Below are 144,179 nucleotides of genomic sequence, written 5' to 3'. Positions count from 1 at the left end.
GGCCAGCTGATAATGCCAAGCTGGCCCTAACCCCTTTATTACCCAGTGAGCCACCGCACCAGGGCCCTGGATGAGTTGGGTACAGCGCCAGAAGATGGCGCTTCTATGAACGCGCCATTTTTCGGGGTGGCTGCGGACTGCAATTTGCAGCGGGGGGGACCCAGAAAGCTTGGGCCTCCCTGCGCTGCAGATTCCAGTCCCCAGCTGCCTAGTTGTACCTGGCTGGACACAAAAATAGGGCGAAGCCCCACGTATTTTTTTTTTAAATTATTTCATGAAATTCATGAGATAATTAAGAAAAAAAGGGCTTCCCTATATTGTTGTGTCCAACCAGGTACAAATAGGCAGCTGGTGGTTGGGGGCAGCCCGTTCCTGCCTGCTGTACCTGGCTGGACACAAATATAGTGCGAAGCCCCACGTCAATTTTTTTTTAAATTATTTCATGAAACTAGATGGTGGCCCGATTCTAACGCATCGGGTATTCTAGAATATGTATGCGGCAGACCCGGCGCAATCAGCAGAGCGGTGTTTAAATTTGGCGCCAAAATCGCTGACTGGTCGCGGCCAGCAACCGCGACCAATCAGCAAAGCGGTGTTGAAATTTGGCGACTATATCGCTGATTGGTCACGGCCGGCGGTTGCGACTAATCAGCAGAGCGGGGTTTAAATTTTGCGCCAATAATGCTGATTGGTCGCGGTCGCGACCAATCAGCAAAGCGGTGTTTAAATTTTGCGCCAATAATGCTGATTGGTTGCGGTTGCGACCAATCAGCAAAGCGGTGTTTAAATTTGGCGCCAGAACGGTGATTGGTCACGACCGCAACCATTCAGCAGGGCGGTGTTTAAATTTGGCGGCAACAATGTTGATTAGTCGCGGCCGGCGGTCGCGACCAATCAGCAGAGCGGGGTTTAAATTTGGCGCCAATAATGCTGATTGGTCGCAATCGCCGGCTGCGACCAATCAGCAGAGCGGTGTTTCAATTTGGCGCCAAAATCGCTGATTGGTCGCGGCCGGCAACCGTGACCCATCAGCAGAGCGGGGTTTAAATTTGGCGCCAATACTGCTGATTGGTCGCGGCCGGCAACCGTGACCAATCAGCCGAGCAGGGTTTAAATTTGGCGCCAATACTGCTGATTGGTTGCGGACGGCGACCGCGATCCATCAGCAGAGCGGTGTTTAAATTTGGCGCCAATAATGCTGATTAGTCGCGGCCGGCATCAGCGACCAATTAGCAGGGCGGGGTTTAAATTTGGCGCCAATCTCGCTGATTGGTCGCGGCTGGAGTCCGCGACCAATCAGCAGAGCGTTGTTTAAATTTGGCGCCAATCTCACTGATTGGTCGCGGCCGCTATTTAAATGTGTCGCCCAAATCGGTGATTGGTCGCGGGCAGTTTCCGCGACCAATCAGCAGAGCGGTGTTTAACTTTAGCGCCAAGATCACTGATTGGTCGCGTGCGGAGAGCGCGACCAATCAGCGAATCGTATTGGTGAGGACCGGGGAGCGCCGCTGCCTGGTCGGATACTTCCGCTGCGAGAAGCCGGGAGATGAGCGACTGCTCGCAGCAGATGTATCCCGACCCGCAGCTCCGCTCCCCGGTCCTCCCTTGACACCCTAGCCGCTGATCTCCCCACAGTATCCGCATGGTGTTACAAAGATCCGGACATTTGTGTTAAAAATCGCTGATTGGTCGCTGGCGCTGCCCGCGATCAATCACCGATTTGGGCGCCAAATTTAAATATCGGCCGCAACCAATCACCGATCTTGGCTCCACATTTAAACACCGCTGTGCTGATTGGTCGCCGACGCTGGGCGCGACCAATCACCGATTTTGGCGCCACATTTAAATAGCGTCCGCGACCAATCAGTACAGCGGTGTTTAAATGTGGAGCCAAGATGGGTGATTGGTCGCGGCCGATATTTAAATTTGGCGCCCAAATCGGTGATTGGTCGCGGGCAGCGCCAGCGACCAATCAGCGATTTTTAACACAAATGTCCAGACCTTTGTAACACCATGCGGATACTGTGGGGACATCAGCGGCTAGGGTGTGAAGGGAGGACCGGGGAGCGGCGCTGCGGGTCGGGATACTTCTGCTCCGAGCGCCCGCTCATGTCCCGGGTTCTCGCAGCGGAAGTATCCGCACAGGCAGCGCCGCTGACATCCATGCGGCTAGGGCGTGAAGGGAGGACCGGGGAGCGGCGCTGACATCCAATTGGTCGCGGCCGCTATTTAAATGTGCCGCACAAATCGGTGATTGGTCGCCGTCTTGACCGCGACCAATCACTGATCTTGCCGCCAAAGTTAAACACTACTGTGCTGATTGGTCGCGGACGCTGCCCGCGACCAATCACCGATTTGTGCGCCAAATTTAAATATCAGCCTCATGCACGTCACTGACAGCGTGGGAAAATTCTCCTGCACTCAGCGCTTCAGCGTGAGAATTCTCCCACGCTGTCAGTGACGTGCATGAGGTGAGCCGAGCTCATTGGACATGAACTCGGCTCATCTTTATGCCGTCACAGCCAGACACTGAGGAGCGCAAGCAAGCCTGCGCTTCTCAGTGTCTGCGGGATGACAGGCTGGATGGCAGCGTTTTGCTGCGGTCCAGCCTGTCATCTCGATGTAGCAGAGCTGAAGCTGTCGTGGGAACCATGGAAAGGTAAGGATGATGTTGGTTTATTATTTTACTTTTATTGCAGGAGATCGTTGACTTCAGCTGGAATGGGCGTGATGGTAAGTATGGTTTAATTTAGAACAATAAAGAATTGTGTGTTTATTTCAATTAAAGGACTTTATTCTGGGTGTTTGTGTTTTCTTTTAACTTTGACTATGTGGTTAGTAATGGGGGTGTCTTATAGACGCCTCTCCATTACTAACCTGGGCTTGATGTCAGCTGGCATTATAAGCTGACATCAACCCCAGCCCTATTACCCCACTGCCACCGCTACAGGGCAGTGGGAAGAGCGAGGCTAAGTGCCAGATTTGGCACATCCTACGGATGCGCCATTTCTGGGACAGCTGACGGCTGGTGTTTCTAGCCTGGGAGGGGGCCAATATTCATGGCACCCTTCCTGGGCTATTAATATCAGCCCCCAGCTGTCTGCTTAGCCTTTGCTAGCTATTTAAATAGAGGGGACCCCACGTCATTTTTTGGGGGGGTCCCCCATTTTAATAGCTAGCAAAGGCTAGGTATTCAGCTGGGGGCTGATATTAGTAGCCTGGGAAGCTCCGTGGGTATTACCCCCTTCCCAGGCTTCAAACATCTGCCCCAGCCGTCTGCTTAACCTCCACTAGAGACTAAAATTACGGGGAACCCCACGCCAATTTTTTTTTTAATAAATCCTTTATTTTAACACTAAATGACAAGTACAGTGATCAACACTATCACTGTACTTCATATATATGTGACTGACATGTTTCTATCTATCTAATCTATGTGTGATGCTCTATCTTTCTGTTCTAAATTGTCGGGTACCGAGGCTGAATTGCCGGCCGGCTTTTTTAAAGAGACGGTGCATGAAAACACTATTATTTTTTTAAATAAATCCTTTACACTAAATGACAAGTACAGTAACCAACACTATCACTGTACTTATTATATATGTGATTGGCATGTTTATATCTATCTATGTGTGATGCTCTATTCTTTCTGTTATAAATTGTCGGGTACCGCTGCTGAATTGCCGGCCGGCTTTTTTAAAGAGACGGTGCACGAAAACACTATTATTTTTTTTAATAAATCCTTTACACTAAATGACAAGTACAGTAAGCAACACTGTCACTGTGCTTCTTATATGTGTGACTGACATGTTTCTATCTATCTAATCTATGTGTGATGCTCTATTCCTTCTTGTCTAAATTGTCTTCTGAGCAGTTTGTCAGCTTTTGGACACCTTTGAAGGTGTTTTCTATGTGTTTCTATGTGTTTTTGTTTGCCTGCCATTGGTTTTAACGGTGTTCGACGGTGTTCTAAGGTGTTCGACGAACAGTTCGACGAACAGTTCCTCGAACATCCCGGTGTTCGACGAACCGAACCCGAACACTACGGGGGTGGCTCAACACTAATCTTAGTTATACAGGCCGGGGGAAACGACCTAGGTCATCACAAGAGCGCATAACTAATGGCAATAATGAAACTAGACACTGAGCGCTTCAGAGAATTTTTCACAAAACTAACTATAGTATGGTCAGAGATTGTGCCGATAGCGGTATGGCAATGTGCGCGAGACATCACGGCCATCGAACGGACAAGGCGGGTAATAAATATTTGGATGGCAAAATTTAGAAGAGACAGAGGCGGTGTAGTGATACAACACCGACAACTGGAAGGAGATAAAGCAGGCCTCATACGGCCCGACGGTGTTCACTTAATGGATATTGGACTGGACATATTCCTGTCAGGACTCCAGGACGGAATGGAACAAGCGTTAAGAGTGATGGATGGGGGTCAGAGTCCTGCCTACGAGTACGCAGGATCCTCCGTGGCCTGGAAATAGAAAGGACATGTTGGAGAGTTACACTTGTTGGCCAACTTGCCGGTGTGGAGACCCAGGGCATGCTGCAACAAGCTGAATTATTTTAGAAATAAAATGTCTTTCTAATGGAATGAGTATAAAGAGTTAATAAAGCTGTGACCGATCCTCACCCATCCAGTTGTAAGAGTTACATTATTGTATTGTCAAGGAAAGGGGGGCGGTAGGGGGGCTGAGTGTCTGGGTTTGGTTGGGGGTCCCCACAGTCTGCCTAAGCTAGATGCATTTAAAAATTCTTATTAGATACACAGGCGGTGCAGCTTGCTTCGCAGCTGGGCTACTACACCCAAAGTATTGCCTAGGCTAGATGCAGTTAAAAATTCTACGCTGACTAGCAGACACTGAAGCTTTGGAGCAGACCTCTGAGTAAACAGCTCTTCAGACTCAACCATCTGTGTTACCCCTAGCCATAGTGTATGTAGTTTCTTACAGTTAAAAGGGGGGGGAGCGACCCAACCCACCTGGAATTGACGATGCCAACGTCACTTAAAACACAGCAAGGGAACTCCAAAAAGAGTCTCCATTTTTTCCAAAAATTGTGGCACAGACACCACTTAAGTGGCATCAATTGCCCCAGAGTTGCTTAAAACGGTTGGTGAGGTGATTTTACCAAATCCTCAAGCTTTTAGTCTCCCCTGGATGACACAGGGGTAGAAAAGTCCTTGCGGATCCATGATTTGTTCATGTTTATGAACGTGAGTCTGTCTACATTCTCAGTGGACAGCCGCGTGCGCTTATCTGTCAGCACACCACCAGCAGCGCTGAACACACGTTCAGAGAGAACGCTGGCTGCAGGGCATGACAAGATCTCCAAGGCGTGAGTGGCGAGCTCCGGCCATTTTTCCAGATTGGAAGCCCAAAATGAGCAAGGGTCCAGTGACACAGTCATAGCTTCGATGTTCACTTGGAGATACTCCTGTACCATCCTCTCTAGGCGTTGACTATGTGTCAGACTTCTTGTCTCCTGTGGCCTTGCAAAGGATGGTCTAAAAAAGTGGTGAAACGATTCCACAAAATTGCTGTTACCAGCAGATACTGTGTTACTGTTAAGGTTTGAGTGATGAAGACTCGACAGTCCCACGGTTTGCATGTTAGAACTGTGAGGTTCACTACGTGCACCACTGGTGTTTTGTGGAAAAGCACATGTAAGATTCTGCAACAGCGCCTGCAGATACTCCTGCATGCGTGAATCCCTTTCTATGGCAGGAATTATTTCGGCAAATTTACTTTTGTACCGGGGATCTAAGAGTGTGGCAACCCAATAGTCGGGATTACTTCGAATTCTGACAATCCGAGGGTCATGTTGCAGGTAGTGCAGCAAGAAGGCACTCATGTGTCTTGCGCATCCAGGAGGACCAAGTCCTTGTTGTGTTGGTAGCGAGGTAAGAATCATGATTCCTTCCTCTGCCCTCTCCCCCCAACCTCGCACAACAGAAATGTGATCAAGGTCTTCCTCATCTGATGAGTCTTACATGCCATCGCCAGTTCGTCCTCCACTTCTTCCTCGGCTCCTGCACCTTCCTCAACAGTTTGGCTGCTACCATGCGCCCTGGTTAATCCCTCTCCCCCACCCTCCCATGCCTGCCGCCTTGGTTCTGCCGACCGTCTGGACCTTGGAGATGTTATCCCTTCCGCATACGACTCCTCCTCTACTTCCTCCACCTCCTCTTGTCCCACCACCTGACTCTGAATTCTGTTTAACGTGTGCTCCAGCATGTAAATCACAAGAATAGTCATGCTAATAATGGCATCGTCGACAGCACTAAACATCTTCGTCGCCATTTCAAAACTGTGCAGAAGGGTGTGTGGCGCCCCTGAGGGTTCAGTCGCCACAGAGGTACTGCATCTCACCAAAAGGTGTGGTATCTTACCCTCAGGTAAGGAAGGAGTATGGCTCGGGACCCTAACACCTGCATCCAACACATACCCGCAGTGGGGGTAGGGCGAGATTGCTCCTAAGGGAGAGCACAGTCCCAGGTCCCTAGCTGGTGGGAGGGTCCTATGTAGAGGGTGTGGGTGGAGAAAGCAGCTTAGGGGAGCACATGACAGGGAGAGTATAAATAGGAAGCCATCTTATAAAGAGCAAGCCAGTCAGAGGAGGAGAAGTGACAGGAGCAGAGGCTCTGCATGAGCTCTGCTCCAGAGGCGGGCCTAGCCTTGGAGGCCCAGGACTGAAGGAGAGAAGAGAGGAGTGGGAGCAGGAAGGCTCCAGGAGCCGAAGAGACCCTAGGGGTACGGGCCGTGCAGAAGGCCACCCGTACGCCTGCTGCTACCAGGAGGTAGAGGGGTCAGGCCAGATAAGGGGAACCGGTCCCTCAACTAGCGGAGAAACAGCAAGGCTCAACTAGAAACCGGAGGCTGCAGCATTTCATGTACTGCAGGCCAAAGTCCACACCAGTCTCACTAAGAAGATAGCCACATAGGACCCAGGGGACGGAACACACGTCGCCCGCCAAGGCCCGAGGATACCGGATAGAAGTGTCACTGGGTGTGAGGTGCAGGGAGAAGGCCAGAGAAAGGACACACAGAAGGGGGTCCTGCTAAGTACTCCGGAGCTATCTGGGGGTGGACTGATCCCCTCACTGAGTACGCACAGCACGATGGGGGAGATTGCTCTGGTACCTGTAATCTGGACTGCAACAACTGTGAGTAAAGATCTTGGGACTGCATCACACGGACTCTGTGTTCATTACTGACTCCCTGCACTACAACCACCATCATCCACCCACACGGCCCTGAAGCTACACTCTTCCTGTGGGGAGTAATAATACCATTGCTGCAAAACCACCAGCTTCAGAGGACTGTTCCGCAGCGGCGGCCCCTTTGGTCGCACTCCACAGGTGGCGTAGTCGGACATTATAAAACCCATATATACAAATTACCCTTGGATTGACCGCCCTGGGTCATGGACCGGGTCGCTACCACAGTGACTACAACCCCCAGCGTCTACCGGCCCGGCTCTGGGTACCCCACGGCCCAGGGGGCGCGTCAACTTCATAGGTCCCTGATCTGAGACCACTCCTGCAGCGTGATTTGCCCCACCTCTGGATCTCGTTGGCCCAGGCTATATGTCAGAACGTATTGCACCAGGGCTTGTCAGTGCTGCCACAGTCGCTGCAACATGTGCAGAGTTGAATTTCACCGTGTCGGCACATCGCATTTCAGCCGGTGAACTGGCAGGCCCAACGACTTCTGTAGAGATGTAAGTCGCTGAGCTGTGGGATGCGAACGGCGGAAGTGAGCACACAGCGACCGTGACCTCAGCAGAAGGCCATCTAGTCCGGGATAGTGGGCTAAAAATTGCTGGACAACCAGGTTCAACACGTGAGCCATACAAGGCATGTGTGTGACATTGCCCTGGCGAAGGCCCGCACCCAGGTTTGCAGCATTGTCGCACACGGCCTTCCCTGGTTGCAGGTCCAGTGAAGACAACCATTCATGAAACTGGGCCTCAGCTGTGTGACTCACATTTCCCAGACATTTCAAAGTAAACACCGCCTGATGCCGTTGAGCCCTGCTGCTAGCATAGTAAGGAGGTGTGCAGGATTCCTTCTGCGCAGTTAGAAAGCGGGTGGCATTACCAGACAGGCTTTGGGTGCCGGTGGAGGACCGAGAGGAGGTTGAGGAGGCAGAAGCAGTGGAGGAACTTCTAGATAAAGAGGATTGACGTACAACTCGTGGGGATGGCAAGACTTGGACAGCAGCCCCTTGTCCTGCTGTCACCATAGTTACCCAGTGCCCAGTCAGCGACATGTAACGCCCCTGTCCATGCCTACTCGCCCAAGTGTCTGTGGTGAAATGCACCCTGTCACACACAGAGTTTCTCAAAGAAGCGGTGATGTTGTGTGCGACATGCTGGTGGAGCGCAGGCACACCTTTCTTTGAGAAGTAGTGCCAACTGGGCATCTGGTACTGGGGCACTGCGACGGACATAAGGTCTCGAAAATCCTCTGTGTCCACCAGGCGGAAAGGCAGCATTTCTGTAGCCAACAGCTTGCAGATGGTGAAATTCAACCTCTTAGCTTTGTCATGGCTAGGAGGAAATGGTCTTTTACTTGTCCACATCTGAGAGACCGAGGGCTGGCTGTTGTGCTTAGACGGGGTTGAGTAGGGTGTCCCCGGCAAACTTGCCGGTCTGTGAGGAAGATGCAGGGTGGAAAAGTTAGGTTGCCTTGATCCAAAGGTGGTGCTCTCGATGTCGGAGAGCGCTCAACACCAGCTGGTGTTTCCACTTCCAATTGAAATGATGACCTGCCAATCACACTGGCTGTTGCGGGTAAAAAGGTGGCAGGTCTGCGTCCAAAAACATGTGTGACTGCTGTTCCCCCAGTCACAGAGGATGAAGAGGCCGCGGATGCACAAGATGGGGCAGACGGTGGTTGGCACGGCCCGCTAGGCCGCATTGTAGCACAGTGAGCTTCCCACTGCAACTTATGCTTCATATCCATGTGACGGTTCATGCATGAAGTACTCAAACTATGGATTTTTTGGCCTCTACTTAGCTTTTAGTGACAAATATTACAGATAACATGAGTTGGGTCATCCTTATCGATCTGAAAAAATACCCAGGCTATGCAAGGCTTAGAGCCCATGCGACCTGAAGAGCCACTACAACTTGTGGTCAGAGGCAGAGTTGTGGTTGAGGATGCAGTTGTTGACGTGCTTCCAGTACTCCGTCTCTGTCCAGGAAGGCGCAACCTAACCTCGTCGTCAATAGTATCTGTGACGCCCAGCTGCGCTTGGTATCACAGATCCTAGAAGAGTGCATTGATGGAATCCTCCACAAGAGGCCCCCATAAACATTCACACATCTCCACCTTCCACCTCAGACCAGCAGAGGGAGCCCGTTAGGGATATAAATAGGGAAGGTGGAGCTAGGCAGTTAAGTTCCTCTGAAGAGTTCCTGCAGTAGAGAAGCCTAAGAGAGGTCAGTCTGCAGTGGAGCTCAGTCTAGTCTAGAGAACTCAGTTAATAGTTCAGCAGTGGAGCACGAGGCTCCTGTTAGCTAGATTCAGGGAGCCCAGTTAGAGCTTAAGGTGTGCCGGCGCCATAAGATCGGTGAAGCGCGGCAAGTTGCCGTTAGTGTGTATAGCCTATTGAGGGCCCGAGTAGGCCGAAGGCGAGAGGAGAGTTAGTACATAGGGGGCAGAGGAGCTTAACCAGCTCACCCCGAAGCATTTACCGGACACCGGATCCGAGCTTACCAGGATCTCTATGACCCAGTAAGGCATAACTGGAATCCCTGGAGAACTACAAGTCCCAGGATCGCTAAGGTGCTGATACGTAACAGAGCCAGGAGACGCTTAGGCCCCGCATACTGGGAGCGTGAACTCCAAGACAAGGCCCTACCACAAGGTCAGCCAGCGCAGGACAGAGACAAAGTTAGGCCTAGCTCCAGGCAATTCAGAAACTTACTACGCAGAGGCAAGAAACAGGAGGCTCTACACCCGCTCATTGGGGAGGATCCTGATATGCACCCTTCACCCTACAGTGCTCCGGGATGTGCCTGAATTTCCACCAGTTAAAGGTACTGAAGTGACTACCGTGTCCGTTCCCGTTCTTGCTCTGACCCAGCTGGGTCTCGCCTGTCCTGCATTCCCCCTGCATACGCTTTTCTGAGGCCTAGCTCCACCTGTGGGGAGCTATACCATCGAGCTGCCTTATCACCGGCCTCAGTGAACTACTGCAGCGCTGGTGCTTCTCACCAGATACCACAGGTGGCGTCACAAACTCTTATAAAATTAACAATTATCCACCCTTTTAAAGAGTGACCCCAGGGTACGGGCCCGGGAGCCGACCACAGCGACATCCCAAAGGCCAGGCAAAGACCCGGGTACCGAGTCATCCCCATCCCCTGGGCTAGTCACATCCTCCTCCACCTCCTCTGCTGACCTCATCGACTGGCTGACTGTGGGTTGACAGTAAGTGGGATCTCCAACCTCGTCATCATCACCCTGTGTGTTCTCACACCCGTCGTCCTCAGAGCCAACCTCTTCCTGCCCTGACCGAAAAGTCAAGTTGTCGCTCCAATCAGGTATTTGAGTCTCATCATCATCTTCATCATTGTCTCTGACTCGCCCCCTGGGCCGTGTGGGGAACCCGGAACCGGGCCTTTGGTGGGATGCTGGGGGTTGTAGTCACCGTGGCGATGACCCGGTCCCGTGGCTCAGGGTGGTCAAACCAGTGGCAGTCTATTGATATGGTTTTCATTATTTTCAAATGTCCGACTACGCCACCCGTGGATTGCGGTCAGGATGAACCGCCGCTGCAGGGCAGACCACTGGGGCTGATGTTGGTGAGCAGCACAGGGATGGTATAACTCCCCACGGGAAGAGTGTAGCCTCAGGGCAGTGTAGGTGAATGATGGGGGTGATGGTGTGCGGGAATAATAACTCAGAGTCTCTGTAATGCAGTCCAGGATCTTTATTCACCGTTCGTTACTCCACGTTACTCCGGCCGGCTGTAACTTCCCGCGTCGCACCATGTTCACCAGGTGAGGGGGCTCGGCCAACTCTCAGATAATTTTGGAGCACTTCGCAGGACCCCCTTCTCGTGTCCTTCCTCTGGCCTGTCATACCCCACCAGTGACCACCCTTCTGTCCAGCTGCCTCGGGCCTTCTCTGGGTAAACTTCGGCGCCAGTTTCCCTGACCCTATGTGGTGCCTTCCTAGCGAGTGTAGCGAGGGGCTGCACCATATAAAATGTCACAGCCTCCGGTTTCTAGTTAAGGGTAGTTCCCCGCCTCCACTAGTTTCGGAGACCGGTCTCCCCCTTGACCTGACCCCACTACTCAGGTAGATGGGGGCGTATTGTGGCTATCAGCCGGTCCACACCCCTGGGGTCCCTTCTCTCCTCTGTGTTCCTGGAGCCTCCTCCGCTCTTCTTCATCTCTTCTCCCCCACTCTCTCTCTCTCCTTTCAGTGCTGACTGGGTCTCACTGGCTAGACCCGAGTAAGGAGCAGAGCTCCACAGAGTCCTGCTCTGTCACATCTTCTCTCTGACTCTACTGAACCGACTTCTCTCTAAACTAAGATGGTGCCCACCTTTTGTACCTCCCTCTAGGTGTACCCAGGACTGCTTCCTCCCTGCTCCTGCACTACCGGGTTCCCCCTCTACTAGGTGTTCCCTCCCCCCTCTCCAGCCAGGGACAGGGACCGTCGTGCTCTACTTGGAGCATATCGGTCGCCCTGCCCCCCGGACATGTGGTGTAATGCATGCAGGTGTCGGGGTCCTGGTCCACACTCCATCCTTACCTGAGAGAGAGATATCGCACGTCTGGAAGAGATGCAATACCTCTGTAGCAACCGAACCCCCAGGGTGCTACATTCCCCCCACAGCACGTCAGTGGGCTGGAACAGAGTAAAAGACAGTTCAAAACATGCAAATTTTTAGAATGCATCCACATATAAGATTATAAAACATTATAACTCATCCCTTTATGGGAGGCAATTTTTCTTTTTAAAAGTTACGGTCATCATATAAAATTTTTCACTTTCAATATGACTTTCAGCATACAAATTTAAAACAGATTTTCAAGTAGAAAAACACAAAACTCTTTCAGCAGCATCACTACGACGGAGTCCTTCAGTAAGTTACAGCTCCTGCTGCGACCAGGTGTCCATTCTTAAGGTGCAAACTTTAGCAAAACTTTTAAACATGAGGGACCCGTTCGTAAACCCTCAACGAAGGCCCTGGGGTGGCTACAGAGCGTTGCTGATCCAGCTGCCAGACCTCGTCTTCGGCCACCTCTAACGGGTTTTTGTTCTGAGGTCAGTTGTTGTAGTTTCTTATAAAACCAGTAGGGGGCACTTTAGGAAGTGCAACTATTTACAGAGTTGACCGCTCCCAGTCCTCAGTCGGATAGTTCCTAAAAAGTGGCTGCTCCCAGTCCTCAGCCGGATATAAACAAAGAGTTGGCTGCTCCCAGTCCTCAGCCGGCTATTCAAACAACATACAGGCAACAGTCAGGCAACAGTCAGGCAACAGTCCCCATCCGGGGTGAACTTTCTCTTCTTGTACCCTAACGGGCAACTATGTACAGTGTACTCACATTTCAATAGCGGTGTCCTCCGTGTGCACGCTCTTCCTCCTCGCCATACTCTTCAGACCCGTCCGGGTCCTCTGGGTAGCAGTGCTCCTGGTAATGTTCTTCCTCTACCCTCTGGACATTGAGGGCATACCACCCTTTTAGGCCTCGATGTCAGGTGTACGTTACCCGATCTCCCGGGAACAGCTCTCGTGTGTCCCTTTGGCAGATGGCCCTCCACATCCCTCCTGTCAACATAGAGGTCAGTGGCTGTGGTAGTCCCGGATAAACCCCCACCCTTTCTCCTGGTGGAACTTTACCACGGTCCCAGCTGCTTTAGGACCGCGTGCTGCTTGGGGGTTTCTACGAGTCTGTGTCTTTTCCTCTGCACTCCGGGCCTGCAGCTGCTCCCTCTTCTGGCGCCGAGCCCACTCCTCCTTTGCAAGCTGCTCACAGATCTCCCGCCTGCGAATTGTGGCCGCCCGTGTCTCCTGTGCAAACCCCATCGGATCCTCCCCGGACTGGTCCTATTCTATCTGGACCTCTTCCTCCGGGAGCTGGGAGATGGCGACTGGCTGTGGTACGGGCAGGAGTGGAGCAAGCGGGGCCTCGGCCTCTGCGGACAGGTCTTTCCGCCGACTGGGGTGAACCCATCCCTCCGGCACAGGGACCGGCTCTCCATCGGGTCCGGTGAGCTGGCTGTACAGGTCGGCCCCTAAGGGTGGTGGCTTCTGGACCAGGGGCGCACATGGTTCAGAGGCGCCTGCAGGTGTCAGGCCTTGCGACCGGGCCTGGTGCGAGCCGCTTCCGACCGCATCCGGGGCCAGGGGGCACGGCCTGGGGCTTGACTCGGCGACGGGACTCAAGGCTTGGGACCTGCGTGCCGGCGGTGGGAGCGGGGTAGGCGCAGCGACGCCTGGAACGTCTGGCTCCGCGACAGCGTCCAGAGGCAGGTTGGTGGCATTAGGGCTGGTGGCAGGGGTGCCCCCCTTACCTGCCTCCAGGACTGCGCTACTCTCAGCTTCCGGCCTCCGCTCCTCGTCCTCAGGGGCTGGCTCGCTGGTCGGTGCTGGCGGCGTCCCGTGCTGCTGGGCTGCGACCTGCCGGGCCATCTCTTCTCTCCATTCTTCTACAGCTCCTCGTTGCGCCTGGACCATCCTCCGGTCCAAATCCTCCAACACCGTCTGAAGGAACTCCGGGTCTCCTCCTGGGAGCTGCGCCATCAGCTCCTTGAGGCTGTACGGGGCCGCGATGGCCTGCAGCAAGCCACCCGTCAGGGTGCTGCAGTCGGTGCTGCTTGCCATCTCCGGGTGTGGTCTGTCGAGACTGATCCAAACCACACCCTGCTCCCCGGTTTTCTTCTTCCAGGGACAGGGACTGTCGTGCTCTACTTGGAGCATATCGGTCGCCCTGCCCCCCGGACATGTGGTGTAATGCATGCAGGTGTCGGGGTCCTGGTCCACACTCTATCCTTACCTGAGAGTGAGATATCGCACGTCTGGAAGAGATGCAATACCTCTGTAGCAACCGAACCCCCAGGGTGCTACATCTCCACCAACAGGAGTTACAGTTTGGGAACGAGGGTCTACATTATGCTCAGAACCTTCTTCATCTGGTCCTGGATCCGACTCAAAGATTCTGGGCATCAGAGCAGATCATTTCCTCGTCTGGATTAACAGAAGCTCTGGAGCAGACCTCCGTTTCCCAGGCTATAGTATGAGTAAACAGCTGTGCAGACTCAACCATCTGTGTTACCCCATACTCAGACGGGCAGCTGGAGACTTGGGAGCTGTGAGGAAGCAAGTGCGATTGGGGTGACACCTCTGAGGACTGGAGTATTTGTGATATTGAAGTTGAGGTGGAGGAGAGCCCACTTGAAGGAGGACTTGATATACGTTGAAGCACCTGCTGTTTTTGTGCCTCATCTGGAATTTGTAGCGATGGGCGTGTCCGTAAGAAAGGGATCGTATCACATTGTCCACGAAAAGAAGTAGACATCTTAGTTTGGCTGAAAGATGGTCTTTCTTCTGCAGATGTTCCCCCCCCCACCGGGGGGGGGGGGGCTCGACCCACCAGCGGACAGGCACCAGTATTGAGAGAGGGGGGCTGGCCGTCAGGGTCCACCGCAGCCCTGGCACAAACCTGGTGACACGGAGGTCGCACGGGCAGGAATGGACTGGCCGTGTCGGCTTCGCACTTTTTTGGTTTTAGAAGGGCATGACATGCCTATATCTGTGTCTCCCCCTCCTTTTACTCCTCCACCTCTTTTCTTTTCGCATGACTATATGTACTTGTCACTTTTCCATGTGTTAGTTGTGTCTTCTGAGCAGTTTGTCAGCTTTTGGACACCTTTGAAGTGTTTTCTATGTGTTTCTATGTGTTTTTGTTTGCCTGCCATTGGTTTTAACGGTGTTCGACGAACAGTTTGACGAACAGTTCGGCGAACATACGGGTGTTCGATGAACCGAACCGAACTCGAACACTACGGGGGTGGCTCAACACTAGTCTTTACTCACAGTTTTACACTCCAAGCCACTTCTGCAGGTAATGGCTGCCCACGTCGTGCTGTGCTCACCAGGTGAGGGGCTCGGCCAACTCCCAGGTATCTTTGGAATGCTTTTCAGGACCCCCTTCATGTGTCCTTTCTCTGGCCTGTCGTACCCCACAATTGACCACATTTCTGTCCGGCTGCCTCGGGCCTTGGCGGGCAAACGTATGTTCCGTTTCCCTGGGTCCTATGTGGTGCCTTCCTAACGAGTGTAGTGAGGGGCCGTGCACGTACAATGCCACGGCTTCCGGTTACTAGCTGAGGGTAGTTGCTCTCCTCCACTAGATGAGGGATCCGATTCCCTTTTCTTGGCCTGACCCCCCTACTCTGGTAGCGGCGGGCGTGCGGTGGTGGCTGGCCGGTCCGCACCCCTGGGGTCCCTTCAGTCTTCTCCTAGAGCTTCCTCCGTTCTTCTCCCTTCCTTCCTTCTCCTCCAGGCCCAGGCCTTAAGGCTTGGCCTGCCTGCGGAGCAGAGCCCATGCAGAGCCCCTGCTCGCAGCCTCCTTCTCTCTCTTCTCTCACTGACTGAACTCTAAGATTGTGCCCACCATATATACTCCTCTATACAGTGCACCCGGGATCTACTCTCCCCACCCACACACTACCGGGTTCCCCCTTCCTAGGTGTTCCCTCCCCCCACTCCAGCCAGGGACAGGGACAGTTGTGCTCACACCCGGGAGCATTGTCGCCCTGTCCCCCGGAAATGTGGTGTAGTGCATGTGGGTGTTAGGGTCCTGAGCCATACTCCATCCTTACCTGGAAGTGAGATATCACACCTCTGGGTGAGATGCAATACCTCTGTAGCGACCGAACCCTCGGGGCGTTAAATATATCCATGTGTGGGTGTGAAAAGATGCATGGGAATACTCCTCCCAAGAAAAGACACTGGATTTGAGTTTATGTTACTCTGCTATCATTCAGTGGTGTTGAGAAGTCTGGCCAAATCCAGCCCTTGTTCATTTTTATAAGAGTCAGCCTGTCAGCATTTTCAGTTGACAGGCGGATGAGCTTATCAGTTATAATTCCACCAGCGGCACTAAAAACCCGCTGTGATAACACACTAGCGGCAGGGCAGGCCAGGACCTCCAAGGCGTAGAGAGACAGTTCATTCCACGTATTCAGCTTGGATACCCAATAATTGTAAGGCACAGAGGAATTACGGAGCACGTTGGTACGGTCGGCAAGGTACTCCTTCAGCATCTTCCCTAACTTTGCACTCCTTGTGAGAGTACCCCACACCTCAAGGCCTGTGCGATGGGAGGGGCTGAGAAAATTCTCCCAGAACTTGGACAGTGTTCCCTTGCCTCTGCTGGATTGGAGTTGTCTCTCTCTCGCCTGTAGTCCTTGGTTGTCCAACGTACTGTGACCTCTGCGGCCAGCGTTTTCAGATGGGAATTTTTTATAATAGTTCCGCAACAAGGGCCTTCTGGTACTGCCTCATTTTTGTAGACCTGTCTGCCTCAGGAATAAGAGATATAAAGTTCTCCTTGTAGCGTGGGTCTAGAAGTGTCACCAACAAGTAATGACTGTCACCCAAAATTTTGAGAACGCGAGGGTCATGGAAAAGGCAGAGTAACATAAACTCAGCCATGCGTGCCAGACTGCTAACAGGCAAGACTTCCGTGTCCTCACCAAGAGGACGACTGACCATGCTCTTCACCTCCTCCTCTCTACTCTCAGGCCATCCACACTGAACAGACGGTATGACAGTTGTGCAGGTAGTACCGTCTAGAGTGCATGAAACTAGCTCCTGTTCTTCCTCCTCCTCTTCCTCATTGTCACCCAATCCACGTTGGGATGAAATGAGGCTGGGCTGTGTGTAATCACCCTGTATGGTTCCTTGCTCCATCTCATCGTGCCCGCCTGCAATGCATCCTCTTTTGATTGTGAGCAGAGAGCATTTCAGAAGACAGAGAAGCGGGATGGTGACGCTAATTATGGCATCATCGCCACTCACCATCTCGGTGGAGTCCTCAAAGTTTTGGAGGATGGTACATATGTCTGACATCCATGTCCACTCCTGAGGTCTTATGTGTGGAGTCTGATACAGACGAATTGGTTGATGCTGGTACTCAACAACTGCCCTCTTGTGCTCACAAATCCTTCCCAACATCTGCACTGTAGAGTTCCAATGTGTGGGGACATCACACACCAGTCTGTGAGCTGGAAGCTGCAAACGCTGCTGAAACACGGCAAGGGCGGCGGAAGCTCTAGGTGACTTTCTAAAATGGGCACACAGGCAGCATACTTTAACAAGAAGCTCCGGCAGCTCTGGTTAGGATTTGAGAAACCGCTGAACCACAAAGTGAAGCACATGGGCCAGGCATGGTACTTGTGTGAGCTTGCCTCACCTCAGAGCCACCACCGGGTTTCGGCCATTGTCACACACGACCATGCCTAGCTGTGGGCTCAGCGGTGTGAGCCACAGATCTGCCTGCTCTTTCAGAACTGTCCACAACTCTTCAGCATTGTGCGGTTTGTCACCTAAGCATATTAGCTTCAGCACAGCCTGGTGCCGCTTGGCCGAGGCAGTGCTGCAGTGCTTCCAGCTTGTGACTGATGTGGTCATTTCGGAGATGGAGGCTGAAGAGGAGGAGGAGGCTGAGGAGTATGAGGTGCAGGAGCTATAGACTGTGGGGGCAACCCTGATTGACCTAGGATCTGCAATCCTTGGCGTTGGGAGGACGTGTTCCGTCCCAAGGTCCGACTGGGTCCCAGCTTCCACTATGTTAACCCAATGTGCCGTCAGCGAGATGAACCGTCCCTGCCCACAAGCATTTGTCCTTGTTTCCATGGTTAGGTGGACTTTCCGGGTAACTGCGTTGTTGAGGGCATGGCTAATGTTTTGGGACATGTGCTTGTGTAATGCGGGGACGGCACAACGGGATAAATAGTGGTGGTTGGGGACCGAGTACCAAGGGACGGCCACTGCCATCAGATTGCGGAATGCTTCAGTCCCCTACAAGGCAACATTTTGAGCGCAAGCAGTCGTGAAATCTGGGAATTTAGTAGTGTGGCCTGTGGGGCGTTCGCTGCGTATTTGCGCTTGCGTTCCCAGGACTGGGGTATGGACAACTGAACGCTGCGCTGGGACAAGGACGTGGATGTGCTTCCTGATGCTGATACTTGAGAGTGTGCAAAGACAGGTGCAGGGCAGGAGGCATCTTCGCATGCACCATGGACAGGGGATTGGCTTGCATGCACAACAGTGAAAGAAGCAGTAGTGCCACCCGCAGACACTATTCCTGGACCCTGAGGTTCGGCCCACAAAGTCAGGTGCTTTGCTGCCATGTGCCTGATCATGCTGGTGGTGGTCAGGCTGGTAGTTTTGCCACCCTTGTTGATGCTGGCCTGGCAGGTGGTGTAAATGGCCTCTTTGGGGTTATCAGCAGAGTCTTTAAAAAACAACCAGACTCGGGAAGACCTAACAGTTGTACTGGCAACTTCCTTCGTGTTGGTGTTACAGGGAACAGTTGCCTGCCTTCTGTCTGCAGCCACCACACTGCTTCTTCCTGCTTGTTGGGGTGCTCTGCCTCCCTCCACCTGTGTGTTGCTGTCCTCGCTCTGCATGTCCTCCTGCCAAGTTGGGTCAGTTACTATATCATCCACCACCTCTTCTTCCACTTCCGCACCCTGGTCCTCCTCCTGACTTTCTGTCAATTGTGTCTCATCATCGTCCACCTCTTGTGACACTTTCCCACCGTTACCTTCGTGTGACCGTGGCTGCTCAAATATTTGGGCATCGCTACATGCGATCTCCTCTTGCCCCGCTTCAAGTGGACCGGGCGAGAGGTCCGAATCTATAAATGGAAAAGTGAACAGCTCTTCGGAGTGTCCAAGTGTGGGATCAGTTATCTCCGAGCACTCGGCATGGTGGGAAGAAGCTGGTTCAGGGTGAGAAATATGCAATCCAGACTCCCGGCTACTGAGACTTGACCGTGTGGAAGATAGGTTGGTGTGGGTGGTGGCTAAGTAACTGGAAGCATTATCCGCTATCCAACCAACAACCTTTTGACACTGCTCTGAGTTCAATTGTGGTGTGCTGCGGTCCCCTAGGAATTGGGACAGGAAGGTCAGGCGAGAAGATGTGGGTGTTTGTTGTGGCACAATTTCAGCTTGCCCACGGCCTCGGCCTCTGCATGCACCAGCACCATCAAGTCCAGTTCCTCGTCCCTTGCCACGTGCCTTGCCCATTTTAAATGGAGGACAATATCTTCCATGCTCACTATAAATGGCTGAATTTGCAGCGAACTTATATGTGATCCGTGTGACGGACAAACCACAGTTTTAAATAGCTGACCTGTAGGTAACTATTTTGAACAGCAAACTGGTGTCAATAGCTTCACTGACACACTGCAACAAAATTTCAATGGAGGCCAGAAATGGCAGTATTTTCAGCGCAATTATATGTGATCCGTGTGACGGACAAACCACAGTTTTAAATAGCTGGAATTTTAGCGCTGTAATATGGAAGAGACCTGGCTGTTTTCTGCAGTGCCAACAAGCAAATGACGCAAATAAACGTTGTTCTCTGGATTGCTTTTTAAGCAAATAATGAGGATTAAGATCCAAAAAAAAGTTATTCCTGGCCCCTGAGACCTGGGCCTATGTCTAGAAATGTCAAACACCAGCAGCAGCAAACAGAACTGGAATGGAGCCTCTTGCGCTATATGCACTGTAGTCTGCTATATACAGTGTCTGCCTATATACACTGCCTGCCTGATATCTCTGTAGATGGATTAGTTAGGGATGCCTACCCTACCATCCCTATATTGGTTCCACACCAATCGCCAAGCCGGAAACCTAATTCCTGTATATCCCTAGAGCTTGGCACTAGATAGGGAGGGGGATGGGTGAGCACTGGTCAGGCCCCACTATAAACTAAATACAACAAGGAAGATAAACAAAGGGAATAAACTTAGCTTGAGCAGACACCAGAGAAGAAACACCAACTGCCCTCCAAGGGCACCAGAGAAGAAGCCAGCCAACAGCTACTGCTCTGAGCATGCACAAAGGTACATAGAAGTATCACCGGCGAGTCCTTAGAGTAAACTGAGTGTTTTTAACTCCCAGGCAAGGATGTGTCAATCAGCAGCAGGAGGGAGGTCGCCGCTGGGTCCTAAGGAAGGATTAAGAAGGTGTCTGTAATGCCAATCGCAGTGACCTTCTACAGCCACATCCAGAACGACTGTCTATTACACCTGACACACCCGTGACAGCCAGTCATGAGAAATCTAAGGTAGAAGCCGTATGCAAATCAGGCAGGAGGAGTGTCAGTACAATTGAAGTGCGTCTTCCAAATGCACTGACACCCCCCCAGTGCACTTCCAGCCCAATTTGAACACGGTTTCTATCTTAGATTTCTCATTACTGTACAGAACCGGAATCATTTTTATTGAGGGACAAGCACCTATAAAGCCATATCAAAAAGTAAAAATGTGAGGACATTCCGTTTAAGTCTCCATCTGTTATGGATCGGGAGCCTGTATTTTGCAGATGTATAAAGACAATTTACGTAACCCTCTCCGGTGTAGTTGTTCTTTGCCCCTCCATATTTATGATACATTGAATCAACAGAATGAAACTTTGATCGCCCATAATAAAATTCATATCAGCCTTCTATCAAATGTACTATCAGTTCGCGGTCTATAGCACACCACGAGAATTAACTATTTCATATCTGGTGTCCACTCTTATACTCCAGCAGAAAAGAAAAAAATCCATGACTTCAACCTTGAAAATTACCAACATATACAACATTTCTCTAGCGATAACCTGCAAAGCATTTTGGGTATGAAGAGGTAATTGCATCGGCCATATGACTGTGTTAGTAGCTGTTCGGGGGTTCGGGGCTGATTGCATTGGTGACCCCTCTGGCAGTAAAGGGACAATAGCGTTTTACGTCCAGTCTCTGAGTCTCAGCACAATCTGCATAAGATTTTATTTGACCTTCAAGTTGCTGCCGGCTTGTGAATATAAAGATTGACCATGAAATATGGATTATATTTAACTTAACCCTATCGATGTAAGAGGATGGAAGTGGGTGCTTATTACCCTAAACATGTGGCAGTAATGTTGGTCCGGAAATTCCCCCACCAACAATGTGCATGTCTATTTTGTTCCTCCATGTTGGTGCTGACAGTGCCGCCCCTTTTGTTTCTTATGGTGTAGTTGTTGAGTTTTTATTGGACTTTTGTCACTTGTCTTTGCTTTGTTGGGTGGGAGCTTGATGTGTGGAGAGGACCCCTGGCCGGTGTTCCGAGGTAAAATCCACCGTGGGTAAATGAGTGATCCTAAGGAGGATACATGGGGATGTTGTTGATGCGCATTGTATATTGGTGCAGACAGGACACATGAGACACGTGGCCAATGCATTTAGCCTAATTCTTCCTCCACTCATGGTCAGTCATGAAAGGGGCATAACAAGTGCAAGATGCAAGACCAGAAAGAATCAACGAGTAGCACAGAGCAGAACCACCACCTTTGCTAGATTGCAGGAGGAAAGGAGACATTGGCAGTGGCGGTGGAGTGCAGCTTCCGAGGATGAGTTGGCTGCAGACCGGAGTGTGTAGATCTGGAGTGAGAGGTCGCCACCATAAGAAAGAGACCGCTTGTATACTGCATGTGCTGAGAGTGGGGTGTGACATCCATAAAAGGGAACCTGTCACCAGGTTTTTCCAAAATATAGTTCAGCCACCACCTTTACCGCCTCTTTTACAGCTTTCTATTATGCTGTATGTATGTCCCCAATCTCCTCTGCATAGCAAAAAGAATACCTTTTATTATACTCCCATACGGAACGGTCCGGTTCGATGTAAGTCTCTGGTCTTGATCCGGCACCTGCTCTCTCGTGGCAATCGCTGTCATCCTTCCCTGCTTCATGTGGATGACACATCCTGCGTAATCTGCACAGTGTCCTATCGTGCTCCTGCGCAGGCACACTTCTCTCTGCCCTGCCAAGGGCAGAACAAGTACTGTAGTGTGCCTGGTCCAGTTTTACTTTTGGGTTATCGGTGCTTTTTGGCCTTTTCTGGACCATGCAAACTACAATACTTTGCTCTGCCCTCAGCAGGCCAGAGGGAAGAGCGCCTGTGCAGGAGCATGATTGGGGGACACTGTGAGGATGACGAAGGATGAGTCATCCACATAAAGCAGGGAAGGAGGACGGTGATCGTAAGAAGAGAGGAGGCACCAGATCAAGACCAGAGATGCCAATCGGACCAGACCGCATCATATAGGGGGATAATAAAAGATCTTTTATGTCCCTCGCAGAGGGGATTGGAGACTTACATACAGCTTACTAGAATGATGTAAAAGAGGAGTTAAAGGTAGTGATGGCTGCACTTTATATTGGGAAAATCCTGGTGACCAGTTCCCTGTAAGTAGAGGTAGAGAACCTATGGAACCTGAGAAAAATGCAAGTAGTAAATCATGGAGAGGTCAAAGTCATACACCCAGAATGTCTGTTGAGGAACAACCAGAGAGCATTGTGGTACTGTCTCTACTCAGTCCGGTGGGGTGCTTGGCTGAGCAGCTTGTGCTGGCCTGTATAGCGGCTTGTTAAACCGTGCCAGAGAGTACGAACAGGTGACATGGAACCAGTGTGTTTGAAAGGCGTCATCAATTTCTTCAAACTAGAGGTCATAATTAATTACTCTGCAGCATTTCCCGGAACTCCCTGCAGCGCCTCCACAGGGAAAATGCAGCATTACACAGTGCTGGGTCCTCCAGAGATAAAGGTTCCGGAACATGGAAATCTCTTTATTTACTCATCTAATATTCAATTTTAGAGAACTTTTTAAACAATCTTTAAATACAAGAGGAAGTGCCATAAAGGGGAAACTAGAGGCACTGCCAACGATCTAGAGAAGAGCATTGTCTAGTCCCTATATTATATATATATATATATATATATATATATATATATATACACAGTATATACGGCAGGCAGGGTGGGCCACGGCTTACACCCTGCTTGCTGCATTTCCTGAATCCCGGCTCCTGCTCCTCACAGGTTCTCCTTAACATGAAAGAGATCTTGCATTTTCATTGCTCTACTAGAATTCTGCTTACCTGCACCCGCAACAGATGTCCTTGACAAAGACCGTTCCTGGTCAAAACGTTGGACAAGATCTGTTTTTGAGTCCTTGCGGGATCAAAATATATTTACACTGCAGCAAGACACACAGTCTCATTTCATTTTCTTTTGTGGTGCTGAGGTTCCAAACTCTACGAGTATATATGTACAGATGTAGCAACCTTGCCGGCTGCCGGACATCATTATTACTGCCGGGTGGTGTCTCCAATTTATTTTGAATAGGCAGCATGCCATAGTGCCGCTACTGAAATAAATACATATGTGCGTATATCTCGTTAGACTACAGCTTGGTCTTTACCCTTGATCACGTTGGCAGCCTCAGGAATATAAATTAGGATGGAAACATCCACCCCGCCTTCGGTCTTGAATTTATTGGAACTTTTTAGGATTAATGTGGCTTCATTTTGCCGAGGACATCCACAAGTTGTTTAATATTTCATTTCATGTAAATATAGCTATCAAATGACAACATCCTCGCAAATGGTCTCGGCTCAGTCCGTCGCTCACCGGGATATATGGAGCCGTTCAGACAGGAGGATATTGCTGCGAACTGCAAGTTCTCGAGGCAGGATGTAACGTTCACAAACACTGGCAGCTGGAAACATTAATCTCTCCGGTAAATGTTTCCAGGGTCAGTTCTGTGTCTGTTAGAAAATGAATTCATTTGTATACTTAATTTTAGGGCATTTTCTGTTTTTTTTGGGATAACATGGTGCATGTAACAAAAAGTAAGCTGAAGAAGCCATAGCATTTCTATGTAGCCCATATAGCAGACAGCGATCGCTGGAGGTGGTTGTGCTCATGCATGATCCCAGGATCGGTGGAGATCCCAGTGAACAGACCACTAATGATCATACATTTATCATCTATACATGTGCTGTATTTTGTGGGAAAAACGGTTTAAACAACTCTCAGAGCTCTGGGAATACTTATTTTGGGGAAAGGGAATCATGGAGGTGCAAACCACCCCCAATATACAGTATGACTTAATTTTTGCGCATATTCAATAAAATTGATGACAATCAATCTATGAATAAAACCAAAATATAAGTATTTGAGTAAAAAAAAGACAAAAAAGGGTAGTGGGGCACAATTAAAGTGACTCCTGTGAAAGCATGACAAAAAGCGGATGTATACCGATAATTCCCGACTTCCACAACCAGTCACAGGTCAAAAGACTGAAGAACAGGATGCTTCACTGGATCAAGTGACTATGCATAAATTTCATTTACCCATTCCTTGATTCGTCATTTTTTTTTTTTTTTAAGCCAGACAATCCCTTTAAATTATTACGAAAACGTATGAAAAGTTTGATAACCGTTTTAAAAAGTTCTACAAAAGTTTAAAATTGTATTTATTTCACACGAGATCTCCATCCCCCAGTCCGTGTGACATTCCACTGCAGTTTTCAACTTCAGTCAAATTCTTGAGAAGTGTTGAGCGAATTTGTTCGGCATTTCAAATTCGGGTTCGGGGTTCCGGCTTGTTCTCTCCAAAAAAAAAATCGGCTCTGCCCAATTTGAAATGCCGAACAAATTCTCTCAACACTATTTTTGAGGCTGCAGAAAAAGTTGAAAGTGGCATTTGACCTGCGAGATACTTGGGACCCATCGCCAATCAACCTGTTTAGGTTGCTGACGTCTGTCTGGAGATAGCGGATCCATGTATAGCACGAGTCTGCAAACCAACTCCACACATTCATTGTTAAGAAAAACTACTGGGAAACCTCAGCAAGGTCAAGGAACTGAGGATCAGATCACACAATCCCCTTTTCACAGAAGATTCCCCCCATCTATGAGATAAGGGTGTCCTACTTCATTCTATGGGTGACCAAAGTTCATCTGTCTTGTGGCCCCAACCCAAAGAAAACTAGGCATTACAAAATTCAAGCATACAGGTGCATCTCACTAAATTAGAATATCATCAAAAAGTTAATTTATTTCAGTTCTTCAATACAAAAAGTGAAACTCTTATATTATATAGAGTCATTACACACAGAGTGATCTATTTCAAGTGTTTATTTCTGTTAATGTTGATGATTATGGCTTACAGCCAATGAAAACCCAAAAGTCATTATATCAGTAAATTAGAAAAATTATCAAAAACACCTGTAAAGGCTTCCTAAGCATTTAAAAAGGTCCTTTAGTCTGTTTCAGTAGGCTCCACAATCATGGGAAAGACTGCTGACTTGACAGATGTGCAGAAGGCAGTCACTGACACACCAAGTAAATGCAAAGTAAATTTTGCATTTCATTTGGAAATCAAGGTCCCAGAGTCTGGAGGAAGAGTGGAGTGGCCACAATCCAAGCTGCTTGAGGTCTAGTGTGAAGTTTCCACAATCAGTGATGGTTTGGGGAGCCATGTCATCTGCTGGTGTAGGTCCACTGTGTTTTATCAAGACCAAAGTCAGAGCAGCCGTCTACCAGGACATTTTAGAGCACTTCATGCTTCCCTCTGCCGACAAGCTTTTTGGAGATGGAAATGTCATTCTCCAGCAGGACTTGGCACCTGTCCACACTGCCAAAAGTACCAATACCTGGTTTACACACAACAGTATCACAGTGCTTGATTGGCAGCAAACTCGCCTGACCTTAACCCCATAGAGAATCTATTATAGAGAATCTATGGGGTTTTGTCAAGAGGAAGATGAGACACCAGACCCAACAATGCAGACGAGCTGAAGGCTGCTATCAAAGCAACCTGGGCTTCCATAACACCTCAGCAGTGCCACAGGCTGATCGCCTCCATGCCACGCCACATTGATGCAGTAATTGATGCAAAAAGAGCCCAACCAGGTATTGAGGGCATTTACTGAACATACATTTCAGTAGGACAACATTTTGGAATTTAAAAACATTTTTCAAGCTGTTGTTATAAAGTATTCTAATTTACTGAGATAATGACTTTTGTGTTTTCATTGGCTGTAAGCCATAATCATCAACATTAAAGAAATAAACACTTGAACTAGATCACTCTGTGTGTAATGACTCTATATAATATAGGAGTTTCACTTTTGCATTGAAGAACTGAAATAAATTAACTTTTTGATGATATTCTTATTTAGTGAGATGCATCTGTATATAATATATATATATATATATATATATATATATACACACACACATATACATATATATATATATATACACATATATATATATATATATATATATATATATATAAACATTTACAGTTATATGGAAAAGTTTGGGCACCCCTATTAATCTTAAGCTTAATGTTTTATAAAAATTGGTGTTTTTGCAACAGCTATTTCAGTTTGATATATGTAATAACTGTTGGACACAGTAATGTTTCTGCCTTGAAATGAGGTTTATTGTACTAACAGAAAATGTGCAATCTGCATTCAAACAAAATTTGACAGGTGCATAAGTATGGGCACCCCACCAGAAAAGTGACATTAATATTTAGTAGATCCTCCTTTTGCAAAAATAACAGCCTCTAGTCGCTTCCTGTAGCTTTTAATGATTTCCTGGATCCTGGATGAAGGTATTTTTGACCATTCCTCTTTACAAAACAATTCCAGTTCAGTTAAGTTTGATGGTCGCCGAGCATGGACAGCCCTCTTCAAATGATCCCACAGATGTTCAATGATATTCAGGTCTGGGGACTGGGATGGCCATTCCAGAACATTGTAATTGTTCCTCTGCATGAATGCCTGAGTAGATTTGGAGCGGTGTTTTGGATCATTGTCTTGCTGAAAGATCCATCCCCTGCGTAACTTCAACTTTATCACTGATTCTTGAACATTATTGTCAAGAATCTGCTGATACTGAGTGGAATCCATGCGTCCCTCAACTTTAACAAGATTCCCGGTGCTGGCATTGGCCACACAGCCCCAAAGCATGATGGAACCTCCACCAAATTTTACTGTGGGTAGCAAGTGTTTTTCTTGGAATGCAGTGTTTTTTTGCCGCCATGCATAACGCCTTTTTGTATGACCAAACAACTCAATCTTGGTTTCATCAGTCCACAGGACCGTCTTCCAAAAAGAAATTGGCTTCTCCAAATGTGCTTTTGCATACCTCAGCCGACTCTGTTTGTGGCGTGCTTGCAGAAACGGCTTCTTTCGCATCACTCTCCCATACAGCTTCTCCTTGTGCAAAGTGCGTTGTATAGTTGACCGATGCACAGTGACACCATCTGCAGCAAGTTGATGCTGCAGCTCTCTGGAGGTGGTCTGAGGATTGTCCTTGACTGATCTCACCATTCTTCTTCTCTGCCTTTCTGATGTTTTTCTTGGCCTGCCACTTCTGGCCTTAACAAGAACTGTCCCTGTGTTCTTCCATTTCCTTACTATGTTCCTCACAGTGGAAACTGACAGGTTAAATCTCTGAGACAACTTTTTGTATCCTTCCCCTAAACAACTATGTTGAATAATCTTTGTTTTCAGATCATTTGACAGTTGTTTTGAGGAGTCCATGATGCAACTCTTCAGAGGAGATTCAAACAGGAAAACAACTTGCAAGTGGCCACTTTAAGTAGCTTTTCTCATGATTGCATTCACCTGGCTATGAAGTTCAAAGCTCAATGAGGTTACAAAACCAAAAAAAGTGCTTTAGTAAGTCAGTAAAAAGTAGGTAGGAGTATTTAAAGCAAGAAAATGATAAGGGTGCCCATACTTATGCACCTGTCAAATTTTGTTTGAATGCAGATTGCACATTTTCTGTTAGTACAATAAGCCTCATTTCAAGGCAGAATCATTACTGTGTCCAACAGTTATTACATATATCAAACTGAAATAGCTGTTGCAAAAACACCAATTTTAAGAAAACATTAAGCTTAAGATTAATAGGGGTGCCCAAACTTTTTCATATAACTGTATATGTACAGTGCCTACAAGTAGTATTCAACCCCCTGCAGATTTAGCTGGTTTGATAAGATGCAAATAAGTTAGAGCCTTCAAACTGCAAACGAGAGTAGGTTTTATGAACAGAAGCATAAATCTTACAAACCAAAAAGTTATGTTGCTCAGTTGAATTTTATTAAATTTTAAACATAAAAGTGTGGGTCAATTATTATACAACCCCTATGTTTAATATTTTGTGGAATAACCCTTGTTTGCAATTACAGCTAATAATCGTCTTTTATAAGACCTGATCAGGCCGGCACAGGTCTGTGGAGTTATCTTGGCCCACTCCTCCATGCAGATCTTCTCCAAGTTATCTAGTTTCTTTGGGTGTCTCATGTGGACTTTATTCTTCAGCTCCTTCCACAAGTTTTCAATTGGGTTAAGGTCAGGAGACTGACTAGGCCACTCCAACACCTTGACTTTTTCCCTATTGAACCAGGCCTTGGTTTTCTTGGCTGTGTGCTTTGGGTCGTTGTCTTGTTGGAAGATGAAATTACGACCCATCTTAAGATCCTTGATGGAGGAGCGGAGGTTCTTGGCCAAAATCTCCAGGTAGGCCGTGCTATCCATCTTCCCATGGATGCGGACCAGATGGCCAGGCCCCTTGGCAGAGAAACAGCCCCACAGCATGATGCTGCCACCACCATGCTTGATTGTAGGGATGGTATTCTTGGGGTCGTATGCAGTGCCATCCAGTCTCCAAACATCACGTGTGTGGTTGGCACCAAAGATCTCGATCTTGGTCTCATCAGACCATAGAACCTTGAACCAGTCTGTCTCAGAGTCCTCCAAGTGATCATGAGCAAACTGTAGACGAGCCTTGACATGACGCTTTGAAAGTAAAGGTACCTTACGGGCTCGTCTGGAACGGAGACCATTGCGGTGGAGTACGTTACTTATGATATTGACTGAAACCAATGTCCCCACTGCCATGAGATCTTCCCGGAGCTCCTTCCTTGTTGTCCTTGGGTTAGCCTTGACTCTTCGGACAAGCCTGGCCTCGGCACGGGAGGACACTTTCAAAGGCTGTCCTGGCCGTGGAAGGCTAACAGTAGTTCCATAAGCCTTCCACTTACGGATGATGCTCCCAACAGTGGAGACAGGTAGGCCCAACTCCTTGGAAAGGGTTTTGTACCCCTTGCCAGCCTTGTGACCCTCCACGATCTTGTCTCTGATGGCCTTGGAATGCTCCTTTGTCTTTCCCATGTTGACCATGTCTGAGTGCTGTTCACAAGTTTGGGGAGGGTCTTAAATAGTCAGAAAAGGCTGGCAAAAGAGATCTTTAATCCACACATGTGAAGCTCATTATTCTTGGTGCCTGAACAACTTCTTAATACTTTAGGGGGACCAAACAGAATTCTTGTGGTTTGAGGGGTTGAATAATAAATGACACTCTGAATTAACTTTTTACGTTTAAAAAAAAAAAAAAAAAAAAAATTGGCTGCAGAGCATTTCCCACTTCCAGGCTGATCTACAGTACAAATGTCACAATGCCAAGTTAATTCCGCATGTGTCAACCAGCTAAATCTGCAGGGGGTTGAATACTACTTGTAGGCACTGTATATATATATATATATATATATTTATATATATATATATAATAAAGCACTGCCACAAGTATCATATTGTGTGCAAATAATCATGAAATTATGGAAATTACATGTTGTTCGTGCTACGGTGAGCAGCCTACGTGGCCTAAATGTGCTACCATGGCTTGCAGAGTCTCTGGTCTTGTCTCCCACCAAGCACATCTGGGACGTCATTGGTCAGTGATTGCACAGGTAGTTGCCAGCAGAGGATCTTGATGATTTGCCCAAGTGCCACAGATCGTTCCTCAGGCAACCATTAATAAGCTCGCTGATAGCAGCCAAGGCTATAAGTGCGGGAATTTCTGGAGGTGTTATTTTAAGGAGTTACAGTGTGTGAAAATGTATTTGGGGGCTTAGTATTTGACGATATTGGGAGTTTGTCTTTGTAAAGGGAAATGTAAAAGTGAGAAGCCAAAAATATCCAGAGAGGAGTCGTACATGGAAGAAGCAATAATGATGGTCTGGGCCAAACAGAGAAGAAATTAAAGTAATCCAAGAAGATGTCACCTGAGATCCACTGGGTGTAAATGTTAGTTTTGCCTCTGTGTCTGATCAGTTTTGTATTCGCTCACAGGATCTACAGAGGGCTAACGGGTGAGACCACAACTCCCAGCACATCCACATCACCGCTCATACTCTTATATTACAATCTGCTTAGAAAGCAGATCTCTGAGCTTGGATCTGTGCATAGGCGGATTATAATGAGGGCAATCCGAGCTAAAGCGCGGGGCCCGAGGTCCCAGGGGGCTCATGAATTGCTCCCATTATAATGCACATTTTTTTCGGTCACAGGCCCAGCCACGCTGGCCGAAGGTTAGATGATCATGAATCATGCTGTGTCGCCCCGCCCTGCCAGTGCCACATGACGCTCCCATCTGGCCGTCGCAGCTGTCTATTCACTAGCACGGGTGTGCAGTTTAAATGCTGTTGGGACCGCCCTGCCTGACGTCATTTCAATTTCCCGCCAGTGCGACTGCAATTACAGAGCTGCCTGATGCAGCCAGCGTGTCTGTGAGTGGCTGGCTGCTGTTGGGACCGCCCTGCCTGACGTCATGTGGCAGGGCGGTCCCAACATCATTTAAATTTCCCGCCGGTGCGACTGCAATTACAGAGCTGCCTGATGCAGCCAGCGTGTCTGTGAGTGGCTGGCTGCTGTTGGGACCACCCTGCCTGACGTCATGTGGCAGGGCGGTCCCAACATCATTTAAATTTCCCGCCGGTGCGACTGCAATTACAGAGCTGCCTGATGCAGCCAGCGTGTCTGTGAGTGGCTGGCTGCTGTTGGGACCACCCTGCCTGACGTCATGTGGCAGGGCGGTCCCAACATCATTTAAATTTCCCGCCGGTGCGACTGCAATTACAGAGCTGCCTGATGCAGCCAGCGTGTCTGTGAGTGGCTGCTTTGAACTTTGGGACCGCCCTGCCACATGACTTCAAGCAGGGCGGTACCAAAGTTCAAAGCAGCCACTCACAGACACGCTGCATCACGCAGCCGCTCCCATCCGGCCAGCTGCTGATCCACCGGGGCGGGCAGTTTGAATGATGCTGGGACCGCCCTGCCACATGACGTCAGGCAGGGCCCAGCATACACAGGGGTGCGGGTCTATTTAAAAGTTCAAGAAATGGCTGACATGAGCCAGTGTCATTCTGCCCTGCAGCATCTGCAGAAGAGGAGCCGCCACCCACGGACAGTGACCCACAGTTTGTCTGCAGCCTGCCTGGTCTCCTGCTGAGCCCTGCTGCTTCAGTCTCAAAGTGTGTATTCTGTCTTAAAGTATGTTTTTTGTATATCAATGAATAATGGATGGTCCCCTGCAGTTTTATACAGAGTGCTTGCTGGCTGCCTTCTAGTGTTCCTGCCACTTGCCACAGACAAACATTAGCTGATATCATCGTCTGTCTCAGACAGTGTCTGTGGACTGTGGCAGTGGAACGGGGCGGGCAGCCAGCAGCACTTTGTATGAAAGGGCAGAGGATCATTGTCATTTTTAAAATTTGTACATAATGTTGGGGATGGGAGAGTAGTGGACTGAAACTATATAAAGACAAATGCCCCTGCACACTGTGTGCTACCTCCCCCCATCATCTTAGAAATTTTGCTTGCATCATGTATTTCATTATTTGTATAAATATACAAGCAAAATTTCCAAGGTGGAGGGGTATATAGTGTGCAGGGGCATTTGCCCCATGTAGTTTCAGTCCACTCCCATCCCCCACATTTTTTACACAATGAAAGGATCCTTGGTTAAAGTATTTTTTTTAACTGAAGGTAAATTTTAGATTAATGGCTGTTTTTTAGGTTAGTTTCACTCAGCAGCTATTTTTTTCAATAATAATGTTTCAGGTATATGCTGACCCCCGACCCGTCATGAGGGGGGGGGGGGGCACGCAGTCTCAACTGCCCAGGGCCCTGGCCATCCTTAATCCATCCCTGGATCTGTGTGAATGTGTATGAATGCGTGCAATATGCAAGCATGTCTACGTTGATGGCCGTGAGCTCCTTTATAAAACCCTCCCAGCACAGTCCTTATATTCCACAATAAAAATACAGACAACACACGATCACAACTCGTTATGAAACTTCTGTAAATCCTGCAACTCTTCACAATGACCACTAGGTGGCAGAGTAAGATAAGAAATTTGAGTTCTAAAGTCTAAAAGCAAGAAAATAAATTAAAATGCTGAAATAAAGAATGGAAACGGGAATCTAAACGCACAGAATCTGTAGAGAAATGGAGTAGAATCATTAGGCGCTTAGATTATTTATTATAAACTAAAAGTTAAATTATTTTTTGTTGGCTTGATTAGAATACATTTTCCTACTAAATTGCAAAAAGAACTTCGGCACTCCATACATGAATATATAAGAAATATTGTATCTAGACTAATGTCACTTTGAAAAATGAAGAAGGTTTTTTGCGCATAATTTGGCCAATTTATGTGTGCCCATCAACCACGACAAGGTCACCTTCGTATGATGGGAAACTACGCTACGCTACCACTGGATATGCCACTCTTGGGCTGTAAGCCTGTATGGACAATATGTCTCTGCTTGGGCTTTTAACCTACAATGTATGGGCTGGTAGAGCTAGTTAAAACCACCTGTGACTGAATGGGAGGGACACATGGTCAGAAAAAAGGCTGTCAAACTTCTAATAGTGTGAACACGTACCTGCTGCAATGCTCCAGGTTTTTTTCTTTTTACATTTTCCTACTAGATATGACTGACTGGTAAATATTGCAATTGTTTTTCACATCAGTATTAAAAAAAAACATATTTGCACTGTGGACATTCTCTAGGTCATCTTTTAATGTTGCAAAGTTTCTTTCTATTTCAGCGTTATTATTAATTATTATCACGAATGCTACATAATAGATCGCTCTATGTACAGTATACTGTATAGATGGCATCTTGCACAACTTTTGCTCTACCTGTAGATGGCGCTGTAACTTACTGGACTTTCAAGTTCCACCAAAAAAAAAAAAAAAAAAATGCCAGAAACTAAACACTAGAGTATTTTTATGACATTCGAGAAAAGTGGCTGATTTTTTTCTAAAAAATATCAACACTCTATTGCAGGGACTATTTATGGTTTTTCAATATCAGACATGGACAACAGGGAGGGATTAGAGATTATTGAATCACTAAATCAGTTTTGAGAAGATTTGCTCAATTCAGCCTTCAGCCTCCACCAGGGCTTTGATTTTGATTTGGCCTTACACAGGCACTTGGGGGTTGGGTAACGCAAATCATTGACATCAATGACCACATGAGACCAATCACTGCCTTCAGTGCTAGAACAAAGACCTGAGGAGCTACGGCACTATAAGGAATCAGGTGAGGGTCTAGGACAGGTGAACATAATCCATTTTATGTTAACTACAGCAAATAATTTGGCAAAATGGCAGTGGGATGGCCATTACAAGTCAAATCCTTAAAACCGCATGATGTAGGGGCAGAGACCCTGATTTCAGTGATGTATCATTTACTAGGATGCGTTTTGCCGTTTCAATTAAATCAGTATTTTATCAGCAGGAGATTATCACTACAGGACTAGGTGTCTTGTGCCTCCTAGTCCAACCCCGCCCCCAGCACTGATTGGCTGCTTTCTGTGTATATTGGCAGAAAGTTGCTAATCAGTGATGTGAGTGCGGTTATACAGGGCTCAGCATTCCGAGCTCTGCTAGATCTGCAGCAGAGAAAACAGGGATTATATCACAACTGCTGATAAGATTTAAAAAAAAAAAATCCTATTGTTGAGTGTCTACAGTTCGTATACAAACGTGTCTTCATGGTTACAGACTACAAATAAAGTCTATGAAGTCTAATCCTGGAATGTCTTGCTAGCCTACAGATAGCCCAAAAGGGTTGGGTCTAGTATCTGAACCGCATAATTTTTGCATAAGAGCTGTATACACAGAATGGTAGAACACTTATAATAAGGATTATATAGAAAGTAGCTTCATTTTTTTGTTAATGCAATGTTGGCTGCACACATTTGCACAATTTGTGCTGTACCATTGGCCACTGTATTGCTTTGCTGGGTCTTTCCATTATGTTTATATAATTATCTTTTATGGTTAAACTGTGACATTTTAGGTCCTAAAACATAAAATGTGTCACTATTTGAACAGTAACTGTCGTTTCAGGAGAACTTGCAGTAGAATGTCAACCTCTAGCTCCTCCCCCTTCTCCATAGAACTTCATGAGCACCAACTGTCATGTCTTATTTCAGTAGTTTGAAAATCTGTCTTCACCGAATACAGATTTTACCCATGAATGGACAGTGAAAGGTCAATCCAGTAGGAAAAAGAAGCAGATTACTCTGATAAAATATATTACACAGTTGCTTATTTTCACGTGCACTAAAAGAAAAATGAAAACGACGGCTACTCGAAGGTTTTTGCATCGGTAAAAGAGAAAATATCATTGAAAACACCAGAAGGAAGGGAACACGACTGTCACTTTTCCATTAACTCGAATGCACCATCTTCCCCAACCTTAAGCGAGATTACAATTATAATTTGCTGCTCTCCCCGTGGGCGGAAAGTTTTCCGCATTGTAAAGGTTAGCGGCATTAAACTTGGCAGCCCGGGTTATTTTCATATTTCACTAAACAAATCACATTCCCTGACAAAACGAGGAATAAAAAGTCGAATGTCTCACTTGCCGCCTGACACCGGTAAAAAGTGGCTCAACGGGAAGAAATATAGAAGTCTTGATCTACCCATAAATAAAGCTGTGGTGTAACGTGAGCGCCTTTTACAGGCCGGCTGCCCTTTCCATATACACGTAGCATCCTTGAAATATTAATGTGTCGACTGTGACATAATATAACGCTGTCCGGGAGGAACCTGGAATTTATAATGTATAGGGATTAGATTTTAATGCATGGCATGTTCATCGCTCTAACATCTTAAGGGGAAATGGTATTTTAAGTATTTGAAGGGAATAAGTCTTACTGCAGGTAGAAATAGTCTTTGAAATTAATAACATTTTTTTAGCAATGTAAACCAATAAAATATACTCGGTTGGGTAACCGTAATTGGGACTAAAAGTAAAGATTAAAACTAAATTTGTTACAAATTTCCCTAAGAATTCCACTTCACCAGAATCGGAATTCTTTGGGAATCAATTTAGAAAAATCCACTGGAAAAAATAAATAAATAAAAAGAATTATATTCATCAGTCTTAGGCTCGCCCCTCACTGGTCCCTGGCCCTCTGCTCATTTTGGATGAATCCTCATCTTCCAGCATTGACTATGCTTCATGCAGTCATATATGACGTGCGTTGTGGCCCATGTAATTGTGTGGTCCATTGGCGCGCATCACGCTCCACATGACCACCTGAAGATGATCAGGATACAAGACTGATTCGTAGCAAGTGGAAGACCGGGCTGGGAAGTTATATGTCTTGAGTTATATGCAATTGATACAAATTTTTTTTCTAGACCAAATCTAATGAATTTTGGGAGATTTGCTTATTTGTAGTCAAATTTCAAACTATTTTAAATAACTACAAATGAAACAACTCTATTGGCCAGAAATGAGAAAATTTCTGAAAGCGGCTGTCATCTGAATTGCCAACATGTAACACTTTACTGTAATATTGTAGTATAGAGGTTTGCCAGCAACCCACAGTTATCTGTAGGGAGTTATCTCTGATTAAATAACTTGTGTAGAGAAAGGATCTCTAAAGCAAGCAAAAAAAAAAAAAATCACTAAAAAATCTTAGATCCTTATGTTCAGCACTTTCTGAAGTTTTTTACTTGCAATATATTGTGGTGCAGCTTTCTTTTTTTACGAATAAAGTTCATAGAATGTTAGAGTTGGAGGGGACCTCCAGGGTCATCGTGTCCAACCCCCTTCTCAATGCTGGAGTCACTAAACCATCTCAGACAGATGTCTGTCCAGCCTCTGTTTGAAGACGTCCATTGAAGGAGAACTCACCACCTCTGGTGGCAGCCTGTTCCACTCATTGATCACCCTCACTGTCAAATAGTTTTTTCTAATATCTAATCTGTGTCTTCTCCCTTTCAGCTTCATTCCATTGCTTCTCGTGTTTCCATTTGCAAATGAGAATAAGGAAACTCCCTCTACATTGTGATAGCCCTTCAGATATTTGTATCCTGCTATTAAGTCTCCTCTCAGTCTTCTTTTTTGCAAGCTAAACATTCCCAGATCCTTTAACTGCTCCTCGTAGGACATAGTTTGCAGTCCGCTCACCATCCTGGTAGCTCTTCCCTGAACTTGCTCCAGTTATTATTGCCTGCTGTGGTACAAATAGATTGGAGCAGTAGCCCCTGTCCCAACAAGCCTACAAGCTAACATTTCACTCATCATTCCTTCCCTCTCACTTCTCCAATTATGTAGACTGCTTGCTTGAAGCAGTGCAGAGGCTGCTGTAATCCAAGGGCTTTAGCCAGAACATTTCCTTTACAAACACACAATTTGACAACTTGGTCAGGGTAAGACATTCATTTATTTTTCATCTATCTTAAAAAAAACCTTTTATAGATGAAGTAAGGCAAGTTAATAAATTTACACTGCCCTATACTGAAATTGATTGACTGTGCAGTCTGCAAGTGAATGAAGCGAACAACTAGCATACAGCACTGACTTTCTAGATTAAAGGTAACATTAAAATGTACTTAAATTTAGGTAGGATGGGTGTGTCAGGTGTGATAGTCATTCTGGATCCAACTGTAGAAGGTCATTGCGCTGGGCTCTGCAGGCACCTTCTTGATCTTTTCATCTCTGTAGTGAAGTGATATCCTTATCCCTCTAGGACCTAGCAGTGACCGCCACCTTCTGCTGTTAATTGACACACCCTTGCTGGATGTTTAAATACCTTCAGTCTTTCCAGAGAGTCGCCGGTGATAGCTGTATTTTCCTCTGTCCAGGCTTGAAGTACTAGTAGTCGGCTAGTGTCTTCTTGGAGTTCCCTTGGAGGATAGCTTGACAAGACACCAGAGAGATCACGTAAACTAAGTGTTTACCTTGCCTGTTTACCTGTTTGTCTTTAGTTGCAGTGGGGGCTGACTAGTGCTTACCCAGTCCCTTACCTATTCAGGGCCTATCACTAGGGGCAGTCAGGGATTAGGTTTTCCTGCTCAGCGATAGGTGTGGAATCTATTTTGGGACGTTAGGGGTGTCAGATCTGCCTAGGCATCTCCATTCCCCCTTTCCCTAGTGTTTGGGCTTCCTCCCCCTCTTTGCACTTAGTCCTTCCCTCACCTTGCGTGACAGCGTGAAAGCAAATTACTAAACATCCACATTTTGGCGGATTTTTGTAAAATTCGAGTAGAATTAATTTTCATTAAAATTTATTCTCTCATCTCCACTAATAGCTAGAAGACCAATATCAAGATTCCACCAAAAAAAAGTGCAAATTCTCAAAAATGTGTAGTTTCCAAGTAAATATCAAAGAGTTACCGCTTGATCATTACTCACGAAATGTTTACATTGTTTGCTTTTTTATGTCGTCATATAGATGTATTACCTTTATAGATAAATGTCAGGGTCATCGGAGTGATTCCGGGATTACTGCTCAACCAATAAGAAGATCTATGCCCTTCATTGTGACATGACAACCCCGCCTGCTCTCCGCTAGATACCGAGTAACTGAATCACTTTGCATCCCCCCTCCACCCTTTTTACAATTCATTTTGAATTACAAGATGCTTCACTTCATCCTGCCAATGATTGATAGCTATTCATAACTCATAAAACAGAAGCATGACAAATGTAGCACAGATATTAACCTACAGAGAGAAAACTATCCATACAATGTTGCAGAAATGCCATTAGTTGGATCCCAGCGGAACTGTCTATTAAGAATGAAACGTGATCATTTGCCATTGGGCATCAGCAAACTCTGCATGCGCAAAACTGCCCTGGGCCTCATCAGAGCCGGAAGTCTCGGCTCAGTGTGAGAGGCCCAAGGATTTCAGCATGAATGGCGGAGATCAGAAGATGTGACAAGGACCAGATGGGTCATGCTCCAAGAATCCAAGGCACCTTCCACAAAAATATTTTTATTGACACCAGTGTTCTGTCCCCACTTAAGGCGATTGAAGGTGCGCAGTAAAATTATGATGTGAGAAGTGTTACCTTCTTATCCTTGAAGCGAGGCAGACAGGACCAAGTGCGGCTCCAGGGGGATGGAGTCAAACGTAGACATAGAGAGATGAGTCAGCGGTGGTTTATTTGAACCATACCCGAAGACAGTGAGACGATACAGTGCAGATGATACAAGTAGCCAGTACTATAATAGTCTTGTGGGTGTTCACCCCTGGAGCCGCTACGGAGCTGCGGAAGCTGCTGCTGGTCAAAAGACTTTGCTTTCTGCAGCCCAAAGGGAAATGTGTACTTCTCACGCTGGTGGCTGGAGTAAAAAAGGATGCCAGGAAGTGAGGTAGTACACAGAGCTGCAGGACACTCCCATGTTCTAGAAAAAATGTAAAGGGAGGAGCGAGGGAGTGACACAAAGCTTCTGGTCAGCAGGTGGCAGCAGACAAGCATGAACAGGTGACAATGGAACAGTAGATTGAACTATATGAAAAAGATATTAAGGGAACAGCACACTCCCCGTCTGAAATTCACTTTGGGGATTTCACTACTAGAGTCTATAACTAAAACAACCTGTAAAGAAAAGGCATGTTAAAATGCAACGTTAAACAAGTCAAGTCCGTATCGAAGAAGAAGACTCAAAGGTTCGAGACTTGTACTGTTTATTCAGTAGGGATGCTCTCAACAGGCAACAACAGAACAAGTTCGTGGATGGGTCTTGTAAAAGTCTTTGCCTCGCCTTTCCTGACGACCTTCAATTCCACCTTCCGAAATAGTCCGCCAAGTATTGAACACGTTTCCAATGCTTCTGATAAATGTTTGCATGAGTAAAATCTCCATTAGGCAATATTGCGTTGTCGGTCTTTTGAGTGATAAGAATTGCGGGATATCTTGTCCATAAAGGTGACGATGTGCTCTCTCATTTTGGGCTTGTTGCTCATGGTACGCTGAAGGGAGTTAAATCAAGGCAGAACTTGTTCCCGATTGTTTGGGAGTCTTACCCTGGTAGCTCGGAAGGGTAATGGAGAAACCCAGTGGTTTGTTTAGTCTTTAGAGAACTCACAGTCCATTATTTTGATAAATTCTTTGTCCTCTACTGACAGGGCTACCTTGTCGTCATCCTTAGTTGCGTGGAAGACTGATCTTCCCAAGTTGCTGATACATAGAGAAGCAATGCCAGTTGTCTGTGTGGGGCCTGGAGACTTCTCTTTCACCCCATAATGATGAGGACATAGCTTGATAAAGGTAGTGCGTCCATCTCCACGCACGTAAGTCTTGAAGGAATTAATCTCTGAACGATTTGCACATACATTTCCTATGACTACCCATCCTAAGTCCAGTCTCTGGGCGTATGGTGCATAGTCAGGTCCATTACACTGTTGACGCACCTTGTGTACCCTTAGATTGTCTCTACCGAGCAAGAGCAGAACCTCGGCGTTGACATCCATAGGAGGAATAACACTGGCCAGGTGCCTTAGGTGTGGTTGGTGAAGTGCAGCTTCGGGAGTAGGAATCTTGTCCTTGTAATTAGGTATTTGGTCGCATTCAATAAGAGTTGGTAGGGGTATTTCGGTATCTCCATTGATAGGAGAAGCAATGAATCCCTGCGCTCTCTTGCCACTGGTCTCTATACGGCCTGAACAGGTAATTAAGGTGTAGGGTTCTGATGGACCTTTAATTCCAAAGGCTTCAAAGAACTTGGGTCCTGCTAAGGACCGGTTGCTTTGGTCGTCTATTATGGCATACATCTTCACTGCCTTTTCTGGAAGCCCTTCCGGATAAACCTTGATTAGACATATTCGGACACCATACTTCTCCCTTTGACCCTCACCACATACCCCAGAGCATGAGCATGAGACGGCTGTGGCAGTGTTAGACTGATTTTGGGGCTCCCCGCCATGACTTGGAGTGGGAACGATGGCGGAGACTGCAGTCGGTGAATCTCTGGCGAGCGGGGTTGGGTGCATAGCTGAGGTGTGTTCTTCGCTGTTACACTCCTCACACTTGATGACAGCTTCACAGTCTTTGGCCATATGCTCCACTGAAGCGCAGCATCTGAAACATACCCCAAGTTCGGTGAGGACTTTCTTGCGCTCCTGAAGGGCCTTGGACCTTTACCCTCTGCACTTGCTCAGTTAGTGTGGTTTCTTGTGAATGGGACACTCCTGATTGAAGGACTTGTCTCCTGATGATGCAGTGTACTGTGTACCGGTGGGTACTGCAGGTGATGGGAGATTAGTCTTTCTGACACTCACAGTGTTCTCAAAGTCTCTACGTTTCTGTATGACTCCTTCATACTTTGATGATGGTGTAGTTGAAGTTGCAGTGTTAAGCTGTAGGAAGTCGAGGGTGGGGTCGTTCCTCATCTGGGATTGCTCGTCGATGAACCTGCAGAAATTAATGAATGGGGGGGAAGGTGACGTCGTGCACTCTCTTGTACCTTGTGACTGACGTTGCCCACTTCTCCAGCAAACTGTACGGTAACTTGATCGCGATTGGGTTCACTCCATGTGCTGTATTCAGGTAACACAGGCCGGACAGACGAGGGTCTCTTTTGGCAAGCTCCAGCTCCATGAGCAAATCACTTAGGTCTTGAAGCTTGCGGACTTCCTTGAGGTTGATCTTTGGGACGTTCTGAAGTCTCTTGAATGGGGCCTTTTCTATTGCTTCTGCACTGCCAAAGGTGCGTTCCAGTCTTTGCCAGGCAGCAGTGAGACCTGCTCCTGCTTGTCCCACATAGACAGTTCTAAGGTTCTTGATACGGTTTGAAGAATCTGGAATCAACCATTTGATCATGAGGTCAAGCTCCTGTTCTGCGGTGAGACTGAGGTTGGCGATTGCAGCCTTGAAGGTTGCCTTCCAGGCCCTGTAGTTCTCTGCACAATCATCAAATTTTGAAAGACTGGTGTTGATTAGCTCTCTGCTCACCATAAACCTGGCAAACTCCGACATATCGGATTTCTCACTACTTGTTGCCACGACAAGTTGTGATGTTCCTTGGGCGTATGGGTTGCCTGGCGTGAAAGGTTGAGATGTTTCCGGGTAGAATGATGTTGCGGTAGGGTTGAGCTGTGGTTTAGCCTCTGTAGATTCTGATGACTGCTGCTCGAGCTGTGGAGGTGGATGAAGAAATGCTTGGTAGCCAGCTTGCTGTAGTGACTGCATTTGAGAAGGCACCTCCTGGTGACTGTCATTAACTTGCTCATGTGCTGTGGAAGGCCTTGGTGCTGCCAGTGGAGCCGACTTGCAGATCTCAGTGTTGTTGGCTTGGACAGTGATGCGGCCTGGGGTTGACTCGGGTAACTGGTTCAGCACATAGACGATCCGGTTGATCGCACCAGAGACTATTTCCTGTGGTGGAGAGCAAACTGGATCAGTGTAGCGTCGGCGTCCCTGCCTCCTGCTAGGCAGGGACGCTGTTCCCCTCACCTCTCTGCTCCGTGCCCAGCGGCTTCCTCCCGCTCTGCTTGCAGCGCCCGCTCTCCCCCGGTCACTGTGCTTAGGGCGCGCGCGCGCGCCCTCCCCCTCTCTTAAAGGGGCCGCGCGCGTCGCCCTAAGGAGTCCTCGGCCAATGGCCGGAGGATCCCTCCATATATAAGGCACCTCCTCCAAAATGGAGGTGCCCGAGCAATGTTGTTGCACTGTTCACTACTCTGCTTCAGCCCTCAGGTCCCGTTGCCTGTTACCTGCCTGTTACCTGCCTGTTGCCTGCCAGTTGCCTGCCAGTTTCCTGCCAGTTTGCTGCCTGATTCCTGCCTGTCATCCGCTTTCCTGCTTGCTAGCCTGAGGTCCGACGGTCTGCCTTCCGACACCTGTCAGTCTGTCTATGGACCAGCTTGCCCGCTCACCTGGGAGCGCTCATCTGCTACCTGCCTGTTAGCCTACCTGGAGGCTCCGCCGTCACGTGCCGTGACCACCTGCCAGTCCAGAGACTCTTGCCCGCTCACCTGGGAGCGCTCATCTGCTACCTGCCTGTTAGCCTACCTGGAGGCTCCGCCGTCACATGCTGTGACCACCTGCTTATCCTGAGACTCTCGCCTGCTCACCTGGGAGCACTCATCTGCCATCTGCCTGCTAGCCTACCTGGAGGCTCAGCCGTCACAGGTCGTACCTGCCCGTTTACCCAGAGACTGTCCCGGTCACTTGCTGTGACCTCCTGCCCGTTTACCCAGAGACTGTCCCGGTCACTTGCTGTGACCTCCTGCCCGTTTACCCAGAGACTGCCCCGGTCACTTGCCGTGACCTCCTGCCCGTTTACCCAGAGACTGCCCCGGTCACTTGCTGTGACCTCCTGCCCATTTACCCAGAGACTGTCCCGGTCACTTGCTGTGACCTCCTGCCCGTTTACCCAGAGACTGCCCCGGTCACTTGCCGTGACCTCCTGCCCGTTTACCCAGAGAATGTCCCGGTCACTTGCTGTGACCTCCTGCCCGTTTACCCAGAGACTGTCCCGGTCACTTGCCGTGACCTCCTGCCCGTTTACCCAGAGACTGTCCCGGTCACCTGCTGTGACTGCCTGCCTGTCTTCCCTGGTCGCCACCCGCTTCCTTACAAGGACCACCCCCTTGTATAAGTTGCTCAGAGGTTCCGCCTCCCAGACCCGTTACAATCAGGACATTGGCTCAACGCTTGCTCGAGTAGCTTCACTTCAGCTAACGCAACTTCCTCTTCCATCTTTGAATGAAGAACCTTTATCCGAGCCTCCGCTTCTGCCCTCTTATTCTCTGCTTCTACCCTCTTAGTCTCTGCTTCAGCTCTCTTGATCTCTGCTTCTGCTTCTCTTTCTGTGAAGGAACGTCTCACCTTGGATTGTTCTGCTCTTATGCAGGCCTCTAGAATTCTGTCACTCAAGGCTGAGCTTCTTGAGGATGATGCTCTTGATGACCGAGAGGAGTGTCTAGATGAGGTTGTTCTGTGAGATCTAGTTTCTTGCTGGTGAGAAATACGGTATTCTTCTTCATCTTTGACATTTTGTACCTTGGCGTCGCTTTCCCTGTATACCAATTCTGCCTTGCTCAGATCTGAAAGGGCTACGTCAAGATTGAAGCTTTTTAGAAAGGTAGTGTACCTTGTAAACAGCCTCTGGTATTTTTCTTGAGATGTGTTCAGTCGTTCAATGGCAGCTTGTAAGTTTGCAGTGTCGCCTGAAGAGGATTGAAGTTTTGACATGTGGCAAGAAACCCGTTCCCATAGTTCTTCAAGGTTGTCACATAGTTCGTCTTTTGTATTGCGATAGTTCTCAATAGCCTTTATTGTTGGTTTGACAGAGCGTCTTTGTCGAACAACTTGATCTGCTGGGAGCGTGGTTTCTGCTTCCTGCTCTTCATCGTGGACAGTATCGGGTTGTATTTGCTCTGTTTCAGCAGTGGGGAACTGTGCAAGGTCTTTTTCGGCCATTTTGGTTTAAGGTGTGCTGTCTTTTTAAGAAACTAAACTTTTGAATTGGGGTTTGGAAATCGCGGTGCAGCTTCATTAAGATGCCCTGATAAGATTCCTAAGGTGTTTTGTAGAGAAATGTGGGTTTTTGTTTGTTTTTCGGTCCCACGATCAACAGCAATGTATAATATGCTGCAAGTTTATAGCAGGGTATGGACGGAGGGAAACCTCTGGCAAGAATGTGAGGGCTTCCTCTTAGGCTTACCCAGGCAAGCGCTGTTGCTGGGCAGATTCCAGAATGAGGTGCTGGATTCTTAGGGAGTCAGTAGCCGGATAATGATCTTAAGGCACTGTTTTTGCTGGGCTTAAAGTAGTCTTTTGAGTGTTCTGTCCCCACTTAAGGCGATTGAAGGTGCGCAGTAAAATTATGATGTGAGAAGTGTTACCTTATCCTTGAAGCGAGGCAGACAGGACCAAGTGCGGCTCCAGGGGGATGGAGTCAAACGTAGACATAGAGAGATGAGTCAGCGGTGGTTTATTTGAACCATACCCGAAGACAGTGAGAGGATACAGTGCAGATGATACAAGTAGCCAGTACTGGAACAGTCTTGTGGGTGTTCACCCCTGGAACCGCTACTGAGCTGCGGAAGCTGCTGCTGGTCAAAAGACTTTGCTTTCTGCAGCCCAAAGGGGAATGTGTACTTCTCACGCTGGTGGCTGGGGTAAAAAAGGATGCCAGGAAGTGAGGTAGCACACAGAGCTGCAGGACACTCCCACGTTCTAGAAAAAATGTAAAGGGAGGAGCGAGGGAGTGACACAAAGCTTCTGGTCAGCAGGTGGCAGCAGACAAGCATGAACAGGTGACAATGGAAGAGTAGATTGAACTGTATGAAAAAGATATTAAGGGAACAGCACAACCAGTGTACGCTCAGCAAAGTTAGCAACATTTCGGCCACGCAGGGCCTTTGTCAAGCCGAGAAAAAAAAGTTCCCTACATGGCCGAAACGTTGCTAACTTTCCTGTATGAATGTTGGTGTCAATAAAAATATTTTTGTGGGAGGAAGATACCCGGGGCCTAGGATTCTTGGAGTATGTGCAATTTTTACGAACTGGTGAAGGTGTTGTACCAAGTCTGCATGGTGGTGCATGGGATACACCTTGTTTTGATGTAAGGACCAGATGGGTGATGGTGAAGAGCGGGTGGGCCGGAGAGGTGGGTCGAAAGGTAAGTAGAAGGATTTTTTTTAACCTTTTAATAGTTAATCTGCTGAATCTTTTTTCTGGATCCGCGTGTGTCACGGGTGTGTCAGGTGTGACTGACAGTCTTTCTGGACCCAGCTGTAGAAGGTCATTGTGCTTGGCTCCTTCTTGCTCTTTTCATCTCTGTAGTATAGTGATATCCTTCTCCCTCTAGAACTTAGCAGTGGTCTCTACCTTCTGCTGCTAATTGACACACCCTTGCTGGATGTTTAAATACCTTCAGTCTCTCCAGAAAGTAGCTGGTGATAGTTATATTTTCCTCTGTCCAGGCTTGAAGTACTAGTAGTCGGCTAGTGTCTTCTTGGAGTTCCCTTGGAGGATAGTTGGCATGATCACTCTGGTGTCTTCTCAAGTTACACATTTCCCTTATTGGTTTACCTCTTTTTCTTTAGTTGCAAAGGGGGCTAACTAGTGCTCACCCTGCCCCCTCCCTATCTAGGGCCTATCGCTAGGGGCACTCAGGGATTAGGTTTCCTGCTCGGCGATAGGTTCTGCACCTATTTAGGTGCACTTAGTCTTTCCCTTACCTTGCGTGACATTAGGCTTTAGAAAAATCAAATAATGAATATTGCCTTGGAAAATGGAACAACTGGATCCAAGCTGCAAGTCTCCTTCTCTGCTGTCAATATAGAGCCCATGAAGATTTGAGCTCAACTTGAGTGCTCTTGACTATACATATAGTATGACAGAAGGTAATGTGATCATCTGTCAAGTGATGGACTCAGCTTCACAAAAAAAACTCCATTGGACAATTGGCAGAATAGAATGTACACACAATAACAGAACCAAGTCTTTTTTAGTGGAGTAGCTCTGTAATGCAAGATTACTGTGCCAAACAAACATAACGCTGATATTCTCTAATGCGGGACCAACAGATAAATAATACCCTGGTTTTAGCTTAGTTCAAGGGATATATAATGTGTATGCATTAATTTAAAAGTAATCTGTCACCAACTTATGCTTCCCAATCAGAGGACATTATACAACAAGGACAGATACCCTGATTCAAGTACTGTTACGGGCTCACGTGCTGAGGTGTATTTTCTACTTCATAGATCAGGGTGAGCACCAAAAGAAAGTACATAAGTATGATGGGCAGCAGATGGGCAAGGACCTGAAGTACTAGATACAGTTCAGTTGATGTGCTGATTGTACAGGAATCGCAGAGATGTATATGTAACTTGCTTGCAGAAATTAAGTTACACACAAGGTTAGAGATGTAAAGGCTAACTGGTAACTTGCTTGCAGAGATGTTATTCATATGAATAACTGAGTAGCAAATGTGGATCATATCAAGATAGCAGAGATGCGCTTGTTAATATAACATGCCAACTCTGTCATGCTAATGAAATGACTGTTCATTCTGTCTGATTCTACATAGCAAAGCTGACATGCCAGTTGCAGAAAACGGCTACAAGATTTCATAATACAAACTGCACACATTATTAAATAGATCTCTTAGAAGTGATAAGGCTGATGTCATTTCTTTGATAATTCCGGTCAGAATGGCTGTGTAAGCCTGATATTAAAATGAGTATTTCAAGAGTCTGGGTAAGATCTCAGCAGCAGGGATGAGGACAACAAGGAGCTGTCAAGCAGGTCCAGGGGATGTAGATTTAGCAGCAGCAGGGAGGAGGGGCACTGAGGAGCTCTCAATCAGATTCCATGGATGGAAATTCAACAGCAGCAGGGAGGAGGACACTGAAGAGCTGTCAACCAGACTCAATGGACAGATTCAAAAGCAGCAGGGAGGACACTGAGGAGCTGTAATTCAGGCTTAATGGAAGGAGATTCAACAGCAACAGGGAGGAGGCACACTATAATTAATATTTTATGCAGTTGGTTTGAGGAGATTTGGTAAAAGAGCCACTTTAAAAAAAATGCAGTTTTTTAATTCAATTAAAAAAAAATAATATCATAACGATTACAAACGATAACTCACAAATGAATGGATTTCAACACATTAGGAACCAAAAGGAATACACATGGGCTAACATATTTTTGTAGCCATAGCTATCATATTAAATGTAAGAGTTGCAAAACCTAATAGCAGGAATGAGTTGTAAACTCCAGTGAGCAATATCAGCGCTCTTAGTTTAAACATCAGCAAGCCCTACATGACGGATGGCCTTCCCTCTGCCGGGGCCGAGGCTGAAGCTTTAATTTAAAACATTCACTGCAAAGCTGCCCAATGAAACAATCTGCGTTTGATTTACTACAAATAAGATGGCCAGAGCAATCTCTGTCCAAATTACATTTTAGGGCGACGAGAAGCCGTTTACATTACTGGAAGCCCAACAGCCGTCAGTGACAATACTGGCATACTTTTTATTCTAATGTATGGTGTCAGCTCGAGTATGTGGCCCATAGGATTGGGTAAATGTTTATCCATGAGTATGAACAAGAAGAAAATCTATCGCATACATAGAGCTAGCCTTTTCAATCACCTATTACAATTAAAATGCATTGGAATACCTGTTGCTTCCAATAAATTATTGCCCGTCAGTGAAAAGCTAAAGGGCCTATTAGGGACGGTTAGGTCTCTATCTGTCATGACAGCCCACCCAATACATCGTGCTGACCACCAGTAAGGTGAGAAAGCCATTAAATGAGCAATTCCTAGTAATAATTTTGCAGCCCCTGCCTCGTCAAACTGAGGGCTTACCCACCTTAGCTAGGTATGCAACGGATCATCCGGTGTGTTGTGATCTAGAATTGCAAAGAACATATTGGTCCAAGTGCCAAAACAATGGAAAACAGACTTTGCAATTTTTCCTTAGTGAATGCAAAGAGCAAGGGCAGCCACCTCTCCATTCCTGGTGGCACAAGATGGGGCCTGCTTCTCAAGAACGGTTGGAATCCAGCAGTGGTTCTGGCATCTACCAGACTCCTATGGCATATCTTGCAGAATTGCCAAATTAGAAATATCATTCTACTTTAAAACATTGTTTCCAACAATAAAAGTTAGCACTTGAGATGAGCGAATTTTTAAAAATTTGACTTGGGTTTGAATAGTCCGACTCTGTCCAAAAATTTTAATTGGAACCAAAATGTATTTGAGACATCTTTATTCACTTATTTTACTCATTTATATAGCGCCATTAATTCCACTGTGCTTTACAGACATAACGGGCACTGTCCCCACTGGGGTTCACAACCTACACTATCAGTATGTCTTTGGAGTGTGGGAAGAAACCGGAGAACCTGGAGGAAACCCACGCAAACACGGGGAGAACATACAAACTCCTTGTAGATGTTGTCCTTGGTGGGACATGAATTAAAAGTAGCCCGAAGAGATGTTTACCATACTCTGAGGTCATTCAAGAGTCCAAAAGAAAAATAGAGAACTTAGAAAGAGTTGAAAAAATAATAAAACATTATACTCACCTGTCCTGCCGCTGCATCTCCCCATCCGATCCTCTGATCTTCCTGTGCTGATTACATGGGGTATGGCGTACAGTACAGACCAAAAGTTTGGACACACCTTCTCATTTAAAGATTTTTCTGCATTTTCATGACTATGAAAATTGTACATTCACACTGAAGGCATCAAAACTATGAATTAACGCATGTGGAATTATATACTTAACAAAAAAGTGTGAAACAACTGAAAATATGTCTTATATTCTAGGGTTTTCAAAGTAGCCACCTTTTGCTTTGATGACTTCTTTGCACACTCTTGGCATTCTCTTGATGAGCTTCAAGGGGTAATCACCGGAAATGGTTTTCACTTCACAGGTGTGCCCTGTCAGGTTTAATAAGTGGGATTTCTTGCCTTATAAATAGGGTTGGGACCATCAGTTGTGTTGTGCAGAAGTCTGGTGGATACACAGCTGATAGTCCTACTGAATAGACTGTTAGAATTTGTATTATGGCAAGAAAAAAGCAGCTAAGTAAAGAAAAAAAAGTGGCCATCATTACTTTAAGAAATGAAGGTCAGTCAGTGCAAAAAATTGGGCAAACTTTGAAAGTGTCCCCAAGTGCAGTTGTAAAAACCATCAAGCGCTACAAAGAAACTGGCTCACATGAGGACCGCCCCAGGAAAGGAAGACCAAGAGTCACCTCTGCTTCTGAGGATAAGTTTATCCGAGTCACCAGCCTCAGAAATCGCAGGTTAACAGCAGCTCAGATTAGAGACCAGGTTAATGCCACACAGAGTTCTAGCAGCAGACACATCTCTACAACAACTGTTAAGAGGAGACTTTGTGCAGCAGGCCTTCATGGTAAAATAGCTGCTAGGAAACCACTGCTAAGGACAGGCAACAAGTAGAAGAGACTTGTTTGGGCTAAAGAACACAAGGAATGGACATTAGACCAGTGGAAATCTGTGCTTTGGTCTGAGGAGTCCAAATTCGAGATCTTTGGTTCCAACCACCGTGTCTTTGTGCGACGTAGAAAAGGTGAACAGATGGACTCTACATGCCTGGTTCCCACCGTGAAGCATGGAGGAGGAGGTGTGATGGTGTGGGAGTGCTTTGCTGGTGACACTGTTGGTGATTTATTCAAAATTGAAGGCATACCGAACCAGCATGGCTACCACAGCATCTTGCAGCGGCATGCTATTCCATCCGGTTTGCGTTTAGTTGGACCATCATTTATTTTTCAACAGGACAATGACTCCAAACACACCTCCAGGCTGTGTAAGGGCTATTTGACCAAGAAGGAGAGTGATGGAGTGCTACGCCAGATGACCTGGCCTCCACAGTCACCAGACCTGAACCCCATCGAGATGGTTTGGGGTGAGCTGGACCGCAGAGTGAAGGCAAAAAGGCCAACAAGTGCTAAGCATCTCTGGGAACTCCTTCAAGATTGTTGGAAGACCATTTCCGGTGACTACCTCTTGAAGCTCATCAAGAGAATACCAAGAGTGTGCAAAGCAGTCATCAAAGCAAAAGGTGGCTACTTTGAAGAACCTAGAATATAAGACATATTTTCAGTTGTTTCACACTTTCTTGTTAAGTATATAATTCCACATGTGTTAATTCATAGTTTTGATGCCTTCAGTGTGAATGTACAATTTTCATAGTCATGAAAATACAGAAAAATCTTTAAATGAGGTGTGTCCAAACTTTTGGTCTGTACTGTATATCAATGTACATGAAGTGCATCACGCCCCACATAGCTGTGTGAGGCTTAGTCGGCGTAGGAAGATCTAAAAAATGTAGATTGGAAGAACATCCATATGCTGAGGGATCAAAAGCAAAGACTAGAGGACCAACCAGTAAGGGAGCTGCGGTGGCAGGATAAGTGAGGGATGGGACCAGGATAAGTGAGTTTAACATTTTATTCTTTTTTTTTTATCCTTTCCCCACTCGCTGTTTTTTTTTTTATCATTTGGACTATGGAGAGACCTCTGAGTGTAATAAATGTCTCTTCAGGACACTTTTAATCCAAATCAAATCAATTTGGTTTGAATCAAATTTTTCGAGCTATTTGGAATATTCAAACCCAAATCAATTTTTCTTTCACTTTGTTCAACACTAGTGATAACATTTTAATCAATTTTTGGACCTCCAAAGATTCCAACTAGTGATGATCGAGCGTGCTCGTTGCTCGAGATTTACGAGCATGCTCGGGCGAGCACCTATTATCTTCAGTGTGCTCGAAGTTTATGTTTGAGTCACTCTGTGTGCATGATTTGCGACAGTTTGACAGCTTTAATACATGTGAGGAATGCCTGTTTTTTCAGCATTCCTCACAAGTATTAGAGCTGTCAAACAGTCGCAAATAATGTTCACGGAGCGATGAAAACTTAACCCCCGAGAACGCTGAAGATAATAGGTGCTCGCCCGAGCATGCTCGATCATCACTAATTCCAACAAAACGTAGTGAATCCGAATTTTTCGACTGTTTTGATTAGTTTAGAATCTATTCGCTCTTCCTTCTCTAGTTATTACTTATCCACAGGATAGTTGATGACTTTCTGATCGCTGGTGTCCGACTATTGATCCAAAGGCTTTGAAGTGCACAATACAGAGCATCCGCACCACCTTGGTTATTTCTGGCAATTCCATAGACCATGAGCAGACCATTTCAGAGTCTCGTCCTCGGTACCAGTGGAGGTCTTGTAGTAAAGTGCTAAATTTAAAAGTTGTGAAAATCCTTTTAAAAGGGAAAAATTAGAGCATGCTGGCAGTTGTAGTATCGCACTTCTAAAAAATAAACTGCTCCGATGATTATTATTTTTTTTTATATTAAAATCTAAATAAAACAATAAGAAGGGAAACATTTACCTCTGTTCTGTTCGATTTCACCATCTGGATGGGAAGAAAAAAAATCTCAAATGTTATCCCTAGGTAACCTAGACATTTGCATTAGAAATTTCAGTTTTGTTGGTGGAAAGTACGATGCAACAAACAATTACAGCTTATTACTGAACTGATTTCTGCTCCCAGAAACTATAATTATCCCTGCAGTTCTCAGCTGAATTTGTCTAAATCTGGCTATGATCGCAGAATAGTAACTGGGTGTGTGAACTGGTTAACGAAGATTTGTTACGAACACTTACGCTACCAGTTTATAAGATACAACCTCACACCAGGGTTTTTAAGGCTAATGTGCCCACGATGCAGAAATGCTGCATATTTTTTCCGCTTCTCCCTGGCAGGAAAAACGCATGCGGATTGTACATGCGGATTGTACATGCGGTTTTCCCGCCAGGTAGAAGCGTTTGTGAAGCGTCTTTGCATGCATTTCAACATATGGGTTATCACGCGCTTTTCCAAGCGATTTTAGCATCACTTGGAAAGTGCTTGACAACTTGGTCACACTATATAAATCCTTGCAACCGGCACGGATTTATAGTAGTGTGACCAAGTTAGTTAAAAAAATAAGAATGGTAAAAAATAAATTTTATACTTACCTTTCGATGTCCTCCCGGTGTTTTCTCCGCTCCGTCTGGTGTCTTACAGTGTTGTGAAGGATCTGCGGTGAAGTCACTGAGTCATGTGTCAGGTCACATGACTCAATGACGTCATGGCAGGTCCTTCACAACACCACGACCCATACAGCAGACCAGACGGAGGGGAGAAAACACCGGGAGGACATCAGAAGGTAAGTATAATCTTTATTTTTTATTTTAAATTCTTTTTGTAACAGTTTCTATGGTACTCGGGTCTGGAGGAGAGTCTCATCTTCTCCAAACCCGGGTACCATCCGCACATAGAAAAGCATAATATCCGCGTGTACAAATGTACTGACACGGATATTATGCGATTCAATGCAATTCCATGGCGGAAATTACGCTGCGTGTCCGCAAAATTAATGGACATGCTGCGGATTTATCCGCAATGATAATCTGCAGCGGAAATTTCCGCAGCATGTGCAGATTATCATTGGGGACCATGGGGCACGTATTACCAAGTGTTTAAGCGTTTTCACTGCGGAAATTCCGCGGCAAAAACGCTTGAAAAACGCATAGTGGGCACGCAGCCTAACTTGACTTTTTCTTTTTTCTGAGCAACTTATTAAAAAATTGTGGAGAGATATTTTTTACGAACACATTGGAAAACCATAATAAATCATTATGATGATCAGTGATATACACTGCACATACATTCACATGTATATACACACACACTGCACATACGGTACATACCAGCCCCTCATCTTCAGTTCCTCTATATTCCCGTAGTTAAAGGATCTTTGGTGTCATCATGGACACATGACAGTGATGTCACCAAAGGTCCTTAAGAAGTGTTAACTTCGGAATAGAAACACTGGGGGTCCCTAACACTACTTGATGTGTCTTTATATACAGGGCAATTATAGCTGTTAGGAGCTGTGTCGTTCTGTCATGGTCTACATTTGGGAGACTCCAATGGCGAGTCTATGGACCTTGCACCTCATTTAAAACATACACCAAGAGTTGAAGCTGTTCAGCGTTGCGGCCCAATCCTTTCATGTGAGTAATTGATGGAATTCTCAGCACCAATATTTACAACTTCTGCGTCTTCTTGGTAAGTTTTGTAGCAAGTTGGAATAGCAATGACTTTCTGCACACGCAGATGTTTTATAAGGGATTTGATGTTTATGCAGTAGCTTTTATCACAGGTAAATCATAATCATAGCCTATTCTCCTTGAAAGTCCAGGAGTCTCCAGCAAAATAGAAGACTCATCGACGTCACGACTCTTAAGAGTTGGCAAATCTTCCAGGCTTTGTAGAAGCCTCCATGAAGTCCTCAAAATGATCTCAAACAGTCTCTTTTATTGCTGGGACGCTGAATGAGAAGTGTCGCGGCTTGTTGGGAAAACGGGTGGGCTACGAAAATTAGCAGTGAACTTTGGCCTCCAAAATTCACCATGTCTCAAGTATATGTAATTCTATTTCATTTTATTTAAGGGTGAAACAATCTCTGTAAACTACATGAAACTTTTTGAATTAGATTTATTAAAATACAGTACAAAAATACAAAAGCTGTACCGTGAGTAACACGCTGGAGGGTCCAGTCTCGAATCTTCTGTGCAGTGCAAACTGTTCCCAAGAATGTAATTTTGTGGTAGGTGTCATTTGGTTTTCTTTTTATTCTCTGACATGACTGCTGTTTGGAAAACGCTGCCCCAACAATCGTAGGGATTCATACATAGACAGCTTATTTCAGTAACTAAGCCAAACCCCTTCTACGTTTATATACTGGCTATAGTAGATTAGGGGGCTGGCTTTCCTGATAAAATGAGCAGTCACCCAGCCCCACATACATTGAAGCATGTTGTCTTGTATTGGGCACAGGTCCAAAATCAACGCAACAGAGAGCCGGGATTGAGTGACTACTAGTGATGAGCGAGCATGCTCGTTTAACCCTTTAACAGAGCATGCTCGGGTGCTTACCGAGTATATTTGGTGTGCTCGTATATTATGTTCGAGTACCTGTGTTTGCATGATTTACCGCTATTAGAGAGCCTCAACACATGCAGGGATTGCCTGTTTGTTATGGAATCCTCACATGTGTTGAGGTGGTCTTACAACCGTAGATCATGCAGATGCAGGGCCTCGAACATAATATACGAGCACGCCGAAGATACTCGGTAAGCACCCAAGAATGCTCGGTTAAACGAGCACGCTCGTTCAACACTAGCGACTACCCAACGATGGGGCACCTGGCCAAATTACCATATTAGTAACATATATAATTTATGTAAAGCATATTTATCCATATTTTCCTTGTAAAACCCCATTAACAGGCCTGGCGTGATGTCACAACAAGGCTACAAATTAGAAGAGGCGCCATGGATGCCAGCAGGAAGGAGATTCACAAGGCTCCTCTCCGTGGTCACGGTCTACCTACATGTCTGCTGGACCAGGGCCCAATTGCTCATCTCCATCTATACCCAATATTTACATAAATACAATACCTTTATAGAGATTATCGATAGCTCCAAAATTTCAGTTTAAGCCTCTAAAAATCAGCGAGATCTACAAGCAACGGCTCTGATGGACCCCAAAACTATAACATTAAAATATTATACAATAAAAATGCAATGTAGACCCACTTGGTCAATAAGAACCCTATTATTACTTAGAGATATGTATGCGGATATACTGTGCATTACAGCGATGAGGTCCTTCTACCAATCGGTGGAAATCTTCAACCAACGCCCTTTTCAACCACTGAAAGGTAAACCTTCCCTTTAAGGCGATCAAATGTGGTATATGGCATAAAAGATCTCAAGACAAGTCATAATATCCAGCTTTGGTCAAATTAATTTCTATTAAAAAGAGGAAATCCAACATAATACTCTTTTGACAGGTCTTGGAGATGTTGACGTTATCACACTATTGATTTCATGAGTTTTGTGACAAGTTCCCAATGATGGAGCAAAGGAGTTAAAGGGCTTTACCGAGCACTACGGCCTATTTTACTTGGGTTATTTCCAAGCCTCTGGAAGAAGCTAGTGGGCAAAACGTGCGTCAGGTGAAGGGGACCGCGTCCTACCATGGATCATAGATTGGTTTTTGGTGCATCACCTGCCCGTCAGGTATATACACCATTTCCCCACTACTTCTCTACCATTTTGCTTTATAGGTTATTATGCACTATGTGTGGGATCTATATGTAGGGCCAGTATCTTACTCACTCTAGATCATACTTATCATATATTATACCATCGAGACCATTAACCATTTAAGCTGTTTATCTACGGGAAGTATTTAAAGGGGTATCTGATGTTTACCACATATGCTAAAATAGGCTATCAATTATATGTTGAGTATTAATTTCTGGCCTTTATAATTTTGACCCATTGATAGTAGTCTGTCCCCTTACTGAGCACTCTGTTTTTTATTTGTTTTTAGCTCCTTCTTTGCATTGTTTTTATTGATTGATTAATAAAAATTACTATTTTATACTCATGGATCCCTTCTTCACTCTGTATCCATAATTGCAGGCAGAGATTTGTGGATTATGATAAAAGATCTCAAGACAAGTCATAATATACAGCTTTGGTCAAAAGAATTTCTATTAAAAAGAGGAAATCCACCATAATACTTCTTTCGACAGGTCTTGGAGATGTTGACGTTATCACACTATTGATTTCATGAGTTTTGTGACAGGTTCCCAGTGATGGAGCAAAGGAGTTCAAGGTCTTTACCGAGCACTACGGGCCTATTTTACTTGGGTTATTTCGACTGATGGCATAATCCAAGCTGTCCCTGGGACACGTCAGAAGTCATTAAGACGACTTTACCCTAACAATTACTACTCAAGGAACTTATGCAGTACACAGAAAAGTAAAGACAGAAGCAAGGCGAAAATAGATAGAAAGTTTACATTCATAGCTGCAAAAATCAGAGTATAGCTTGGTAACCTTGTTTAGAAACGTATGGACCTTTTCTTTATATACATGTTCCATGTTTTCCCATAGATGATAATGGTCTTCTTAAGCCTGAAGGTGCTTGACAAGGATCTAAAGCGAGAAAGCTCCCGAGCACGCGCCGCCTGTTAACACCGTGCCTGAGCTGTGCGTCTCCCTTTACTTCACATAAGCTTCTTGGAGTGCTGCGACTTCCTATATGCATTTGGGTCTGCAGCATTTCTGTACATGTTCCTGTAGATTTTCTCCATGTTTTCCTCAAATATAATCCTATAATTCTTTCCTTTGTATGCAGATGCTTTGTTGCACCAGAATTTCCTATTGTCCAAAGGGACGGACTTCTCCTGCGGGAATGAGAGGCTGTGGATGAAAGATGGAAGAAGGATTACTCACGTTACTTGTGTTCCATAAAATAATCGTGAAAGATATAAATACATCTTCGCTCATTTTAAAGGATATTCCTACAAATACAAATGTTGTTCACTATGAGTAAATTACGTTCATTAATGAAAATGTTTAGCTTGTTAGCAATTACTTCCAAAAGTACTCTGGGGATGTTTGTTTTTCACCTCGATACAAGAACAGCTCTGCAACCACAAGAGCAATGGGATCTGCTATGTTTCTGTAGTAGATCACTCTGTACAGTAACTGAGCGCATGTGCTGTGGGATCTGCTATGTTTCTGTAGTAGATCACTCTGTACAGTAACTGAGCGCATGTGCTGTGGGATCCGCTATGCGTCTCTATCCGATGCAGTAAGTGAGCGCATGTGCTGTGGGATCCGCTATGTGTCTCTATCCGGTGCAGTAACTGAGCGCATGTTCTGTGGGATCCGCTATGCGTCTCTATCCGGTGCAGTAACTGAGCATGTTCTGTGGGATCCGCTATGTGTCTCTATCCGGTGCAGTAACTGAGCGCATGTGCTGTGGGATCCGCTATGTGTCTCTATCCAATGCAGTAAGTGAGCGCATGAACTGTGGGATAAGCTATGCATCTCTATCCAGTGCAGTAACGGAGCGCATGTTCTGTGGGATCCGCTATGCATCTCTATCCAGTGCAGTAACTGAGCCTAGGTTCTGTGGGATCCGCTATGCGTCTCTATCCGATGCAGTAACTGAGCGCATGTTCTGTGGGATCCGCTATGCGTCTCTATCCGATGCAGTAACTGAGCGCATGTGATGTGGGATCCACTATGCGTCTCTATCCGATGCAGTAACTGAGCACATGTGCTGTGGGATCCGCTATGCTTCTCTATCCAGTGCACTAACTGAGCGCATGTGCTGTGGGATCTGCTATGCGTCTCTATCCGATGCAGTAACTGAGCACATGTGCCGTGGGATCCGCTATACGTCTCTATCCAGTGCACTAACTGAGCGTATGTGCTGTGGGATCTGCTATGCTTTTCTATGCTGTGCAGTAACTGAGCGTATGTGCTGTGGGATCCGCTATGCATCTCTATCCAGTGCACTAACTGAGCGTATGTGCTGTGGGATCCGCTATGCGTCTCTATCCAGTGCACTAACTGAGCGTATGTGCTGTGGGATCCGCTATGCTGCTGTAGCAAATGTCTCTCTTTGTAGTAGCTCCGCACATGTGGGGTTTTATGTGAAATTATGTCCAATTTGCCATTTTTTTCTCATTTTTTGTTTTTTTTTCTATTGTTCCAATACACACAAAGGAAACAAACATGTGTATAACAAAACATGTGTAATTGCAATATTTTTTTGGGAGAAATACTTCATTTTCTGGAACAATTTCAAGGGTGCCAACACCTTATACAGGGTGAAACTGATAGAATCAAAGTTCACGCCAATCCTGGCCGTTGCATTAGTGTGTCAAATGCATGTCACACCCGCTGCGGATGTCCAGCCCTCATGTACATTTATGTGGCGATGCATAAACTATCAAGCTGTCATTGGGGGAAGTGGTTTTTAAGCAATAGACATCCTCTGTAAATGATATCATGCAGGCTACACGAAACCTATTTAAATACTATATCTGAAAAAAAAATAAAAAACATGAATGGTCTTCGGAAGCGGAGGATGTCTGCTGGGGACCTTTTCCAAGTTTCCTCGAAGTTCTGCCTGCAGGCAAATAATCTCTGCAGCTTTGCACTGAGCGCAGCTCTGCAGCATCCAACCTTCCGGTAATAAAATACATTTTTAGTACCAGTGGATTTAATTAAAAGGAGTTGGTACCTAAATAGACTGTACAAGCGGGAACGGCTCTCCGAGGACTGTTAATGTACTGTCCCATTACACAAAAAGTGTGCCCACGGGCGGACTGACTAGATAAAGAAAGAACGTAGAAGCGCTCCTGCTCAGTCTCACGGCGTACATTTGGCTGGGGGCGAGGAACAGAGAGGGTTAATGCTAGGTCTGCGAGTTAAATCGAGAGATGCAATTAATAAATGATTGAGAAAAGAGAAAATGAAAAAAATCTAATGTAATATGAAGAAAGAGACCATGGAGTAAGGGTCACTGTCCATAAAAGGGGGTCCGGCATTTAAAGGGAATCTGTCAGCAAGATCAACGCCCGCATTGCATTTTTGGGCATGAAGGTTTTTGAAATGTAAATCCATCGACATCTTTATATGTTGCTGCATTCCCAAGTGATCAGAAAGAATGCAAATGAGGTTTTAAGTGCTCTGAGCATGAGAGAGCACTTAAAGAGCCTCTGCCTCCCGATGTTGTTTCCTTGCCCAGCAACGGGCCCTCGTCACTGTCTTGAGTGACGTCAGGCAAAAGAAAATCAGACGATGAGCTATCAAGCAAGCTAAAGAGGCTGGTGCTGGGTGGAGAGACAACCTAGGCAGGGAGTGGATTGGAAAGTGCTATGTCACACCCAGAGCACTTAACATTTAATTTGCATATGAATTAAAACTCTGATTTCTCAGGAATGCAGCAACAGATAGAAGATAAAAAGGTGTCGATGCATTTACATTGCAAAGATCTGCATGCCCATACATGCTGTTGGGAGGGGGGTGATCTTACTGCCAAATTCCCTTCTAGTAAAAAAAATATATATATATATTAAACTTAAATAAAAGCAAAAATAACCTGATCAATCCCGGCAGCCATGACATCATGTACGATCAAGTGACCGCTGCAGCTAATCGCGGACCTCAGTGGTCTTGTACGGTATATACTAGCATTGGATGCTGCAGTCACGTGGGTGTCAGTGATGTCATCGCTGCAGGTATATGAGTAAAGGCTGGAGATGAAAGCAGGAGCAGAGGAATCTATAAGTTAGAAAAAAAAAAATTATACTTAATACTATAACAATCCCCCACCGCTCCTTGTTTTCTTACAGCAGTTAAAAAAATGTAAAAATCTGACATTAGTTTGTTATGTTATCAAAGCGCCACTTTTTGTGCTCAATGATTGGCTGTAGTGAATAATGGAAAAGGTCAGGGGATTGACGGGAGAGAATTTTTTTTTTGTGACCCCTCCTCTTTAATAGCGGTATGAAGTTTAAATGGAAGCCGTAAAACTCCACGTCCATTAAAGGGCTATTTGGGCTCTACGCAATTCCACATTGGTGACGTCACATCTACTGATACCCGGTGAGGTCCATGTGCGCCATCAGCAGGGGTTGTGCCCCTGTCCTATTTTAACAAACAATACAGATGAACAAGTGCATGACGCACGTGACCCGACAGGTATCCGTAGATGTGACCTCACCAACGCGGAAGTGATCGGAGCCGGAATACACTTTTGACATTAAATTAGAAAAAAGTCCAGAACTGTTGGGATCCTCCCCTCCATGTGATACCACACCCTCACAGAAAAAAACAGACTCAAAAGTAATCTCATTACAAAGCTCAGAAAACACCAGCAGCTGTCAAAACTTCAAAGTAAGTGAACCCTCACCTGTCCTGCAGTAACTCCTCATTCACTGCGTCGCTGTGATCTGGCTCTTTCCATGACACATTCTTGTCCTAGGAGCATAATTATAGAGTAAAATACATACATATACATCTTACTACATAAAAAGCTTAATGTTGAGGTGAGTCCGAGAAAAACATCAGCTGAGGTTGTACCGTATATACTCGAGTATAAGCCGACTTTTTCAGCACATTTTTTGTGCTGAAAAAGTTCCCCTCGGCTTATACTCTGGTATATACTCTGGTATATACATTCCTGTGGTGGATAATGGTGGTGGTGGGGGGGGGGGGTTGTTGCGGCGGCGGAGGAGCGGTGCACAGGCAGTAGCCGCTGCTGTAGCTACCACGTGTGCCTGCTGCTAAAAGGTAAATGAATAGTCACTTTTCTCCACGCCCATGGCAGTGAAGAGTGAATACGCATTTTCTTTAATAGCGGGATCAGAGAAGCGCTGAGCTGCGGCTGCGATTGACAGTGCCCACTATTAAAGAAAATGCATATTCACTCCTATCCACGCACATAGTCCCGGCGTGGACAGGAGTGAATATCCCCGCAGCTCACCTCGGCGTCTGAGAGCGCAAGGGAGTGATGTCATGCGCTGCTCAGATGCTGACATGAGCTGCTGGCAGACAGGACGCAGCGATGGAACAGAGGTGAGGAAGAAAGGTGAGAATAAGTGTTCATTTTTTTTCATGTGTGCAGTGATGGGGGGCCTTGTATACCAGGATTGGGGGATGAGAGGGCCATGTATACCAGGATTGGGGATGAGGGGCCATACATACAAGGATTGCGGATGAGGGGCCATGCATACCAGGATTGAGGATGAGGGGGCCCATGTATACAGTATACAAGGATTGAGGGGTGCTATGCATACAAGGATTGAGGATGAGGGGCCCATTTTTACCAGGGGGCCATGCATATATCTTCAGCTGTGGGCAATTCACTATATATTATATATATATATATACATATACATACATTGCTCAAAAAAATAAAGGGAACACTTAAACAACAGAATATAACTCCAAGTAAATCAAACTTCTGTGAAATTAAACTGTCCACTGAGGAAGCAACACTGATTGACAATCAATTTCACATGCTGTTGTGCAAATGGAATAGACAATAGATGGAAATTATTGGCAATTATCAAGACACACTCAATAAAAGGAGTGGTTCTGCAGGTAGGGACCACAGACTTCATCTCAGTACCAATGCTTTCTGGCTGATGTTTTGGTCACTTTTGAATGTTGGTTGTGCTTTCACACTCGTGGTAGCATGAGACAGACTCTTACAACCCACAGAAGTTGCTCAGGTAGTGCAGCTCATCCAGGATGGCACATCAATGCGAGCTGTGGCAAGAAGGTTTGCTGTGTCTGTCAGCGTAGTGTCCAGAGGCTGGAGGCGCTACCAGGAGATGGGCCAATACACCAGGAGACGTGGAGGGGGCCGTAGGAGGGCAACAACCCAGCAGCAGGACCGCTACCTCCGCCTTTGTGCAAGGAGGGACAGGAGGACCACTGCCAGAGCCCTGCAAAATGACCTCCAGCAGGCCACAAATGTGCATGTGTCTGCACAAACAGTTAGAAACAGACTCCATGAGGGTGGTATGAGGGCCCGACGTCCACAGATGGGGGTTGTGCTCACAGCCCAACACCGTGCAGGACGCTTGGCATTTGCCACATAACACCAGGATTGGCAATGTTGCCACTGGCGCCCTGTGCTTTTCACAGATGACAGCAGGTTCACACTGAGCACATGTGACAGACGTGACAGAGTCTGGAGACGCCGTGGAGAGCGATCTGCTGCCTGCAACATCCTTCAGCATGACCGGTTTGGCAGTGGGTCAGTAATGGTGTGGGGTGGCATTTCTTTAGAGGGCTGCACAGTCCTCCATGTGCTCACCAGAGGTAGCGTGACTGCCATTAGGTACGGAGATGAGATCCTCAGACCCCTTGTGAGACCATATGCTGGTTCGGTTGGCCCTGGGTTCCTCCTAATGCAGGACAATGCCAGACCTCATGTGGCTGGAGTGTGTCAGCAGTTTCTGCAAGATGAAGGCATTGTAGCTATGGACTGGCCTGCCCGTTCCCCAGACCTGAATCCGGTTGAGCACATCTGGGACATCATGTCTCGCTCCATCCACCAATGTCACGTTGCACCACAGACTGTCCAGGAGTTGGCGGATGCTTTAGTCCAGGTCTGGGAGGAGATCCCACAGGAGACCATCCGCAACTTCATCAGGAGCATGCCCAGGCATTGTAGGGAGGTCATACAGGCACGTGGAGGCCACACACAATACTGAGCCTCATTTTGACTTGCTTTAACGACATTATATCAAAGTTGGATCAGCCTGTAGTGTGTTTTTCCACTTTAATTTTGCTGGCGACTCCAAATCCAGGCCTCAATTGGTTAATAAATTTGATTTCCATTGATGATTTTTGTGTGATTTTGTTGTCAGCACATTCAACTTTGTACAGAACAAAGTATTCAATGAGAATATTTCATTCATTCACATCTAGGATGTGTTATTCGAGTGTTCCCTTTATTTTTTTGAGCAGTATATATATATATATATATATATATACACACACACACACATACACATACACACACACACACACACACACCTACATATACATACATATATGTACATACATACATATACATATATATACACACACACACACACACACCAAAAGTTTGGACACACCTTCTCATTTAAAGATTTTTCTGTATTTTCATGACTATGAAAATTTTACATTCACACTGAAGATGACCTGGCCTCCACAGTCACCAGACCTGAGCCCAATAGAGATGGTTTGGGGTGAGCTGGACCGCAGAGTGAAAGCAAAAGGGCTAACAAGTGCTAAGCATCTCTGGGAACTCCTTCAAGATTGTTGGAAGACCATTTCCGGTGACTACCTCTTGAAGCTCATCAAGAGAATGCCAAGAGTGTGCAAAGCAGTCATCAAAGCAAAAGGTGGCTACTTTGAAGAACCTAGAATATAAGACATATTTTCAGTTGTTGCACACTTTTTTGTTAAGTATATAATTCCACATGTGTTAATTCATAGTTTTGATGCCTTCAGTGTGAATGTACATTTTTCAAAGTCATGAAAATACAGAAAAATCTTTTAATGAGGGGTGTCCAAACTTTTGGTCAGTACTATATATATATATTTATTTTATTTATTTTTTTTTTTAACTGTGTTTTATGTAATTTTTTTAATGAGCACTGAGAGAGTTATCAGTCGAGATCAGAATTTTCTCTTATCCCAGCAATTGTGGCGGGAGTATGGCTGTATATTAAAGCTGGGCTTCCCGGCCGGGAAGATGTGGACACACTAGCAGTGCCAATATGATCATAAGGCCCTTGACATACCATTTAACCCCAAAAAATGAACTGGAGTATAAGTTGGTATACATGCAAAATTGGAGTATGTTCACACTGGACATTAAACAGACAAAACCCAAGACAGAAACAAAATGTGCATATACCCTGCTGTAAGTAAAAGCAATACTGCATATAAATAACATATGTCAGAGGAAAGAAAATTTTAAATTATGTTGGCCTGTATTTAAGATCCCCATTGATTTGCAGAATGATGGGGCCAGCAAACTATAGTATGTGCCATTCACAGGCACTGCTGGCACGGCCGACATGTCTAATCAATAAAGGCTGCACACAAAAATGTCCACCCTGTCTATCTGATCTAATAAAGGAGATATCAGGAGTGCTGAGGTAAGAAGAGGCTGCTCATACTGCTGTCTACCCTGTCTATCTGATCGAATACTGGAGATACCAGGGGTGCTGAGGCAAGAAGAGGCTGCTCACACTGCTGTCCACCCCATCTGATCTAATACTGGAGATACCAGGGGTGCTGAGGCAAGAAGAGGCTGCTCATACTGCTGTTTACCCTGTCTATCTAATCTAATACTGGAGATATCATGGGTACTGAGGCAAGAAGAGGCTGTTCATACTGCTGTCTACCCTATCTATCTGATCGAATACTGGAGATATCAGGGGTGCTGAGGCAAGAAGAGGCTGTTCATACTGCTGTCTACCCTGTCCATCTAATCTAATACTGGAGATATCATGGGTACTCAGGCAAGAAGAGGCTGTTCATACTGCTGTCTACCCTGTCCATCTAATCTAATACTGGAGATATCAGGGGTGCTAAGGCAAGAAGACACACTGCTGTCCACTCTGCCTATTTGATCTAATACTGGAGATATCAGGAGTGCTGCGGTAAGAAGACGCTGCTCACACTGCTGGTCACCATGTATTTGTGAATGCCAAGCGGTTGTTGTGACCGAAAGATAGCCTATACCATGTGCTATCAAGCCATCTCTAGATCACAGCAGCATGGTTTTCTACTGCACATGCTCATAGAATAATAATCTAATGAGTACCCAAGACGTGTGTCAGTGTAACAAGGCGGTGGCCATATTAATTCACTGTAGTGATTACCTCCCCTAGATACAATATGTATGATGTGCTAATTAAAGGTATTTATTTACAATGACATTAGCTTTAGGTTTTTTTTTTCTATTACCAGAGAACCCCTTTAATTCAGCAGCATCTGCAGCAAAAACAGTGACTGATACAGTATGTATAAAACTCATAGGGATTCTGCCGCAGACTTTTTCTCCCCATTCACTTAACACTCTCATTACAGAAAGAAATGTTTTACTGGAGCACTTCAAACAAAACAAAGCTCAAAAACACATTAATTAGTTCTGGCATTTTCTTGTTAACTAATAGAAGGGAGTTTTTAGCTTAAATTGAATGGTGGATTAAAAGGAGCTCGACTGTATGTGCTGCATCTACCTCCTGGTGAAATCTACAAGCTGTGATCAAGGTCTATCAGCGTGTTCGACATGGAGATCAGTAATCAAAATCAGGTCAAGCTGCATCCACCGTGCGGAGATCACAGCCGGCCTCACTACAAGAGTGATGTATAATGGACTCGTGGACGTGTAAATGCTGCAGTGCACTAATTATATGGTAAGTGTAGATAGAAAGATCCTGAAAATGATGAGAGTAATTCTCCCGGATCAGGGTAGGAGTAGAGATCTAGCCAGTGCTGTAATGTGACCGACCTGTCACGCGCCATTATGTTCTTGTTAGAAATTAACAAATGTCCGTCATGGTAATCCCTGAAGACATTAAGCTTTGAATTATAAAGCAGCCACTTTCCCGCCTGAACTACGCGGCAGCCACTTTCCCGCCTGAACTACGCGGCAGCCACTTTCCCGCCTGAACTTTTCTGCCTGAACAACGCAGCAGTAGTCGTTTTGGGCCATTGATATCATGGCAGTCGTTTTGCCATGTTGGACTCTGGATGTAATAGCACGATTTTGTGCAACATCATAATTTGTTCTCTGGGTAACATGACTAAAACTTTCTGCTCTGTGTTACGCATCAGCCATTTTGAACCCCTCATACCAATGGAGCCACTTTGTACTATGGGTTACACAACAGACATTTTGTGTTATGGAGGAACGTCAGCTACTTGTTCTATGATTACATGGCAGCCATTTAGCCCCCGCATAGGAATACGGCCATTCTGTGCTATGCAATGCATACTGTAGCAGTAATGTTGTACACTGGATAAAAAGACAAAACATTTATAACTACTGATTACATGGCAGCCATTTTGTACCTTACAGTTGCAATCAAAACACATTTGAATTGGTGGTAGAATAAATTTTATTAGCAAAATTTACAAACTCTCCGGGATCCAGTTCACTACTTTTTTTGCTTTGCTGAAGCCGCCTTTTCTAATTCCATCAAAAAAATGTATGGGGTTCAAGTCAGACAACGGTGACTGCTGCTCCAAAGTCTTATGGCTTTGGTGGACTGTAAGTTACGCTTGCAATAATTGCCCTGTTGGAAGGACCAGGGTTCAAGAAGACATGATCTTTTCTCCTAAGATTTTCTAACATTTGATTGAATCCATCTTGCCCTTTACAATCTACACGATTCTAGTGCCAATGAAAGCAAAACAGCTTCACAGCATCACCGAGCCACTGCCATCCTTCACTGTAGGCATCACCGAGCCACCTCCATCCTTCATTGTATGCATCACCACGTCACCACAGTGCTTCACTGTAGACATCACCAAACCACCCCCATGCTTCACTGTAGACATCACTGAGCCTACATAATAATTCACTGTAGGCACAGTGTTTTTTACAGGTTCACTTTTCCTCCTCCAGACATACAGTACAGACCAAAAGTTTGGACACACCTTCTCATTTAAAGATTTTTCTGTATTTTCATGACTATGAAAATTGTACATTCACACTGAAGGCATCAAAACTATGAATTAACACATGTGGAATTATATACTTAACAAAAAAGTGTGAAACAACTGAAAATATGTCTTATATTCTAGGTTCTTCAAAGTAGCCACCTTTTGCTTTGATGACTGCTTTGCACACTCTTGGCATTCTCTTGATGAGCTTCAAGAGGTAGTCACCGGAAATGGTTTTCACTTCACAGGTGTGCCCTGTCAGGTTTAATAAGTGGGATTTCTTGCCTTATAAATGGGGTTGGGACCATCAGTTGTGTTGTGCAGAAGTCTGGTGGATACACAGCTAATAGTCCTACTGAATAGACTGTTAGAATTTGTATTATGGCAAGAAAAAAGCAGCCAAGTAAAGAAAAACGAGTGGCCATCATTACTTTAAGAAATGAAGGTCAGTCAGTGCGAAAAATTGGGCAAACTTTGAAAGTGTCCCCAAGTGCAGTTGCAAAAACCATCAAGCGCTACAAAGAAACTGGCTTACATGAGGACCGCCCCAGGAAAGGAAGACCAAGAGTCACCTCTGCTTCTGAGGATAAGTTTATCCGAGTCACCAGCCTCAGAAATCGCGGGTTAACAGCAGCTCAGATTAGAGAGCAGGTCAATGCCACACAGAGTTCTAGCAGCAGGCACATCTCTACAACAACTGTTAAGAGGAGACTTTGTGCAGCAGGCCTTCATGGTAAAATAGCTGCTAGGAAACCACGGCTAAGGACAGGCAACAAGCAGAAGAGACTTGTTTGGGCTAAAGAACACAAGGAATGGACATTAGACCAGTGGAAATCTGTGCTTTGGTCTGATGAGTCCAAATTTGAGATCTTTGGTTCCAACCACCGTGTCTTTGTGCGAAGCAGAAAAGGTGAACGGATGGACTCTACATGCCTGGTTCCCACGGTGAAGCATGGAGGAGGAGGTGTGATGGTGTGGGAGTGCTTTGCTGGTGACACTGTTGGGGATTTATTCAAAATTGAAGGCATACTGAACCAGCATGGCTACCACAGCATCTTTCAGCGGCATGCTATTCCATCCGGTTTGCGTTTAGTTGGACTATCATTTATTTTTCAACAGGACAATGATCCCAAACACACCTCCAGGCTGTGTAAGGGCTATTTGACCAAGCAGGAGAGTGATGGGGTGCTACGCCAAATGACCTGGCCTCCACAGTCACCAGACCTGAACCCAATCGAGATGGTTTGGGGTGAGCTGGACCGCAGAGTGAAGGCAAAAGGGCCAACAAGTGCTAAGCACCTCTGGGAACTCCTTCAAGATTGTTGGAAGACCATTTCCGGTGACTACCTCTTGAAGCTCATCAAGAGAATGCCAAGAGTGTGCAAAGCAGTCATCAAAGCAAAAGGTGGCTACTTTGAAGAACCTAGAATATAAGACATATTTTCAGTTGTTTCACACTTTTTTGTTAAGTATATAATTCCACATGTGTTAATTCATAGTTTTGATGCCTTCAGTGTGAATGTACAATTTTCATAGTCATGAAAATACAGAAAAATCTTTAAATGAGAAGGCGTGTCCAAACTTTTGGTCTGTACTGTACCTCTAATGAAATAGGCCTCAAAATTTCTCGCTTTCCTTCATAGCTCCAAAGTACAGAATCCCAAACTTTCTGTGATTTAGTTACTGTATATGTGTTGCACACCTGTCCTAGTATCACGGGCTCAGTTTCTTTCTCTTAGGTCTGTTGCCGTCTGTTGTGCTGGTGACAGTTTCCTCTTCCTGCTAAGTCCAGGTAGTGTAGCCGGTGAGCCTATAACTTTGAACTTGTTTAGCTCTAGAACGCCTTTCTATCTTGCTGTACCTTTAACCTATTTTGTGCAAAGATATCTCTTCTTAACCTTTGGAATATTCTTGACAATCCAAGACTATTAGTGATTTGGGGGCCATTTTACAGAACTTTATAGACATCACTGTCCCCATTGGGGCTCACAATCTAAATTCCCCACTCTTTGGAGTGTGTTAGGAAACTGGAGTACCAAAAGGAAATCCACACAAACACAGGGAGAACATACAAACTCCTTGCAGATGTTGTCCTGATGGGATTTGAACTCAGGACCCCAGCACTGCAAGACTACAATGATATCGCTGAGACACTGTGCTGCCCATATGAATGCACTAAGAATCCTCAGGAACGCTGTCAGAAGTCTGGCAGTGCATCACATGTGCAGCAGGTTATAACAGCCAGAGGGGCTCTACTAAGTACTAAAGAGGCTTGTCACGAAAGAGTTGAATAATTCGTAGACTGAATGAGTCAGCAAAAGTGCTATTTTATGGTTGTGTTCAGATATACTATTCTTGTTTTATTGGTTTATTGCAGAATTTTTGTACATTTTGCTAATAAACCTAGCTCAACTGTATGTTACATGGCTGCCATTTGTCTCACTACTTTGAAAATTTATATTAATACATTTTTTAGCAATACAAACTCTATGTGGCAACGGGCGAGCAGGTACCAAATGCCCAGATGTCCATTACCCAATTAAAGTTGTGTATTTCATCTACAATCCCCACTATGAAAAATGGTTCTCGTCCTTGACGCACACTTGGATTTCCATCATGTTCTAGAATCAGAGAAAAGGCAAAAAAAAAAAGAAACGGCGATGTAAAGTAATGAGCCACAAATTGATGAATATTTTTAATTAAATGTTACTGAATTGAGAAAAGGAGAGAAAATTCCTGTGGGTTATAAATTTGAGAGAATCTACTGAGGCCTTGGAATCGCTGGTGCTTGCCATTCACTGCTCATGCCTTTAAACTCCCACGGCAGCCGAACATTTGTAAAACTCAACATCAGAATCAAATTTCAAAGCTCAGCGAGCTCTCCTGCTAATATCTTCTTGTTAGACATCTGATCATTTGTACTGGTTAGCTGTAATTAAAGGCTGTGCTCGCAGATTTTGGATTTTTCCCTAAACTTTTTAGTATTTGCTTTGTGTTACTGAACCCCCAAACTCCAAAACACATGCTGGATTATCAGATGGGTATAGAGAAGTCTACTAAATTCACTTTCGGAAGGACGGCCTAATGGCACTGAGCGCCGTGTTCTCTGCATGTATGTCAATAAGGCTCCAATCCCAGTTGTTTTTGCTGTATAGTATTGGTGTGAGCAAATGACAATGACCCCTCAAAAAAAAAAATACTCGGGAATTTGGCAAAATTGTCTTTTTCTTTTTACTTATGTGATGCGGCCAGGTCGCTCCCGGGAAAAAAAGCGGAGGGCCGGGTCGCTCCCGGGAAAAAAAGCGGAGGGCCGGGTCGCTCCTAGGAAAATAGGTGGACGGCAGGCAGATTCCTCCCAGGGGGAAGAAGTCAGCTGATTATCTCATCTCAACTATATCCTTGAGATATGAAACCAGTTCATGTACAACACCCAGCCCCCCATATCGATCTGCCGATTTCAGCTCTGGCATTTGAGGATGTAAAAAGTTTCCATAGCTGGAAAGGCACGGCTCTGTACACTGTGTATTGGTCGTTCTCAGCTACTGCAGATTAGCTCCTCTTAAAGTGAATAGGAGCTGAGCTGCAGTACCCGGGCACAGCCTCTACACAGAGAATGGAGCTGTGCTGTTCAGTGAGGATATCCGGCAGGAGCTGAATACATCTGGTCGTGGGGGTGCCAGGTGTCAGACCCCCATCGGTCAAACACAGGTGACCCATCCTAAGCATAACTCAACAATATGATAAGCTAGACAAGCCCTCTTACATTTCTGATGTTGAAGCTGCCTAAGATGTGACAATTTCACGAAGAACTGTGCTCCGCTTTACAAATTTGGCGCATTTTATTCCAGAACAGCTCAGTTTAATACTTGGACATCAGCCTTAGTAAACAATGTCTCTAGGGATAATTCACACTGTCATCATGATGTTTAAAGAGGACCTGGTCATTGGTCATAAATATGTATTTTTTACCTGATGTAGATGCCGCTGTTCTCCTGAATCGGGCATGGTTTTCTTTTTGTTCCTGCGCCTCTCCGTTCCTGAGATATGACCTCCTATCCTCTGAATGTAAATGTAGTCTTTTTATTCAATTGGGCGTCATCCTAAACTCTATGTGCTTTATCTTGAGGACCACGCCCAATTGGCCTACAAGACTAGATTGATACAGAAGGAAGAAGGGGCCATATCTCAGGAACGGAGAGGAGCAGGAACAAAAGAAAAACAACGCCGGATTCAGGAGAACAGCGGCATTTTCACCAAATTAAAAAAAAATGATATATTTTTGGCAAGTGACTGGACACCTTTAAGAGATGCAGCACAGCGTATAATCATAGCCTTCAGGTTACCTTTAAGTAGGAGATATTAGGCTTCTAAAATGTATCATATAAATCAATCAATAAAGCAACATCCAGAAACTCACATAATGTAGCCTCCTCTGGACACTGTGCGTACTTAATATACTTCTGACTCGTTCGTGCGTTTCCTTCCAATTAGCTGATGCTCGGAGATCGGTCTGGAACCTACAAGAATCAGATTTACAATGTATAATGATTATTCGATGCTACATTCCAAATTCTGCTAAATCACTGGAAACAGTCTACAAGCTTGTCGTCAAGCACTGCACTAACAGCTTAGCTAATTTCCCGAAACGTAGGAGGACGGATATTTCTTCTTATCGGGTACATAGTGTAAAAACTTCCACTATCCAGAGCAAAATCAGCAAAGAAAGCTGCGTGCAAATATTGAGTCGGCAAGGGATGCTGGGAGATTCCATCTCCGGAGTAAAATTGTCATGATATGTCTTGGATGCAGTGACTGACAGCTCAGTCGTCCAATCTAGTGCAGGGGCGTGCTGAGCTGTCGGCATTTTGATTGACAGCTCAGCCGTCCAATATGAGACTGGGAGATGCTGAGCTTCCTTCAGGTGTTCCCTGTTCTAAGAGATTACCCAGCTATTTAACTAAACTGTCAGTCCCAGATAGCTGCCAGTCGTAGTTTCAGCTCAGTGTGACATGTTCTCTGTGCTTTGAATTCTGATCTTCAATTGCCGGACCCTGGATTTGCCTATTGACTACCTGTTTGTATTACCCCATTTGCCTTGACGCCCCTGACCTTGGAATTCTGGACTGTGACCTGACTACGCCTTTATCTCATCCCTCCATGGTACTTGACCTCAGACTCCTTGACTACCCTGATGCACGGCTTGTCCGTGAGAAGTGACGCAGCGTCACAAGAACACTGATGTGTCAGGCCACGATGATGACTTCACACCAAGTCAGCCAATCAAATCAACTGGGGATGCTGGTTTGCGGAGCTCCCGTCCGGGGGTCAGGGAATACTGACGCCGTCCGTTGGATCAGAGGTCTGCGAATTTGATCTGGAGAACACAGTACAGCCTTCCAGTCTCTATACTGATAATATATTCGCTTACTTAGGGGAATACAGGACACAGGATAAATCACACTGTTACCACAGCAGGCATAATTGGGACTGGCTCTACCTGCCGACGTCACGCTGTAATGTCACATCATGGGATGGATTACAAGAAGAGACAAATTATGGTTTTAGGCTGCGCTACTGAAATAAAAAGCATTGATTCAGTGATATTTATTCTACAACGCGTTTTGGCTTCTTTTTCAAGAGTAAAAACCACCTGTATTGAAAAAGACTCTTGAAAAAGATGACAGGCCTGTGTCGAAACGCGTTGTGGAATAAAAAACTCGCATCTATAGCGCTGGATCAAAGAACTTTATTTCGGTAGTGCAGCCTAAAACCGTAATTTGTCTCTTTTTGCCAAACATCCTGGTGGAGGTCATCCCCAGTCACGTAGAAGCAGCAACCGATATTGAGCCCTTATAGGAGTTGCGTCTTCACAACTCGCTCAGGTGAGCACAATCCTTGGATCTACTGTATCTTTTCATAAAGGTATTACCCTATGGTCTTGTGAGCTGTTTCCCTACAGTTTTTATCCATCATGGGATGGATAGCAGAGCACAGAAGAGGAAGAAGCAGAGTGAAAACAGAAATTCAAGATGGACTCTGAAGAGAAGGAAACAGGGATTTAAAGTGCATGGAGTTAAGTAATGAAGTGCAGAGTGAGATCAGGGGGTGCAGAGATGCATAAAAAAAAAAAAACAGAGCTTCTATGAGTTTCGGTATTTATTATTATTCCATGATTAATAAATTACATGGTTTATACAAATATAAAATATTAGGGTTTTATCCAGGGATCCCAAAAATTGTATTGTGAGCAAGTTTCATTGTTATGTAGTTACTTCTGAATTCTGATTTAATTCATGGCTGCGGAGATTGTTTTATTGCGGCAGTGCCCAAAGTGCGTGACTGGCGCACGGTGAAAATATACACACACACAGTGGGGAAACAAGTATTTCATACACTGCCAATTTTGCAAGTTTTTTCACCAACAGAGAATGGAGAGGTCTGTAATTTTTACCGCAGTTACACTTCACCTGTGAGAGACAGAATCTAAAAATAAAACAGAAAATCACATTGTATGATTTTTACATAATTAATTTGCATTTTATTGCATGAAATAAGTATTTGATCACCTACCAACCAGCAAGAATTCTGGCTCTCACAGACCTGTTAGTTTTTCTTTAAGAAGCCCACCTAATCTGCACTCATTACCGGTATAAAAGACACCTGTCCACACACTCAATCACATTAAAACCTCTCCACCACGTCCAAGACCAAAGAGCTGTCTAAGGACACAAGGGACAAATTGTAGACCTGCAGAAGGCTGGGATGGGCTACAGGACAATAGGCAAGCAGCTTGGTGAGAAGGTAACAACTGATGGCACAATTATTAGAAGATGGAAGAAACACAAGATGACTGTCAATTTTCCTTGGTCTGCGGCTCCATGCAACATCTCGCCTCTTGGGGTAAGGATGATTCTGAGAAAGGTCAGGAATCAGCCCAGAACTAAATGGTCACCTGGTCAGTGACCTGAAGAGAGCTGGGACCACAGTCTCAAACATTACCGTTCGGAACACAGTACGCTGTCATGGATTAAAATCCTGCAGGGCACACAAGGTCCCCCTGCTCACGCCAGCACATGTCCTGGGCCATTTGAAGTTCGCCAATGACCATCTGGATGATCCAGAGGAGGCATGGGAGAAGGTCATGTGGTCAGATGAAACCAAAATAGAACTTTTTGGTATCAACTTAACAGTTTTGGAGAAAGAAGGCAGATTAGTACAACCCCAAGAACATCGTCCCAACCATGAAGCATGGTGGGGGAAACATCATACTTTGGGGGTGATTTTCTGCAAAGGAGACAGGACGACTGCACTGTACTGATGGATGGGGTAATGTATCGGAAGACTTTGGATAACAATCTACTTCCTTCAGTAAGAGCATCAAAGATGGAAAGTGGCTGTCTTCCAGCACGACAATGACCCGAAACACACAGCCAGGGCAACAAAGGAGTGGCTCCGTAAGAAGCATTTCAAATTATAGACCTCTCCATTCTTTGTAGGTGGGAAAACTTGGAAAATCAGCAGCATATCAACTATTTATTTTCCCCACTGTATATATATATTCACAACCAAATGTTGTTCCATTCCCACGGCATCATAAAACAATTCTTTAGCATATTAGCAAACGTTCGACATGTCACATAGCAGAACACTGAATCTGTGAATGAAAAGTACCCACATCCATGGTGCATTACAGACCAATTTAGTCCATTGCACCACAATGAAAATGATCATAGAAACCTAAAAGAAGGGAAGTACTAAATTTTCCAGGCTAATTTTTGTTATTTGTTTTTCATCCAGAAATGGCTTATTTAGTTACCACACTGATCCATCCTTACACCGACACTGCGCAGAATTAACATTTTTGTTAGAAATAAGACTTGCAGTAAGTAACGATGTGTAATTCCCAGATGACGCCACTAGATTGCGCTGTCACCTCGCTAATAAAACACACATGTACAGAGTCAGCATCGGTCGGAAAACATAATTAGCCGTCCTTTTAGGCACAATCTTAAAAATGTAAATAAACGGATTAGCGTTAAAATGTGAAGTTGTAGCGTTATAAATTGTAGGTTCACATTACTTAAATTCACCAAGACCGCTGCGCAAAATTACGCTCGCCCCAAGTGCTTAAGCCTTAAACTGTGATAAACCTTCACGATTGTGCCTGTATAGGCTCAATACTTACTATATGGGAAATAAACTGTTTTCTTCAAACAAATTAAAAAAAGAGAAAAGAAAACGCAAATAAATAAAAAACTGAAACAGTAATTAACGGAAACCAGTCGCCAAATCCTACGGCTGGGACTGATGTCCACAGCAAGGGAAAACATTCATTATTTGACCTGGCTTTATTTAAAAAGGAATCTGTCAGCAAGTTTTTTCTATGTAATCTGACATCACCATAATGTAGGGGCAGAAACCCTGATTCCAGCGATGTGTCACTTAGTTTTCTGGGTGCAGCAGTTGTGATGAAATCAGTTTTCTCTGCTGCAGACCTAGCAAAGCTCAGGAATGCTGAGCTGCGTATAACCACACCCACACCACTGATTGGCTGCATAGAACCCCATTCACACCACGATTGGCTACGGATAACTCCACCCACACCAGATTGTGTACACAGAAAGTGGCCAATCAGTGGTGGGGGCGTGGCTGGACTAGGAGGCACAAGGCAGCTAGTCCTCTACTGATAATCTCCTGTAAATAAAACACTGATTGTATTGAAACAGCAATAAACAGCCCAGTGACACGTCGCTGGAATAAGAGTCTCTGCTCCTATATCATGCTGATTTCAGATTACATAGCAAAAACTTCTGACAGATTTCCTTTGACGTATTGGGTAACTATAGTTTGGACCCCTTGCTTTCACTAGCTTCCAACATATTTGCCATTTTTACCCCCTCAGGCAAAACAAAAAAATCTCTTTTTCAGATGGTGCAGTGACCAATTCTGTACTCGCAAGCAAAGTTACTCGACCTCCATTGCAAATCACGTTTATTAGCAAAATTACAAACTTTCTGCTGTTTGCAATAATCCAATGAAACAAGACCAATGTAAAAAGCTGGAAGCAACTAACAACACATATGGATTCTCCACACCTCCACAAAATGCCAATTTTACCATAGTCCTACCACTACTTAGCTACTGACAGTAGAAATTCTAGGAGTATAAAGCCATAATAGTTAAAAAAATATATATTTTTTTTATTAAATAAATGAATAAACAAAAGATTACATACAAGATAAAAATTACAGGGGGAGATGTTACTACAGAAAAAATCCGACCAGGTGTATAAATGTGTGGATGGTGAGAAGATACTGGATTTAAAACCACCAAAATATACCCGTGGACAGAGCGGATATCCTGGAAGAACACGACTAACGCGTGTTTCACGTCTGGCTTCTTCAGAGGGCAAGGGTTCATATTATCTTGCCTATGTCTTATACATATGAAATGTACAGGGTGGGCCATTTATTTGGATACACCTAAATTAAATGGGAATGGTTGGGGATATCAACTTCCTGTTTGTGGCACATTAGTATATGGGAGGGGGAAAACTTTTCCAGATGGGTGGTGACCATGGCGGCCATTTTGAAGTCGGCCTTTTTGGATCCAACTTTATTTTTTTTAATGGGAAGAGGGTCATGTGACACATCAGACTTATTGAGAATTTCATAAGAAAAACAATGGTGTGCTTGGTTTTAACGCAACTTTATTCTTTCATTAGTTTTTTACAAGTTTAGGACCACTTATAAAATGTGTTCAAAGTGCTGCCCATTGTGTTGGATTGTCAATACAACCCTCTTCTCCCACTCGACACACTGATAGCAACACCGCAGAAGAAATGCTAGCACAGGCTTCCAGTATCCTTTGTTTTAGATGCTGCACATCTCGTATCTTCACAGCATAGACAATTGCCTTCAGATGACCCCAAAGATAAAAGTCTAAGGGGGTCAGATCTTGAGACCTTGGTGGCCATTCAACTGGCCCACGACGACCAATCCACTTTCCAGGAAACTGTTCATGTAGGAATGCTCGGACCTGACACCCATAATGTGGTGGTGCACCATCTTGTTGGAAAAACTCAGGGAACGTGCCATCTTCAGTGCATAAAGAGGGCAACACATCATCATGTAGCAATTTCAGATATCCAGTAGCATTGAGGTTTCCACTGATGAAGAATGGCCCCACTATCTTTGTACCCCATATACCACACCATACCATCAAGATACGAGATGGTATTAAGTGTATATGTATACCTTCTCACCATCCACACATTTATACACATGGCCGGATTTTTTCTGTGGTAACATCACCCCCTGTAATTTTTATCTTGTATATAATCTGTTTATTTAACAAACAAATAAAATTTTTGAACTATTAAGGTTTTATACGCCTAGAATTTCTATGTAGGTTTGTTTGAGCATTATCAGGAGAGCCTTTAACTTTTTGGTCTATTGATAGGTATTAATTACCGACGGTGTTGTCGCTCAGTCCCGTAAGGTCTTCCGACACACCGATAACTACATGCAAATATTGATCATTCTGTACACGCGCTATAAATTACTTCTGATGCAATATACTCCTCAATCACTGTGTTTGGGATTCTTATTGACATCAGATGTGACTTTAGAAGATCATTTCCAGACCCGCTTCTCGGAGAAATCAAGCTTACAATTTAATTAACGGCAAAGGAAGATGAATAGACTTACCGAAGGTCAGAGGACACCGGCACTGGAGCCGAAGTCTCCGACAAGACTCTGACTATCACTGCATCCCCCTGCAGATCCCTCTGACATAACATACTGTATATTTTGGGCAAGAAATGGTTCTGACAACTTCATATGAAATGTGAATATCAGAAAAACTACTTGAAATCATTTGCGGATCGCTATTTTAGACATAAATGACTGTCACAGCTTCTCTCTCTTTTCATACAGATGCATCGATGCGTGAAGGAGGGAGTGCATATTTATACGCCTTTGTAGAGCAAAAATCTGTATTGCTCCTCTAAAATGGTGCAAAATTTGCACAAAAATTTCAAAATCACTCCATGGGTGCAAAAAGGGAGTGGGGGGGGTGGACTACATCTACGCACAAAAAATTAGCGACTAAAGTGCTGTGATGTGGGACAGAATGTGTATTTGGGGAGCTTGCAAGGTGTCCATCCTGCTGAAGGGATACAGATAATATATCTTCCCTACAGGGGTTGTTCTAAATGTCACCTGCATGAAGTGTTTCCCACTCTCGAGGAGTCAGCGTGACTTCTTGTAATATCACTTTTCTCCTTTAGTGGCCACTGCAGGAGAAAAGTGCATCTGACTTGAGATTCTTCAAAACGATCACCAGGGATTTCAGCTTCCTGACCACGAGAAACCTTTACAAAATAATTGGCATGTTTCAGTTTTCCAGCCCCATGTTTGAGTAGGTTCCTCCCACACTTCAAAAAAAATACTGATTAGAGTTTGTGCGAATTGCTTGGCAAGACCCAGTCCATCGACTAAGTCAGTAATCTGTGGCCGTTGGACAGGAGCCCTGAGAACACGAAGCTGTACACTCCATAGAGGTGGCCTTTATGGAAGAGTGGGCAGAAAAAAACTTTACTTACACACAAAAATTGTAAGGCTCGTTTTGAGTTTGCCAAAAGACATGTGAGAGACTCTCCAAATTTATGAAGAAAGGTGCCGTGATCAGATGAGTCCAAAATGTGAACTTTTTGGCCACCAAGATAAAAGCTATGTCTAGAGCCAAACCAATACATCTCATCACCCCAAGAACACCATCCCCACAGTGAAACATGGTGGTGGCAGCATCATGCTGTAGGTATGTTTTTTCGGCAGTAGGAGCAGGGAAAATGGTTTGAGTCGAGTGGAAGGTGGATGGTGAGAAATACGGGGAATTTATTGAGCAAAACCTGTTTCAGTCTGTCAGTGATTTTGAGACTGGGATTGAGGTTCTTCCAACAAGACAATGACCCAAAGCATACTTCTAAAGCAACACTTGAGTGGTTTAAAGGGGAAATGTGTAAATGTTTTGGAGTGTTCTAGTCAAAGCCCAGACCTTAATCCAATTGAAAATCTGTGGTCAGACTTGAAGATTGCTGTTCACCAGAGGAAACCATCTAACTTTAAGGAGCGAGAACAGTTTTGCCTTGAGGAATGGGCAAGAATCCCAGTGGCAAGATGTGAAAAGCTCAGAGACTTATCGAAAGCAACTTGCAGCTGTAATTTCCGCAAAAGGAGGCTCTACAAAGTACCGACGTTAGGGGGGTAAATAGTTATGCACATTGATGTTTTAAGTTGTTTTGTCTTATTTGTTGTTTGATTCACAATAAAAAGAAAACCAAATGTTCACAGTTGTAGGCATGTTCTTTACATGAACCGATGCAAATACTCAAAAAAACCTGAAATTCCAGGTTGTGAGGTAGCAAAACATGAAAAATGTCAAGGGGGTGAATACTATTGCAAGCCACAGTATGTGACGTCGTGCCAGGTCAGCTACTCAAAAGAGCCGAGGGTGCCATTAGGGAAGTGATGGTTTTCAGGACTCCTGTCCAGGGTCCACAGATTACGGACGTGGTTGATGGACCAGGTCCTGCACACCAACTCATATCAATTAACTTACTTTTATAGGGGTTACAATTTATTGTTTTTCTTATGGGCCTAAGAACTTACAGGAAGGTAGTTGCTATCTACTTGTTTTGCCCGGTGCCGATTTCAGCTGGCTCAGGCTGGTCATGGACCTCTCCTGATGGCAATTCTGAGGCTTCCGGTGATGTCGACAGAGAAGCTGCTTCTCTTCCGCTCTGTTGACAGAGCGTGACTGCCAATATCATGCTGACTGACCGTCGGCTCCCCGCTGCCTAACTGGGGAGAGTCAGGTATCCATCAGAATCAGGTCGGCAGAGCTCATCTGTTTACGGTAAGGTCTGTGATCGCGCTGAATAAGTTCCCGAAAATGCTTTTTAATTGCACTTATCTCACACATACGCTAAGAAAATATTATTGACCCACTGAAGACAAGAAAATGATCTCTGTGCATTGACACAAAATAGGTTGGCACTATACAAAAAGCAACTTACTTAGAAAAAAAAAATCTAGTCATGTGAATAAGGTCCAGTATCGAAGGAGACAAGGGGAAAAAATTTCATTAGGAGAGCCCTTTGCTCCGATTATACAGAAACCGCTACTATGCTTGAGCAGTATTCATTGTCATACTTTCCATGTTCCTCGGCCCGAGCAAACATTCGCGGCTACACCGGTTTAAATTGTTTATTGATTTCAATAGATTGTATAAACACTTAGGAATTATTGCTCAGCGACCTGAGGAAAAAAAAAAAAAGTCAGATCAATGGGAGACCTTCTCATAATTCATTTCAAAGATGATCTGTCAAGTGTGATCAACCGGCCGGCTCTCCGGTGTGGCGGGGAGGCACGCTTCACCTCTGTTTGCATAGCGATAAAGACGCAAATAAAAGGGAAGAGACGAAAATAAAGAAATAAAAAGAAAGCAAATAATCTTCTCTCTCTCTCAACAGAAAGATTTCTTGATTAGCCGGAGTGACAACGCCGAGACTCTCTGCGGGATTAAAGGCTGGTTACTACAAGCTGAAACACACACAAAAAAAATATTAAAAAAAAAATTCCAGAGAACGATTCACGCTCTGACGGTTTATCATTCGATACAAAGTCCTGTCTCAAATGTCAAACAATTATCTTTTTAAAACAATGACATGCTGGCAACATCTGTGGGGACAGTGCCGAGCACGGGAGAAGAGAAAAAAAAGACAAGGCACACAGAATCCCTGCAAATACATCACTCAACTTTTCCGGCTTCCCCAGAGGGTGCCCATGTAGGAGGGAGAGAAATCACCGGACGGTATGACTGCTTAGGTTATGAATGATGTAGTCTCTACTCTACGATGTACAAAATTTAGATTAAAGTCGTCCAAATCTGCCGATGTCTAATGTGTACAGATGTCAGAGGAGAGAAGGATTCCACTTGACCAATTTTAGTGATTGTGAAGACCCAGGGTCTTCCGTGGGAGTAATACTACTGAGATAACACAGGGTGAGGGTAAAACAGTGTGGCAATACTTTATTGAACCACAAAGGGAACAATAAACAGAACATTCCCAGCAAATGCCCAAGATGGTACAACATTACACAGTCGCACCCTTCCGCTCCGCCCGCCTGGGATAGAACAGCTGTGACTTTGTGACTTCCAGGGCCGACTACCTCAACCAGTGGTCGCCCACTTCTGGCGGGCACCCACAGAGAGAAGGTAGTGGCAAGCTAAGAAAGCTAGCAGTCCACTGAGGTACAAGGCCAGGAGACCCGAGGGTTACACCCTGGCCTCTCAATGTTTCCATGGGGCTAGATGACTGGATGGTCCGAATCTGGCTTCTCCAAATGTGTCCATGGGTTCCAGGCAACCTGAGGGTCTCAACTGGCAACCCCAAACAACATATCCATGGGGCCAGGTGACTTCATCATCCCAACCTGGTCTCCCCAAATGCACCCTTGGGCTCTCTGATGGTCAATGGAGCAGATCCGTATCTTTTCAGTCAGGGCCATATACCCCTAGGCCAGAATTATGTAGAATCCAAATCTGTGTCTCTTTGGATGGAGCCGCCATGCTATCCATGTACTGTCCTGAAGGATCTCTCTCATTCCCCTTGTATAGTCTTTCAGATTCTCCTGGATTCTGCTTGCAGCACTACAGACATCCCTGTTTTTACTACAGATGGTCATCATTCACAGGTCAAGGGTCGGGATAAAAGTTGGAAGGGGCCCATGACACATTGTTTGAGCAGTTAATCAACTTGCATAGTTTGTATCCATCCTGTTCTTTAAATTCACATCTAGCTTGCTTAGTACAATAGGTCATTGGCATAGTATCAAACATCATTATTTCCAAACGAAAAGTCAACATTCAATTTTATACAAATACTGGTCTGTCCTTTTTGACCAGCCACAGAAATACACATACATTCATAAGTCAACAGAAACACAATAGTGCATTTCTCTTGGCTTAACAAATCTAAACGTCTGGCTGATTAAGATTATAAGCTGTATAGTCACAGTAATCCTTTTGTTTTCCGGAAGATAAGCCACTGTTGGACAATTTCACGTACAAAACACAAAAGCAGTCTGCCGAACGATCTAGTAGACAACCCCTTTAAAACTCACGTCCTGCACCGTCACCGCTCCAGCAATATAGGCATCAGGTCTCCCGAGGATTGCGTGACATTGTCATGTCACATAAGCCCTGCTGCCAATCAGCAGCTGCTATTGGGCTGCTGTGCTGTCACTTCCTTTTTGTAACCGGTCTGGGAGGCGGAACCTCTGAGCTACTATACAAGGGGGCGGTTCTTGTAAGGAAGCGGGTGGTGACCAGGGAAGACGGGCAGGTAGTCACAGCAGGTGACCGGGACAGTCTCTGGGTAAACGGGCAGGAGGTCACGGCAAGTGACTGGGACAGTCTCTGGGTAAACGGGCAGGAGGTCACAGCAAGTGACCGGGGCAGTCTCTGGGTAAACGGGCAGGAGGTCACAGCAAGTGACCGGGACAGTCTCTGGGTATAGGGTAGGTACGACCTGTGACGGCTGAGCCTCCAGGTAGGCTAGCAGGCGGATGGCAGATGAGTGCTCCCAGGTGAGCAGGCGAGAGTCTCTGGATAAGCAGGTGGTCACAGCATGTGACGGAGGAGCCTCCAGGTAGGCTAACAGGCGGATGCAGATGAGTGCTCCCAGGTGAGCAGGCAAGCTGGTCCATAGACAGACTGACAGGAGTCGGAAGGCAGACCGTCGGACCTCAGGCTAGCAAGCAGGTAAGCGGATGACAGGCAGGAATCAGGCAGGAATCAGGCAGGAATCAGGCAGGTAACTGGCAGGTAACTGGCAGGTAACTGGCAGGTAACTGGCAGGTAACTGGCAGGTAACTGGCAACGGGACCTGAGGGCTGAAGCAGAGTAGTGAACAGTGCAACAACATTGCTCGGGCACCTCCATTTTGGAGGAGGTGCCTTATATATGGTGAAGTCCTCCGGCCATTGGCCGGGGACTCCTTAGGACGGCGCGCGCGGCCCCTTTAAGAGGAAGGGAGCGCGCGCGCGCCCTAAGCACCGTGGCCGGGAAGGAGCGCGCGCTGCCAGCAGAGCGGGAGGAAGACGCCGGACCCGGAGCGGAGAGGTGAGGGGAACAGCGTCCCTGCCTAGCAGAGGGCAGGGACGCCGACGCTACACTTTTGATGTCTGAGGTTCATCTGAAGGAAGTGGGAGCGCAGTAGCCCAATATTGGCTGATTGTAATGCCACACGAGCCCTGTAGCCAAACTCATGCGAGCCTCGGCGCCAAAATTACTGGTATGATGCTGGCATGGAAGACAAGTATAAGGTGTTTTTCTTTTACATTGGGGAATGCACTACATAAGAAGGGGTTGTCCAAATAAAGGATACCTTCTTTAAGGATGTGTAACTCTCATGATCATCTGCAACTTTACCGCAACTAGTTGTGATACTCAGGAATCTAAAACAACTGCTCCACCTCTTAAAAAAAAAAAAAAAAAAAAAAAAAATTTTTTTAAAAATTACTCCTAAGTGCCGACCACTAGGTGTGGCTCTTCTGGCTACTCTGCTGGATGCTGCCTGTTGTCAAGTGTAATCAGTCTTTAGCGGTAGAGACACAGAGACGAATTACAGAAGTGGGGGTAGGTCTTGGCCTTTCAGCTCTTGCTCTCCTGTCTGTCAAGCTGCACACAGGCATAACAAAGAGGCAGGACTAGGACTTCAGTTCAGTACAGGCAAATCATTGGACAATGATAAGAGCAATGCATGCTGGGAAGTAATGGAAAGGAAGTTCAGGCTACTGTAGTGCTGGCAGAACGATAATGAAGAGGAACCTCCAAGTAAAAAAAAAAGTGTATGGGAAGTTACAGAGCATGAGAATCGAGACTGCTCCTGGACACAGAGTGTTATATACACCAAATACAGATTTTACTTGCTGTTGGGCATGAGGGCAGCAAGACCATGCTTTTCTACAGGATACGTATGCTTAAACAGGATTTTGACAAGTTTTCAAGTTGGATTTGAAGTAGTAAATTCACTTGTGCACAAAGATGAAGCACTGAGAAAATGTCAGCAGTAAAAACAAAGAAAATCCCCATGTCAAGGAGAGGGAAGTTCAGGAGGGCCTTCGGATAGTATATTGGGAACGTTGGCAAAATAACTCCTAAAGTGAAGCTCCAACTATCAGCTGCATTATCATAAAAATGTAGGATCCCGCACCCTAGTGGTATAGTGTATTACCTCTTGGTTGTAATTTTTTTTTATTAGGATGATTGCACCTTACAGACACTCCACCACTCCCGCGCTCAGCGACCCTCCACCACTCCCGTGCTGTCAGTCCACCACGCCCATGCCACCACTTCATGGGTCCCTCTCTCCGCTGTTCTCTGAATCTGCACCCTGACCTTCAGAGCAGATGTTCAGACACGAACATGTGACTGTTGCACCCAATTGTCAGCTGCAGAAGACATTGCACTGAGATCACTGCTGCATCTGGTGTTTGGCTGCAGCGGTCATTTTTCACTTTCAAAATGTGCGTATATGTGCTGAAGGCTATAAAGCTAGGAAGCAGAGACTGGCACCTTTTCAGTAGCCTTTAGGATAGCCTACCAAAATGAGATTAGGACTGCTAGAACCCCCACAGATCCAATCTATTAAGGTATGGTGGCATCCAGTGAGCGCTGCCATTAAATACCAGGCACAGCTCCTAACATTTTGTAGCGGCTGTCTCAAGTGCCGCAACTCATTGCTGCTTAGTCCCATTCAAGAGGGAGGAGGGATGACTGCAGGATCCGACTACGCATGGAGTTACCTTGCAAACGCATAAGTCTGCATAGGAGCTGAAGACACAAAACATATGAATTTTTTTTTACTACTTAATTAGGTCTATTTGCAAAGCAGCTTTATTATAGATGCACCAGAGTAATAGAAAGGAGTTACCAATTAGACGGGCTGCTGTCTGAGTTTTACAAGGACTATACAAGTATATTTTTGGCTCCTAAGGGAAAGAAATAAAACCGTGACTTCTTGTTTCTTGCGTCTATAATTCCAGCAGGAAAGCTTGGCTCGCAGGGAACGTTGTTTGTTTAACAGCATCCCACACGCTGGAAGGAGCGATCTGACTTCAGACTCCGGCATTTGAATTTTTATAGCTCTGTGCAGCTGGATGAACTGAAAGTCATTTTTTTTTTTGACATCCAGATATGTCTTGGCAGCTTAAGTGAGGAAAAGTATGACAGGATAGTGAGGCATAGATCAGAGCGAGCGGGGGAAATAATACAGGGAATTAATAGCGGGGGCAAAAAAAAGCAGAGGATTTGTGTGTAAATTTTAGCCAGTGGATTAAAAAAAAATAATATAAATGCAGATTATTTGTGTAGATTAAAGACGACCTGTCAGCACGTTATTACATATGGAAGCAGTGGTATAGGCGCCTGTCTCCCAATAAAAATAATACCTTTTTTGTATTGATCCGATGCACCAGTCATGAGAAAACTAAGGTAGAAGCAATATGTAAATGAGGCTGGAAGTGCACCGGGGGCGTGTCCGTGCAGCTGAACCGCTTATTCCAAGCGCACTCATACGCCCCCTGTGAACTTCCACAGCGATTTGAAAATGGCTTCGAGGGGAAGAGGAGAGCGGAAAGAAAGAAAAAAAAGGAGCGGAAAGAAAAAAAAAAGAGGAGCGGAAAGAAAAAAAAAAGGAGAGAAGGAGAAAAAAGGGAGAGGGAGCGCTGTAGACGACAGTCAGCAGAATCACTGCCCAATAGCTCAGCTGTATAACGATACACATGGCGGCTGTCAGCTTTGCGTCTATCGAGCAGTTGATCAGGTTCCTGTAAGTCCAGCGTCAGAACACCCAACTGTAAATGCAGCAGTAGAAGCCATCTGCTATCTTAGCAATTTAACACCTTAGATGCCACAGTCAATAATTGCAACATCTTATTGGTCAAATGGTGTGGGGGGCTTCTACCACACAGTTGCCACACTCCATAATGTGGAGGGGGCTGTCATACTGGCAGGAGACCTGCTGACGGCCCTTGTATCTACCATCCTCTTGCTTCTAGAAGCATGGAGATTGCTTAACCCCTTAAGCCCCGCGGGTGGTTTGCACGTTAATGACCGGGCCAATTTTTACAATTCTGACCACTGTCACTTTATGAGGTAATTACTCTGGAACGCTTCAACGGATCCCCCTGATTCTGAGATTGTTTTTTCGTGACATATTGTACTTCATGATTGTGGAAAAATTTCTTCGATATCACTTGCGTTTATTTGTGAAAAAAACGGAAATTTGGCGAAAATTTTGAAATTTTCAAAATTTGAATTTTTAAGCCCTGAAATCAGAGCGATATGTCACACAAAAGAGTTAATAAATAACATTTCCCACATGTCTACTTTACATCAGCACAATTTTGGAACCAAAATTTTTTTTTTTGTTAGGGAGCTATAAGGGTTAAAAGTTGACCAGCGATTTCTCATTTTTCCAACAAAATTTATAAAACCATTTTTTAGGGACCACATCACATTTGAAGTCACTTTGAGAGGTCTTTATGACAGAAAATACCCAAAAGTGACACCATTCTAAAAACTGCACCCCTCAAGGTGCTCAAAACCACATTCAAGAACTTTATTAACCCTTCAGGTGCTTTACAGGAATTTTTTGAATGTGGAAGAAAAAAATTAACATTTAACTTTTTTCACAAAAATGTTACTTTAGACACATTTTTTTTTATTTTCACAGGGGTAACAAGAAAAAATGGACCCCAAAATTTGTTGTGCAATTTCCCCTGGGCACGCAGATACCCAATATTTGGGGAAGAAACACTGTTTGGGCGCACGGCAGGGCTCGGAAGGGAAGGAGCGCCATTTGACTTTTTGATTGTAAAATTTGCTTGAATAATTAGCGGACACCATGTTCTGTTTGGAGAGCCCCTGTGTGCCCAAACTTTGGAGCTCCCCCACAAGTGACCCCATTTTGGAAACTAGATCCCCCAAGGCACCTTTCTAGATGCATAGTGAGCACTTGGAACCCCCAGGTGCTTCACAAATTGATTCGTAAAAATGAAAAAGTGAAAAAAAAAACACTTTTTCATTTTTATGAATCAATTTGTGAAGCACCTGGGGGTTCCAAGTGCTTACTATGCATCTAGATAGGTGCCTTGGGGGGTCTAGTTTCCAAAATGGGGTCACTTGTGGGGGAGCTCCAAAGTTTGGGCACAGAGGGGCTCTCCAAACGCAATGTGGTGTCCGCTAACAATTTGAGCCGATTTTCCATTCAATTTGTTAGCGGATACCGTGTTGCATTTAGAGAGTCCCTGTGTGCCCAAACATTGGAGCTCCCCCACAAGTGACCCCATTTTGGAAACTAGACCCCCCAAGGCACCTTTCTAGATGCATAGTGAGCACTTGGAACCCCAGGTGCTTCACAAATTGATTCATAAAAATGAAAAAGTGTTTTTTTTTTCACTTTTTCATTTTTACGAATCAATTTGTGAAGCACCTGGGGGTTCCAAGTGCTTACTATGCATCTAGATAGGTGCCTTGGGGGGTCTAGTTTCCAAAATGGGGTCACTTGTGGGGGAGCTCCAATGTTTGGGCACACAGGGGCTCTCCAAACGCAACATGGCGTCCGCTAACAATTTGAGCCGATTTTCCATTCAATTTGTTAGCGGACACCATGTCGCGTTTGGAGAGCCCGTGATGTGCCTAAACAGTGGAGCTCCCCCACAAGTGTCCCCATTTTGGAAACTATACCCCTCAAGGATTTTATTAAGGTGTATAGTGAACATTTTGAACCCAGAGGTACGGCACAGAATTTGTTTACATTAGGTCATCATATTGAATAAGTTGTCATTATTCTTGAGCGCAAGTGCTCGCTACTTGAGTTTGCATCGGGTACTCAGGTATGCACCATGTACAGCGTGTGCTTGAGTGACATGCTCGAGTCCCTGCTCCGCATGTTTCACGGTTATTAGGCACCCAAAAAAAAACATGCGGGGATCGCTCGTGCATGGCAGGCAATCCCCGTAAAGTTTTTTGGCCGCGAAGCATATGGGGCAGAGACTCGAGCATGTCACTCAAATACCCACGATACTCAATGCATACCAGAGCACCCGATGCAAACTCAAGTAGTGAGCACTTGCTCTCAACACTAGTCACCATATCGTCATCTTTTTTTCTTACTTTTGAAAAAAATCCCAACCCCAGCCCTAGCCCCAGCACAACCCTAGCCCCAGCACAACCCTAGCCCCAGCACAACCCTAGCCCCAGCACAACCCTAGCCCCAAACCCAGCCCTAACCCTAGCCCAATCCTAACCCAAGAGTTTATTTTTGACGCCGTTCCTTGTGCGGTATAAGTGATTAGACGACTTTATTCTTCGGGTTGATGTGATTACAGCAATGCCAGAATCATATGGGGTTTTTATGACTGACAGCTGTCACACACTAAAAGACGCATTTTTTGTAAAATCTAGTTTTTGCATCGCCATATTTTGAGAGCTATAATTTTTCCAGATTTTGGCAGACAGTCATGTGACAGCTCGTTTTTTGCGGGATGACTTGACGTTGTTATTGGTGCCATTTTCAGGCACGTGACATTTTTTGATCGCTTTCTATTCCGATTTTTGGGAGGCAGAATAAACAAAAACCAACAATTCAGGAATTGTTTTTTTTTTTTTTTTTTATTCTGTTCCGCGTGTGGTAAAATTGATGAGGTAGCTTTATTCTTCGGGTCAGTACGTTTACAGCGGTACCACATTTGTATAATTTTTCTATGTTTTGGCGCTTATACACAATAAAAGCTATTTTATAGAAAAAAATATTTTTTAGCATCGCTTTATTCTGAGAGCTGAAACTTTTTTATTTTTCGGCTGATGGAGCTGTATGGCGGCTTGTTTTTTGTGGGACGAGATGACGTTTTCAGCGGTATCATTTTTATTTATATGCGTCTTTTTGATCGCGTGTTATTCCACTTTTTGTTTGGCGGTATGGTGATAAAGCATTGTTTTTTGCTGCGTTTTTTTTTTTTTTTTTTTACCGTGTTCACTGAAGGGGTTAACTAGTGGGACAGTTTTATAGGTCAGGCTGTTCCGGACGCGGCGATACCAAATATGTGTACTTTTATTGTTTTTTTTTTATTTTTTTTATAATAATATTTATTGATGGGTACATTATATTTTTATTTTTGGTGTATTATTTTTTTTATTTTTTTATAATATTTTTGCACATTTTTTTTTTTTTTTTTTTTCCACTTTCAGACAGTTTGTACACCTTATTACTTTGTCCCACTCTGGGACTTTCACTTTTTTTTTTCTGATCGCCTGCATGGCATAGGAATGGAGCACCATCCCTATGCCATGCAGGCTGTCAGAAGTGCACAGTGTTAAGATTGCTTGGAGATACACTGCGCATGTCCAAGCAATCTTCCTGCTCTCTGGTGACCCGGATGTTGTCATGACGACATCGGGTCGTCATGGCAACACCCGGGAAGCCGCTGCAGTCTGCGCTGGAAGCCGGAAGAGGAGGTGAGTATCGCCGATCACCTCCACTTGCCCCCGCAATGCCGCGATCGATTTCGATCGCAGCATAGCGGGGGTTAATGTGCTGGGAGCGGTGCAGGACCGCTCCCTGCACATTGTCACAGCTGACACCCGGTACTATCAGCTGACACCCGGCGGCGATCGCGCCCGCACAGCCTGTGTGCGCGCGCGATCGCCATGACGTACTAATACGGGTCTGGCTCTTAAGTCCCAGGGCACAGACGCGTATTAGTACGTCAAATGTTATTAAGGGGTTAAAGCCTCATGTTTTTCAATGTGTAAAATTATAAAATTTGCAATTTAGCTCTGTCCTTAAGAACGATTTTTAATTCTATAGTGGACGCGTACACCCCTTTAAAAAAACTATACAGAAATATTGCAGGTTCAAATCCCATAGAAAGACTAGAAAAAGTGCAAAAAAAATGTTATCAAAAATGACAAAAACGCTCAACATGACTCTTTTATACATGTGCTTCTCACTAAATTAGAATATCATCAAAAAGTTTATTTATTTCAGTTCTTCAATACAATAAGTGAAACTCATATTATATAGAGTCATTACAGACAGAGAGATCTATTTCCAGTGTTTATTTCTGTTAATGTTGATGATTATGGCTTACAGCCAGTGAAAACACAAAAGTCATTATCTCAGTAAATTAGAATAATTAACAAAAAACACCTGCAAAGGCTTCCTAAGGGTTTAAAAGGGTCCCTTAGTCTGTTTCAGTAGGCTCCACAATCATGGGGAAGACTGCTGACTTGACAGATGTCCAGAAGGCAGTCATTGACACACTCCACAAGGTCCCAGAGTTCCAATTTTCATTTGGAAATCAAGGTCCCAGAGTCTGGAGGAAGAGTGGAGAGGCCACAATCCAAGCTGCTTGAGGTCTAGTGTGAAGTGTCCACAATCAGTGATGGTTTGGGGAGCCATGTCATCTGCTGGTGTAGGTCCACTGTGTTTTATCAAGACCAAAGTCAGAGCAGCCGTCTACCAGGAAATATTAGAGCTCTTCATGCTTCCCTCTGCCGACAAGCTTTTTGGAGAAGGAAATGTCATTCTCCAGCAGGACTTGGCCCCTGTCCGCACTGACAAAAGTACCAATACCTGGTTTACACACAACAGGATCACTGTGCTTGATTGGCAGCAAACTCTCCTGACCTTAACCCCATAGAGAATCTATTATAGAGAATCTATGGGGTATTGTCAAGAGGAAGATGAGACACCAGACCCAACAATGCAGACGAGCTGAAGGCTGCTATCAAAGCAACCTGGGCTTCCATAACACCTCAGCAGTGCCACAGGCTGATCGCCTCCATGCCACGCCGCATTGATGCAGTAATTGATGCAAAAGGAGCCCCGGCCAAGTATTGAGGGCATTTACTGAACAGACATTTCAGTAGGACAACATTTCGGATTTTAAAAACATTTTTCAAGCTGTTATAAGGTATTCTAATTTACTGAGATAATGACTTGTGTTTTCATTGGCTGTAAATACTATATAAAAAGGAAAAGCAGCAGCAATATATTGTGTTAGAGGTCAAAATACATGAATACATAGGAAATATTGAATCTAGACTACTCTACCACTATATAGTATTTGCAGTAATTTGCAGCAGGTATGTGTTCACACCATTAGAATTGCTGGTCAGTTTTTTGCTTTACTTAACATTGAGGTTTGACAGCCTTTTTTCTGACCATGCGTCCCTCCCATTAATTCCTTCCAATCATTCACAGGTGGTTTTAACTAGCTCTACCAGCCCATACATTGTAGGTTTATAGCCCAAGCAGAGACATATTGCCAATACAGGCTTACAGCCCAAGAGTGGCATATCCAGTGGTAGCGTAGCGTAGTTATCCATCAGACGGAGGTTACCTTGTCGTGGTTGATGGGAACACATGAATTGGCCAAATTATGTGCAAAAAAAACTTCATTTTGTAAGTATATTTCATTAAGTGACAAATCAGTCTAGATTCAATATTTCCTATGTATTCATGTATTTTGACCTCTAACAATATATTGCCGCTGCTTTTCCATTATAGAGTACTAGCTATTGAACCCGTTCTACGCCCGGGTGGCGAGCATTTTTATTGGTACATTTTTAATTTTATTAAATTATCCTGCGCCATTTGGTTTAAAGATGTCTGCGAATTTGCATAAACAGTGTCTTCAATAAAATGGCGCCGCAGTGTGGTATGCACACGTGCCGACTCCGGTGCCTCACTGCGCAGGCGCCACCCATCCCGGCCAGCATATATAAGATGTACTGAGAATACAGGGGGTGTACTCACTTACGCTGAAAGCTGTATATAATGTACTGATAATACAGGGGGGTGTACTCACTTATGCTGAGCGTTGTATGTATAACGTACTGAGAATACAGAGGGTGTACTCACTTTTGCTGAACGCTGTATATATAATGTACTGATAATACAGGGGGGTGTACTCACTTATGCTGAGCGTTGTATGTATAACGTACTGATAATACAGGGGTGTACTCACTTTTGCTGAGCGCTGTATATATAATGTACTGATAATACAGAGGGTGTACTCACTTTTGCTGAGCGCTGTATATATAATGTACTGATAATACAGAGGGTGTACTCACTTATGCTGAGCGTTGTATGTATAACGTACTGATAATACAGGGGTGTACTCACTTTTGCTGAGCGCTGTATATATAATGTACTGATAATACAGAGGGTGTACTCACTTTTGCTGAGCGCTGTATATATAATGTACTGATAATACAGAGGGTGTACTCACTTATGCTGAGCGTTGTATGTATAACGTACTGATAATACAGGGGTGTACTCACTTTTGCTGAGCGCTGTATATATAATGTACTGATAATACAGGGGTGTACTCACTTTTGCTGAGCGCTGTATATATAATGTACTGATAATACAGGGGTGTACTCACTTTTGCTGAGCGCTGTATATATAATGTACTGATAATACAGAGGGTGTACTCACTTATGCTGAGCGTTGTATGTATAACGTACTGATAATACAGGGGTGTACTCACTTTTGCTGAGCGCTGTATATATAATGTACTGATAATACAGGGGGTGTACTCACTTTTGCTGAGCGCTGTATATATAATGTACTGATAATACAGGGGGTGTACTCACTTTTGCTGAGCACTGTATATATAATGTACTGATAATACAGGGAGTGTACTCACTTTTGCTGAGCGCTGTATATATAATGTACTGATAATACAGGGGTGTACTCACTTATGCTGAGCACGGTATATATAATGTACTGGTAATACAGGGGGTGTACTCACTTATGCTGAGCACTGTATATATAATGTACTGATAATACAGGGGTGTACTCACTTTTGCTGAGCGCTGTATATATAATGTACTGATAATACAGGGGTGTACTCACTTATGCTGAGCACTGTATATATAATGTACTGATAATACCGGGGTGTACTCACTTTTGCTGAGCGCTGTATATATAATGTACTGATAATACAGGGGTGTACTCACTTTTGCTGAGCGCTGTATATATAATGTACTGATAATACAGGGGTGTACTCACTTTTGCTGAGCACTGTATATATAATGTACTGATAATACCGGGGTGTACTCACTTTTGCTGAGCGCTGTATATATAATGTACTGATAATACCGGGGTGTACTCACTTTTGCTGAGCGCTGTATATATAATGTACTGATAATACCGGGGTGTACTCACTTTTGCTGAGCACTGTATATATAATGTACTGATAATACAGAGGGTGTACTCACTTTTGCTGAGCACTGTATATATAATGTACTGATAATACAGGGAGTGTACTCACTTTTGCTGAGCGCTGTATATATAATGTACTGATAATACCGGGGTGTACTCACTTTTGCTGAGCGCTGTATATATAATGTACTGATAATACCGGGGTGTACTCACTTTTGCTGAGCACTGTATATATAATGTACTGATAATACCGGGGTGTACTCACTTTTGCTGAGCACTGTATATATAATGTACTGATAATACAGAGGGTGTACTCACTTATACTGAGCACTGTATATATAATGTACTGATAATACAGAGGGTGTACTCACTTTTGCTGAGCACTGTATATATAATGTACTGATAATACCGGGGTGTACTCACTTTTGCTGAGCGCTGTATATATAATGTACTGATAATACCGGGGTGTACTCACTTTTGCTGAGCACTGTATATATAATGTACTGATAATACAGAGGGTGTACTCACTTTTGCTGAGCGCTGTATATATAATGTACTGATAATACCGGGGTGTACTCAAGAATGTGTCTCTCTCTTGCTCTCTCTCTTGTCCTGGACATCTTGTCGTCATGGCGCCACACTGAGCATGCTCAGTTTATCGAGGCTTCGGACAGAGACACATCCCCGGTTATATTATAGATTTGCAGCAGGAATGTGTTCACACCATTAGAATTGCTGATCCTTTTTTTGCTTTATTTTTCATTGGCTGTAAGCCATAATCATCAACATTAACAGAAATAAACACTTGAAATAGATCACTCTGTAATGACTATATAATATAGGAGTTATAAATATATAACAAAAACTATCATCCTTTTCACATTCCATAGCATGTAAAATAAATAAATATACGTGTGTATATACACTGCTCAAAAAAATAAAGGGAACACTTAAACAACACAATGTAACTCCAAGTCAATAACACTTCTGTGAAATCTACCTGTCCAGTTATGAAGCAACACTGATTGTGAATCAATTTCTCCTGCTGTTGTGCAAATGGAACAGACAACTGGTAGAAATGATAGGCAATTAGCAAGATACCCCCTATAAAGGAGTGGTTCTCGGTTGGTGACCACAGACCATTTCTCTGTTCTCATCCTTTTTGGCTGTTGTTTTGGTCACTTTTTCATTTTGCCATTGCTCTCACCCCTAGAGGTACAGCAGCATGAGGCAGTGTCTACAGTACAACCCACAGAAGTTGCTCAGGTAGTGCAGTTCATCCAGGATGGCACATCAGTGCGAGCTGTGGCAAGAAGGGTAGCTGTGTCTGTCAGCGTAGTGTCCAGAGCATGGAGCAGATACCAGGAGATGTGGAGGGAGCCATAGGAGGGCAACAATCCAGCAGCAGGACCGTTACCTCCTCCTTTGAGCAAGGAGGAACAGGAGGAGCACTGCCAGAGCCCTGCAAAATGACCTCCAGCAGGCCACAAATGTGCATGTGTCTGCACAAACGGTTAGAAACCGACTCCATGAGGGTGGTATGAGGGCCCGACATCCACAGATGGGGGTTGTGCTCACAGTCCAAGACCGTGCAGGACGCTTGGCGTTTGCCACAGAACACCAGGAATGGCAAAGTCGCCACTGGCGCCCTGTGCTCTTCACAGATGAGAGCAGGTTCACACTGAGCACATGTGACAGACGTGACAGAGTCTGGAAACGCCGTGGAGAGCGATCTGCTGCCTGCAACATCCCTCAGCATGACCAGTTTGGCAGTGGGTCAGTCATTTCTTTGGAGGGCCGCACAGCCCTCCATGTGCTCGCCAGAGGTAGCCTGACTGCCATTAGGTACCGAGATGAGATTCCTCAGACCCCTTGTGAGACCATATGCTGGTGCGGTTGGCCCTGGGTTCCTCCTAATTCAGGACAATGCCAGACCTCATGTGGCTGGAGTGTGTCAGCAGTTCCCGCAAGATGAAGGCATTGAAGCTATGGACTGGCCCGCCCGTTTCCCAGACCTGAATCCGATTGAGCACATCTGGGACATCATGTCTCGCTCCATCCACCAACGTCACGTTGCACCACAGACTGTCCAGGAGTTGGCGGATGCTTTAGTCCAGGTCTGGGAGGAGATCCCACAGGAGACCATCCGTAACCTCATCAGGAGCATGCCCAGGCGTTGTAGGGAGGTCATACAGGCACGTGGAGGCCACACACAATACTGAGCCTCATTTTGACTTGTTTTAAGGACATTACATCAAAGTTGGATCAGTCTGTAGTGTGTTTCTCCACTTTAATTTTGGGGGTGACTCCAATTCCAGGACTCCATTGGTTAATAAATGTGATTTCCATTGATGATTTTTGTGTGATTTTGTTGTCAGCACATTCAACTTTGTACAGAACAAAGTATTCATTGAGAATATTTCATTCATTCAGATCTAGGATGTGTTATTTGAGTGTTCCCTTTATTTTTTTGAGCAGTGTATATTTTGCAGGAAATCTGAATATATTATAATATAATATATTAATATATATATCACATACATACACAGATTTCCTGCAACCACACAAACATAAAATTGTATGCCTTATGTAAAGTAGTAGCAGAATTGCACAACAGAGCTATTCGTGTCTATGTCTCCGGGTATGAACACACAGGTCGAAAAGCAAGAGAAGAAGTTTTTCTTTTTTAAAAGGAAATTTGACTGTTTTTGAGGTCGAGGGACAAGTTTCTCCTGTAGCAGAATGGCAGGCTCCCCACGCCTCTCTGCCTCTTCTTTGCTTCTGGCTATGACTGACAGAGGGTGACATCTACCATGAAAAGATGGAGATACAAATCTTTTCTTTCAGAAAATCTAAGCGCTCAGCAACTTTGTATACTGAACAATTAGGCAGCGATTCTGCTGACTGCCTTCACGCAGATGTAGATGGGACGGCGCTCTCCGAGATGGAGAGATTACATAAAAACAACACCTTGAGATACATTTGAACGCAGCGTATCGGGGGCCTGTGTCAGACATTAAATGCAATTTTGCAAATAAAGTATTATAATAATTGAGCGAATATTCCCTGTTGTACAAATATGAACTCAGCAAATACATTGAGACATGATGGTTACCTCTCTCTAAGGGACGATCTGTTCAGGACAGGACTGGGTGGGTGTCTTAGGATTGATGGCGGAGCGGAGCGAGACAGAAGTGATGGCGTTCTGTGCCACGGGGACTCTCGAAGCCTTTTGTCGTTTATATCGTCCAAGGACGTCTGAAGGTCATTGATGTGCATCTTCTTGGAGTCCTATCAATGTAAGTAGGAAAGAGGTGAGAAGGAGTTTTAAAGAAAGATCTACAGGAAGGGCCCTCATAGATAAGTCAGCCAAATATGACAGCATTGGCAGGAAAAGCCAACAGTCTAATGTTTAAGGGCGGTGTTTTTCCTGCAGTGTCTTCTGGGAAGCCATTTAGGTCGGCTTTGCCACCGCCTTTTTACTCTAATTTCATATTTAAGACAGTGGCAGCTGTCTGAAGAATCGTCAGGTCATTTCTTTTAGCCACTTCATGGCTTTCGAAGCTCGAGATGGTTATAAAGTAGTTATAAAACACAGAGCATGTGCACAGCAATGTTGTTTTGACGTTGCTGCGCACATGTGCATTCTTTTTGGCCTTTTTTTTTTTAGAACTTTTGTCAGGGGGGGTAGCAGGTGGAAGCCACCTGAAGAAGCTGTTGCGTGCACATACCCTATCACGCATACATAGGACACGTTAAAGATTTTGTGCTTCTTGGATTCACTTTAACAGTATGGTTTCTACACTAACAACTAGCAAAACAATGTGGAAAAAAATGTGTAGTCTCCATTCATCCCCCCCCCCCCCCCATTTTCCTCCAGAAGTAATTTGGCAAGTGCAAAAATAAAAAACGGACACAACTAAGCTAAATCCAGAAAATGGCATACGGAAATTATGCATTTGTGAAATCTAAAGCTGTCTGTCCACTTACAATTGTCGTCAGCCACTTTCTCCCTAAATATAACTTAGCAGTGGTCATGTCGGTTCACTACAGCTCCTATAGACCCACAGATGCAAAGAGAGCGGTGGTCTTGCATAAGCACTACTGCTTCATTCACAATGGACAATTTGAGATCACCATTTTCTGGACTTGTGGGGGTCCCCAGTGGTGAGCCCCTGGTAATCATACATTATCTATATATACACTCACACGTGTATATATAAAAATTAATTTAGAAAAATGCATGGTGCCTACAGTGAAACATGGTGGTGGCCGTGTCCTTATGTGGGGCTACATGAGTGCTGCTGGTGCCGGGAGCTAATTTTCATTGATGGCATCATGGATTCATAAATGTACTGCTCAATATTGAAAGAGAAGATGCTATCACCACTATCATCATTCTGTGCCCTTTTCCAACAAGATCATGATCCAAAACACATTTTTGAAGACGAACAGAGTGAAAGTGATTCAGTGGCCAAGTGTCTCCTGATCTGAACCCAACCAAACACTTATTCAGAAGAGACAAAATGTCATCACTCTCCATCCAGCATCCAGGCTCTAAAAGAGGTCGTTCTTGAAGAATGGAAAAAGATGGATATGGTAATATGTCACCAACTAGCTCATTTCATGTCTAGATGTCTTGGTGCCGTCCTTAAAAAACATGTAGGTCATACAAAATACTAGATGTAGTAGTGTTTGACTTGGGGGGTGTATTCATTTTTGCATCAATTTGAGTAAAATTGAAGATTTTGGAATAAAAATTATATTATTAACCTTACTTTCATGTTCTGGGTTAAAAAAAAATGTTCTATGAAACTCAGTCTTGCCAAAATTTTGGAAATTGGCCTTGTGTTTAGAGAAATATTGATTAAAATGTTACTTTTAAATAGGGGGAGTACTCATTGATGCTGACCACTATATATTATAATAATATATATATATAAAAATTGAACATAAAACGTAATCAAAATCCACCTGAATCTTTTTGGCGTAGCAACACATCACACCTCCCTGTGAATACCTATAGCTGAAAAAAAAAAAAAAAATCACGGGCTTTAGGCTGTGACTGAGCAAGAGGGATGGAAATTATAAGGAAAGTAATTTAGATTTCTGTGTGCTGATGAAAAAAAAAAAAAAACCCATTAATCAAGCGGCATCAGCATATCGATATCTGGCATTTTGCAACTTGGGAGAAAATGTTATCTGTGTCGGGAAGTGGCCGATATTATGTTTATTGTTTATTCTTGGAGTTTTCTTGCCGCGGAGTTCATTCCGAACACGTTCAGCCTTTAATTTCAGAGCCGTGCTGTGTTTTCAGCTGCTAATAAAGGTAGATTTCAATCTCCCTTTAGTTTTGCTGGGAAGCTCAGCGGCTCTGGGCCATCCAGGGAGTGATGAATTAAAGACCAACCCGGGCTGTCTTGCAGAGCCCAAAAGTTCCTGCTGTTAATATAGCTTTTTTCCTTCAAACAAATCAATTTTAATTAAAATCTCTATGATAAAACAGTCATGAATCACGAGGACGGTCCGAGGAAAGTAAATTATACGGCGGGAAAGGGAAAAAAAATATTGCGAAGCTTTCTATGAGGTTATCGTTAACGGTGTGAGGCTTGAGGCAGTAAGACAAGAAAATTGGAAATTAAAATAATGGGGTTTGCCTGCTGAAACATCACCATGGCTAGAAATCTAGGCTGGGTTCTGTGTTACCATGGGGGGCTACTATTTACGTCGGTCCTTGTGCACGGTGTTATGCAGGTGCAGAGCTCTAAATTCCCTATTTCAGAAAAACGACAAATGCACATGAGGATAATTTTGTAGGATTAAGTTAACGTTTCAGTAAGTTTTTTCCTCCCAGTCTGGGAGGAAACTGGAGAACCGGGAGAGAACAGATGAATACAAATGTTCACACCCAGTCTTGGACTGGCCCACAGGAAAACCGGAGAATCTTCCGGTGGGCCCCACCACCTCTTATATGATCAGTACTTGGCCCTATATACTTGAATCACTATGTACAGACAAAGGCAGCATCTTATTCATCTAACAATCTACCCAGTTCATTGTTATATAAATTTGTGATTGAGGATAATATCACATTTGCAAATAGTTGAAAAGTGGAGTTCTAGAGTTGGTTACTGGTGGGCCCTTGGCTCCCCAGTCCGATACACCACTACTTTATTCTAGCGAGCTTTAATCAGCTTTCCTAATCTATGTGCAGAGGACAAGCTTGACCACTTGCCCTATAATATTGCTATAGTCCAGTGAATAGGTAATAAATATTAGTTTGTTAGACCCCACCAGGATGCACCAACCTCCAGCCTCCCTGTCATCACTACATTCCAGGTGTCATTTTTTATTTTATTATTAGCTCATGTAGCTTGTTGTTTTTTTTGCCAGAGCGCAGTGTGTGTGTAATATTATATAGATCTATCAAAAAATAAAGGGAACACTAACACATCCTAGATCAGAATGAAAGAAATATTCTCATTGAATACTTTGTTCTGTACAAAGTTGAATGTGCTGACAACAAAATCACACAAAAATCATCAATGGAAATCAAATTCATTAACCAATGGAGGCCTGGATTTGGAGTCACCCCCAAAATTAAAGTGGAAAAACACACTACAGGCTGATCCAACTTTGATGTAATGTCCTTAAAACAAGTCAAAATGAGGCTCAGTATTGTGTGTGGCCTCCACGTGCCTGTATGACCTCCCTACAACGACTGGGCATGCTCCTGATGAGGTTGTGGATGGTCTCCTGTGGGATCTCCTCCCAGACCTGGACTAAAGCATCCACCAACTCCTGGACAGACTGTGGTGCAACGTGACGTTGGAGGATGGAGCGAGACATGATGTCCCAGATGTGCTCAATCGGATTCAGGTCTGGGGAACGGGCGTGCCAGTCCATAGCTTCAATGCCTTCATCTTGCAGAAACTGCTGACACACTCCAGCCACATGAGGTCTGGCATTGTCCTGCATTAGGAGGAACCCAGGGCCAACCGCACCAGCATATGGTCTCACAAGGGGTCTGAGGATCTCATCTCGGTACCTAATGGCAGTCAGGCTACCTCTGGCGAGCACATGGAGGGCTGTGTGGCCCTCCATAAGAAATGCCACCCCACACCATTACTGACCCACTGTCAAACTGGCCAGGCTGGCAGCAGATCGCTCTCCACGCCGTCTCCAGACTGTCACATCTGTCACATGAGCTCAGTGTGAACCTGCTTTCATCAGTGAAGAGCACAGGGCACCAGTGGCGACTTTGCCAATCCTGGTATTCTGAGGCAAATGCCAAGCGTCCTGCACAGTGTTGGGCTGTGAGCACAACCCCTATCTGTGGAAGTCGGGCCCTCATACCACCCTCAGAGTCTGTTTCTAACCGTTTGTGCAGACACATGCACATTTGTGGCCTGCTGGAGGTCATTTTGCAGGCCTCTGGCAGTGCTCCTCCTGTTCCTCCTTGCGCAAAGGAGGAGATAGCAGTCCTGCTGCTGGGTTGTTGCCCTCCTACGGCCCCCTCCACGTCTCCTGGTGTACTGGCCTGTCCCCTGGTGTACTGGTCTGTGTACTGGCCTGTCTCCTGGTAGCGCCTCCAGCCTCTGGACACTACGCTGACAGACACAGCAAACCTTCTTGCCACAGCTCGCATTGATGTGCCATCCTGGATGAGCTGCACTACCTGAGCAACTTCTGTGGGTTGTAGAGTCCGTCTCATGCTACCATGAGTGTGAAAGCACAACCAACATTCAAAAGTGACCAAAACATCAGCCAGAAAGCATTGGTACTGAGATGTGGTCGGTGGTCCCCTCCTGCAGAACCACTCTTTTATTGAGGGTGTCTTGATAATTGGCAATAATTTCCATCTATTGTCTATTCCATTTGCACAACAGCATGTGAAATTGATTGTTAATCAGTGTTGCTTCCTAAGTGGACAGTTTGATTTCACAGAAGTTTGATTTACTTGGAGTTATATTCTGTTGTTTAAGTGTTCCCTTTATTTTTTTGAGCAGTGTATAATTGTATAATTATATATATATATATATATATATATATATATATATATATATATATATATATATATATATATATATATATATATATATATATATATATATATATATATATAGTGTTTTTTTTTTTAACGTTGATTATTATGCTGCACAAATAAAGTGTTAACTTTATTCTGTGAGTCAGTAGAATTAAGGCAAAACCAAATGTAGAAAGTTTTATTTATGTGTAAATAAATTATTATTAAATTTATTGTTTAAAAAGAAAAAAAAACAGTCTTCGTCTTACCATTTTAACGCAATACATTTTTCCATCACCGTATGTTATTAATGGTATCACCATTTACTGGTACATGCGACTTTTTGATAACTTTTCATTTAATTTTTTTTGCATGGTGGGATGAACGAAAAAGCTATTTTGCCTTTATTTTCCTTTTTTTGTATTACATTGTGGGAGACAAAGGAGGAAATAGATTTATCCTAAGCGTCGTTCTGGACATCACTACCAAATACAAGTGGTCTTTTTAGAGCATTTTTTTAAATAAATTATAAATTTTAATGTTTAATTTTTGGCAATTTTTTTTTTTTCACTTTTATTTTACACTCAACATTTTTTTTTTGCAAGTTTTATTAGTCCCACAAGGGCACGTGAACATATGATCCTTTGATCGCCTAAATAATACAATACATATGTAGTGCAGTGTATTAAAACTGCCTGGGCAGTTATATGCTCAACTAGTGAGGTGGATTCATTAACCTGTATCTGCTCACCATTATTGGCACCCCATCATTTTTTTCATAGACTGTACAATATCTTAAAAAATAAATGGAAACGTACCAAAGTTATAGCCTCAAGATTTTTTAAATCAGTGGTCCAAAGTAATACAACAATGAAACATTGCTTTCAACTTCCATGTTGCAATTTCAAAGAAGAAACAGAATAAGCAGCATGTGCAGCAATAAAGGCACCCCTAATTAATACTTGGTTGCACACCCTTTGGCATTGCTGACAGCCTCCAAACATTTCTTGTAGCCATCTATGAGCTTCATGCACTTCTCAGCTGGAATTTTCTCCCACTCTTCCTTTGCAGTTTGTTCAAGCTCTTGAATGTTTGCAGGATTCTTTTCCCCAATGGCAGATTTCAGCTCACCCCAAAGATTTTCAATGGGATTGAAGTCACGATTCATTGCAGGCAATTTTAAAACAGTAATTTTTTTCTTTTTCAACCATTCCTGTGTACTTTTGATTGTGTGCTTTGGGTCATTGTCTTGCAGAAGGACCCATGATCTTCGACTCAAACCAAGTTTTCTTACACTGGGTAGGAAATTTTGCTCTAATTCTTAATTCTCTGATTTCATGATTTCCCGTGATACGGACAAGGCCTCCAGTACCAGACGCAGCAAAGCAACCCCACAGCATTATGGATCCTCCACCATGCTTAACTGTTTGTAAGGTGTTCTTTTTCTTATAAAGCTTTTTTTGCGCCGTCTGTAAACAAACTGTTGCTTTGCATTGCCAAAAATATCTATTTTTGTTTCATCCGTCCAGAGAACATTTTCACAGAAGGATTGTGGTTTGTCAAGATACTATTTGGCAAAGATCAGTTGTTGCTTATTATGTCTTTTCTTCAGCAATGGTTTCTTCCTTGACCTTCGCCTATAAAGCTCTGTTTGGTTTAGTGTGCGGCGTATAGTACTTGTTGAAACCATGACCCCAGACTATTCCAGGTTGGCCTCCAGGTGTCTGGATGTTTGACGTGGTGTTTTTTCCACCATTCACACCAACCTTTGAAGATATCTCTTGTCAATTTTCCTCTTTCCCACGTCCAGGGAGATTCTTGACGGTTCCATGCTTGGCAAATGCCTTAATAACATTGTGAACTGTTGAAACTGGGACACCAAGGTCTTTGGAGATGGCCTTATACCTTTTGGAAGTCTTGTGTTTGCTAATAGCAGCAGTTCTGATGTCCTCAGACAGCTTCTTTGTCTTCACCATTGTGACAAAGGAACAGAGGCTACCATGTGGCTTTTTAAAACAGTGAAGTTATCATTCATTTGCAAATTCATGTCACATGGGCACAGAATCACAGGAAAATCTCTTTTTTGTGATTTTCCACAGGCAAATCAAAATGTGTTTCCATACTAAATTAATACAAAGTGTGTTAATACCAGTGACACAGCAAGTTTTAGACTTATCTATTTTTCCCTCCCATTGTTTTTGGTTTTAAAATTAATGTTTATCATTTGCTCCTTTGTATTTAACACGAGTCTCAATACAAAAAAAAAAAGCTTTCACTTTTTTCAGGAGATATTCCACATTATGTACTTAAACTTCATGGGTGCCAATAACGATGAGCAGGACTGTATATCAGGGGGAGAGGAGGGGGAGAGAGGGAGGGGGGGAGAGGAGGGGGGAGGGAGAGGAGAGAGGGAGGGAGAGGAGGGAGGGAGAGGAGGGGAGAGATATAGATACACACACACACACACACAATCTGAGATTTTGCACCTAAGGCTTAGTTACATACAGTAAGGAAACAGTCAGATGGCCGCATCAGTTGGACGAGAATCGCAACACCATGCTTGGACTAGCTGTCTGCTTCCTGACCAGAAAGTGACAGCATGTATTTCCAGTCGGAGCATTGCATAACGATCCTCATCCAAACTATAAGGGCATCTGACTCTTACCTAACAGTCAAAGTGCGACAGCACCCGATCAGCATAGGTCGACTGCAGGTGATGGAACTAAGGCCCGGCTATAGTTCTGGGACAGGTAACAGTATTTCCCCTTTTAAAGGCCCCTCCCCGAAGAGTCCACAACAGAAGAAAGGGTATACTTAGCATGAAACGTCCTGAGTAAAATTGGATCATCAACATCCTTTTTAGGAACCCAAAATCTTTCAAGACCATATCCCCTTCAGTCGACTTAAAAAAAAAAAAAAAAAAAAAACAACACACACCATGAACCTTCTTGCAGTCAAGAATTGAACAGACTTTATATTCCAGGTCAGGATCAACGGCAGAATCAGGAGCCGTGTTGATAGAAGACAATTTGTTAAGGACCAGAAGTGATACAAGATAAAAAGTAACCAGACTGTTTTGCTCAATAATTTAAAATGGAGCGATGATGTTAAGAGCCAGCTTTTTGGATGCTTTTGGTGGAATATCAAAACTTAGCACTAGGAGAGATGTTGGGAATAGGCCCCACATTTATCATCACTCTTCTTTGTTTCTGTCAAATTGGATTGTACCTCCAGATGTCATGAAAGTCCTGAGTGACCCTATTCACTGCAGGAAGTTGACCTCCTGGTGCAATTGGAAGAGGAAGATGAGGTTCACAACCGTAATCTGTGACAAAGGGAGATTTCCCAGAACACCTAGAAAATGAATTGCAAATTTGGCACAAGGAAGCAAATTCAGATAATTAGCTTGATATGATTTAGAGACAAAACAGACAAATTGCTCCATGGACTAAACAATCCTGTTTGCCCAGTACTTTGGAGATCATATAGAGAGGAGAAGTCCAAGTAAAAACTTTTAGATTCTTGAGAGCACCCTCTAGAACCTGAAACAAATTGCACACCATTGTCAGAAACTTTACAAGATTGAAGATTGTGGAACCTGAAAATTTCTTAGGAAACTTGGGAAAGTTCTGGAGCAAAACAAAAACAAGACATTTTGGAAAAATGGTCCACCACAACAGAGAAGGTAGTGAACCCATGAGCCTCAGGAAGATCTGTAACATAGACCATGGAAATCTCAGCCCAACGTTCTTGTGGAGTAGCTAAAGGCTAAAGGACCGCTTGACATGATGATTTGAAATAGGCACTCCACAGACAAGTTGTCACGAATTGATCTTTAACCCCCAAGGAGATCCCACCTCTTTCACTAGGATCTCAAGTCTCCCTGTTTGGCCTTGAATTTGGAACAGTCCATGCAATGGTGATTCTTTTTAACCACAATATAGACAAAATCCATCAGTCAGGCTATGGAATATTTCATCCAACAGTAATCTCTTCAAAGACAATTTGCATGGGTTCCAGTATGGCCTCTATATCTAGAGGATACTCTAAAAAACATGTAGAACACTGGAATCTTGAGTTGAGTTTTCTCCCATGACCTCTCTTAAATGGAAGTCCAAACTGGAAGGAAGAAAGTCAAAGGAAGATGGAAATCTCTACCAAAAAGGTCATCCTTGATCCAACTTGAATAGGTCAACATAGAAGATATCCAGGAAAGCATCAAATGTTCAACCTGAAGACAGGTTTTGGAACTAGATGGCGTAGCATCCCACAGTGTTAGTGTATTGACCAAAATGATGTATAAAGTCAGTGGTTCCACGGACAGGACGCAATCTGTCAAATACTTATTTGAAGTCAAGACAGGAAGGGAAGTAGTGAATGCATCATAAAATTGTCTCATTCAAATAATGGTGCAGCCCAAGCCAGGACACCTCTGGACAACAAAGAAAAAAAAAAAAACATGTGGCATTTTTGACCAGTCAAAAAAAAAATCGTAAGGGAAATTGTGAACCAATGCACCATACATTTTGAACTAAGCCCAAGCAGGCCTTAAGATCTCTATCACAGTGGGCAAGAGTAGGCAAATGTGGAGATGTTCCCCAAGTCAACTACGTCTTGGTGCCCAACTCAACTAGATGTATACGGCTAAAAATTATGTCCGACAGAGCACAAAGTGAATCCATCTGCATCACTATAAATCCCCTTTTGTGGGGATTAGGATGTAAGCTCCGACGGAGCCACTGAACGTAAAACCCTATGTGAACATAGCCTTAGAAGTTCCCCCCTCTCAAAGAACACAGTATGTCTCACACAGACGGGGACAGCGCAAATACAGCTGCACCCCCCCTCCCGTTTTCTACTTTTTGTATAGCCCTAGGCTGACTTTAATAACTGAAAAAGTTTCTGAATCTTTCCGGGAAGCTTGCAAAGAGGTGAAGGTGTATTACAGGCAGTTTAATAAAAATTTCCCTTCATTAAGATATACTACATAGATTAATACATTCACATTTACTGCTGGTTTAGGTAAATAAAATAAAATGATCGGTATACTTAAAAGCACTCATGTAGAAACTCTTCACACTGAAATTCATTTAAATTCATCAGTCATTGTCATACAAAGCATTTTAATAACGAAGACTCGTATTATTCATCTGAAAACAAATGGACTGTGAAAGCATAAAAATGATCGGAGCAGAATATACATCTCCATTTTACTTGCAGTAATTAAAATGCTACTAAAATTATCAAAAATTGTTTCCTGGGTTGAAATCTCATCCGTGTGCTATTATACATTTACACACATGATGCACTTTTAAAGCTTACTTCCAGTGAGAAACAGTCTTCAACCTCACATTACACTCATCAGTCCTCTTTTCAACCCTCTCCAGTCAATACTATAGCAATACTCACGTGACAGGGATCTGGAACAGCGCAGAGGCTGCTGTAATCACAAGACTTCATCAGAAGCTTATATTCACTCACTGTCATGTAACAGATCTTTCCTTTAACTTCGTACAAGAGACCAAACATTTATTTATAGTTGTCTGAACTTGGAAAAGTGTCTTGTCTGTACAATATACAGCAGCTCAGTCATAGAACAGAGAATGGGCAGCACAGTGACTTAGCGGTTAGCACTGTTACTTTGCATCACCGGGGCCGTGTGTTCAAATCCCACCAAGGACAACATCTGCAAGGAGTTTGTATGTTCTCCCAGTGTTTGTGTGGGTTTCCTCCAAGTTCTCCGGTTTCTTCCCGCAATCCAAAAACATACTGACAGGGAATGTAGATTGTGAGCCCCGATGGGTACAGTGATGATGTCTGTAAAGTGCTGGGGAATTAATGGCGCCATACAAGAGTAAAATAAAATTAAAAAATCTGTATGGAACTTAGCAGAGGCTGCTGTAATCTCAGGACTGTACTAGATTCGAGGCTTGTATCTACTCACAGTCTCATGAAAAATATTTGTTTCTATATACACCTTGAAAAATATCTGTCATGAGAATTATTTATTTATTTTACTCACTTACAGTGGGGAAAAAAAAAAAAAGTATTTAGTCAGCCACCAATTGTGCAAGTTCTCCCACTTAAAAGGATGAGAGGCCTGTAATTGACATCATGGGTAGACCTCAACTATGAGAAACAAAATGAGAAAACAAATCCTGAAAATCACATTGTCTGATTTGGAAAGAGATTTTTTTTCAAATTTTGGTGGAAAATAAGTATTTGGTCTATTACAAAAGTTAATCTCAATACTTTGTTATATATCCTTTGTTGGCAATGACAGAGGTCAAACGTTTTCTGTAAGTCTTCACAAGGTTGGCACACACTGTTGCTGGTATGTTGGCCCATTCCTCCATGCAGATCTCCTCTAGAGCAGTGATGTTTTGGGGCTGTCGCTGGGCAACACGGACTTTCAACTCCCTCCAAAAGTTTTCTATAGGGTTTAGATCTGGAGACTGGCTAGAGGACCTTGAAATTCTTCTTACGAAGCCACTGCTTCATTGCCCTAACGGTGTGCTTGGGATCTTTGTCATGCTGAAAGACCCAGCCACGTTTCATTTTCAATGCCCTTGCTGATGGAAGGAAGTTTGCACTCAAAATCTCATGATACATGGCCCCATTCATTCTTTCATGTACACGGATCAGTCGTCCTGGTCCCTTGGCAGAGAAACCGCCCCAAAGCATTATGTTGCCACCCCCATGCTTCACAGTAGGTATGGTGTTCTTTGGATGCAACTCAGCATTCTCTCTCCTCCAAACACGACGAGTTGTGTTTCTACGAAACAGTTCTACTTTGGTTTCATCTGACCATATGACATTCTTCCAATACTCTTCTGGATCATCCAAATGCGCTCTAGCAAACTTCAGACGGGCGCGGACATGTAATGGCTTAAGCAGGGGGACACGTCTGGCACTGCAAGATCTGAGTCCCTGGCGGCGTAGTGTGCTACTGATGGTAGCCTGTGTAACGTTGGTCCCAGCTCTCTGCAGTTCATTCACTAGGTCCCCCCCGTGTGGTTCTGGGATTTTTGCTCTTGGGATCACCCACGGGGGTGAGATCTTGTGTGGAGCCCCAGATCGAGGGAGATTATCAGTGGTCTTGTATGTCTTCCATTTTCTAATTATTGCTCCCACAGTTGATTTCTTCACACCAAGCTTCTTGCCTATTGCAGATTCAGTCTTCCCAGCCTGGTGCAGGGCTACAATTTTGTTTCTGGTGTCCTTCGACAGCTCTTTGGTCTTCACCATAGTGGAGTTTGGAGTGTGACTGTTTGAGGATGCGGACAGGTGTCTTTTATACTGATAACAAGTTCAAAAAGGTGCCAGTACTACAGGTAATGAGTGGAGGACAGAGGAGCCTCTTAAAGAAGTTACAGGTCTGTGAGAGCCAGAAATCTTGCTTGCTTGTAGGTGACCAAATACTTATTTTCCACCAAAATGTGAAAAAAAAAATTCTTTCCAAATCAGACAATGTGATTTTCAGGATTTGTTTTCTCATTTTGTCTCTCATAGTTGAGGTCTACATATGATGTCAATTACAGGCCTCTCTCATCTTTTTAAGTGGGACAACTTGCACAATTGATGGCTGACTAAATACTTTTTTTCCCCACTGTATATAGCGCCATTAATTCCACAGCGCTTAAGAGACATTATCGGCACTGTCCCCATTGGGGCTCACAATCTAAGTTCCCTATCAGTTTGTCTTTTGAGTGTGGGAGGAAACCGGAGAACCCAGAGGAAACCCACAGAAACACGGGGAGAACATATGAACTCCTTGCAGATGTGGTCTTTGGTGGGATTTGAACCCAGGACCTCAGCACTGCAAGGCTACCGTGCTACCCATAATAAAGTACTGGGATTACAGCAGCCTCTGCAAAGTTCCTGGCAGATTTCTGCTATGTGACTAAGCTGCAGTCACTTGTACATACAAGACCCTGTGCCGGTGTGAACTATGGAATTGCTAATTTCAGGCAAGTATAGATAAATGTTTGTCTATAGACATCTTAAAAAAAAAAACTGTCATGAGAAATACAAGTCTGTAATGTAATAAAGTCCTGGGATTACAGCAGCCTCTGCAAAGTTCCTGACAGATCTCTGATATGTGACTGAGCTGCAGTCTCTTAAACATACAATACACTGAGCCTGTGTGGACTATAGGGTTGCTGGTTTGAGACAAGAATAGATAAATGCTTGTTTCTATAAACACACACACACACACACACACACACACACACACCTTAAAAAAAAAAAATCTGTCTACACTAGCCTGAAATCAGCAAATCCATAGTCCACACAGGCACAGTGTCTAGTATGTACAAGAGACTGCAGCTTAGTCACATAGCAGAAATCCAGCAGGAACTTTGCAGAGGCTGCTGTAATCCCAGGACTTTATTACATTACAGGCTTTTATTTCTCATGGGAGATTTTTTTTTTTTTTTTTTTAAATAATGCACATCTTTGTAACATCCCTGGCGGCATGCTGGCATGGCTTACCATGTCCCACCATGCAAGACCGCCAACTTGCCTATCAGTCCAGGCTGCACACTTTGCTCCAGTACTTTCTGTGTGCATGTCTCTTGTCTGATTGCTTAGGGCGGCAGCACGGTTACGGTCTGATTCTTAAAGTTACAGTGTGTGCACTCCTAATGCGTCCCCAGCCTATTGCTGTGAGTCACTGGATACTTAAACCCCCTCTACCCAGTAGGAGGTGCCTGAGCAACACTTTCTTTCAGTGTGTTCTGTGCAACTGAGTTGCCAGGTCCTGTCCTGTATCTTGTCTGCTTCCGCCACACTGGGGGCTGTATACCCAGGCCTGTTACCTGTATCTGTGACTTCTAGTCTGCTCTGCCACCCTGGGGGCAGAGTTCCCAGGCTCGTTCCTGTATCTTGTTCCGGGTTCAGCTCCTGTCTGAACTGTGTCCTAGCCGGTTACCTGTTTGTCTCTATGTCCGTACCTTCCCTTTTCCTGCAGTGTCTGAACCTGCACCTAACTCCAACTCATTGTCTCTGTACTTCTGTTTGTGAGTTTGGTGTCCACTCGCTACTCCATTGTAAGTATCTTGTGTGTATCTGGTTCTGCTTGTCCCTTTTCCCTGCCTCCGTATCTACCTCCTGTGTTCTAACTATCTTCCTGTGTTTCCCAGTCTGTTCCATGTGAGCAGAGCCCTGTCCTGTCTGCCTGCACCATCTGCTCTGCGGTTTCGCTCTGCTCGTCCACCGCCCCTGCGGTTTCACTCTGCTCTGCTCGTCCACCGCACCTGCGGCTCTGTTCCTGTATCCCAGTCTGTACTGTCTGCATACCAGCCATGCCTGCCAGTACCCGCCTGTCTGCATACCAGCCGTGCCTGCCAGTACCCGCCTGTCTGCATACCAGCCGTGCCTGCCAGTACCCGCCTGTCTGCATACCAGCCGTGCCTGCATTCCCCGGTGTGGGTCAACAGCTGTGACCGGGGTCTGACATGGAGTAGCACCTGGGCCACCTCCCACATCCCTTCTCAGACCACGGAGTCGATTAAGCCGCCGTGTGTTCGTGGTCGGATCTGGCGAGGCCCCTAGTCACGCCCCTCCAGGCACTCCTCGGTTCATGGCCCAGTGGGACCACTAACAACGCTCACGCCAGTCAGTCCGGGCGTGAGCGTAACAATCTACAGCAAAGCAGGGAATGCAGCATGCGAATTCATACCCCCTGCCAATGAATATGTCCCACATAACAAGTGCAGATGGATACAAATCAATTGGGAATTAAAGAGAAAAACAGTTATGTTTTTTTTTTTTTTGATCATCCAAACATATGAGAATAAAACAAAAAAAATAAATCTGTCTCTGGGGAAAAACGTATCCAAGCTACAAGTTGCACGAGTCAATATTGTGTAATGCAAATCATCTTCATCGTGGGCTGCTAGCTTGATCTTGCGGATGTTCACAGGCTCCAGATCACTCGCTCGGACTGTGCACCCATCTTATCTTAAGGTATAAACGGCATTGATCTGTTGTGACCAGCACAAACCGAAGGCAAAATTTCTTTATGAAAAGCCATTTGTAAAAAAAAATTTCTGCCTATAACAATAGAAGCAGCCAGGCTAGAGGGGGCGCCGCCCCCCCAGAAGCAGCCAGGCTAGAGGGGGCGCCGCCCCCCCGGAAGCAGCCAGGCTAGAGGGGGCGCCGCCCCCCCGGAAGCAGCCAGGCTAGAGGGGGCGCCGCCCCCCCGGAAGCAGCCAGGCTAGAGGGGGCGCCGCCCCCCCGGAAGCAGCCAGGCTAGAGGGGGCGCCGCCCCCCCGGAAGCAGCCAGGCTAGAGGGGGCGCCGCCCCCCCGGAAGCAGCCAGGCTAGAGGGGGCGCCGCCCCCCCGGAAGCAGCCAGGGTAGAGGGGGCGCCGCCCCCCCGGAAGCAGCCAGGCTAGAGGGGGCGCCGCCCCCCCGGAAGCAGCCAGGCTAGAGGGGGCGCCGCCCCCCCGGAAGCAGCCAGGCTAGAGGGGGCGCCGCCCCCCCGGAAGCAGCCAGGCTAGAGGGGGCGCCGCCCCCCCGGAAGCGGCCAGATCCCATACAAAGCCAACCACAGGGCCATAGCTCTAAGGGATGTAAAGCTCCTGGGCCCTGATGCAAAATTTATAACAGGACACTCACTTACCATAAGCAATTTATAATACTAGAGTCTTCTTATGGGACACTGGGGGCTCCCTTTGGCACTAGGGCCTGGGTGCGACTGCTACTTTTACCCTCTCAATAGCTACGAGTGGCCTTCTCTCTGGTCACAGAGGAGGCATTTCCAGTAGTCTGTAGTTTCAGCAGACGGACCCACTTCGGTTGGCTAATGGCGAAAGCAAGACTTGATACCGAAAAAGTTGCCCTTGCTCGACTTCCCCTTCACACATTGCCAACCAGAAGAAAAAAAAAAAACCTCATGACTAATACTAAGACTACAGACTGGTACATGCCGATGCCACTATTGCCCAATATCCGCAGAGTCAAGCTGCAGCTTTTTTCCCTATTTCCCATATCTATTATGTTAAGTTTGTAGCATTTCAAAAGTAATATTAATGGATGTCGTAAATCTTGCTTTTGACATTCCTTGGCGATTTCGACTGGACAGAAATAAGAAGACGCAGAAGATCGAAGGTTAGAAAATTCTGTAGCGCTTACAAGAGTCTCTCCGCTAAAGCGAGATCACAATGAAGTATGAGATCAGTCAGAAATCAATAACGAGGTACTTTACAAAATAATGGATGAAGCAAGTAGAAAATGGAATGAGCTTCCCTGAGAAATAATGCATGTCGGGCGGATTGGCAACATCCTAAAACTCTTTTTTTGCTAATCAGCGCAAAGAATGGTAAAAGTGACACTAAAGTGAGGAAGTTACAAATTACCCATACAGAAAATCTGAAACGTGTCTGTCTAGTTCGGAGGCACAGAAACCTGGAGAACGGTAATGTGCAGTCTGAGATGCAGAATATACCATAGAAACGCTTAAAGGGAACCGGACGTGTACAAAAACGCAGCTATGGGGTCAATCTGCAGGTAAATAGCATTAAAAAGCTAAAAACAATTATGTTTTATCCTGCCGGGAGCCGGTATGGGAGCGGTTATAGTCACTATACTGTGAGTGGCGGCTGTATTCACTCCTCTCGACATTGATTGACAGCTCTTACTGTAATGGAATTTCGTAAGGGGAAAAAAAAAACACAGAAAAAGAAGGAAAAAAACGCTGATTAAAAAAGTAAGTTTCCAGCAGTATTTAATATTCTATTTTAGGTTTATTTTCTATACATTTGTAGGACAGTCTTGCCATGTTCGGATAATTCGGCACCTATAAGGTCTGACAGATACATGAGAAATTTAACAGCTAGAATTCTTAAAGGGGTTCTCCACAGTACCTGCTCATTAGATGGGTCCCTGGATACATTGTTCTATGGGGTGAAACTTTGCATTAGGTGTTCATTTCCCTACACACAGGTGAAATGAAGAATTGCACAACTCGCACTCCTAGCAATGGCTTGTGTGTGTAAAGCAGGACAGGTCAGGTCCTCCAGAGCAAGAGACGCTCTTCATTACGCTCTACTCTCCATCTTTAAAGGGGTATTTCCTAGTAAATGGGGATGGCTGCACAGACTGGAAAATCGGATCGGGACAACACTCTGTAGACCCTTTATCTTTAGGATTAGGTGGGGATCCCAGAGGTCAGACCCCCACTGATCATTAAGTGATGGCATATTTCAGCAATATATCATTACTGACCAACAGATACTTCAGGCGACCATGGAACCCCCCCCTCCCCCCCGTGTTTTTGTTCCTTATATTAGTGATTATGTCCTCAACCTATTTTTCTACTGTTCTAATTATTATTATTTAACGGCCTTCAACTCTAGCTCGAGCCATGGCAACTTGATGGATGAACGATTTGTGGGAAGATCAATCTTGTGTAAGCCTAGATAGCTCCACCGGGTCTTCTCCGCCGTTATCTTGATAGCATCGAGCCATCGGGTTGCCGTTCTTCCTCTTCGCCTTGTTCCTTCTATTCTTCTGACTATGATGTCCTTCTCCAGTGATTCTTCTCTTCGTATGATGCGTCCAAAGAAGGCAAGTCGTAGCTTGGTGATCTCTGCTTCGAGTGACATGTCTGGCTTGATTGGTTTGTTCTTCTTGCCATCCATGGTATTGATAATATCCTTCTCCAGCACCACATTTCAAAGGCATCTATTCTTCTTCTGTCTTGTTTCTTTATCATCCAGGTTTAGCATCCATACGTTACTACAGAGAAGACCAAATTATGTACGAGCCGCGTCTTCGTTGCCAGTGAAATGTTCCTCGATCTGATGATCTTATCCAGTAACTTGTAAATACTATTACTAAAAAGACTTGTTCCCGAACCTCTTATGCAACCTGTCTATCCTCCAGAACAAACCCTGAATAGTCTGATTGTACAATTATATCCTCTTACATCTGCCACAGGTAGATAGATGGTAATATGACTGCAGGATCTGACGACAATACCACCCATGTAGCCCTATGGATGGGTCTCATCTTGCAGCCCAGCATCATTTACACTGTACCAGTCTTGCTGTCCTCATTCCCTAGAATAAGTTGAATCTGCTTTTGGTGCACCTACAGTCTAATATGTTCCAGAACTCTCCTAATTCCCATGCTATCAATTTTTTTCCCAGTAGACTATTCCTCTTCATTAACATTCTGTCAGCACTACAAGCGCTGGAACTTTCTTTTCTCTCATTGGTATGAATTACTGTAATGCATATTGGATGTTAGAAATGGATTACACTTGACAACAGGCAGAGGATAGAAAGTTACACAGAAGGGAGGCACAACGTCACCGGTATTTTGGAGTGATTATTTTTCAGATGTAAAACATTATCTATTAAAGGTTATCAAGTTGTCAGAACGTAGAAGGTCCATTTAGGACAGAGGAGTTTAGCATACAACATCAATAAGACGTGCAATGGTAACAGAAAAAAAAAACCTGTTCTGAGTGCTGAAGGACCTGGAGATCATTAGTGCTATTATATACATTCATCAATTAATTGCTGCAGATTTTTTACGTTTGGCTACAAAACCTCGAGGCTGGACTATTAATATGCAAAAAAACAGAAGTCGTTTGATCCAATAAACACATCAAGAGCCGACAGAAATATATGACATGAGAAGGTGACGTACGGCACAAAGTACTTACCCTGCGACCACGGGTGGTGATGCTGCTGAGCGCAGCGGGATCTGCAAAGGAAATCATATGATTGAGAAGATACAGACAAACGAGAAGCTGTATTTACAGACATGTTGCTTGGTTTTTGCTCCTCGTCGGTGCAAAATATGAGAACTGATCGATTGGGCGAGAGGCCATTATGCACATTTTAGTATGAATTTGCTTAAGCAGGCAGCCCATTAGTATAAAATATTACGTGGCGTATTTAATGCAGATTTTGTTGCAGAATTCCCCCTATGCATTGCAAAGTGTAAAATCTGCAATGAAAATCCACATTAGGAATTGTCATGCTGCAGAACTGAGGTCAATTTATTCCACAAGCAAATCTAAACAGAAAATCTGTAGTAAATCCGCACTGTGAGCAGTTACCCTCCAGGTGAATGCAGATCTGATGGAGATGCTCTACAGCATTTTTGGCTGTGAATTCTGAGTGGATTTTGCCTCTGTGCACTCGTAATCCAAGCACAAAATCCACCCGTGTGCATCTCACTAAATTAGAATATCATCAAAAAGTTAATTTATTTCAGTTCTTCAATACAAAAAGTGAAACTCATATTATATAGAGTCATTACAAACAGAGTGATCTAGTTCAAGTGTTTATTTCTGTTAATGTTGATGATTATGGCTTACAGCCAATGAAAACACAAAAGTCATTATATCAGTAAATTAGAATACTTTACAACAACAGCTTGAAAAATGTTTTTAAATCCGAAATGTATGTTCAGTAAATGCCCTCAATACTTGATCGGGGCTCCTTTTGCATCAATTACTGCATCAATGCGGCGTGGCATGGAGGCGATCAGCCTGTGGCACTGCTGAGCTGTTATGGAAGCCCAGGTTGCTGTGATAGAAGCCTTCAGCTCGTCTGCATTGTTGGGTCTGGTGTCTCATCTTCCTCTTGACAATATCCCATAGATTCTCTATAATAGATTCTCTATGGGGTTAAGGTCAGGCGAGTTTGCTGCCAATCAAGCACAGTGATACTGTTGTGTGTAAACCAGGTATTGGTACTTTTGGCAGTGCGGACAGGGGACATGTCCTGCTGGAGAATGACATTTCCTTCTCCAAAAAGCTTGTCGGCAGAGGGAAGCATGAAGAGCTCTAAAATGTCCTGGTAGACTGCTGCGCTGACTTTGGTCTTGATAAAACACAGTGGACCTACACCAGCAGATGACATGGCTCCCCAAACCACCACTGATTGTGGAAACTTCACACTAGACCTCCAGCAGCTTGGATTGTGGCCTCTCCACTCTTCCCCCAGACTCTGGGACCTTGATTTCCAAATGAATATAGGAACTCTAGGAGCCTGTGGAGTGTGTCAGTGACTGCCTTCTGGACATCTGTCAAGTCAGCAGTCTTCCCCATGATTGTGGAGCCTACTGAAACAGACTAAGGGACATTTTAAAAACTTAGGAAGCCTTTGCAGTTGTTTTTTGTTAATTATATGAATTTACTGAGATAATGGCTTTGTGTTTTCATTGGCTGTAAGCCATAATCATCAACATTAACAGAAATAAACACGTGAAATAGATCACTCTGTTTGTAGTGACTCTATATAACATAAGAGTTTCACTTTTTGTATTGAAGAACTGAAATAAATACATTTTTGATGATATTCTAATTTAGTGAGATGCACCTGTATATATTTTTTTCAGTGGATGCACAATCGTGGTGCTCACCAGTTTGCAGTCTTGAAGGTTCTTCTTCCGATCTGAAAGTTTTTGTAGTAGACGACAGCACGGAAGTGTCGGGGGACGAGCTCGTCTCTATCTGAAAATAAAAAGAGTCTAAGGCTGTGTGCCCACGTAGCATTTTTCAAGCGTATATGCTGCGGAATTTCCGCAGCGTAAACGCTTGAAAAACGCATGTATATCCGCACCCCATGGTCCCCAATGGGATTCCGCAAGTTCTATGCACATGCTGCGGATTTTTCCGCAGCGTTTATGCCGCATTCAAAAATCTGCAGCATGTCATTTAATTTTGCGTTTCCGCAAGCGGAATTGCCCTTGTCCAATGCATAAAAAACGCAAGGCAATTCCGCATCTGGAAAACGCGTGATAAACGCGCGATAAACGAGTGCGGAATTCCGCATGCGTTTTTCCGGGAGAGGACTTGCATTTATGCAGCAGAAATTTTCTGCTTCCTAAATGCAAAGTGGGCACATAGCCTTACAAAATAAAGGCAATAGGCACGGGGGGGGGGGGGGGGGGGAGCGATGGTCAGAAACTAAGAGGCTACTTTTAGATCTCCGTTCTTCCTAGACGTTGAAATGACTGACGTACAATCCTAATCCAAGATGCCAGATTACCGTGAGGTTTGGGTAGGGTACATAGAGGGCCGCTTGCTTGACTTACGTGTCTGACTACAAATGGGGGCTTGCTGCACGTTTCCTTCTTGAATTCGTAGGGTCCCAGGTGTAGATGGGCCAGCCGCTGCCTGGGATCCTCGGTGAGCTCACACATGCGTCTGTTGGTGTATGGGGACGGGGAGCGAGATTTGGAGGAGATGGTCGGCTGCTCGTATCTCCTGGAGGTTCTGGATGAGCCACTCCTATGGGTGGAAAGCTGAGAAAGATGGAAATACAAGTAAGGGAGGGAGGGATGGACACTACAAGGGCAGGTGCATGGCGGTGGTAGTGTGGCACACAGCTGCAGCCCGTGCATCTTGTTATCAGTCATAGAATGGTAGAGTTGGAGGGGACCTCCTGGGTCATCTGGTCCAACCCCCTGCTCAATGCAGAATTCACTAAATCATCTCAGACAGATGTCTGTCCAGCCTCTGTTTGAAGACGTCCATTGAAGGGGAACTCACCACCTCTTGTGGCCGCCTGTTCCACTCATTAATCACCCTAACTGTCAAAAAGTTTTTTCTAATATCTAATCTGTGTCTCCTCCCATTTAGTTTCATCCCATTGCTTCTAGTCTTTCCTTGTGCAAATGAGAATAAAGATGATCCTTCTACAATGTGACAGCCCTTGACATATTTGTAGACAGCTATTAAGTCTCCTCTCAGTCTTCTTTTTTGCAAGCTAAACATTCCCAAATCCTGCAACCGTTCCTCATAGGACATGGTTTGCAGACCAGTCACCATTCTGGTCGCTCTTCTCTGAACTTGCTCCAGTTTGTCGATGTATTTTTTAAAATGTGGTGCCCAAAACTGGACGCAGTATTCCAGATGAGGTCTGACCAAAGAGGAGTAAAGACCGATAATGACTTCACGTGATCTAGACTCTATGCTTCTGTTAATACATCCCAGAATTGTATTTGCCTTTTTTGCTGCTGCATCACACTGTTGACTCATGTTCAGTCTATGATCTATTAGTATACCTAAGTCTTTTTCACATGTACTGTTGCTTAGCTCTATTCCTCCCATTCTGTATATGCTTTTTTCATTTTTATTGCCCAGATGTAGTACTTTGCATTTCTCCTTGTTAAAAACCATTCTGTTGGTTGCTGCCCACTGCTCCAGTTTATTTAGGTCTTTTTGAATCCTCTCTCTCTCTTCTCTAGTATTAGCTATCCCTCCTAGCTTTGTGTCATCAGCAAATTTAATCAGTTTACCCTCAATTCCTTCATCTAAATCATTGATAAAGATGTTGAACAATACAGGAGGAGGAGGTGAGCTGTGATATCACTTATTGTGAATGGTGGATCCTGAATTATGTGGCACAGACAGGAGTTTCAGATGATTAATGATGGTGGTGGTGATTAGGATGATTGATGAATCATCATCATCATCATCATCAAGTAAAAAGTCATCTGTAGAGTACAGGAAGTATACGTTTTATATTAGGCCTAATGTCTAGTACTAAATTTTTTTTTGATAGGGATATAGAAAATGGTAAAAAACAAAAAATATCTAAATGAATGTGGACATAAAAATCTAATTTAAACAATAGGTAATTGTCTGATTCCAATGCGATCGGGCAGACAGTGTTTCCTTGTATAAACACTTCTCAGATCGCACCAGAAATACTTTTCTACGGGAACAACTGACCGATTCAATTACTTCAGCCGTCGCAGGCGTTTCAATGTCTCTGCAATAAAACCATTTACTGTTAATTAAAGTCTAATTGAGCTGTCTACTTTCTTTAGTACACAGAGATCTGTGGCAGTAAACCTGTTGGCGGAAACACACACACGAAAAAAAAAAAAAAAGGAGAGAAAAAAATAAAGTCAGTTTCCTATGTAATGGAGCAGAGCGGTGGATTTGGTCCCTCTTCCATAATCCTCCCGTCATTAGCCGCAGGGACGGCGGAGCGAGCGCTCTCTAACCTGTTTTTGCATTCTCTGCCCGACGCTGGGTCACCGCTGCAAACATATGTTATCCAACAAATCCCTAGAGGGGGCACAAAAAAACAATAATTAAACATCAAGGTCTAGGAGAAAAGGCGACTACAGGTAAATGTCATGCCGTGTAACAAACTGGGGTTTAATTGTAAAGCTTTCCCTTTGTAAAGCTCCAGACTTTAATAAAGATAATTAAAAAAGACGCGAGACTGGTAGGAAATGTCAAGCAGATAACATTTGCATTTCTGACGATTCAATTACAAATGATTACATTGCTTTGTACAACAATTATGATCCGACTTTTATTCCGATGAGCGTTTTGTCAGGTTTGACGACTCTAAGCGGCGCCGTTAATAGTAATTAAAGAAAAAAAAAAAAAAGATCAAATGTGGAAAATAAAAAAAATAATATATTATAAAAAAAACTTGAATATTTGACACTATAAAAGGCAAAAGACAAAACCAATGAAAATAAAAAAGTAAAAAAAAAGAGTTACATTGATTTAGTCATCAAAGACTCATGATTTTTTTTTTTATTCCTTTTTGGGGACCATACAAAAGTCTCATGAGATCAGTAACAATCCCCTAGTCCTTTGAAGACAATCACTTCTTAAAAGGAGTTTTCCGGCCCCTCGTCTCCCTGGTGTATAACATCCGGCCCCTCGCCCTGCCGTCTGCCTTTACTACCATGTGACAGATCGGCCAGTGGTGCAGAGCTCACAGATACCAGCGCGGTCCTGTAATAGGAGCCACCGGGGTAAACAGTCTGTTCATGACATTTCTTCCTCCTAAATCCTCCACCATCACCTGAGAGTGATATTATTGAGAAGTAACGCTACAGAGTGGGGGGCCAAGTGCTGAGGAGCAGAGGGCGGAAAAGTCACCACTGCTCTGCTGACTCCATAACTGCAGATTCCAGACCTCCTCTGGTAACATCAGCACAAATGCTGCGCCCCCGCCGGGAGCTTCATGGCCGAGCAGCTGCATGCAGCCATACATCACCAAGCACAATGCGGAGCGTCGGATGGAGTGGTGTAAAGCCGCTACCACTGGACTCTGGAGGAGACGTGTTCTGTGCAGTGACGGATCGCACTTCTCTATCTGGCGACTGATGGAAGAATCTGGGTTTGGTGATTCCAGGAGGACGTTACCCCCTGACTACATTGTACCGCTGTACAGATGGTGGAGGAGGATAATGCTATGGGCTGTTATCAGGGTTCGGCCTCTTAGCTCCAGGGAAGGGAAATCTTAATCCTTCAGCACAAGACAGTGTGGACATTTGTAGCTTCCATGTTTGTGGGAACATTTTGGAGAAGACTCTTCTCTGCTCCCCATGACGGTGCCCGGTGCACAAGCTTCATATAGACTTGGAGGGGGAGAACATGAGCGGCCGCACACAGCCCGGACCTATAATGGAGATTGTGAGCCCGGCCTCTCCCCAACATTAGGGTCTGACCTCATAAATGCTCTTCTGCATGAAGGGGCAAAAATTCCCACAGATGCCTCCAAAATCCTATAGAAAACCTTCCCAGAAGAGCGAGGAGCTGTTATATCTACAAAAAGATCCGACTCCATATTATTGTCTATGGATGTAGAATAGGAGATCAGAAAAGCTCCTGCAGGTGTAATATGGAGGCGACCCAATACTTAGTATAGCAGTCAATCTGAAGCTGAGCTGCAGTGTAAAGCATGTAACAGGAAGAGCAGAAGCCTGACCTTGGGTAACAATTACCAATGCAGCCAGGTTACATCCACTGGTTATAGTTGTGCATTAATGGAGCTAAAAAGTAGTATAGTGACCGACTTCACAACATAGGGGATTTATTTGTTACTCGCTGTCGCGGTGCAGAAGCACGCTCCGCCGGCGTACGGCGTCTTATCTATTTGGTTCTTCCCGGCAACGACAAATCCGCTGAATCGCTGCTGAGCAACACTTCAGCGGCTGATGACAAATTGCCGCCTTTGTGCCTATCTGCTTTATCATGGAAATATTAAAGACAAATAAAGTGATATTAATATTAATATACGGGAGGAAGTATTCCATCAGCCCCGCCGTCTGCAATGTCAGAGCCTTCGCGGGGAAAAAAAAAAAACTTTCCGCCTAATCCAGTAACAGGCAGGCGAGTCATAAATCTTGCATTTACTGATAATGACACATATATAACAGCACTTAGGTGAAGTGCCATTTTATTCCGTCAGAATTGTATTTATGAGCACTCCGAGCGATGGGACGCAGGCCAAAAAATCTTTTCAAGGACTTTCCGCTTAGGACAAATTATGTCTGGAGCTGATCTTACAATGACGAGTAACTCGCCCGGGATGGAAGAGCAAAAAAACGTGACGGCGGTGACCTCTTCTGCGTCTGCTTACACAGGGACAGAGTTGCAAAACTGACTTTTTTTGCATCATTTATGCAACTTCTCCCCTATAGAGAATGATCTGGTCTTGGTCTTTTTTTTTTTTTTTTTTTTTTTTTTAGGGTGAAGTCCCATGTAACGGTCGCCAGGTGTGTCTCGTAAGTTGCAGCGGCTTTTAAATGGATTTTTAGATATTGAGTATAAATGGGCAATAAGCAATTAATTAACCGTTTGATAGCCGCTGTCTTGGTAATCCTTTCACAACTGCCCTGAATATGAGCCGATCGCAGGTTGTCCGCTGTAATTTATAGGATTTCGTCCTCTTCTCAGCTTCCTATACCTCTCCCGTACTGTAAGTCCTCCAATCTAGGATCTCGTCCTCTTCCCACCTTCCTATACCTCTCCTGTGCTGTCCGTCCTCCGATCTAGGATCTCGTCCTCTTCTCACCTTCCTATACCTCTCCCGTGCTGTCCATCCTCCGATCTAGGGATCTCATCCTCTTCTCACCTTCCTATGCCTCTCCCGTGCTGTCCGTCCTCCGATCGGTTCTTTTCTCTTTTTCGGTTACTCACTAGGTCCCTCTCCATCTTTTCGGACGGGACGTACGTGGGGTGTACAAGGCACATCATTGACATCATCAAAAATAGCATATACTCACCTTCACCGCTCCTCCGTTCCCCACTTGTCTTGTACTGCAATTAGCACTTGACAACTGAAGTCAAAGCGCTCACCGATTGTCTGCAGCTCTCAAGCTCTGACCATACCAGAAGAGAAGGCGATGGGGGACAAGGTCAATCGAACAGAGGATCTAAAGGGGAGTATATGCCATTTTTTTCTATTTTAACCATAATTTGGGCATATGTAAAAGTTAAAGAAAAGTGTGAAAAAACCCTTTAAAAAGGAGCGAGTCTTCGGCCTTGGTTACATTGGTATCACATTTGCACTTTTTGGTGCAGATAGTTTGCATCACCCTTGTTCCCAGTTAAACGCACCAAAAAACACACCAAAACCTGCGTTTCTGATGCAGTATCTTTCCTGCCAGAGGTTTTGCTGCAGAAAAAAAAAACGCATCAAAAACACAATGTGTGAACAATAATATGAAAAAAAAAGGCATATTTGGTTTTTCTGCTTCCGTAAATCTCCGAGCTATCGAAATATGAAAGATAAACAAAATAAAACAAAACAAAGTGCAAAAATTGCTGGATTATTTTGTCACAGCACCTCCCACAAAAAATGCAATAAAGTGATCAAATGTAGCATCTACCTCATTAAGAACAACATCTCATCACTCAATAAACAAGCCCCCCACCTCACTAAAAGCGGGGAAAAAATGGTACCGGCCTGAAAATATCTTTATTTTAAAAAAAAAAAACACAGTAATAAAAATAAAAAAAAAATTACTATTGCAATTCATTTTTTCCCCCCACCATTTCACAGCACTAGGAATTATTTTCACACATAAAATATGGTCAAATGAATGATGACTTTCACATACAAATCGCCCTGCAAAAAATAATAAAAACAAAAACCACAATCCATAATACGTTTAAGTCAATGGACAAAGATAAAAGTTACGGCAGAAGGTAAAGTGAAAAATGACATGGTCGGGAAGGGGTTAAAAAAAAGCAAAAAAAAAAAAAAAGCGTAAGAATTGCACTTACTGGCAGTGATTGGTGAAGGAGGCAGAGATCTGGCTCTGCTCACATGTGCGCGGTGTGCTCGCGCAGAGTCGTTCCGCTGCTTGTCACACAGAGGACGCCGCAGACTCTGTTGCTGAAGCCGTTTCCATGGAGGGGACACCGCACCACGCTGCAGAGAAAAGCCGAGGAAACTACTGTGCAAACTTTGATATTATCCCACCGAGCCTGGATACAAGCTATGCCGTGTGCACTTTACCAGCACCGGGTACTTAAAGGGGAATGCTCATCCTAGACACTGATGGCATTACCACAGAGTATGCTATAAGTGGACGATGGGCGAGGCTCCCAGTGCTGATGGGGGATAACGTCCCAACTGCTGGGACCCTTGAAGAGCCCCGTGTAAAAGGAGGAAAGGTCGGGCATACGGACATCCCATGCACTCATTCTCCGTGGGACTTCCGGAAGAAGTCGAGTACAGCACTCAGCCTTCAGGGCTATTAGATCAGGACTATGGAAACAGAGTTGACCCCATTTTAAAAAGAACCTGTCACCAGCTCAAAAGCGATCAGTTTTTTGCTCTTAATCTATTCTCGCTGCTCCCCCAAGTATTCAGCTTTTTGTTTTATTTAAATCCGCCATATGAGTCCAGAGATATGGGGCTGTTTTTTATGTTGTGCCCATTACAAGGGGGGCGTGGCTCACATGGTAATTATGCAAAACAGACTAAAGACACGTCCCCGAGGAACCCTGCAAGCCATTTTCCTTTGTAAAGACCATATAAAGTTGAACAAAATAAAAAGGCCCATATCTCGGGAACAGTATGGCAGACTTTAAAAAAAAATAAAAAATACTCAGGAATAAAATAAGAACAAAAACTGTTTACTTTGACCTTGCGACACCTTTAGTACCTGTCACATGATAGTTGCAGCATAGTAGTTTCCATTTTCCATGGTGACATGTTGCACATGCACGCCATACATTATCTGCAATCTACAACAATCCCATTCAGTAAGGCCTCATTCACACATCCACTTTTTTTTTTTGCATACTAGACATAAAAATGGACCATTATTCATCCATTCTTTATGTGATGGTCATCCATATTTGGTCTGTGTGTCCATTTTTTCCATCAGTGTAGCATGTGTTTTTCTCATATACAGGAAAAAAAAAAAAAGTTTCTAAGCTTCTACCCACGAGTAAAAACAACAGACAATAAGTACACATGGACGGCATCCGACATCCGTGTACTGTCCAGTTTTTTCAAGGACCATAGACTTGAATGGGCAAGTTGATCCAGGACTCATTTTTTGTGACTGTTTTTTGCAGACACTTCATAAGCAAAAAAACAAACAGAAAAAAAAAACATGGAAATGTGAACAGCCTCAATCTATAATGGGTACAATGTATGAAAATCATGGACAGTGTGTGACTCGTTGGCGACTGACTGAGTCCAAATTAAAACTGCCGCATGTATAGGAGAATTTTGGCGGACGTCCCTGTGTGACCACAGCGTGCAGTATTTTGACTTTTTCCCTGGATCCCTCTCTGCATTGTATTTTAGAAGCCGATTACACTATTTATTTAGTTATTTTACTCACTTATATTGCGCCATTAATTCCACAGCACTTTACAGACATTATCAGCACTGTCCCCATTGGGGCTCACAATCTGTCTTTGGACATACTGTAAGCAAAAAAAAAAGGTAAAGAAAAAATAAAAAAAAAAAAAAAAATACTGTGCGATTTTGCAATGCATTTTATGGTCTAGAGCCCTGGTCCACATATTAAGATGTCAGGCCAGTGCTTGCACCTAGTGAATCCGGAAAGAGCCAGGATCCATGGCGCCCACTCATCCCAGGTTTTAACTTATGTCATTTGATCTTCTATACCGCTACGGGCAGGGAGCCGGGGCGAGGGGGGCGCGCTGCGGGCAGGGAGCCGGGGCGAGGGGGGCGCGCTGCGGGCAGGGAGCCGGGGCGAGGGGGGCGCGCTGCGGGCAGGGAGCCGGGGCGAGGGGGGCGCGCTGCGGGCAGGGAGCCGGGGCGAGGGGGGCGCGCTGCGGGCAGGGAGCCGGGGCGAGGGGGGCGCGCTGCGGGCAGGGAGCCGGGGCGAGGGGGGCGCGCTGCGGGCAGGGAGCCGGGGCGAGGGGGGCGCGCTGCGGGCAGGGAGCCGGGGCGAGGGGGGTGCTGCGTGTAGGGAGCGGAAAAAAAAAAAAAAAACTGATGCGAAAATGGGTCCTAGGATTCTGAAGGGCCCAATAACCCTGGGCGTACGCCTACTTGTGTCTAACTTATCGGAAGCTCATAATGTCTGCTAATGAATACACTGACAACACAAACCAGAAAACCGCCTGTAACCTGCGCTCACTGCGACTCCGGTGTCCCGTGCCATCTATTGCTGATAAGCAAAATATTTAATAACGCAGTTTGTGGGGAAAGAAAACAGAAATAGAATCAATATTTTATGCACACAGCAGCAGTAAGCGTTGTGGAACTACAAGTCCCAGGACGCCATGACAGATAATACAGTGACACAGACACAATCTCAGCCATTAATTAAAGAAAATGGAAGGCTCACAGTAATGATAGAAGCGGCTGCTTCACCCCCGGGCGCCGCAGCCTTCCGTTCACTTCGGCCGTTGAGGCCCGAATCCCCGTCCTGTGTTTATGGGCGGAGCCGCCTCCCGGGGCTCGCCCCTCGGATGTTACATCACTCGCGTCCCCGGCTTCACCTGGTCACAGGCCTCCCACATACACACAAACAGCAGTGTGAAAGAAGACTGTTGTAATGGCTGGGGATGAAGGAGCGGCCATCATAGAGGAAATGGTGGGAGGCTGCAGACGAGCACAATACAGGCAGTTATATTTCTTTTTGCCAATATATTAAATTGCAGCAGTCAATAATTATCTCAAAGTGTTTTATCTGTTTTGGGAGAAAATTGGGTGATGACCAATATGGCCGACATTACTGTAACCCAGCTTTCCCAGGCACCTTATAGATATCCAGCCACTGATTTTTAATCTTCCTATATGTAAAAGAAAAATCTTCCATATTTCACACAGGTCACTAAGCCTAATACAAGACTCATCCCTGTTCTGTACAGTACACTTATTGTACAGGAGGAGGAGGTGAGCTGTGACATCACCTATTGTGAATGGTGTATCCTGTGTTATCTACTGTATATAGAGGTGTTATCAGTCATTGTGCAGGAGGAGGAGGTGAGCTGTGACATCACCTATTGTGAATGGTGGATCCTGTCTTATCTATTGTATATAAAGGTGTTATCAGTCATTGTACAGGAGGAGGAGGTGAGCTGTGAAATCACCTATTGTGAATGGTGGATTCTGTGTTATCTACTGTATATAGAGGCGTTATCAGTCATTGTACAGGAGGAGGAGGGGTAAGCTGTGACATTGCCTACTGTATATAGAGGTGTTATCAGTCATTGTACTGGGGAAGGAGGTGAGCTGTGACATCACCTATTGTGAATGGTGGATCCTGTGCTATCTACTGTATATAGAGGTGTTATCAGTCGTTGTATAGGAGGCGGAGGTGAGCTGTGACATCACCTAAGCTCGATTTCTCATATTACTACAAAACAGGTATTCTTTTTATCGTTGTCCTAGGACCTGTGCTGCCATACAATTATATTCATTAGTAAAGTCGTCCTGACAGGCTCCCTTTAAGGATTTACCACGCACACAGCAACGCGTCCTGTGTAAATGTCACTTTGTGGATCTCTTTACCGTTGTTGAAAGGCCATTCGTTTGCTCGAAATGAAGGCCCAGGCTTCAGAGTACATGAAACATTGTTATATACTCTGCATCCAGACGCTATAGGATAAATCACAGCCACGCAGCCGGAGCCGCGGAGAAGCCAATCCGCAGAAGGTCTCAGCCACAGAAATTGGTTAACACATGACATTTCAGAAGCTACACTGTAGTTGATCTTTAAGTCCTGTCATTTAAGATGTCCTTTATAAGAACTTTTAGCCGCCGGTAGCCGCGCTAAGGTCAGGCTGCCAAGATTTACAAATTAAATATCGACGAAGCCCACTTGAGATGCAGAAGTATTTGTAGATCTTAGATTCTGTCACTGGAGAATAAATATACTTTGGTCTTCACGCGTTCCTTTTGTTTTGGAAGAGAATGGGAGACCTGATTAGCAAAAAACAAGGTCACTGAGAAAGAGAAAAAAAGCTTATACTCGAGGTTTTATATGCTGACGGTACAGAATATATATCCAAAAATCAAATCTGGATGTTGTATATAATTCACGGTAAAATCAAGGGCACAAGAGAGGCTGAAAAACTATGGATCTCTCTTATGTCCATGGGGGTTGTCACTTGAGATGAGCGAATTGATTCAATGCAAGTCGAATTTGTGCAGAATTTTTATATGCAAATTGTCTCTTCAGAGAGGAAGAGGACTTGAACTCTAGCGCCACCTATAGGAAGTAGCCATCGTAAGTCATTATCGACCCTTTAACGAGCCTTGAAATATGACTTAGGATAAAAGCCAAATTAGAATCTTAATTTGTAGACACGGTGTTTAGGGGTATTGCTCCTCGTCAGTGCAAAGTATGAGAACTGATTTGGCTGGGAGAGAGGCTAAGATTGGGATTTAAGGGGTAAGGTTTCTCCTTGTGGAGACTTCTCCTTGTGAAGTCTGGCACGCCAGAGGAGATTTAAATGCCTTACTTGCGCCTCGTGCACTGAAGAGAGGCAATACCCTGAAACAGTGTCTAAAAATTGAGATTCTTATTTGGCTTTTATCCTAAGTCATATTGCACGACTCGTTAAAGGGTTGATTGTGACTTGTAGGATTGCTACTTCCAATAGGTGGCACAAGAGTTTAAGTCCTCTTCCTCTCTGAAGAGACAATTTGCATACAAAAATTCAGCACAAATTCGACTTGCATTGAATCAATTCGCTGTTCACGAGTGACAACCCCCATGGATGAAAACCAAATCAGAATCTCAATTTGTAGACACAGTGTTTCAGGATATTGCCCCTCGTCAGTGCACCAGGAGCATGCAAGGCGTTTAAGTCTCCTCAAACTGGCGTGCCAGACCTGGCATATCACTCTCCACAAGAAGAAACCTTAGGCCACGGCCCCACTATCAGTATTTGGTCAGTATTTTTTCTCAGGAGTGGGAGACAAAACCTGGAGTGGGTGATAAATGCAGAATTGGTGACTTGCTCTCTATTATACCTTTTCTCTGATTGTTCTCACCTGGTTTTGGCTCCCACTCCTGAGAAAAAATACTGACCGAATACTGATAGTGGGGCCGTGGCCTTGCCCCATAGATCCCAGTCTTAGTCTCTCACCCAGCCAAATCAGATCTCATACATATTTTGTACTGATGAGGGGCAATACCCCAAAACATTGTGTTTACAAATTGAGATTCTGATTTGGCTTTTATCCTAAGTGATATTTCAAGGCTCTTTAAAGGGTCGATAATGACATGTAGAATTGCTACTTCCAATAGGTGGCGCTAGAGTTCAAGTCCTCTTCCTCTCTGAAGAGACAATTTTTAGAAATTCCAATTTGAAGAATTAGCGATTAAGTTTGTGCAATGGCCGTGACCATTTTACAAATTTAAGAAGGCACACATGACCTCTAACATGGCCGGGGCGGCTTTTCCCATAATGCCTTGCAGTTATCACATGACATGGTATAGGATAGCCAATCAGGAGAGACTATCGAAGCATGTATCAATGCAATAGAATGAGGAATCTGGCGATTCAAAATCCGTTCTGCCAAGTGTCCAAAGTACGATCATAGACAGAGATGTGGTATGATTGCGGTTTATGGCGTCAACGCGTTCCAAGGTCTACAAACCTTCAAGGTCTAGTAACCTTTGGTTTTGTCCTGATGAAACGCGTTGACGCAATCATACCACATCTCTGTCTAAGTATAATTGTACTTTGGACACTTGGCAGCGTGGATTTTGGATCACCAGATTCCACTTTCTGTTGCATCAAACCCCAATGGTGATCCTGCAGCAGCCATCACATGCTTTATACTGGAGTTGTGAATGTCACAACCCCATCGGGTGAGCGGATTTCTTAACTCCCTATACCCTTTTCCCATCCGATAAGACCCTATCTTGCACTTCTTGTCTCTCCGGTTTTTCCATTTTTATTGAAGCATGTATAAAAGCAGAGGCAGGAAATGCAGCAACCGTTTTAGGGCGAATCTGGATAGTGAGAGGACGTCGCAGCGTAGCCATAGGGATAGAAAGCCAAAATAATAAAACTGTACAGATAGTGTGACAGCATGGTATGGTCGTATAGGTCATAGTACCACAATAAAAATGATACATGCCTTGTAGTAATTTGATTTGTCACCACTGAGAAATCAAGCTTTGAAGCCAAATGCAAATTAGATTGGAAGTGAGTGTATAGCACGCCCCCAATGCACTTCGAGACTAATTTGCATGTGGCTTCAAATCTTAATTTCTCAGCGCTGGCAAATCGGATTACTACAAGACTGGTATCATTTTGATTGTCGTACTTGGACTTATACTGCTATACCACTGTATTCAGTAGTAACATTTATGTGACAGGGCTCCTTTAAGGAAGAGAGGATAGCCAACAGATGATCTATCCTGCCAGAGACTGGTCTACCGCAGCCTGAAGTGTGGCGCCCGCTCATCACGACGACTGCTATAAACAGAAGTCTATCGTCTGCGGACAGACAATAGGCTCAGTATCCGGAGGATCTCAGGTCCATCACATCCCTCCTTGTTAGAGTTCCCATAGTACTCCTGTATTAAGAAATTGTCATTTGAGCAACTATTTTCCATCATCACCGTAGCTTTTAAGAGTTTTTCCTTTTTCATTTCTAAACATTAAATGTGCTATCCCTTAAGGATTTTTTTTTCCTTACATACGGACTGTAAGATATGAAAGTTTCACCTACTGAATAGGCGATAATGGCAGAGATGAAAAATGCATTGGTCTATTGCTGGAGCATTTATGGAAGGAATTCAGCCTTCAAAGAGACACTTAGAGAAGAGAGATTGTCCCTGGACACTGATGAAAGTGATATCATTGCTTCGTTTATTCCAGTCATTTCATCGCGGCTGAGAAATGTATGCATCCGGAGGAAAATGGAAAAAGTCACTTCTTCTGCCCTTCAGAAGGACACATGTCACCTACATAAGGACGTACGTGAGCGCGTGATAACTTGAGGTGATGGTCATTATTCTGCATTGGACTGGGGCCACTTGGGCACTAGAAGAAATGATTCGGAGAACCCTCCCTCCAGCCGTACACAACTTGTGCTTGGCCATTGATATCCATGTGCTTACATATCATTTTGTGGCGAAAAATGCTGATTATAAAGCTAACTTAAAGAGGTTGTCCACTACTTTTTGGTTGCAATAGGTCATCAATGTCTGATTGATTGGTCGGGGTCCGACATCCAGCACCCCGCTAACAGTCATGCTGGAAGTGCTCAACTTGCGGAGATGGCTGTCTTCTGTTAATGGCTGCCGCCGGGTCCTACACATCCACCTCCTATTGATTTGAGTAGGAGGCGGATGTGCAGTACCAAACCTCGGCCACGACCAGAAGACGGCCAGCTCCGCAAGTAAGCACTTCCGGCTGCCGCCAACACCAATAACAGCTGATGGACGGGGGTGCCAAACGATCAGACATTGATGACTTATCCATCAATCAAAAATTAAAGGACAACCTCTTTAAACTACCTAGTTGGGTCCTAGCCGGGACCTTATTCCAGTTACCTTTTAGCATAAGACTACCATTAAATCCCCCGATAATATAAATTATCAAATTTTTGGGTTGAAAATCATTTTAATTTTTTGGCTTAGATGTAAACATTTTGCACTATTTGTCACCTATAGACTGTGTAGCACTATGCATCACTGGGTACTCTATGAGTTGACTGAGAATCCTACAGTCAGCCCGCTATGATGGTCTTTTATCCATCTTTTTCTGATTTATGACCACAGACCACATTAAAATTGAATGTGCCGGGAAACAAAGAGCCTGTAAAAGGCAAAACGGTGCAAAACTTTTAATGAAACCCAATGGCTAAAATGTCTCCAAAGGTGGACTACCCCTTTTTGAAACACTACATATTTACTAGCATATCAATTTGTCATCTCTTCGTTGCTTAGTGGGTAGATCCAGATGGATGTACTAAATAGAAGATCTGCTTTCTTCTACAAAGTGAAAGAAGTGTCATCTGGTTTGACTTTTATCCTAACACATGTAGTAAGGCTCGTAAAAGGGTTGATATTGACTTTTAGGATTGCTGCTTCCAATAGGTGGCGCTAGAGTTCTAGTCCTCTTCCTCTCTGAAGAGGCAACTTGCATATTTAATTTCCCAAAGGAGCGTGCATGGCCAAAAGTCTCCTCACTCTGACATGCCAGGCATGTAAGACATTACCCCTTACATCCCAGTTTTTAGCCTCTCACCTAGCCAAAGCAGATCTCACACTTTGCACTGATGAGGGGCAACACCCCAAAACACCATGCCTGCAAATTGAGATTCTGGTTTGGCTTTTATCTTAAGTCATATGGCAAGCCTCGTTAAAGGGTCGATATTGACTTTTAGGATCGCTTCTACCATTAGGTGATGCTGAAGTTCAAGTCCTCTTCCTTTCTGAAGAGACAATTTTGCATATCCAAAAAAGGGCTCCCTCATCCCTCCTTTGCAGTACAGACACCTCAGGGCATCGTGTTAGTTATGCAGAGGAGAGTTGTGGACAAAATCACGTCCAAGCCACCGATGGCCCCTTTAAAGAGCGTATGAGTGTGTTGCATTTACAAGTATGCAAAATTTTATTCCAGTAGAATTCTTTCAGTAAAAACCTAGTTCAAATGCAAATCCACATCATCAAATAGACAAACGTATCATCCGAGGAGGAGAAAGTCCCAAGAGAAATATTCAAAGTCCCGGTTGATGCGTTTTGAAATGATACCTCTTATTCATAACCTAAATTTTGCATTTTATCTAAAGTGTTGGATCAACTCCCCTCTTTTCACGGACTACCTTCCCTTGGATTTGGGATCCGTTGAACTCATGGATGGGTGAGCTGATCATACCTTTTATGTTATTGCATTTACAACATGACTACCCTGTGTAATACAGCGGCTTGCGGAATTACTGTAATGGTCCAGGGTGTGTTCTGGCTGACCATGTACCTCCCCCTCAGGTGACTGATCACATGACTGTGACATCAGCACAGGTCCTGTGCACACAGAAGGTCTGATCACATGACTGTGACATCAGCACAGGTCCTGTATGCGCTGGAGGATATATAAATCCTGGTGCTTTTGAAACAGGATGAAAGGCGTGAGGCCTGTTCCCTGTGTGGGACACCGTTAGAGTGTGAGGCCTAGTGAAGCCTGGAAGGCAGAGGCTGGATGTTAGGTGTGAAAACATACCAGTAGCCTTTGAAGGTACGAGGGCTGGAGACCCCCATCTGGGAAGCCGTAAAGCCACAGCGGTGGCTGAACAAATCTGACTGAAGCAGCTAAAACCTGGCAAAGATAAAACACTGCGTTATATGGACATTGATATAAGTGACTTTGGTGAAGGCTGTAACTGGAGCCAAGTGGGCCTGTCTGCCACTTGAAAGGCTCCTGGACTCTATATGTGTAATATGTTGGCGAGCCACTGAGTTGGACTCGGTTATAAGCAGTTTTGAAGAGTAATAAACTGCTGGATTGTGAAATACTGGAAATCGTGGCTGGTGTGCTTTAATTGACCCTGTGCAGTGAGTGTCCCCCAGCATGATGTTGAGCGCTGCCTTACATGTGGTTGGAGAATGCGGGCAACTGCAGCCCGGTTGCTAGGGGTAACGGCACAGGACGACGAGTGTGGATACAAGCATCTTGCTGTGGCTCGGCGATGTCACGAAGATTAAAGCATCTTGCTGTAACTCGGCGGGGTTATTGTCCTCTCTCTCAAACCTGGTTTGCTGTGGCTCGGCGGGCCCACGGAAATTTTCCGGGGAGAGCGGTGTGAAATGTCTAGTGTGAATAGTGTACCGCGATGGCCATAAATGGTGCAGTATCTCCAGACGGAATGGAGAAGGGGTTAGATGACCGGCTGCAAACTTCCTGCAGAAAAATAGAGTGTCCTGAAGAAATGCAGGAGCAGATAAAGATGGCTGTGAAGGGAGCAGCAATTGAGTCTGAAGCTATTGAGCGATTAAAGTGCCTGTTAAAATCGCAGCAGCAGGCATTTGAGAAACAACAGCAGGTATTGGAGAAACGACAACAGGTCGTGGTGCAGGAAGGGCAGGAGCTGTTGGCCCATTACAGAAAGGCGGCAGCGGACCATTCCTTGAGTTCTCCTGTGGCGCCGGGTACTATCCCAGAGTGCCCGGGGAGGTGGTAAGAGATGTTGTGAACTGGGTCCTAAGACTATTGCTGATTTTTTTGGGAAAAATCCCCCTACAGGTGTGGGTGTCCAAAAGGGGGTGGAGTCTCAAAATGGGGCGTAGTTTCAAAAGAGCATGGAGTATAGAAAAAAAAATTTGTTGCTGGTTGTGGGTTGGTACTGCCTAAAAATAACGATTTGACCGTTGATAACGGGGTAGCTCTAGTAGAAGGGGTTGACGTCAAGGTGGGAGGTGACTTGTTGGTCCACAACACCATGGGGAGTGACACAGACCCCATAACTGACGGTGACACTATGAAAGTAGAAAGCGAGTCCAGTCAGGAGGGGCTAGACTAGGGGAGAGAGTCGCCCTCTCGTCGTCGACGGCGTAAGGGCCACAAAAAGGTTGCTCCTGTAGTCTTTGCTGAAAGTGAAAATAAGGAAAATGTAGTACTGTGTGCCTTTATTCCGAGTGTGGATCCTCCTTTAGAAGCAGAAGAGGAGGTGACGTTGCCAGTAGCAATCTCCGGTAAAGTATCAGACAACAATGAAGAGTTGGATGCAGTTCTGCAGATTCGTTACAAGCAGGATGATCTACTGGGACAGAAGGATCAGGAACTGACAGCCCTGAAGGAGGAGGTGGCCAGTCATGACTAGTGTTGAGCGATACCTTCCGATATCAGGAAATATCGGATCGGATTGGATCGGGCCGATACCCAAAAAGTATCGGATATCGCCGATTCCGATACCGGAAACCAATGCAAGTCAATGGGACACAAATATCGGAATGAAAATAAACCCTTTCTTTCCTTGTAGGTTAATTATACATGAAGGAAAACAACTAACAATAATGTAGAATGTATTGGGGGAGGTGGTTGCCCAAATCGATGGGAACAGTACTCACAGTGAAACATGAAAAGCCGGCAATTCAGCAGCGGCATACACCGGTACCCGACAATTTATAACAGAAAGAATAGAGCTTCACACATAGATTAGATAGATAGAAACATGTCAGTCACATATATATGAAGTACAGTGACAGTGTTGCTTACTGTACTTGTCATTTAGTGTAAAGGATTTATTTAAAAAAATAATAGTGTTTTCATGCACCGTCTCTTTAAAAAAGCCGGCCGGCAATTCAGCAGCGGTACCCGACAATTTATAACAGAAAGAGCATCACACATAGATTAGATAGATAGAAACATGTCAGTCACATATATAAGAAGTACAGTGACAGTGTTGATTACTGTACTTGTCATTTAGTGTTAAAATAAAGGATTTATTTAAAAAAAAATTAGCGTGGGGTTCCCCATAATTTTAGTCTCTAGCGGAGGTTAAGCAGACGGCTGGGGCAGATGTTTGAAGCCTGGGAAGGGGGTAATACCCACGAAGCTTCCCAGGCTACTAATATCAGCCCCCAGCTGAATACCTAGCCTTTACTAGCTATTAAAATGGTGACCCCCCCCCCCCGAAAAAATGACGTGGGGTCCCCCCTATTTTAATAGCTAGCAAAGGCTAGGCAGACAGCTGGGGGCTGATATTAATAGCCCAGGAAGGGTGCCATGAATATTGGCCCCCTCCCAGGCTAGAAACACCAGCCGTCAGCCGCCCCAGAAATGGCGCATCCATAGGATGCGCCAATTCTGGCACTTAGCCTCGCTCTTCCCACTGCCCTGTAGCGGTGGCAGTGGGGTAATAGGGCTGGGGTTGATGTCAGCTTATAATGCCAGCTGACATCAAGTCCAGGTTAGTAATGGAGATGCGTCTATAAGACACCCCCATTACTAACCCCATAGTCAAAGTTAAAAAAAACACAAACACCCAGAATAAAGTCCTTTAATTGAAATAAAGACACAATTTTTTATTGTTCTAAATTAAACCATACTTACCATCACGCCCATTCCAGCTGAAGCCAACGATCTCCTGCAATAAAAGAAAAATAATAAAGCAACATCATCCTTACCTTTCCAGGGTTCCCAGGACGGCTCCAGCTCTGCTACATCGAGATAACAGGCTGGACCGCAGCAGAAAGCTGCCATCCAGCCTGTCATCCCGCAGACACTGAGAAGCGCAGGCATGCTTGCGCTCCTCAGTGTCTGGCTGTGACGGCATCCCGATGAGCCGACAATGAACTCAGCTCACCTCATGCACGTCACTGACAGCGTGGGAGAATTCTCCTGCGCATGCGGTGAGCGTGAGAGACTCGGCTCATCTGGATGCCGTCACAGCCTGACACTGAGGAGCGCAAGCATGCCTGCGCTTCTCAGTGTCTGCGGGATGACAGGCTGGATGGCAGCTTTCTGCTGCGGTCCAGCCTGTCATCTCAATGTAGCAGAGCTGGAGCCACCAATGACATGTATTTAAAATTTATTGGGGACACAGTAGGGCAATTTAAATAGCAGGATCAGGCTGATGGGAACTACTGCTCCCATCGAGCTGATCCTGCTGGCACGAGTGGACGGGGGACAGACATAGGCCGATGGGAGTAGTAGTGTCACATCGGCCTATGTCTGCCTGCACGCACACACCAATCATGACGGGCTGATGGTCTGCGAGGTGTGGCTGACCTGTGCGGCCGTGGGAAAGTTCATGTGAGTTCATGCAATGCAGTCAAGCATGAACTCACATGAACCCTCTGAGGGCACCGCGGCGACTTCAAATGAACAGCTGATAGGCATCACCTGATACCTCAGCTGTTCATTTCAAATAACCGGCGGGAAAGCGCAGCACAGAACGGGAAAGCCGGCGGTGAAGTCTTTTCACCGCCGGCTTCCCCGCCCGGGTCCTTCGCTCCCCGCTCCTTGGTGCTGCGCTCCCCGCCCGGTCCTAACTTACGATCGGGATGAGAGGTGGCGGGGGGAGCGGAGGATCGGGATGGGAGGCTGCGGGGAAGCGAGTATGGGGCTGAGTGATTGTTTAAAAGCCGGCGGGCGGTAAAAAGCCGCCGGCTTTTAAACAATCAGGAGAATGCTCCCACGCTGGGATGGCATTGAGATGACAGGCTGGATAGCAGCTGAGCGCTGCCATCCAGCTTGTCATCCTTCAGAGACACTGCAGAGCGCAGGCATTATGGGAACTTCCGATTCCGGTATCCGATATTGTAAAAATATCGGAACTCAGTATCGGAACTCCGATACCGCGAATATCGGCCGATACCCGATATTACAGTATCGGAATGCTCAACACTAGTCATGACCAAGAGCTGGAGCCTATCAGGCAGCAGTATCAGAGTGATGTACAGCAACTAAGGAAAAACATGGAGAACGGGTCCTCAGACCAGCAGAGTCTGGAGTCTGAACGGCAGAAAATATACCAGGTTGTAAGAAACTTGCAGCGAGAACTGGAAGAAAGCAGCGAGGAAGTTAACCAATGGAAGGAAATGTTCCAGGAAATTAAGGAGGACGGCCGCAAAACCAAGGAGGAGGTTTTTAAATTGGAGATTTGCAAAGCGGAGTGTGAAGATGAGTTGTGCGAGGTTAAAGATCATTTCACCCTGGTACAGTTAGAGCTGTACCAAGTGAAGAAAGAGCTTTGTGAATCCAAGAAGGAGTATGGTGAACTCAGTGGGGAACTGCAACAAATTAAGAGAGACTATGAGGATCTCCTCAAAGTTAAGGAAAAACTAGAGGATGATAAGGCGGATGCAGACCACATGCGCCAAGTGGTTGAGACCTCTCTGCAGGACACCCATGATGAAAATGATGATCTCCGCAGAAAGACCCTAAGTCTGGAAGCTCAGGTGAAGGAGCTGCAGACGTTCTGTGATAATCTTCAGAGGGCAGAAACGTGCCTTAAGGAAAGAATCAGCAAGATGGAAGCTGAGCGGAAAAAGATGGAGAAGTCTATCGGAGAAGCCCTAGACCAGGGCCAGGAGTTGGCCACTGGAGATGGGAGGTATGAAGCAAATACCTCCTCGAATAATGTGAGCTCGGATGATTCGGTGGATGTAAGAGCCGAGATCAAGGAGCCCAAGGAGAAGCTACAAGCCCATTTGAAGCAAGAGAAGCTTGAAAGACTGGCTGTCGAGAGCCGAGTGGGCGAATTGGAGACATAGAGGTCCGAGAGAACTCTACTGTTAAAGGAGCAGTTGAAGCAGGAAGAGCTTCAGAGATGGGCTGCTGAGAGGCGAGTAGCTGAACTAGAGGAAGAAATTGTCGAGCTCAAAGGTCGCCTGGCAAAGTACCAATCAGTGAAGGAGGCCTCCTTGGAGAAGGAAAGGGGCAAACAAGTTGTGCTTAATCATTTATACCATGTGAAGGTGGACCTGAGGAGAATTCTGGAGTTCATAGCGGTGAGGCAGCTCAGGGGAAGTATACAGGGTGAAGAAGCTGAAAGTCAGTTGTCCCTGAAACCTGAGCCGGTTGATCGTCTGGAAACCACTGGTGAGACAGAAACCTCTCGGTACAAGTGCCTCATAGATGTACCCGAGGATTTGAGAGAAGAATGCACCAGTGAGTCCGTGCATGAAGAGTTTAAGAAGGCGGTGGGAGCCTGTAAGGTGTACTCGACCTCAGAAGCTAAACAGCTGTTGGTCCTGTCCACAACCGAAGTCACAGTGAAGAGGGTGGCGATCCTAAGTGACATGCACTGGCGATGTATTCGCACAAAGCGGTTTGTCCGGTTGAAGACGGAACAAGTCATTAGACAACTGGAGCTTATGAGAAAAGCTCAAAGTCTGCGTGAAGAGGTCATCCGGGTGCCTCATGCTCTGGTAAGAAAGCTCATTGGGAGAAATGGCCGAGCCATGCAGATGATGGTAAAGAAGTCTGGTGTGATGAAAGTAAGCAGTCTACGTGATCGACAGAACTGGATACCAGATGAAGACGCCATGGTGTCATTCTCCGCTGTAGGAACGGAAGAAAGTCTTGCATATATACGCATGCTGATGGAGTACCGAGTGACCTACCTGCGAGAGGTAGAACAGTTGAATCTCGCCAGACTGCAAATGGAAAGGCAGCATCGCCTGAGCAGCAGAAGGTGGCAGCCGTCTAGAAATTGTGAGACCAGACAGAGAAAGGGCCCCCTAAATAACAGAATAGCTACGGCTGCAGTTAGGGACCTTTCAAGATGTCCTGAAAGTAGTGGGCGTGGGTTTAGAGGTAGTGAGACCTCCAGTAACTCAGGTCTGAGTGGCCCATACAAACGACCCAATAGAGTACAGGACAGTATGGAGTCGAACCGGACCTTAGATACCAGGGTATGTGAGCCACACTGCTGTATTGACCGCTGGGAGCAGGGGAGGTCTGACAAGGTTACGACTGACCACTGGAAGCGGGGGAGGTCTGACAAGGTTACGACTGATCGCTGGGAGCGGGGGAGGTCTGACAAGGTTATGACCCGGAAATGTGACTTGACGAAGTCCGTGACAATGACAGATGGTAGGTCCCCAACGAATGTGCTAATGTCGATGACTAATGTTCCAGGGGCTGAGCAGCGCAATTGTCAAGTACATGGTCTCTGTGTGAACTGTGGGTTATAATGTGATTGGGTATATTATGTGTTCAACCCCACAAGTTTGAACAGAGGGGGGATATGTAATGCAGCGGCTTGCGGCATTACTGTAATGGTCCAGGGTGTGTTCTGGCTGACCATGTACCTCTCCCTCAGGTGACTGATCACATGACTGTGACATCAGCACAGGTCCTGTATGCGCTGGAGGATATATAAATCCTGGTGCTTTTGAAACAGGATGAAAGGCGTGAGGCCTGTTCCCTGTGTGGGACACCGTTAGAGTGTGAGGCCTAGTGAAGCCTGGAAGGCAGAGGCTGGATGTTAGGTGTGAAAACATACCAGTAGCCTTTGAAGGTACGAGGGCCGGAGACCCCCATCTGGGAAGTCGTAAAGCCACAGCGGTGGCGGAACAAATCTGACTGAAGCAGCTAAAACCCGGCAAAGGTAAAACACTGCGTTATATGCACATTGATATAAGTAACTTTGCTGAAGGCTGTAAACTGGAGCCAAGTGGGCCTGTCTGCCACTTGAAAGGCTCCTGGACTCTATATGTGTAATATGTCGGCGAGCCACTGAGTTGGACTCGGTTATAAGCCGTTATGAAGAGTAATAACCTGCTGGATTGTGAAATACTGGAAAGCGTGGCTGGTGTGCTTTAATTGACACAGTGCAGTGAGTGTCCCCCAGCATGATGTTGAGCGCTGCCTTACACCTGGTAAAGAAGGATCATTAATGTTGGCTACAAGCATAGTCGGGCGACCCACCAGCCACACGTGTTGGATGATGTGAGTCTCATATTTGATGACAAGTTTACAAGCTCAGTTATTTGTATTCCAGACTTCTCCGTCCTCCACTTTCTGGGACAAGTATTCGTTATTGGACATCTACCTCTGTTAGTCATATTAGATCTCACAAGTTTATTTTTTTGTCATAGACTAAATCTGTAGACGTTTGTTACCTAAATGTCTTATTGTCCATCATGGATTTGTCGGGTCTAGGCATGCGCCAATTTATAGTCTGAAATTCTGTAGTGGTGTGTAATATCTGAGGAAGGAAGCGGCCGAGTTCTGAAACGCATAGGTTATTGCAACATCGATCATCACTCCTTCATTACTGGCAGTGCCATGAAAAGTTCTCAGTCTACTTAAAATTATAAAGAAAACCTAAAAGAAGAAAGGAGCTAAATTCTCCGCCTACAGTACTGTGCAAAAGTTGGAAGCAGGTGTGGAAAAATGCTTTAAAAAAATAGAAGTGTTAATAGTTTATTTCTTTCAATTAATAAAATGCAAAGTCAAATCAACATTTAGTGACCTCCTTTTGCGTTCAAAATAGCATCAGTTCTTCTAGACAGACATGCACGCCGTGTTTGAAGGAACTCAAAAAAACCATTAATCCTGACAAAATCCCCAACTCCTTTTGCTTAAATGCTGCACTCCTTCAGACTCCCATTATTGTACCTCTCTACAGCCCTTTGCGAAACATACTGCCTTCTGTTACAGCCAAATATTTCACATTTTTTACTCTGTCAAGAGAACTGCTACCATTTTACCTCTCCCCAGTTCGTACGTTTTCGTGCATAGCTGAGTTACTTGCTTCCATGTCAAAGGTATGAATTTTGACCGCCAATCTTTCCATGAAGACCACTTCTCCTCACAGTAGATGGGTGTAGCTGGGTCCCACTCATTGCTGCTTGTTCTGAGCTGATGGCACAGCTGGACATTTTCCGACTTCAAAGGAAAGTAAGCATGATATGTCTCTCATCTGCTGCACTAAGTTTATTTTGTTAACCACTCTATCTACAGTCTTCAACATTGCCCATTTCCATATGGTTGGTCCTGATGAAGACGTCTGTGAACTTTGAAACGCATAGACAATAAAACTGCAATTCTCTGTATTTTGCCTCCAGGATTCTTCCATCGAAATCTCTGGAAACCGCTTTCGGTGACTTCGGCAGCGCAAAAAAGGTCCATCTCTCCGTTTTATCCTCTACCTAGAGTTGCCTATTCCTTTGCGTCCTCAATGCTGAGAAATACAGGCAGATACGTATCCATCATGTAATACCATCAGGGAGGGTCTGATTGGCTCCAAATTTATTCTGCAGTCCGACAAAAACCCCAAACATACAGCCAATGTCATTAAGAACTATCTTCAGAGTAAAGAAGAACGTGCAGTCCTGGAAGTGATGATCCGGCCTCACAGAGCCCTGATCTCACATCATCCAGTCTGTCTGGGATCACAAGGATTTGCACAAGTCTCATGCAGAGAAGATCTGTGGTTGGTTTTCCAAGATGGTTGGAACAACCTCCTGTTGAAATCATTAAAACACTGTGCAATGTACCTAGAAGCTTTGATGCTGATTTGGTGGTCACACCAAATATTGATTTATTTAGATCTCTCTGTTGCATTTGGTTATTTAATAAAAATAAACATCTCTTTTTTTTTAAAGCATTCTTAATCTGCACCATTTTTTCTCACCTGACTAAAACTTTTGCACAGTCCTGTATATCTGCCACAACTAATACATATATACCTGGGACTCGTGATAATGTTTCAATGGCATTGGATATTGGAAAAGTGCACAGTTTTTGTTTAGGCCACTGAAAGTATACTTATATTTGGTCGTAATTTTATTCCTTTGATTTCGATAAATTTGTTAGAACAGCGCCGGCGCCGCTGCACGTGTCCACTTTCTTCCGCCTGCAGGGATGCCGGCGTGTTTACTTACCCGTCCGTGCTCCTTCGGTGTCTGTCTCCTCCCGGGACCTGAGCAAGGCATGCAGGTCTCCTGGGAGTGTACTTGGGGCGCGCGCGCTCCCTGCCTCCTAAAGGGCCAGCACGCGCTGCTAAAAAACGTCCCCAGCCAATGGCTGGGAGATGTCTGGTATATAAGGCACCTTTCCCTACTGGGAGGTGCCTTAGCAACTTCAAGTAATCAGTATTCCTCCTGCTTCCTAGTTATACGGTCCCCGTACTTTCACTCTCTGAATGTGACCCTGTCCATCCCGTTTACCTGACCCTGTGCATCTGATCCTGCCGTACCTACACCTGAACCCGTCTTGCCTTTTCCTGATTCGTCTGAACTAGCACCTGTGTACCTGCTACTGTGTTCCCCTACCCGTGGCCATCCCGTATTCCTGCACCTGTCCTGCCTGTGCCAGAATTCTGCATCTGTCTACCAGGCGTATCCCTCCTGCTAATCCCGTTCCTGGCCGATCCTCCTTCCCTGTCCCCTTGGGGGTCAGCTGCCGCCGCTCCAGGGATCCATCCTGGAGTAGCACCTTGCGTCCACCTGGGTTCAAGTCTAACCCCACCATCAAGGGCTCTAGTGAAGAAGACGGTATTTGCTTAATTACGCCCCTCCAGGCTCTCCCTGGACCGTGGCACAAACCATTTGAGTAACAAAATGTTGTGAGCTTAGGACCGTAATGACATCTCATGGTCCAAATTTTTGTCCTTTTAAATCACCATTATGTCTATCAAAAGCAGGGATGCAGGGGATTTCCTGAAATTCATAAATGAAACACACGACAAGAATTAGGAGAATATTTTATTTTCCATTATCTAAAGACCCTGAACAATAATGCCGGCTGTTGAATTTGCCTTCCATAGCACTTAATGTGTCCGATTCTGCAGAATTCCCTCTTTTGTAAAAACTAATGACTCTCAACTAGAGTAATGTTTTCCTGTGACTCCAAAACCATTTTGCTTAATGAGGTACTAAGTCTTTATAATTAGACCCAGAAGGGAGCAAAGACCTGCCCAAACGAACAATCATTATTTAGGTAATTTATAGTAATGCGGAGAAAAGAGGGGGGAAATTAAAAAAAAGAGAAAAAAAAAGAAATTCTGAATTCTTCCTAAGAAAGCTACTATTTCCTTATAGCCACACTCCCTAGCATCCAATTACCCTATTAAGACAGCGTTTTGTTGCTAAGGACATTAATTGAAATGTAAATTAATTTATGCGGGTCCGCCTAATTAAGTTGATATGTGATGATCGTGTCAGGATGGCCTGTGTGGTTAATTTTTATCTATATATTTATTTATTTTACTAGCGCTTGTTACATTTCGCCCGCATTTTCGATGGAAGATTCCCCTCCTTTTTGGTTATAACTATTTAATAAACCTGTCAAATGCACTTTTTTTCTTTTTTTTTTTTGCTACTTCTTCTTCTTCGCGTTTTCAACACCAACTTGACTCTTGATGTTGAGGAATACTTAAGTCTGAAGTTTACAGAGCAATTAAACACTCTCGCGGGAGACCCAATACGCCGAGACTGTCAGGGAACGTAAATTAGTAACTCTTTTTTTTTCCCCTACGGCCTAAGAGCTAACAGTAAAATTCTTGAGATCATCAACTATTTGTGTTTCTGCGGGACTCGTGTCATAAGTTACATCCTATTGTAATTACGCTACAATATTCCTCATCAGAGAAATAGCTGGAAACGGTGCAAATTCAATTAGATTATTTTAATTAGTTCTCAGGTCACAGATTGATCTTCACACTAAACATGGCTTGCCCCGATCGTGCTGGAGAGGCTGCTGTTGCAATTTACTATATTTAATGCGCTTCGTGCTATATTTGCATCACTGTTTGGAGAAAATATTGGTGTTTATTCTAAGCCAATATTAACTCTAAAGCCACAATCAGATGTCCATGAAACAAGGTCCGAGTACTGAAAATGTTGCATGGACTGGCCGCGTATCTCCCAAACCGAGCGCAACGGCCCATCAGGCGGTCAACTTCGAGATAGGATCATCATTTTCCGTACTCGGATCTTGTTTAACGGACGTCTGAATGAGGCGCAAGCAGCTAATGAGTTAAAGTGGAAGCCTGATGAAGAGACCCTAGTAGTCTTGAAAGCTTGCAATTTGTTACCATCGCTTCAGTTAGCCATTAAAAGGCATCAACCACTGAGGACTCGCAAATCTTAAAAAGTTAAAGTAACACCTATTCGCCGATTGTCGGAACTTGTGTCCCCTAGTTTTCCTATGGCATCAGGACTGCAGCCAGGAGGATTTGAAAGGAGAGCATCTGGTGGCACATGAGCCATGCTGGTACGGACGAAGATAGGTGGTCCCAGTAATGCGCTTAGCCATATTTATATCTTTAGCACCATAAACTTAAGCCCCATTACACTTTAGATAAAAGCCATCTGAATCCACCGATTTCTGTGGGATCGGCCAACTCTACCACAACAGACAATGTCGGAGGAGAGAAGGATCCAACCTGTTGAATCTCACCGTCCAATCTTTTTGCTCTATGCAAAGTTAAGCCGCTGCCAGAGGAGTCCAGCAGTGGCTTCTCAAGGGGGAGAAAGCTGAGTGTTCTTGAGTAATGAGAGAGTCAGGAGAGAAAGCTATCGGCCGAGTAATGGAATGGAGAATGGAGTGGAAAGCTCCTGTGTGACCGGCCACTCTATTTAACTCTTCTTCGCCACAGCCTTGCGGTTAGGGGCCAATTAGGGACAAAAGTTAAACTTTGGGTGTCACTGAAACTGCTGTGTCTAATTGTCACCTATTCAATGGATAGGTAATTTATGAAGACCAGACCAGAATTTAATGTCCATCCACCACCCCCATACACCTCACGATGGTTCAGCAGATCCTTCGGCTGGCAGTTATCTCTCCCGACACTCCCATACACTGAAAAATGCTCCTGTGTTTTCTGAGAGAGCCGCTGCCAGAACAAAAGGATCGGCAGCCCGAAATTGAACATGCGGTGGGTTCGGCCAATGTTAGTCTAATGTGCATGATCGCCTTTAACTTAGTGAATAAGTTAGGCTAACTTTATACGTTGTACATAGACTGCACCCAGTATAAACTGGGAACGCTACCAGTGAATAGCTGAAACTTATGCTTGGGGTTTGTGCACTTGACTTCGTTATGAATAGCAATGGTTCCTAGGTGAAGCCACTACTGTAGAAAGCCGAAGGTTAGAGATGAGTGAACCCGAACTTTAAAGTTCATACCGGCTGAACTCCGAACACAGACTTCTGCCGGATGTCCGTTCTGCCATTCGTTAATGTTCGGAGTTCGAGTGGAGAGAGGGAGACAGATTTTTTTCAGCTCCCCCCTGATTTGAATGTTGTTCAAGTTTGGATTCAGTCCTCCTACCTGGTCTAAAGTTTGGTCCGGTACCAGAACCTGAACTTCCACGGGTCCACTTATGCCTACTGAAGGTCTTTTTCCCCGTAGTGACCTCGATGATGGTTTTGTCGT

At 44.8% G+C, this 144,179-nt stretch overlaps 1 protein-coding gene across 4 annotated transcripts; it reads right to left on the bottom strand.

Annotated features, from left to right (window-relative positions):
* Positions 1 to 53,747: 53,747 nt before the first annotated feature.
* SPATA6 (spermatogenesis associated 6) lies at positions 53,748 to 125,018 on the bottom strand. 4 transcript variants are annotated; one of them, XM_073643512.1, is made up of 10 exons: positions 124,724 to 124,964; positions 122,169 to 122,316; positions 118,136 to 118,199; positions 116,216 to 116,425; positions 115,541 to 115,631; positions 113,832 to 113,872; positions 95,245 to 95,420; positions 70,242 to 70,341; positions 59,553 to 59,620; positions 53,754 to 56,041 (listed from the first exon to the last, which is right to left on the bottom strand). In XM_073643512.1, exons 3-10 carry the CDS (start codon positions 118,145 to 118,147, stop codon positions 55,846 to 55,848), a joined length of 894 nt encoding a protein of 297 aa, XP_073499613.1. In that variant the 5' UTR covers positions 118,148 to 118,199; positions 122,169 to 122,316; positions 124,724 to 124,964; the 3' UTR covers positions 53,754 to 55,845. The 4 variants fall into 4 exon arrangements, 3 of the variants coding, with proteins under 3 accessions (XP_073499614.1, XP_073499613.1, XP_073499612.1); XR_012247729.1 differs by lacking the exon at positions 122,169 to 122,316 and adding an exon at positions 68,360 to 68,445 and having other exon boundaries at positions 55,996 to 56,041; positions 124,724 to 124,966; XM_073643511.1 differs by lacking the exon at positions 122,169 to 122,316 and having other exon boundaries at positions 124,724 to 124,962.
* Between the last annotated feature and the right edge of the window lie 19,161 nt (positions 125,019 to 144,179).

The sequence above is a fragment of the Phyllobates terribilis genome, unplaced genomic scaffold (genome assembly GCF_046119375.1).
Source record: "Phyllobates terribilis strain yellow unplaced genomic scaffold, ASM4611937v1 Scaffold_8__6_contigs__length_399053987, whole genome shotgun sequence".
Lineage (NCBI taxonomy): Eukaryota > Metazoa > Chordata > Amphibia > Anura > Dendrobatidae > Phyllobates > Phyllobates terribilis.
This window is presented reverse-complemented; position numbering and strand designations above follow the sequence as displayed.

Excerpts from the sequence above, each read along its gene's own strand:
- SPATA6 (XM_073643512.1), bottom strand. Across the intron at positions 115,632-116,215 it reads CCCCATTTGTAGTCAGACAC|ATAGAGACGAGCTCGTCCCC; the intron begins GTAAGTCAAGCA and ends TTTTATTTTCAG. Across the intron at positions 70,342-95,244 it reads AGATCGTCCCTTAGAGAGAG|GTTCCAGACCGATCTCCGAG; the intron begins GTAACCATCATG and ends TGATTCTTGTAG.